Source organism: Calypte anna, chromosome 1 (genome assembly GCF_003957555.1).
Source record: "Calypte anna isolate BGI_N300 chromosome 1, bCalAnn1_v1.p, whole genome shotgun sequence".
NCBI classification, from domain to species: Eukaryota; Metazoa; Chordata; class Aves; order Apodiformes; family Trochilidae; genus Calypte; species Calypte anna.
The window spans coordinates 38,738,059-38,882,237 of record NC_044244.1 but is presented as its reverse complement, the minus strand read 5'-3'; the positions used below and the strand labels follow the sequence as shown (position 1 = coordinate 38,882,237).

Genomic DNA, 144,179 nt, shown 5'->3' with positions numbered 1-144,179 from the left:
AACATTTCCCTTTGCATCCAGTGATACACATGTCTTGCATGCAAAATTTTACATAACTTGTAATACTTTATGCCACTGCAAAAGTAGTTTGTGTAGCATGTGTGCTCATCTGCTAGTTAAGACTATACCCTTGACACATCAGCTCTCTAAGGGATCAGTCCCTCAGTTTTTTTACACTGGGGTGTTTAATCCCAGCTGATCAGTCCTCATCTACATTACAGGTTTCTGAAGTTTGACAGCATATGCATGCTAAGGCAAAAAAACCCCAGTAACTACAGTATTCAAAATCTGGAGCCGAAGCAAGATTTGCAAAACAGATCAACACTCAGAAGCTCAGTGCTTTTAAAGATTTTATGTGTGTGAGAGAGCTGGGTAATTCTGCAAAGCAGGCCTTGGCTGAGAAAGATGATCGCCTTCAAAAAATGTGACCCTAAAGGGCTTGGCAATATCTATTCCACTTAAAGCATAGAGCTCCAAATTCTTGAGTTGTCTGTTCTTGTGTTGGGAAACAGCCCCTCCTACCCAAGGGAGTGTGGCCTGACAAAAAGAGCATTGAGATAATAAAAATAAAGTACATTCCATATTCCAAAAAAGGGCAGATAGAAATATTTCTAGCATAAATTGATGCCGTGTTTTGGTTTTTAGGGTGTTTTTTTGGGTTTGGCTTTTTGGTGGTTTTTTTTTCCGGGAAGAAATTATGCTGTGGAGGGGTGCTAGACATTTACCTTGTTTGTGTTGCTTTTTCTCATCTGTTTTAGACCAAAGAACAAAGTTCACAAGTAGTATGACATATACATATATATATATATATATGGAATGTAGGGTTATTATAATCCCTTCAGATTGAACCTGTAATTTACTATTAGAATATAATGAAATAATGTTTGCCCTGTGGTACCCTTACTGTAATACATGAAGCAAAGTCATTCTTCCTGTCAGATCAATACCATGAGCATTCCCACACAAAGGATACCTTGTGAATGAATGGAGGTAGAACATTGTGGTAGTTTATTAAAAATGCTCTTACTTTTACAGTGAACAGCATTAACTTCTCTTTCTGTAGGCTTTCAATATTAAACTATTGTTATCTGGATATCTGATATGGAGTCTAGATAAGTGAGAGCAACTATGTACAGAAAACTTACTAGCATGCATGGACCTGATATCCATATGCAGCAATTTCAGATATATATAAACAAAGAGTTTGGCCCAAAGCCCATTTTGATATTCCTAAAGCACAACTTTGAATTGTCTTGCATATCTCTGTGGTTTTTATATGTGTTAAATTAAAGAAATTAAAATATGACACAACATAGATGGAGGAGTATGAAATCAATCCACAAAAACCAGAATGGGTAGTTAAACTAAAATAGTCAGGCCTCAGACAGAAGGCAACAGTGTTGCCATTATGTCACTCAAAAAATAAGCAAAGGAAGGATGAATAAACTGTCTGAAACCTAAAGCTTTAGAAGAGGATATGTTCACATTAATGCAGAATGATTTTTGAGAGTGCAGTTTTTTGAGAGTGCTGAAGTATGATCTCTGATGATCTCTGATCATCCCTGTAGTTCCCAGTTTCGCTAATGCCTTTTAAAATGGTCTTAGTGCAGTATAAAAAAATATTAATTTAAAAGGTAGGTAGAAGAAGTCAGCAGTTAAAATCATCCAGAATACTGTCTACAGCAAGAGCATATCATTGTTTTAGTTTCCCAAGTAAAGGAAATACCTTAGTAGATTCATCTTTGGAATAAATAAGGGCATTAATGTCTGCAAGTCTAAAGATAAAACAATCAAAAAGATTGTGTAGAGCATGGGCATATTACTGTGCTAGCATTTCCCAGTGAATAAATAAAATAATTCTTGGAATAAGTCAGGGTGGAACTCCATGTCTTTCATCTGGAAATCAGTATGAGACAGTATGTGAATTCTTTTTTTTTTCTCCTGATTCAGTTGTTTCTAGAATGGTCTGCTGTGATCTCAGAGAAAGCAACTTAAATTTATTCTATGTTGTCATCTATGAGTGAACAGCCTAAAAATGAAAATACTTATTTAAATGTGAGATTAATTTACAGTGTTTTGATAATGACCATCTCTGTCAGGGAAATGAGGCATATCAAATGCATGCTCCCTCCCCCCTCTCCCATCCTGACACCTACAGTACACTGTAACAAACTGTAAGCTCACAATGTTGTGGAACAACCTAGGTGATTTACTGCAGCCTGAAGCAGGCGTGGGAAATGCCTCCCACTTCACAGGCATGCTGCAAACTGCCTCAGTGCAGAACAATTGATGTAATTGTATTGCTTGGCTCTTCAATTCAGCATTTGGAGACTTCCTAATGATCCATTCCAAAGGTTTTGGCCAGGCAACCCTTTTGTACAAGTAGGTATAAAGCCCTGTGCTGCTGCCCATTTTGTGGTATTACTGATGGCATTTTTGTTACGCTTGTTTTGACTTTATTTCTGATATTAAGAGGGAGAAGCCTTTTACCTCAGTCATAAAGTTACTTATGGGAATATTAGAGTGTATCTGAACACAAGAAAGCATCTTAACAGAATGAATAATCAGAAAGACTCGTCTCCCTAGTCACACATGTGAGTCTCATGCTAATTGTGCAAATCTCTTAACACTTACCCATACGTTGCTAAAGCTCTAATCTATAATTCATGACAGCAACCTGATTTACAGCAAAGACCAGAAATTAGGAGGATGGATCCTACTTTCATTGAAGGCAACAGCAAAACTTGAACCAACTTCACTGTAGATGGACAACATGCTATTCCCCAAGATCCATCAGTATTTTCAGTATAAACCTTTTTTTAATATCTTCTTTCCCAACATCATGTGATTCAAGGAGTGAACTGTAGCAGTGGTTACACTGGGGTAATGTAATAGTTAAATACATTTTGTTAAGGTCCTACAGTATTCACAGATGTATACTGCACTACCATTCCAAAAATTAAACTTTGGGCTGACTAATTAAGGATGCATAGGTTATGTTTGGAGTGGAAGAAGATATAATCAAGAGGAAGATCCTTTATATCTTTTGTGATCTGATTGAAGTTGCATAGGATTTCTGTGCTTCTGTCCATGCTGCTGTGTTGAAAGTATGAAATTGAGCTGTAAAATTATTCTGGGGAGTTGCAGCAATTATATTGTCCCCTTTTTTCCTTAAAAAATTACAAACAGACCAAGGGAAACACTGTGTATATTACTATGAAGGTATAAACATATTCTTAGAAAAATATTAGCAATTGTAACTGGGAAAAGCATTTTCTGGAAATAAATACACTAAGCTTAAAATTGCCCAATTGTCCTGGTCAAACTATGACACCAATTTAATTTTTCTTTAAAATACTGAAACTGAAACAGCAAAAGCTGTAGGCATTGCATTAAGTGCAAAACAAAATTAAGTCCTAAGCAGACTTCTACTAAAACACATTCGAACTATTGAAGGTTTAAATTTTGATGACCTGATCAGAATTGTTAGCATTAATCCCTTCCAGCCACAAGTTTAATTTTTTTAATTAATGGAAAGTTATGGATTTTAAGTCCGTTTCACCTGGTAAACATCTGGTTTTTTCCCTCTAGATACATGTTTTTATGTCTAGAACCATGTGCTACTTGATCTGACTGATCTTCCCTGACCCTGCCTACTCCAGAATGCCTGCACATCCTAAATCCTATAGCAAAAGCCTTCTGTGGCACTCGTCCTGCACACTGTGCACCCAGAGGCTACTATAGCCTGGAGTCAATGTCAGTGAACAGGCTTGGAGAATGGAAGCATCATTATTCTCATTTTAGATCTTAGGATCAGTTATGTCAGTTTTCAAGGATCATGCACTCTATCTGAAACAAGGCTGGCATCTGAATTAACATCTCAAGGCCCATTCAGCTGCCTTCAACCAAGAAATGGTAGTATTGTGGTAGCTATGAAGCCAGGAAGACTTTACATACCAAAAAGCTTGTGGCTTTGTTTTTTTCCCATGACCTGTTTGCTATATTAATCCAAATCAATCTTGCCTTGCCTTGCCTCTAACAAACCTCATAATTCTCCAGAAATTACAGTTTTCAAGCCTCTGTGCTTCAGCATTTCCAGTATGAAGTGCTTCTCAGAAAGCAGCAATCAATGCTGGTCTAATGACTCTGTGCTCTGTTTCAGCCTTGGAGATCACTGCACTAGGGAGCTGGCTGTAGCAAACCCTGTATTATTTTCATATAGCTCTGGGTCTGAAATCTGTGCTGCTTTTGTGTTTAAAAAAGGCAACAGCCTGTTAGAAATAGAAAGGCACTGGCCGAGAATTCCAGAGCAGCAGATCCAAAAGGCAGGCTTTTGGAGTTCGGTCTAAGTTTACAGATATTTAAGCTCACCTTTTACATTAGCATCCTTCTTCAAGTGATGCGGGGGTTTTTTGCTTCATCTATGGCCTTCTTAGCTTACTGAGGATTTAATGGCATTCAAAGCATTCTGATTAATACCTTTTTACATTATATCTAATCTCTGCTGTTGATGATTTCCCCATCTAATAAGTAATTTATTTAAAGAACCTTTGGATTGAAAAGGCCGTTTAATCTGGATTCAAAGTTAAATTGATTGAAACACCTAATCAAGTCTTATTCTTGCAAAAGGGCAAATGGGGTCACTGAAAAAAGCTGCTGTTTCCAAAAATGCTGTGAAACTCTTATTTCCCCTCTCCTGAGCTTTATGTCAGGTGTGATGTATGTGTGGAAGCATCATGTAAGTTACACTCCTCTGACCGGGTGTTCTTAGCATCCACTGTGGGCACACAATTCTATCTTAACACCACTCATGAAAGCCTCAATGGATGTGTTGCATCTTTAATGCTTTAATATTTCCAGAGTTTAACAGGATGAGATGAGCGTTTTAGAGAAGCAATATGCTTTTAAAACCCATGTGACCATTTAAGATCTTGAACTTTAGCAGGAAAAGATTTGACAAAAAAACCAAAACACTGTTGTTTTTCACATTGAAATAGGTTCATAAAACTTGATTCTGTGCACTTCAATGCACAATTTAAACTTCTTTTAATCAATAAAACAGATCTGCTGCATTTCATGAAATCTAAAAGCCAAAGGAAGATAGTGTCTTTCCTATTCTTATAATTGCCTTTCTACATGCTTTAGTCATGAAGAGGCAAATTATGAGGCAAATATCAATGAGTTCTAAAGAAATGCTTGCTTTTGTTTAACTGTTTGATTTCATGATAGTGGAATGAATTGAACTTATTTTTGGGATGCACTTGTGCTTTATGACAGAAGACTAAGGACAGAAAAGTTTGGCCTCTAGGTGTTGAATGGCTTATGTCTTGAGGTCATCAAGGGTCCTCTTTGAATATTTTTTGAGGTAGAGAAGGTCTTCTGTCACCTCAGAAGACAACTCTTTTTGTCTTGACCCCTTCTGCTGGCTGTACAGGTAGCCCAAAAAGTAAGTCCCCCTTGGTACCTAACATAGGCAGCTGCAACAGGTGGGTTAACTCCAGCCCAAATAACCTGTAGGCTGCTATTAGCCCAGATCTCCCAAATGTCCAAGAGAGTTGAGGATATATATGTCCTATCTTAAAGAACAAGGCATAACGGCAGATTTTTTACTTGATCACTGGGAATTCCTTACAGATATGGTACTTTCTTGGGCATTTTTTGCATCTGTCACCACATATAAATCAGTTGTTTTAAAGTGATTCCATGCGTGGCTAACTTCAATTTTATAACTCCTACTGTACACGTACATGGTAGTTTGGTCCAGAAGGGACTTTCCCCTTCCTGTTCAAATTCAGCAGCTTTTTACAATAATTATCCCTTACCTTTTGCTACTAAGTAGTAGAACTGCAAACATCTCTTTTTGTGCTCTCTTTTAAGCTATTCTGAGTGCTAGTTGCTTCTGAATTGTTTAGGAACGTGGGAGAATGTTTATGAAATGGTTGTATATCATACATGCTTTTATGCAATCTTGAGACAAATCTTCCCAATTTGCCTTAACACTCTGTCATTAAAGGCCAGATGTTGAAAAGATTTCAGAAACGTATCTGCCATGCTAAGAATCTGAGACCTTGCACACAATTAATTTTATGCATGTGAGTAGTTTGCAAAAAGACTCTTGGCAGCTGCTTGTAGAACCAGTGCTCTGGACTGGATTCTTTCTGCTTTAGGGAGATTGATCTGGGAGTTAAATAAAGTACCACATTAGGAGTTTGCTCAGTCTAGGCTTCCAGCACAGTCAGTTGATGATTTGAATGCTCATAAGAAGGTGCCCCTTTTTATTCATTGCCTACATACACAGCTTCAGAAAAGCAGATATCTGGATACCTAAATTTAGATGGGATAAATTAGATACCTGAATTTAACTGACAGTGTGGAGATGAAAATGATGCATTGATAATGAATGGTTAAGCAGTGCAAGCACAGGATGAAATCTAGGGTCAGACTTAATCACTAATGGCTCTACCTAACAAACAGCAGGAGAAAAGAGATAGTACCACATTTCCCCTGTGTTACTTTGGTCTTGTTCATCTCTTTCTTTCTGCACAGGGAGTGAGGCTGCTTCTATTGGCCTTTGATGGAAGTGGACCAAGGGATCTTGGGCTCATTCAGTCACAGGCCTATCTAAAGTCAAATAACAAAATGCAGATACTCAAGAAAGGAGCCATCCACTTTCCCATTTTAACTCCCATGCAAAAATAAATTATTTAATTGAATCAATTCCCTAAAGGCATACATTATTTTGTTTCCCCAATGGAAGGGATTTTTCTAAATTTTAGTGAGTTGGATCTTCCTCACCTGTAGCTATTTTGGGGGCCATAGGAAGGCTGGAGGTGTCAATACCTTCAGATACCTCTCTTCCCTGAGTAAAAACACAAGAATAGTGATTTTTCAAAGAGAAATGTAATAGAGAGACTTTTTTGTAGCCAAGCAGGCCTTTTAATCTGGACACACTCTTTCCCAAAGTGTAATTTAGCTCAATGTGTGTATGTAATTCATTAGCATACAACCATCTTTTAGACTGTTATTCACTGTAGGTTTGCTTTTAGGGCATGAAATTTGATGGCTGAAGCCTGCCTGACCTTACTTCAGACAATACAGTCCCTGATTTTTTTCAGTTGTTAATTCCCAGCTCATATTCAAAATTGTGCGCTCTTCATTTTAATAGTTGGATAATTTTACTCCCAGTCACTTTTTTATAATGGTATTTTAAGTGAAGAAGTTTGAAGAAAGATGGCTTTTTTTCCTGGCGTGGTCTGCATTTTCTGCCTCCGTCAAGTGCTTTTCTAAAGCTGTTTTTCCCAGACTGTGTGTTTTGCATGGGTGGGACAGTGGGTTATTGTTAGCCTGTTAGACACAACTCGGTTTGAATACCCTTCAGTAGTTTGTGAGGCAAGTCAGCTCTATTTGCATTTGTTCCAGTCACAAAGGTTTATAGGTCAGCAAAGGCTGGCTGGAAAAATTCAACATGCCAATGCTCTATTCTTCTATGGTTGTCAGGAATTCAAACGTGCTGGTTTTTATATTTCTTCTTGGTCATGAATATATGATAGCACAGTCTGAAATCGCTTTGTTTCTTTGGAGCTTGGTACCAGCTGGGACTAAGATGGAGGACGTGACTTGATGCCAGCTTCCCCCCCCTCATCTTTTGCCCATAATAATCAGCAGCAAATCAAATGTCGGTACATCTGGAGGCAGTGAGAGGGCAGTGCTCACCAGTGCACTGTATTGCTGCTATTTTTTTCTCTTTGATGAAAAAGAGTCCAGCTGAATAAAAGATGACATTTGTCCTTTCATAGAAAACATTGCATCAGCTTAATTTCCCTTCTGGTTTGGGTTTGGCTTTTCTTTTTTCCCTGTTTCTGTTTAGTTATCTTTTGGGTTACATCCTGAAATGTTTCTTCCTTAGCTAGATACAAAGACCATGTGGAGATCTTCATTTGTGCATGGACTGATAAGAATAGGCATCTTTTAGAATTTGAGGTTTCAGAAGCCATTCATATAGCTTTAATGGTCACATATAAATATGTCTAATCAAAACTATCTTGGGATATTTCCAACAACCTGGTCTTTTGATTACTTGCAAGTGAAGCTTGAAATATATTTTTAAAATGTCTTCCCCAAAGAAAACATTTCCTTAGCTTTGTTTTTCATCTTACAGTTTTAGAAGAGGTTTGGCCTTTTGCGGTTCTTAAAATGAAATATAGATTTATCCACTGTAATTTGATTCCTTCCAAACTGCATTTTGAATTTTAAATAGTGTGTCTGAATACATTGTGAAGGATACTCTTGCAGGTTTGTTAGGACCTGACATCTCATTTCTAGTTTACTGTAGCCCTATTACTCTGAAACAAGGAAGTCCTTCTTGATTTTGATTTATTTAAAACTCAGTTATAAAAATGGTTTGTCTTTATAGTTGTATCTTGAGTTCTGAGATTATTCTCATAGAAGTGATAAAATAGGCCAGATCATCTTTTGATAAGCTCATTGAAATGCAAACTGTGACCTTTCTTGGTGTGTTTTAAAGAGTCTTTCTGCAAAATATGGACTGTTTGGAGTAAAAGGCAACACAAGCAAGGAAGGTTGCATCTGTAAACTAAAGAGGCAGCAGCGAAACCTCACATTGGTGCCTCCATTTGAAGCAGACAGGGAGACCCCTTTCCTCTTGAATGCACGATTCGCTGCCAAGTTGGCACCATCTTTCATGTTTATAGATTTAAATTCAGCACATGGCTTTAACTCTTCAGCTGCTCTAGCTGCAAACAATTACCCCAAAACAAATGCTTAGGTATAATCAGTTCATTGTCTTACCCATGCCAAGTTGTGTCTGACCCCTTAGAAATACAGTTGAGAGCGTTATTTTAAAATGCCATATTGGCTAAGACACATGCAAATAGCAAAAGCATGTTTTAAGTGGAAATGTTTACAAATATTAAAGCTTACTGTGAAAAAGCATCTCATAAAAAAAAGTTTTTTAAAAAAATCATGTAATGTATTAATGGAAAAATACAGTGTTTAACAGATGAATCATTGAAAAAGATTCCGCAGATAGAATAATACTAATTAGCACCACAAAAATGTTCATTATGAACCTCCTTTCTTAGGCTACACAACTACAAATATGTTCCAAATAGCATTAAATTGTCAGGAGCTGGAAACTCATCTGGGAAGAACATTTCATAATGTGTTTTTTATTTTTAACTTTTAGAAAAAAATCGGTTCTGTCACAAGATTGCTTTAGTGAATAAAAATTACAGTCAGTTTTGACCATTTTCATAGGCAAAATATTTTACCACACATAAAAATGAATTTATAAAACGTAACCATGATTGGTTTATTAAGAATGTTTTTAGCAATTAGATACATATTGCTTTGTGGCTTTCATATTTAGTAAAGGAGCAGTAATAAACTAGCTGCAAATACAGTTATGCTCTGAAATCAAATTTGAACCTTTACTTCAAAATGGACAAATAAACATTTAGTACAGTGATGTGGGTGACTACCATCCATGCAGTGAAAGCATAGGCTAAATCTCATCAACTTTGGTTACTGCTGAAGTTTGGATATGGACAAAGGAACAAGTAAATTCAATTGTAAAGTTTTGTCTGCAGCCCTTTATCCTGATCAAACTTTTTTCAAAACTTGCTTGTATGCTGCATACTTTCAAGCCTCACAGTTATGACTCTATTGGATACATAGATAGGATGTTTGTCAGTAGCTGCATTAAAGCATATTGCAATATTAACCAATTCTTTTTGTTTGTTACTACGCTTACTATTTTTTCCCAACAATTTGCAAGGCATAAAGCACTTGGCATGTGACAGAACAGTTCTTTCATTCACTAATTCTTTCATTTAACTTTTACTTCAGGATGCATGCAAGTAGTGACATATCTCTAAAGCATTCAGTGTAATCAAAAGGTAATCTGATAAGTCATAAAGTGTGCCTGCACAGTCATATATCCTTTCTGTGGTTTTAAATATTTTCATAATCATGCATGCAGTTGTACGTATGGGAAGCTCCTTGCAGCTAGCTCTGAAAACAGACAGAGATAAAAATAACATCTAGACTACATTATAAACATGTAAATATATTCTAATGTAGATTTTAAAAAAATCCTTGTATTTTGCTCTCACATTTTTATTTTGAATCCTGTTAAGTGTATATACTTGCAGAGTAGTTTAATTTTTTGCAGTTATTTTATTCTTAAAACTTAGCAGTTCTTTCACAATGCATCAGATTTACCAAATTTCTTAACATTATTTTTTTATTTCACATGTGTGTGCATACACACATACGTGCACTTTTGTTGTTTCTGGAATTTAAGGAGGAGAGAAGCAGACGGAATAGTTTTACATTCTGTAGTGGTTCACTCACTTTAGATCAGAGATTTATTTTTATAAAAATACACAATGCTTTCTGACCTAGTGTGGAAGATACCTTATTTCTACAAACATTCCTATAGCAGAGGCAGCTGTTACTTTAGTTCATGCTTTTGTTGTGGTGAGTTCCATTAGCTCCTAAACCCCTTGGACTGGTCGCTAAGTGAAAGCAAAAGTTGCAAGCACAGTTTGAATGCCTTTGGGCATCTTGGACTGCAGTGGATTCTTAGAGGAGTGCAGCCTTAAGCAGCAGAGGGTATTTTTTGTTTGTTTTTATGGAACTGGTTGTGAACAGGGGAGAGAACAGACAGAAATAGCTTATTTACATTTTTGTGCCACAGAAAAGGAGCAAGAGGACTACTAGTATTGCAGTAATTTTAGATAAGACAAATACTTTTATTAGGTGTGTGCAGTGCGAGCAGGACATTTTCAGAGTTCCATAGTTAAGGTTGTTGTCAGCTTTCAGTTTTCCAGAGAGAAAATTAACTCCAGAGAAAAAAAAAATCTTTGTAAATCAACCTTTGAGAGTTGCTTTATTTTTTGGTGGGAAAAAAAAAAAAAAGAAATGGGATTTTCTTATGTGGTTCACTTAGGGTTTTGGGGTATTTTTGGCATTGATTTTATCTTTGAGAATCTCTCACCTGTGACTTTTTTTTTTTTCTCCTGTTAGCTCTGCAGTGGGATAGATGGCTGACTCCAGAGATATGCACACCCTCGCTTTGAAGAGGTAGGAAGCTTTTGATATCTTACCATTCGAACAAATGGCTGTTTTCCTCATTGTGTCATTATGCAATTTATAGACATAAAGAGAAGCCAGTGAACGTGACAAGTATTTACATGCCCTGATACTGCCAACAGCCTACTGAGCTTCATTTTCTCCAGGCATGTTACCCTTGTCTCAGGAGAGGCCCTCATCCCCACCACAGCTTGTCCTTCTTCCTCAGCTGTGTAGGCAACCCCTCCGCAGCCTCCCTATGGAGCTGTGACAGCCTGGCATTGTCTACATCTCTGGATATTATGGTTGCAATTTGCTCACAGGGATGCTGGCTTATCCTGAGATCTCATTTTTTACTCTCTTGACTTTGTGTTTTCTCCCCAACTCAAGCCCTGGTCATGACCAGGATACAAGATTCTGCAAAACTGCTCATTTCTAAAATTTTTCTATGATGGATAGTAGAGGAGTCAATGACAGATTTTAGCTGACAGCTCTTAGACAGAAGAATCCTCAGAGGCTCTTGTCTTCTCCATTCACCTCTTGCTATGACTAAGGCACAGTGGGGAACTTAAAGGACAAATTCCATTCACAAACAGAACTTGGATCCCTGCAAAGGAGACATATTCTCCTCTTGTCACATCTTAGAAAGATCATTAAAAACTCTTGCTCGGATTAACTTTAGTGAACCCTCTTAGATCTGCTTTGGGCCACAGTGAAAATAATCCTATTCGCTCATACTGAGTAAATGGCGTTGAATAAGCAAGGAATATGCCTGAAGTTAATGATGATTCTAGTTTAATGGTGACCACTTTTCATTAGGAACAGTTATGGTTATGCTTTCTGTGCATGTATGCCTAAGCACAACAAAGTACTGTACAGCTAATCAGAGTTTTACTCATTTTACCCACATGCTAGTATTTAATCTCAGCATTTTTTCATTGATCTACTAATACAGAAAATAGTTCTGAGCTCTTGCTCTCATTGGATTCAAGTACTCAAGAAAGTGATATTGAGTTTAGTTTTCTGCAATTCAAGTTTTTAAGAACTAAATTATGTTAAAAATTTACTTATTTTTTGAAGCAATCTCAATTCTTAGCAATGTAAGACCTAAACTTTTGTATAATATTTCATAGCATTGTACTGTTTGGTGCATCTCTGTGTGGCCCGCTTGCATAATGAAATGCAGATCTCTACACAACTCAACACTACTTTAAATATATTTAATTATATTAAAGCCTTAATCATGGCACAGCTTGATCATCCTTCTTTCTGCTACACACAATAGAATATTAAGGACATTTAGACACAAGTAACTAAATCCAAGTGTTTTTTGAGGACTTGTTGTGGAGAACAGTCTGCTTTTGACTGCCTATGTGAGACTTGAAACTTGTTTGTCCATTTTGATGAAGTTCAGACCTGAAGTGTGTAGAATAACACTTAACTCAAAAAAAGTACATCTTGAATGACTTAGCCATGACAGAGGTAATGGAAGGAAGCACAAGTGCCCTGAACCTGTCCCATATAAGAAATTCCTCCCTTGCTAATATAATTGCTGGGCAGTATTTCACAGCAAATTTCACAGCAAATTTCCTCCTGTAATAAGGAAATGTGTTGCATACCTAACAACAAGGAAAAAATTAGCTTCTGCTGGTGGTCTCAGGTGAGGCCAATCAATCAGCTAATAAGGGGGCAGCACCCAGCACTGCCCAGAGGGATATAAAGGGCTGTGAGGAGTGACAGTGACTTGGAGTGTGGCAAACGGGAGCAGGCAAACAGGAATGAGGCAGTTGGCAGGAGGGGCACAGCCACAGCCACCTCCCAGTTCTCTTGAAGGAGCAATGGTCTCCAAAAAAGCAAAACCCGGTGCTGTTAAGATGCAGGGTGTGTCCACACAGACAGAACCCCTGAAGAGGGACACCAAGAGGGACGTAGCTGTTCAGGCCTCTGGCTGTGTAGAGTGTCTGAGCCTCGTGTTAGCACCAGAGGACGGTGTGAGTGGGGTCTGTGAGCGATGTGAGCTGGTGAATGACTTGCTATGCCTGGTGGCAGAGCTCAAGGAGGAGGTAGAGAGACTAAGAAGTATTAGGGACAGTGAAAGGGAAATTGACTGGTGGAGTCACACCCTTTCTAACCCAAAAGAAGTCCACAAGGAGACGGTGAAGCCCTGCCCCTCCTGCCATCAGGCAGTTGGAGCAAACCAGGTGGATGGGAGGGAATGGAAACAGGTCCCTCATCGGAAAGGCAAAAGAATCCCCTCCCAACCCCCCACCATCTCCCCAGGTGCCCTTAGAGAACAGATATGGACTCAGAGAATCAGGCAGAGGACAGACAAGAGGAAGATCTGTCTGGAAGGTCTCCCCGTCTACTAGATGGGTTACAACTACAGCTACAAAGAAAAAAAAAGAAGGGTAGTTGTAGTTGGTGACTCCCTTCTGAGGGGAACTGAGAGCCCTGTATGTCGACTCGACCCATCCCACAGGGAGGTCTGCTGAATCAGGGATATTAGTAGGAGACTCCCCCAGCTAATTCGTCCCTCTGATTATTATCCACTGTTGGTAGCCCAGGCTGGCAGCGATGACATTAATGGAAGAAGTACTAAGACAATTAAAAAGGACTTCAAGGCACCGAGTTGTTTAGTTGATGGGTCAGGAGCACAGATGGTGTTCGCCTCAATTCCTGCAGCAGCAGAGATGAATGAGGAGAGCAGTAGCAAAACCTATCATATCAATAGGTGGCTAAGGGACTGGTGCCACCGGAGGAACTTTGGGTTTTTTGAGCATGGGCCAAATTTTATCAAACCTAGTCTCTTCAAACCAGATGGGCTTCATCTATCTAGCAAGGGCAAAAGGACTCTAGCCTATAAGTTGGTGGGGCTGATAAGGAGGGCTTTAAACTAGGTTTGAAGGGGGATGGGGTCAAAACCAGCCTCTCCAGAAAGGAGCCCAAGGATGGACAGCCCAAGTTAAGAGCCAAATCAGCAGCCCAGCTGAAGTGCATGTACACCAATGCATGTAGCATGGGCAACAAACAGGAGGGGCTGGAAGCCATCATGCAGCAGGAAAGCTATGATGTAGTTGCTATCATGGAAATGGGATGGGATCAGGGAAACTACAGGCCCATCAGCCTGACCTCAGTGCCTGGCAGGGTTATGGAACAGATCATCCTGGGGGGCAATCACACAGCACCTGCAGGATGGGCAAGGGATCAGACCCAGCCAGCACGGGTTTAGGAAGGGCAGGTCCTGTCTGACCAACCTGATCTCATTTTATGATCAGGGGACCCGCCTGCTGGATGAGGGGAAGGCTGTGGATGTGGTCTATCTGGACTTCAGCAAGGCCTTTGACACCATCTCCCACAGCATTCTCCTGAAAAAACCTGTCAGCCCACAGCTTGGACAGGAGCACCCTGTGCTGGGTTAGGAACTGGCTGGAGGGCCGGGCCCAGAGAGTGGTACTGAACGGGGCTGCATCCAGTTGGTGGGCGGTCACTAGTGGTGTCCCCCAGGGATCAGTGTTGGGCCCAGTTCTGTTCAGTATCTTTATAGGTGATTTAGAGGAGGGGATTGAGTCCATCATCAGCAAATTTGCAGATGACACCAAGTTTGATGGAATGTCAATCAGCTGGAAGGCAGGAGGGCTCTGCAGAGGGACCTGGACAGGTTGGAGAGTTGGGCTGATTCCAACGGGATGAGGTTCAACAAGGCCAAGTGCTGGGTCCTGCACTTTGGCCACAACAACCCCATGCAGCGCTACAGGCTGGGGACAGAGTGGTTGGAGAGCAGCCAGGCAGAAAGGGACCTGGGAGTCTGGATTGACAGGAAGCTGAACATGAGCCAGCAGTGTGCCCAGGTGGCCAAGAAGGCCAATGGCATCCTGGCCTGGACCAAGAACAGCGTGGCCAGCAGGTCCAAGGAAGTGATTCTTCCTCTGTACTTAGCACTGGTGAGGCCACACCTCAAGTACTGTGTCCAGTTCTGGGCCCCTCAGTTCAGGAAGGAGATTGAGGTCCTGGAGCGGGTCCAAAGGAGGGCAACTAGGCTGGTGAAGGGACTCCAGCACAGATCCTATGAGAAGAGGCTGAGAGAGCTGGGGCTGTTCAGCCTGGAGAAGAGGAGGCTCAGGGGAGACCTCATCACTCTCTACAAGTACCTGAAAGGAGGGTGTAGCCAGGTGGGGGTTGGTCTCTTTTCCCAGGCAACTCTCAGCAAGACAAGAGGGCACGGTCTTAAGTTGTGCCAGGGGAGGTTTACGTTGGATATTAGAAATAATTACTTTACTGAGAGGGTGATCAAGCATTGGAATGGGCTGCCCAGGGAAGTAGTGGATTCTCCATCCCTGGAGATATTTAAAAAGAGACTGGATGTGGCACTCAGTGCCATGGGCTGGTAACCACAGTGGTAGTGGAGCAAGGGTTGGACTTGATGATCTCTGAGGTCCCTTCCAACCCAGCTGATTCTATGATTCTATGATATAATGCATACTGATTGTGAAAATAGTCCTTCTGTCCCAGTGCATTGTTTTATGACAATCAGATCTGGTAGCCACTGGGGTGTGAATGGGACAGCAGCCCAGGGGCTTGGTCAATGGTAAGGCCTGGAGGAGAACCCAGGGTAAAAAACTGGTGAGGCAAGGGAGGAAATCAGTAGCTTTCCTTGTATCAAGGTTTCTATGAGCCTGATTCCTCCTTGTCCTTCCCATTGTCATCACATTCATAACAGATTCAATAATTTAACTTGTGAGAAGGTGCAGATGCAGACTGAGTAAATAAAACTGTGGTGCTGAGCTAGACTGAAAAGCCAGTGAGGGCATTGCCAACCATAGAAATTTAATTTCTTTTTTCTTACAAAAAGAGGAATTTGCACTTGTTGCTTTTAGCAGACTTGTATTTGCCAGACATGAAACTGAGGTAGGTATTGTATATAGTACCTCTGGGATTTTGTTTGACATAAGCAAAGGATTTTCACTTTAGAGAGAATGTTGGCCTGGAATGTGGCCAATTCTGACCACTTTGTGTAAATGTTGGGTGTCTGTGAAAGGGAAGATGCAATGCTTGGTTGGGACTCCTTCTGGCATGCCTCAGAAGGAGTGCTTTTCTTCCCTTGGGAGGGTTAGAGTGCTGTTGCTGGAGGGAAAGCTCTAGCTATCCACTTCTTAAATTTGGAGAAGCTATTAAAAGAATAATTGCCATTAAAGATTAACACTGCATTTTAATTACTTTAATTATGGAGGGGGTCTAATTCTGTAGCCATTTTTTTTCTTTCTGTGTATGCATGCATTGCTAGAAAATTCTAAATTGCACAAGAGATATAGGTGAACTAAACAGTTTACTCTCAAAGACATTTTATAATGCTTGAGCTATAAAGCTGTACTTATAAACAAAGAAAAAAATGAAGAGAAGACACTCCAGTCCCGAATGTAGTTATTTATTTTCTGCTGAATGTGACTTTTATCTATAAATGATACAAGCTTCAAGATATATTTATTTGTTATATGCATGCCATGGATTTATTTTGTACTATCCTGTCTAGCTATATGGTGTCTAGTAATGCCAACTGGATTATGTGCTTTTCACACATCTTTATTGCTAATCCAGCTCTTTCCTGATTTTCATTAACATGCAAAATTCCTGTTACTTCAGAAAGGCACATATCAAACAGAAAAATCAGTATCTACTAAAACCACATTTTATTATTTTATTACCTAACTAAAGAAAGTATTTAAGTAAAAAAGGTACTTAAATAATGAGTTATAGTAGTCACAGTATTTAGTCTCAGATCATTGGCACAATTTGAGGGTCTGATTATTTGACAGAATCAAAACAGGGAGCTTTATTCCTCAAGTGGCCCTCACTTGAGTGCAAATTACAACTTTAAGGCTATAAAAGTCTAGAGATAACAGACTTTGGAAAACTGTAGCATTCCATTGTGTAAGAAACATTCAAAATATTTTTAGGGAGTTTAACACTTACTGGCACTTTGATTTTTGCACAGCAAAGCTTATGTTAAATAAAGTAACTGGTTTTAAAATGCAGTGACTAAAGTACTGCCCAGTAAAAAAAACCAAACAAATGCCCTAACGGATTCTTAGAATAGGTTTCTTCCTGCATATTAGGTAGATGTGATTTTATGTTAGTTTGTATCAGCATTTCTGTCAGCATTGCATGCCTTGTATAAGAATACTCATACCCATAAATCAGGTTATGCCACAAAATGTCTTGCAGTTAAATATTCTGTGTTTTTAAGTATCTGAAAGATGACTTCACCATTTTAACTCCCACTGATAGTCAGTGGGGTCCAGTTACCTGGTGGCCCTCAGTTACACACCTGACATTGTTCTGTTTAATGTGCATTCCTGGTGTTAGCAGGGGAAAACTGTGGTTCTGTTTCTGCAATGAAGTTCCTTGCCTGCCTCTAGTGCACAGCATTTTAATCTGCTGCAGTTCCTGATTGCAGGAAAATGCTGTATAATTGTACAGCATCAGCTGATGATAGATGCTATCGCACTTCACTCTAGCATGTCAGATGTCCAAACATTTGTCTGAGTAATATCAAAGATTCTACTGTTATTGTGGTTTATTCATTTCTTGAAAGGATTTTAAAAGAGAAAAATGAATTCACTTACTAACTGCTAACACATTCTCTAAGCACCTTTAAGTAGCTGCTGGCTACTGTCTTTGCATATAACAACATAATGGAGTCCAGGCAAAATCACCAATCACTTTATTGGAAATGTTTGTGCTGTAAATCTTTAAGGATTTATAAAGATAATCCTTATAGAAGTGGGCTGGACTCTGTTGACGCTAAGGCCTTTGCAGCCTTCTAAAAGCAGAAGTGGCTCCAGGATGTCATTTTATAGAAAATGCAAACAATAGAACAACCTTTGGCACTTCAAAACTGGTAAACCAACCCCCTGAATGAAAAGCTATAAGTATAACAGTATGCTTATAGTCTTCTGATGAACTTTGACTAATTTCTGCCTTTTAACTGGGAGAATTTAGGGCCATCCCAGGAGGGACTCTTCTGCTGTAAATGTATGGAAGTATTCACTGTAGGTAAGCTGTAACCTAAAGACATAACACATGTTAAGTAATGGGTGACAGTATTTGAACAGAAAGACCAGAATATAAATTTATTTTAGTTCCATAGTTTTGCATGCATCAGAGAGCAAAGAGAGTGAGTCTCAATTGACCAGAAAGTGATAGGAGGAGAAAGCTTAGTTAGCAGCCAGGTGGTCTAGGCAAAAAGCCCCTGCATATTGCAGAGGGCTTGGACTAGATGATCTTCAAAGGTCTCTTCCTTCCCCAAACCATTCTATGATTCTAAAAGTAAACCTTTCCAGAGCAGATATAACATTATTATGCAGGTAAGGCATTCTAAACTGTGAGTCTAGTTCCTCTGGTTTTAGATACTCTCATGCAAGGTCTCCTGAGCTGTAATGGTCCTGGGGCGATGGGGAAAGCTGGTGATACAGGATAGGTCTTCTACATAGCATATTTATAGCAGAAGACAGAGGTGTTTGCAGGTTCACCATAATAACTTCCTTGTGGGAAGTAAAGTTACTTACTTATGTTTGATAGCATAATACATTTTTTCAGAGATGTTCTGTAACTTGGAAAATAACTGTGGTATCTTTCAAAAGCAATTTTTGTCCCTTTTTAAAAGGTTATATTTAGCTCTTAAAGATAAGGTAATAGTCTGATAGATGAGGGAAAATACTGTACTATGTTCTCCTTTCTAAATAATAGATGAACATTTATAGATCTACAGCCCCTCTCATTAGCTAAATAATAAATAAGGAGTTGCATGAGTTTTCCTTCAAGTGAAACATTCTTGGTGGCTCCTGTTAATCCCAAGCAAACTCAATTGTGTGGATGGCTGCAAATCTCCTCACTGATATCACTTGACCTCACACAATCAGTGTAAAAGAGTGCTATTTGCTCAACTGTGCTAAGTGTACCATATTTCATGGTGTCATGATTAGTTTTGACTTAAGTTTTACAAAGAGAATATTCCATTTTTGGAGGGAGTATTTTCTGATAAGCTGCATGGTTTTTAACTCTGCTTTCCCTTATCCTCCACTTTTATTTGTATTTGCCAATATTTGGCTAACCTAAGGTTGAAGAGACAACCTATGATACTGAATCATAACATACAAGAATTAAAGGGAGCCCTGAAGTCAGTGATACTACTTTATTTTCCTATTGTGTTCCTGAACTACTGATCTTCTTTTAATGACAGCATTTTTATTTTTTAACCTCTTAGTCTTTCCTCCCCATTTTGCTTATGAAAAATGATTGAAGTCATATGATCACACAGCCCTCACACAGCTCTTTGTCACATCCCTAATTCAGTCTTTTAATCCTTTATCAGGTGTTGTCCCTGATACTAACTAATGTGAATGGTATTTACTAATGTGCGTGGAAAATGCAAACCAGCTCCAGTAAGACATACAAATAAATACAATAAATTGAATCTATGTATAAACATAAACCTGACAGGACTGGTATCTCTCCATTAGAGCAAAGGCATTTGTACCCCTCTGCCTGAATATGTGTGTTGGCACTAAATATATTCCAAGAAAACAAGAGGAAAGGTGACTAGTTACCTGTGAAGTTGTGTATTGCTCAGCAAGTATGCAGGTAGGTAACCCTGGGTGACCCTGTGGTTTTGATCACACAGACATAATTACTGATATGGGCAAGTTTTTGAGTCTGCTCTCCTCCCATGCATTTATGCATTTAAGTCTCTGACCTAGGACATAGAAGTCTTCTACCTCCTCATCAGCTCCTACAGAAAGGTGGTAAAGCCACAGCACTTTATGATTGTGCCCAACTTTGAAAATGAATGGGTTACTTCCTTTGACGTGATGTACAAGGGTAATCCAGTTTTTCCTTCCTCTTTTCACTTCTGCCCTGTACTCCCCGGAGACAGGGTTCTTCTCCCATGTACTCTGTTACTGCCTGGGACCAAGCATGAATTGCAACACATCACCAAAATCTCTTTGCCAGGCTTTTGTTTACAAATAGTGACAATGTGAAAATATTTAATCCAACATTTATGTATGCAGCCATTTTTGTCATTAAACAAGTTCCCTTTCTTTTGCACAAAGTCTGTTTAAGTGTACAAATAGTCATCACACAGCTTGAATCTAAGTATTAGGCAGAGATGACTTAGAAACAGGTATGGGCCTGCATTCCAGAACCACTTGCTCTGCTTTTTCTCTCTAAATGAGTAAACTGAATGACATCTTGAGCCCAGATACTGCCTTTCTCCAGCAAGGTAACCAAACATCAAATCTGCCTTTGCAGCGGTGTTTGCATCCAACCTTGTCCATGCATAGTCCATGTCCTAGGCTGACGAGAAACAATCTTATTCTGATTGAGTTTCAGATGTTTGCACCAGCAAAGCAAAGGGATCTCCTGTGAATTCTGGAAAGAGAAGAGTGGGGAGGCTGTAGTTTGTTTCATACAGGTTCTGTTTTGTCATTTTAGTTAGCAGCCTTTTTCTTTTGAAGCTGAACAAGTGTTTCATTGTGTGAAATCCTGAGTCCTTTTAAGTCCTAAGGAGTAAGGCCACTGCCTGGAGAGGAGAATCCGACCTGTAGTCCTGTGGCAGTTAAATACTGACATCCCTTTGCTTTGTACTTGGTTCACAGCCTTCAGTGTTCTTCTGAGCCTCAGCAGATAAATGGTCTGCTCAGTGTCCTCTGAGTTTAGCTACATCTGGCTGAGGGTTTGGGCTGTTTTGGCAGGAGGCCTTCTCATGGAGAGCTCAGTGCCAGCACCTCTCTCTCCTCTCTGCTGGGAAGCCTGAGCTTTCACACCCCCACTCCCTGGCGCTGGAGCAGCGTGGTGGAGGGAAAAGAGTGATTTCTTGAGTTCTGCTTAAGCCATTTAGCTCTCTTCAGGTGAAAGAAAACATCTTAAACAGCATCCATACACCATGCAGTAGCTCGTACTGGTGAGAAAGAATCCCAGTGAGACTTATGGTAGAAGGGGAAGCTATATGAAACTCCTATGTGACTCGTACACTCACCAGCTACATGAGTCTTTTTCATCCATTTTACTGGAGGAGGGTGCTGGGAGGGAAAATGGAAAATGTTTTAGAGTAGGTTTTTTTGGGTTTTAAAATTTCTTTATGCCTGCTTTTTTCACCATCTATAACTTTCCACCTTTTTGTAATAAAGAGTACATGATGAGCAGATCAGATGAAAAAGTTATTACACCCTGTTGTAATGTTGAAAATATGCTTATTCAGCTAAACATGTTTTTGAAATACTGGCAAAAAAAGCAGCCTGCTAAGTTCAGGCTGGAAGCAGTTTACATGGTTTCTAAGACAGTTTCCTCTACTGTTCAATATATCAAGAACTCATAGTGCTGCCACAACTGGTATTTTTCTGCCTCTAAAATATATCTCTAGAACAAAGGCTATTGTTTCAAAGTAGTACACACTTGCCCCCCATCTGCACGTGTAAAACGTAACTGAGGAATATCTGAATAGTCTTTTGTAAATAAACCTCACCTGTGGGGATTTTTTTCAGTCTTAAGGTTTTCTATTTAAAAAAAGCTGAACACAATATGGTGAGGATGAGAATAAAAATTATAAGCACCACGATGTTTTTTTTTATTTTATTTAGTTATTTTCTGCCGTTATCAAAGTGAGAAAACAAAATTTTAGACAGTTTTATCTTTTAAACATTTTTATTGCAGAAAAGGTATTTTGATATTTTACATTTAAAAATAGTCATGCACTAAATCAGTCAGATTTGGGGATGGGGTGGAGAGATCTGCAAGTAACCTTTAATATATATTTTCTAAAGAGAAAATGTTTGATTTAGTCAACAAGGTACTGAAGTTGGAGGGTTTTATTTCATACTGAGTTGTAGCTGCCCCTGAACTGCAGAGGAATGCCCTTAAAATGTTATTTCTTAGACTAAAAATTGAGATTTTGTATTGCAAATATGTAAGATAGCTTTTAAAATTTATTTTATAAAATGTGCCATTGCCCTTTGAGAATCAAAGTCCTTATCTCTGCTTAGCACTCACAAAGTTGAGCCCAAAGTTAGAGTCCTTCTACATCACTGCAATAGAAATATTCAGTAATTCTGATAAGTTCAAACTTCCCAGCATACACCCATTTCCTTTAAATGACAAGGGAAATCACTTCTTAGAGTTTTTTAATGAGGACTGGTGGTGTATCTTAAGTGAACAGGAAGTACTGGATATAAAATCTTCAAATCTTCAACTTACTTTTTAAAATAATTGTCCCGGTCTTTCCCAAATAATGGCAATTTTCTGTTCATTATCTGCTAATTGTATTTACATACAGATACAGGCAAAATGTCTGTGGTTGAGAATTTTCTACAGGAGAATTTTCTACAAAGCAGTTAAATTCCAGATGAGTTTTGTCCTGTTTTAAGATCCCTTCCACTCTGAGATTTGAATCCCAGTTTAGCATCTTCCCACAGAAACAACACACCATTTCGTAGGTTCTGCCCATTGTATGAATAATACATGAATATATGAAAGCTGTGCAGCTTTCTGCCATGAAGTACAAGCTGAACACAGATCAGTCTGTCTATTATTTTTGCTCAGCAAAGAAAAAAATCCCTTATATTCTCTATCTCTTGATAGTATAAAATTGGAAGGTGAGTAAGACATTTTTGGGTTATGCTGTGCTGTTGTTGGTATGTTCCTTCAGACTGCACTGTGAATGATCCATAATTCTCACTAATCTTCATTCAATGAGTTTTAATCATAGAGAATTCTAAGTAGGTTTAGGTAGAATGGTAGTTTTTGGATTAAAGATAATACATCTTAAAAAAAGCAAGGCGGAAATATAAAAGCAAATCTAGAAAAGCCAATAAGTCATGAATCATTCAATAAAATAAGATCTAATGGTGGAAGTGTATTATGGTAGAGTTAAAGTAATCTTTGATGTAATTTTTTTTTCATCACCTGTTAGGGTTTGTATATAAATTCAATAAGTTACAGTTCTTGCAAACAGATTTTGATTTGCTAGATATGTATATGTGCATGTGAGAGCTTTAGTCACAAGTATATTTAGATTGAGAGCAGACCAATACAGGTTTATTTTACAACACACACAATACTAGGAATCCCATACAGGCTCATGCATGAATTTCTGACAGATATATCTGTGTATGAAAACAAGCAGGCAAAATGTGCTTGGCCACTTTTTCAAATGTCAGAATGAAATTAAAAATGCAATGGAATTAAAAAAGATTTCACAACTTCATCCCATTTTTCACTATTTACTTTGTTTTAAAATAATTAAAAAATTAATCTCTCTTGAATAAAAAAATAATATGTGGAAGGCATATTTTAGTGTCAGGATGCATAGTTATATGGAAGGAACCAATGACATGTGACAAAAGGCATGAACATTGCTTGTCAGGCAATCCTATGTTAAAAGTAAATTCATAAACAAAAAGCCGTGTTTCAATACCAATAAACTTTGTGAGAAAAAGAAACAAAAGCTAGGAAATAAGTTAACACTTAACTAGATGAGTTTAAATATCAGGACTGTTGCGGGTTTTTTCCACTTCTTCCACTTATTTTCTACTAGAGTATCAGCCTTACTTCCCAGGAATGTATGTCTTGTTCCAGAATAAGTGAATGCTGCTCTTAGATGGTTTAGATAAGAATAATATGACTTTTATTCAGAATATAAACCACAGCTGAATGGTTGGGAACCATATTAAGAAGGAAGCTCCAGTACTTCCTTATCTCCTACACACTTATTTTCTCACTTGCATTTTCACCTTTAAAAATTAATAGTGGACATTGTAATTATAGCAACTTTAACTCTTAGTTTTCCTGCTTTTTCTACATTAGATCACTTATCAGATTACTTTTTCTCTAATCTGAGGTTGCAGGGATATGAGTTGTACCTTTTCTGAAGGAACAGATTTTTTTAAATTGAAATTTTTATCAGAAGTAACCTAACATTCTGTAAGAATATGAGAGTTGTTTTCACATTCAGGTTGGTTGGGTTTTTTTTCTTTGGCAGTGTTCACAGACTAGAGAACAATTTGGGTAGATCTGGGACATTTCTTCCATGTAGATCAACTGTTCTGATCTATGACTGCCAGGATTCCAGAATGCAGTTTTAGAATAGTTTTTTGTGAGGACATTCTTGAGAAGTTAGCATACGAGTCCTGAGATGAGTCAAGAATTTTTAAAATATTTTGTAGGGAAGAACTTCAATTTTCCTGTCTTCTGATTGCGAGTGCCTTCAAAATCAGGCCTTTAAAATTCTCTTGGGACTATTTGAACTGTTACTTTCCTGGAATCATTCTTTCAGCCTTGGCTAAGCTTGCCCTCAGCAAAGTTGGTTTCAGACTATAGAACTGTGCTAAGAACCTCTCATCCCAAATAATTATCACTATTCTGTTGAGAAGATGCTGGTCCTTGTATTGGAAACCTCATTATCAGCATTTTGCCTATTATCATAACAGTCTGTGAGCAATTTGTGTCTAGCATATCTTTTGGCAACTGTTTGCAGCTTCACTAAAACATACTGTGCCTCCTGTTGGAAACTGTCATCTGACTGTACTTTAGTTTAAGATCTTCACTGTTTGCATCATTCTGCTAGGATGTAGAAGCTTACTCTTCTAAAGACCAAATCTGCCTTTTGATGCTGAAGGTTTCCTTTGCTATGAATAAGGAATTTATGGTAAGATCTCTTTGCAGTCGGCTCTTACAAAATCAGTCACCTTGAAAAACAATTTTCTTGTCAATTACCCTCACATTTAACTTCACAACTCACGTTTCCTGTGATTTTTGGATTTAGCCCACTTAAAGCTTTGCTTCCATAGCTAGGTTAAAACAGTACTGCAATTAAAAAGTGTCTCAAAGATGCCTGTGAAAGTTAACGTTGGCATTCATGTTAATACAGGTTTCTTCAAGTAATGATTTTCAGCTCTAGGCACTCTTTGATACAAAATATTCAAGAAACAAGGATGGAAATTCAGAAGATGCAGAACAAATGGAACAAAGCTCTACTAGAATAACAGTCATCCAAAATAACAAGAAACTGATATCTAGAGACTTTCCAGTAAGACTGCTATCTATGGCTTTCCCCCCGTTGCCCTGAACAAATATCCTCCCACATCTTGTAGTGTAAAACAAATGTGCATTTTCTGCAGACTTTCAGCCTTTCGTCTGGGAGAAATTACCAGGGAAGTTGATGATGCTTTGGCCTTGCAGTATTTTTTGATGGGTCACTTAGCAGTGTGAGCACTTGCCCTCTGTTCAAAATACCTGAGTCAGTCCCCATGGACCATTGAGGAGTTATCAGGTATAGCAGCCATGAATCATAACCTGTGTGTAATGCATTCCCCTCAAAAACAAAAAAGAGAAGGCTCAACAACCCCTTACACTTCCCTGTAAGGTAGTACTGGTATTGCCAACTCCACAGTTCAAAACTTAGGAGTCAGACATCCTCCAAATCTTACTATTTGCTTAAAACAAAGATATTAAAGAGAGACATTTTTTCTGAAAACTGATTTTATTTTCTATTGTGTTCAAACACTGTAATGGTAAGAACACAAGTTATTAAAGTGGGATAATGGGAAACATTACATAACCCCCTAGAGCATGACAGTACTTGCTTTAAAACTTTTCCTTTTAAACGAGATGTGTGTTTTTAGCAGAAATACATTAGGTCAAGTATTTTACTTTTGTTTTTTAACACACAAATTAGTCTGTTGGTTTTGCTTTCTCATGTTCTCATTTGGTTGTGAACTATGGCAAGTGTTAGCCATTGCCAGTGAAATCTAGGGGAAAGGTGCTTTCAACATTCAGTGCCAATATATGCTGTACATTATAAAGCTGAGTAACTTGAAAAGCCAGGTTCTCCATCTCTCAGTTTGGGCACCCAGGATGGAGGGGTTACTTGTGCCAAATGTGGGTAGTATCTCTCCTTTAGCTCATGGGATTTTCATGATGAAAGGTTAAGTGGATTTCTAGGAAGCATTCAAGGGCCACAATGGTAAGAAATGTCACAGGAAAATCTTTTAATTCAGGCTCCAGTGGGTAGTTTGAGAAACACCCAGTAAATAAGAAATGGGACTGCACATTGTTCAGTGAGGAGAATACAAAACTGAATGGCTGCTAATATTGGCATTGTTTTGTTCAATCCATTTAATAAAGCTGAGAGCCAGCAGAAAAGATGGAATGCAGGCCTGTGAGTGAGAATTGTATCACACATGGGCTATATACAAGAAGAGTTACTGCACAGTAGATTTTATTGCTGTGGGGTTTTTTTGGTTTTCGTTTTTTTTCTGTTTGATTCTGCACCCTTTAATCCTGGTTGAACAAGATTAACCCTTGTTTTAATACAGCATTAACACATGTATGCATGTGTATGTGTGTGTGAGTTCACATGCTTGTGTGTGTAATTTTTTGTAAGTTGGGGGGATGTAAAAGCAAACTGCATAAACAGAGGTTTTATCTTGTAGCAGCCTACTAACATCCAAAAGAGTCACCAGAAGGAGTAGAATAGTCTGAGCCCTGCTACTTGAGACAACAGGTGGAAATAAGAATATAATTCTCTATTTAAAGTACCTCCATAGATAAATAATCTAGAGGTCTTGGTGATTCCTTCTTTCCTCTTTACAATGCCCTGTCTATTCAGCACCGCCTCTTTTCCACCTGCTTCCATTTCCTTCCCCAGACAAGAAGTTCAGTTTCTTTTTGCAAATAGTTTTGACTTCCCTGCTTAGACTAAGAGTCTGCTCCCACCCCCTGCACCCAGCCTGCCTCCCTTGCTCTGTCAGGCTCTGTTGATTTACTGATATCCCTCTCCCTTATTTTCCTTCTGTTCTGGTTTGATATCATTATTTCTTCCATACTGAAATCAGACAACTTGCACTAGGCTGTCTGGATGCAAGCAAGAGCAATATTAAGAGCCAAAGATGCTTGTTTTGGGGCACCCGGATCAGTGCTTCTCGTTGAACCTCAATGAGCCCCAACCAGGCTGAATTCCATAGTTCTGGTGTAGTTGGGTGGGTTTATGTACCATCTTGTCAACCCAGAGAGCTGTGAGGGGAGGCAGCATGTTTAGTGCAAGTGGGATCTTTGGGAATTTTCCATACTAAACTCCAGCAAGCCACTGGTAATGTGGTCTTGAGTTTTCAAATATTTACAGCCTGCCTGGAATGAACCAGCAAAATCCACTTCCTTCACAGGATATCTTCCTTTCTTCCTTCCTTATCTCTGTTCCAAATGTGGAGATGCAGGAGCTTCTTAAATAAAAGGTTTATGTAATTTAGCAGCAATTGATGCTTCGATAGGCTCATTCTTGGAAAGGTCTAACCCATTTGTTATCCCTGAGGCACACACTGGGTGAGGGATATTTTCAGCCAAACAGTGTAAGATTGGTGAAGTTTTTAATCAACTGAAAATGCAGTCTTATAATAGGAGTCATCTGGCAAGCATAACAGTTGGCAGTTGTGCTAGCCACACCTATAATATTTTTGGAACATTTAATAATAAAGTGAAGATTTTTGTGTATTTTTTTTCCACTAGAATTTAGTAAGCTACAACTGTGCAGATTCCTCATACTCCTTAGAGATTCAAATAGATCACCTGAAGCAAGTATGTCAGGTTTGGAATCACAAGCCAGTTATCATCAGTTTTACAATACTAGGAAGCCTGTACATTGGACATGTATGTAAAAAATGAGAAAAAAAATATACTAAAATTGTTACTGACTTTTCCAGTTTTAACACCTGCAATATACCTTTAATTTTAAAAATATATTTTCACGTTTTCTAGAATTTATTCTAGAAATTTATTCTAGAATTTATTCTAGAAATGGGAAATTAAAGTCTTACTGATGTGTTGCATCCATGCATGTCTGACTGCTTGGTTAGTATTAACTCTGACAATGTCATGCTACTTTAAACAGGAGAAAAGCAATAAATATTCAAGAACACTGATGATAAAGAACATTTTGATATATGCAACTTTCATTCATTTTAACAAAACATTTGGTATTTTTTCTTGTGACTACACTTAGCAATCTCCATAAGAAAGACCACCAAGCATTTTTAAATATTTTAAACCAAGTATTTATTAACATTTTTATAGCTAAAAGTATTCTATAGACTCTAGAAGAAAACGCATACTTAAATAGTTTAGGCCTGCCTCTGTAAGCCTTTATGGGCTAGGATTTGCTAAGTATGCTTTCTGTTTGTTTTTTTTTACCTTGAGATGCCAACTCTAATGCAAAACAATTGGGTATAACAAGTTGCTCTTCATATTGCATAGCAGAATATTCTTTATTCTGATCTGTGAAGTGATTAAAATGTTCTTGATGGCTGTAGTTATAGAATGATTTTGATAAACTGCCCGGTGTGGCTCAGGTATTACAAAGATAAACTGATTACACTCAGTAAAAACTTTTATAGAATGTTGGTAGTGGGAAGGAAGAAAGAAGAATTTGCCATGCCTGATGAAACCACTCATGTTTCACCTCTCTCTCTCATCTCTGTCATTGGAGCAGTATCAGGGAGGAGAGACTTCAAGGAGAGGGCCTACCTTAGTCATTCTCCTGATCCCAGTGTAAATCACCCCAGCCAATTTCCAACCTTTATATGTTCCTTTTACACAGTGAGTGTAAATAGAGTGAACGTCGCCATCAAACTCTGTTGTGATTTTACAAATATATAATTAAACTATTTTTAATACCTGTGACAGTGTTTCCTTAAGCAACCCTAGGTCCTCCTCTCCCTCCCCAACAAGCAGTTACCAAATACTTTAGAAGAAACTGAGGGACTCTGTGAGACATAATTTTTCTAATATATAGATTGGGGAAATTTCTGTCTAATACCAAGCATCTAGTGGATGGTATTAGGATCCTAAAACCCTGTAGATGTATTTGCAGTCTCTCCTTTCTTTCCTAGCTCAGAACATTAATTACTATGCTGAATAATGCCAATGGCATTAAAGATCCTCAGGGTAAACTTGGTACCAGGTTGTTAATTGACCATATACTAAGGAGATACAGCTTAACTTGCTGAATTCATACCTGGATAAAATCATATTGTTGGAACAGGTAATATCCAGAATTCATAATCTAAAAAAAAAAAAAAAAAAAAAAAAAAGAGGCTTTTAATAAGTCAAATGAATCCTTGGCTTAACAAAAAAGATAGTTTTAGTTTAGTGCATGGTCCATCTATTTTGCACATCCTCCAAATAACAACATGTAAAATAACCAAATAGTTATTCTTTTCATCTGTAACTAAACAGTTATAAAGGAAAGCCTGGAATTACTGCCCTTAAAACTAGGGTAGGATCGCAAAAAACAAACAAACAACCAAACCAAAACAAAAAAACAAACAAACAAAAAAAACCCAGCCCAAAAAAACCCTCAAAAGGGTTAAACCCGCGAGCTTTGGGATGGGCAGGAAGAGGGCTAAGGCCAGCAACAGCATCTCGAGAGAAGTTTTTTATTTCCATGATGCCGGCAGGCTGCTGAATCACCCCGGTCACGTGAGGCCGGGCCGGGCGGGACCGCAGCCTTTTGGGGCGGTGGGGAGGTTGGGGACCACCGCGGCCCGGCCACCCCTCGCTTCCCCACCGCCCCAAAACGCTGCGGGCCCGTCACCCCCAGCCCCTTTGCGGCCACCCCCAGCCTCCCCGCCCGCTGCTCAGGGCCCTGATGGAGCAGATGATGGAAGTGAAGGACCCAAGCAGGAGAGGCACAAGCTGCCTTGAGCTCAGGGCTGATAACCTACATTCTCTTCCTCTCTCCCGGGGAGCTGGTTGCTGTAGGTGGGTTTTCACAGCTTGAATTTACACAGAGTAAAGCTTTGAGAGTATTTCAGTAACTAAAGAGTAGTCAGATATACAGCCTTTCTCTTTGCGACAACCTCCCCTCACAATCCGGCATCTGTTACACTTAGATATAAGTACTTGGGAGAAACAGAATAATCCGAAGTTTAAGCTCCCTGATAAATTACTGTTAAATATTTTGATTACTGTACACAGCATATTTATTACTTATCTTCATTTATGTTCGAGGAGCTGAGGTTCTGTGTGCAAGTTAATCACAGCATTTCAATGTGAAATATTTTCATAATTTGGAGCACTCAGATGAGTTTAAATTACACATTTTACTGGATTTTAATTGCAATATTTCTTTATATAAATAACTTCGTAAATATTCTTCTAACTTCGCTGCAGGAAAATACATTAATTTACAATCAGACTAAAATTTATAAGCCTTTTTTTTTTTTTTTCCAAATGAAAAGCTAATGATGACTGGATTGCTGCAAATTCTCTTCATTAGTTTGTGGCTATTCAGAGCCTTGCAAAAGAACTCACGTGGTTGCCTAACTACACAAAAATAGCAGAATTAATATTCACTCCGAGTTCCCAGGCACCAGCCGGGGGGAGGCATCCTGCGAGCCCCAGGAGGACCCCGAAGCGTGTGGGAAAGAAGGAGTTAAAGCGGGCAGCCCTTCTGGAGAGTCCGCTTGCTGTCCAAGCGTAGGCCTTTCCTCTTTCGCCTTTTTTCTTCTTAATTAATCATACGCTGCTTCACAATTTAAATATGGAAATGGCGAGCCATTCGCAATTATTAATGAGCCTCCAGGCTGTCCTGTGGCGTTTCAAGACAAGCTGTGTCAGCCCGCGGAAAGCAGCATGGCATCTCCTTTCTGATGTGTGTGAAATTTATGTGCACAAAGGCTCCTCCTTATCTATGCGCAAGCTAAATAAATAAATAAAGGCTTTTGTTTGCCAGGCTACTTGCACATGACGGGTTTGACTAAACCACTGCACGCTATTTGTACTTTACAGTGCCTAGAGAGGAAAGCAGGGGGAGGCAGTGGAGGAAAGGCGGGGGGGGGTTGTTCAGTGGCGAGGGGAGACATCCCCGAGCCTGCGCTACCTGCTCTGTGCCGGCGCTCCCCGGCCGCTGCCTCCCGCCGCACCGGGCTGCTGATGGGCCGGGGTGGTGTGGAAGGAGAAAGGTGACGAGAAGGAGAAGGTGTCTGGGGGAGGGCGTCCCTTGTAAAGCCAAAAAAAAAAACAACCCAAAAACCAAAAAAACCACAGAACCCAAACCCAAAAAACCCAACCGAGCAACAGAAAAAAAAACCAACCCCAACCCTAAAAATGCCCCCCTCGTGCCCACCATACGAGATACAAATAACAGCTCGGAACAATAAACTGTGCCCTCGTCTGACACCCGCCCTGCGACAGGCGGCTGGGCACGCTGCCAGCGCCTTCACCCGATAAGACGGGGCGGGAGGCGGCGGGCGGTGCGGACAACATGGCCGATGTTTAGTCTCCGCGCCCCGGCCCGTGGCGGGACGGACCAGAGCGGAACAGCTCAGCTTGGCTCTCTTCGCCTCTTCTCCACAGCACCGGCACCCTGCCGGAGAGGATGGCTTGAAGGATTCAAGCGGCAGCATCCCTCTCCCTTTATTTATTTATTTTTTAAACCCTTACGTTATTTTTTTAAAATTTTTTTCTTTTTTCCTCCTCCTTCCCTTTTTCAGCCGGTCCGTCAGCTATCCATTCGGTGCACAGTACGAAAACCAGTAGCGGGCAACTAGTTTAACTAGTCTGGGGTTCGGTGTTGTTTTGTTTTGTTTTGTTTTGTTTTGTTAAAAGCCTATATAAACGAGGAGCAGTCCAAGGTGGGAGGAGGAAGCGAGGAGCGGAAGGGACAGGGAATGGGAATGAATGGTGAGGGATAACAAAGAGTCAGGTGCAGTGCTGTGCGTGCGTCCTCACGGATGCTTATAGATGGATATTTTTTAAAAAAAAACAAAACCCACTCCTGTTGCGATTCAATGAGAAAATGGAAAAGCTGTTGGAGCAAAAGGCAGGTTCCTAACGGCAGCTGCAGGCTTTGAAAGAAGCGTATGCATTGTGTCAGAAAGAGCCCGTCCCTGTAGTGATGGAGAAGAACGTACCATCCAGTTCTGCGGGACAGCAATACCTAAAGATACGTCAGATTTCCCGCTCCAAAATAGTCTGCTGCTTCCCTGGGTGAAGGTAAAATCCCTCTAACGCGTTTTTGCAAGTTTGCCATGTTAGATAAGAGGGTGACTTTGATGTCTTGATGTAGTTGCAAAGTGAAACAAACCGGGGAAACGACAGGGATTTCAGCTACAGCGAGGAGGTGGAGGGGGGGCGGGGGAGAGAGAGAGAGAAAAAAAAAAAGATCAGAATATGATAAACACCACTGAAAAATGGCAGGAGAATAATGTTTTCTTTTGAATATATGGCCTGCTGCCAGGTTGGCGCTGGTTTTTAGGTTAGCAGAGGTTGGAGGAAGGGCCAGACTGAGGCGTGGCTAGCTGCTGTCAAGGAAAAAAAAAAAAAAAAAAAAAAGGCTGCAAAATGCTGTTCTCAGCTTTTTTTTCCTCTCCTTCCCTCTACCCCCCACCCCCTCTCTGCCCTGCCCCGAAAAAAAGGCAGTGCTTTCTTTTAAGGTTATTAAAAATGATGCAGAATTTTAACCATCTGCTGTACTGGGTACTCCTCGCTGGTGCTGCAAAGCTGTGTTTTTGTAAAGGGAAGAAACTGCAAAGCTTTCCAAATAGAAAGCTACAGTTTAAGCATTTAAGTATTTCAGGAAATAGTGTCTTTAAAGAAATATTCTCTTTAATTGCAAATTGAGATTAGTTATTAAGAGAACTGAACTGTTTTTAGCCTGTTGTGATTTTTTTTTCTAGAAGAGACACAGGTGTCCTACTACAGCACAGCATAACACTGCTTATGCTGTGTTGAGTGAGCAATATAGTACTGGAGAAATGGACAGTGATAGAAGCTGGTCCGTTTTATAACCTTGTGATTTAATGTTTTTTTAAGGCTTGCTGTAGAAGTGAGAGAGAAGTATCCAAATGCAGCAAAGTACTTTCTAGTGCTTGACCAGCTGCACGGTGTTATGTATGGGAGTGGAATTATTTAATGAGTAGCACAGAGGCTGACAAGGGAAGCATGTCGCTGAAACACCCTCCTGAACTATAGTGATATGAACAATGCACAAAGGAAGAATATTTCTAAATTATGATAAATGAGAAAAATGAAGGGGTGAAGCGGTGAAGCTTAAGGAAGAGAATAGCAAGAATCTTTCATGTTGTATTCCTACTTCTCAAAAATTAGATTAACTGTTTAAGTGCCATGAGTAGCAAATAAAATATTTCAGATACTCATAAATTAGAGTATTATTTGTCTGGAGAAGGAGTTCAGAAAATTGGAGGTTATTGCCTCATAATTCATCTACATATTTAAGATCAATTAGCAGGTTACTGGAAATGGAGATTGTAATGAAGTATTTGAAGCATGCAGTTCCTTTGAAAATGCAGTTCGGGTTTTCTCTTTTAACATCCATTAATACTAGATGGTTACCTTAAGTCACTGGTTATTATTTGTAACTGGGAGGGCTTTATTTTCTTTAAATGAAACATGTACAATCTACAGATGAGTGTTGAAAAAGGCATTTATTTTCTGAAGCCAATGCAGAGGCCCAGTGAAACCTTTTTATTCCATTTTAGTGGAAAAAAAAAAAAAAGAAAAGGCTATAATTATAGATGTATTGTAGACTAGGTAAATTTTTTTTGGTTTTAAAGTTGGAGGTTGGGGGCTGTATTTTGTCACCTGTTGCCTGCCATAGAAAGAAAAGGGGGGGGGGGGGGGGAAATATGTACTGATTGTGCAAGGTTTTGCATGGAACTTTCTGTTTGTCATTTCATTACCTTTCCATGGGGAAAATAGCTTCTTTTTTTCCTTTGCTTTTAGCTGCCACATAAAATTGTACAGTATGTTGGCTTCGTGTAGTGCCAGAGAAGCACAATGAAGTGTTTAGTCACAGTTTGGATGTGTTATTTGTAGAAAACAGTGCAGGAACTGTGGAGTAGATTTTCAAGGGAATATTCCTTTTAATCCAGGGCTGCCTAAATCCCAAACTGGTATCCAGGCAATACTGAGACACTAAATTCTCTGTTCAGTTTTAGTTAGGCTGTTATCTGCTGAACACTGTTGTTTTATTTGTTTTCTCGGAAGATCTTCAGTATGGTGAGGGATTTAGTTGTTGTGGTTTGTTGTTTGTTTTGTTTTTTCTTTCCTTTTCTGTTAACCCTTGGATTTCTGTTCTCTCTCCTTGCAGAGCACCTTCATAAATACAAATTCAAACAGTCTGGAGTAAGCGTGCTTTTCTGACATGGAATATGTGGATGGGAGGGTTTTGCCAGGGATATTGTTATAGACCAGTAAAATACGAATGTGCTGACATTTTTGCCCTACTAATTATTTGGATTTAAGTCAGTGTTGGGTATCAGAGTACTCCAGCAGGTTGAAAGGTACACTTAACACCTAATACTCTGCAGTTTAGAGAAAAAAAGATTATCTGCATGAATAAACCTGTCTATAAATACTAGAGTATTTATATCGTCCAGCAAGATAATTGTACTTGCAAGATAATTTTACTATATGTCCAAAATGCAGCCTGTGTACTTTACCTAACCATGCTATATGCAGACTTTGAGATTCCAAAATTGTATATTGGAAACCTATTAGGATGTAAGACTGCATGAAACTGAATACCCCTACGAAGAGTGAATGTGTATCATTTGTTTATAGGAGCATTTTTATGTGGGTTTGGAATCATACATTAATAAACATGTGGTAGGTGCTGGGATTACAGAATTATTTTGGATTTGGCATTATTTTATATGCTACCTGTAATGTATGTTGTAATCTCCTAAAGCACATCTCAATATAACCTTAATGGTTTTATTTTAATATTAGTTTGCTCCTTCAGTAAACATAATGGCATAAGGCTGTGGATTCAGGTTACATACTTAGTTCTTAATTTAAAGGAGCAAGCAGTTTAATATTAATTTAATGGTTCTAATGGTAGCTTAACAATATTTTTAGTTTATGCAGTTGCTTGCAAAAAAATTGAGCTTAAGTTGCTGAACCCCAAATACTGTATTTTTGCTTTGCTGTTGAGTGCTGGATCTGGTTATTTGAAAATAAGTGGGTGGGCTTGGAGACAGTGGAAAACAGCTGTTTTTATTACTTTGTATTTGTATTCAGTATTTTCTGGTTAAATTGATTATGAAATGTATTATAATTACAGTGTAATTTAAATAATTAATTAAAACCAGCAGATGATGCTATATGAAAAACAGTTTATAGACACAGTTTCCATATAGTTCTATGTACTGCTGAATTCTTGATAAGAAAAATTATATGAAACATAAGAAGGATATGTTGTGCAGTATAACTACTAACCGTGCTAAAGAGACTTTAATTCAGATAATCAGATAGTCTGGTTATGACTGGAAGTTTTACTCAAATACTATTTTATATATATTTTTTTAAGTCAAAATTAAACAGCCTTGCCTGAGATTCAAATTCATTGAGCCCCATGGACTGAAGAGACAACGTCTCTGGAATGTCTTTCTAAGCTTGCCTTGCTGTCGATGTAGGACACTTTTTAATGGTATTTCCTGTGATTTGAATAGAGAGCCAATCAGGCCTACCAAATTTGTTTGAAATGAAACAAAATAGAAACATGTATGTGCGTAAATATATGTATTTGTTTCTAGTCTGCCTAATTAAATCAGCGGTGTAGTATCTGGTGTCCATTACATTTTTTTTTTTTTTTTCCAGGGCCTGGCTTAGAAAGTATTTCATGGTCAGTGGAAAAAAATGAGGAAGAGGAGGGTGTGGCTGCAGCTTAGAGGATCTGGCCATGCAAACGGGCACTCGCTCGTGGAGATGCGGTCCTTCGTCGGCAAGACTTCTTTTAGGTAAAAAAATAATTATTTTTTCATCAGAAATCAAGTGAGCTTGTAATCCGATTGTTTCTTATGCATATTTCTGAAAGATGGACAGTTGTCCTCAGAAGTTCGGTGGCTTTATTTGCATCTTGTTTTGCCATAGATTTCTCAGCCCTTTCACTAGTCATGACAAAAAAAAATACAGAAAGTAGTTCCAGCTTTATAGATGAATAAGGAAAGTGGTTTAATGCTTTGTTTACTGTAAACATTCAACGAGGGACAGATTCTGTAGATGCTACAACGTATCTATACACACTTCTTGATGTTTATTTCCATGCAGTATGCTGCAGCATAAGCCCCTGAACTGGCACATATAGTGTATAGTTCTTTATATTATGAGAGCAATTACAGGATCAAAAACAGTTGTAAAGAGGCTTTGAGAATGTTTTCAGGTAGCAGTTCTTGTGGGCTGAGATTTTGACAGTATTTCCAGTAAAAATACATAGTTATAGACTTGTGACAGTCAATGCTTGTTATGATGGCTATTTGTTAATAATTCTTATTTACTATCTTAATTCTGTATAATTGATGTTAAAGCTGTTGGGTTTTCCTCTGCTGCACATGTTGCTGCATTTTGCAAATGTTTCTGTATTTTGAAAATGTGTGACTTTTATCAAGCTGAAGAAACTTCCTCCGTACTATAACCACTCACAGGTGTGGTTACAGAATCTGTTTGCTCATCTCCTGTCATATATTTGAGTTCATCATCTCCTAATTATGTTTTCCTTTGAAGAGCAGCAGTGTGTGGGTTGTGGTAAGGTATTATCACGGTTTGGGTGAGTTGTTAGCCACAAGACTGAAGGCTAAGTGTAGAAAACCACACTAAGAGTGGCAGTGTCCCAGCATCTGACACACATCTTGGAATCTCTTCTAATTATAAAATGGTTTTTGCAGATAATGATGTGTGGATGGGGAAAAAGATAATAAAATAAACAAGGAAATGCATTTGTATGGTAAGGCAGTATTGTATAATTTAGGTTCTTGCTAATTATTTGCAGGAGGGGAGCAGCAGGAGGTGGCAAAGTAAACATACGTGTTTTTAAGTATTTTTGTGAAGTTTGAGCGTGAATTGATAACGTTGTGTCAGGTACAGTAGCTAGCTGGGACAGTGAATGATATCTCTTAAATTGGGGTGATCTTGTCTGCTTTTTTTGCCATTACTTTGGCCACAGAAAACATTTAAAAGTAGAAATCGCTTCATTGGATCAAATCCACAGTCTAATTAATGCTAAATCTACCCTGCGATTTCTTACAAAGGTTTGATTGGTAAGAGAGCAGAGTGTGAAGAGAACCAACATTTGATCCTTTTGGAATATCTGTCCTTGTGAGAAAGTGGGACAGCTAGACCTCTCGGCCAATGTCTTTATCGTGGCTTTGTGCAAAGGTCTTTGTGGTCTTTCCAGCAAACAATCCCATACACCATATTTTTGTAGGCTACGAATAGAACCATATTCTTTCAGGATCCCACTGATGTCCCTTAACAATGGACTGTGGCACTGATTTCCACATGCTCAGCTTGCACTTTGGAAAATAATGTACTCCCATAGTTTGAATTTACATCTTATTTAACTGAATAATCTCCTATTCGATACTGGAAGTAGGAAAGATAATCCATAATTCCTGACTTCCAAAGCATGTGTCTCTGACATGTTCCCTGTTGCTCATGTGCACTAACATAAATAATCATTTGGTCTTCATACATGGCAGGCTTTTTATAAGTCAAATAATTTTGGTCCCCTGCCCTTGCACTCCTGTTAATTCTGTAGTGTTAATGAGGCAAGGTAAAAAGAACTGTAGATTATTTTCTCTATAAAGATATTGCCCTGGCAGGGATATATTAGAGGGATAATGTTTTCAATACAGTATTCTGTGGGGTTTTTGCATGCATTGTAAAATTTGGCTTATTTGACATTGCAGCTACATGAAAGCTTTCATCAGCATTTTATGATGGCACCTAGGTCTTTTGCCTTTGCTGAGAATGTTGCAATATTATTTCCTTAGCAATTATTAAAAAAAACATTTATCATGTTTCACATTCCCTCAACTTTGTTCAGCCCTTCAGTTACCCTCACTTGTCAGATTTGCTGCTTTGTTTTACAGCTGATCTTTCCACACAGCTAACTAAAGTTAAAAGCTGATACCAGCATGGTCTCTGAATGCAACAACTATTAATCTTTTTCTTCTTAAAATGCCTTTTTATTATTATGTTTTACTTTTGGCTGCTTAGCTCATTTGTAATGTTGATTCCAGCTTTCAGTAATGGTTCCTCTGTTTTATTTATGGCCTTTATGATACACATTATCAAAGCCCATTTGAAAGGTCAAATAAATAATTATTTCTGCAGATGCACTCCAAGTTAAAAAAAGACATTTTTTCATTACGTTACCAATGTTATTTTTCTCTTCTTTATGTAATCTCTACTTAGGCGTTGAAGTTATAATCTTCTAAAGTAGCCTTACAGTCAGTTTACTAAATGCTGGAATTCATTGGCATGTAACCTGGATCATCATTTGTGGCTATTTTTAAGGAATGATACCTATTCATTTCTGATAAAAGAGTGCATATTTTTTTTGTAGGAAACCCTGCCTCCAACCTTGAGCTGTGTATATATCTGTTCCTCAGAATGACTTGCTTTTTAATTTACCTCTTTTTTTTTTTTTTTTTTTTTTTTTTTTTTTTTTTTTTTTTTTTTTTGGCACTTTCTGTTTTGGGATCTTCGGGATCTGCTATTGTTTCATCCTTTACTTTGACAAGCATTGATTAATGGGATTTGTTCACTTGAATATCCCAGATTTTTCTACCTGTAGTAAACCTGAGAGCTTCTTTTTAAGCTAAAAGGTGCCTTTGGGTCTGTCTGGATTTATGGGCCTCAGGAGATAAAGAGGAATATAAAGTAGCATTAGTACAGTTCCACCCCACAAAAAATGGACCATGCATGAATTCTGTGTCATGTTTCTTCTGTTTTTCTCTTAAAGAGAAGGGACATCTTCTTCTGTAACTTTCTAGAGTGGAGTTTTTACTTCTCATCTGGAAGGTAGAGTGGCTGTTGACTGGTGTGAAAGTGAAAGAGAACTGGAAAATTAAAGACTCAGGACGTATAATCTTGAGTTTCCATGGAAAGAAGTAGCGGATATACAGTTTAGGGGGTTTTGTGTTTCTTTTTTATACCCCAGACCAGGAACCCAGCTAACAAGAAATGTTAGTATGGTCATACAGGATGAGAAAGGATGAGTTTACTCTCTTGCATGAATAAATACCTCAAGGTCATTATCAGCTATTATCTTTTCTGCAGTGTTTTTCCTCCGCTGTATTCACTCCCTTTGTTTCCCATACTATTTCAGACTTGCCAGACAACTGTTGTACACTCTTCCTCCTTCTAATGTATGACAATAAATTGTCCTTACATTTTTGGTTCAGTCCTTATGCTCCTAATCTCAATTTTAGGTATTGCTTTCTAAGTATATTTTTTGTTTTAGTTGTTTGAGATCAGTGCTTTTGTTTCTTAGAAAAGTACCCCTTTGCCTTAACCTGTTATGAAGCTTTTTTCAGTAGTCTGCCTTTGTCCACCTGCTTCTGTGTCTGGGGATTTTATTACCCTTTTTCTAATATGCTTTGCCTGCCTAACCTTTCACGCATAAAAGCAGAGTGTTCCCACTGAAGTCAATGGAAATATTTGATGTACATATTATGTGGCAATATGGTACTGTATTTCAAAGTAACTTGTTTTGAATACCTGTGGCAGATTTTTGTTTTTCTGTAGGTTCTTGTTTTGCTCTGGACACAGCCTTTTCTAAACTTGTTGTCTGTCAAGGCTTTCTGACTCCACTGTTCTCTCTCTGACTCCTGGTATATAGTAAAAAGCCCAATATTTTTATACTGGATCCCAAACGGCAGTCACCGGGAAGCATATTATTAGATTCAGTTGTTCCAGGCACAGAAGTGGAGGAATAAGAAAATCTAGAAGAATACCAATCTTTCATCCACGTGCAGTGGAAATACCACCCATCATGGTGCAAACACATGGTTTGGAAGTTTCTTTTTGCTTGGCCATGTTGGAATCTGTTCTGAGCCATCTGAGCTAAACCCTATGCTCCTCAGTGGGATGTGAATGCTGAGAAGTTTCTCCTTTTGGTTTTCCTGATGACACTAAGTTTCCCTCTCTTCCTAGTGGGGTGATGAAACACCCTGACCATAGAAGCAGGCAACCACAGTGGTTGATGAAGAGAGAAGTGATCTTTTTCACAAACAGACAGAACATAATAAGGCAATCGTAATGTTATTTTTATTGGATTCTTGATTTAATTTTATCTGTTCAGATCTTTTAAAGTTACTTGAAATGCATGTGTTCCTAAAGAAGCCTGCAAACAGGGAAAGTAGCTTCTTAGGTGTCTTGAAGAGTAGTGCAAAGAATCTTCCTTCCTTGTCCTGCCTTATGCTTAAGGATTCAGGGCTAGCAGAAAAGATGGGAAAGAGCAGAGTGTACCAGTGTGCACGCAGGCTGGAGGTAATGAGACCCCAGCTTGTCACGCCTGATGCGTTAATTAACCTGCTGGAGACTAGATTGCTGCATGTATTACTGTGGATTCAAAAATAGCTGTTTGGCACAAAACAGCTGAGAAGTGAAGGGCAACCTTTTCCCCATCCCTTTATATAATCCATGCAGTGAATTCTTGTAGTGTGCTTCTCTAGGACCTTGTATTTTGGAACCCTGTACTTCCTGTTCTCCTTTCAAAGTCAGCTGGCATGGTGGGTGATCTAGTGCTGATTTTGACTGCGTTTAGCTCCTCTGGGATTATTCTGTGGTGCTGAGCTCTCTGCTCCAAAGTCTTTGATGAGCTTAGACTCCCTGCCTGACCTTATTCCTATTGTTTTCTTTTGAAACCTCTTGCAAAGTTCAGCTTTGTGAGAAGTGCTTCTGCCTCAGAATAGAGAGGGGAAAATATTTTAGTATAGGCCACTCCCTTACGCATGCTCTTCTTCTCCCATCCTGGCCAAGTACCCGATGGAAACATCTGCATCCCAGTGAGTGATGTCACCGCAGATGAGGAAACCAAAGCAAAAGTTGGGATCATCAAGCAGGCCAGCAGATTAGAGGTGAGAATGGAAAGGAGGCAATCCAATGTGCTGTCTTAATTGGTCATGTTGCCTCTCATGTGTCACCAATGCAGAATTAATTCAGCCATTTCATTAATATTTCGTATTAACAATGATGCTCTAAGGTATTATTAAAAATGTTGATAATGTACAGCTGAACAGCCAAAAGAAGTGCTTATTTAGACTGATTAAGCCAAGCTATCAGCATACGATTTCTCATAGGCAGCATATTTCCTCTTTATTTTCTTCGGCTTCTTTTTTGCAAGTGAACCATCCTAGAGTTAGCAAATGTCTACACTATTCATGTACTACAGGATATTTTAAGATTCACATTTATAATAGCTACAAAAGCTTACATTTCCTAATAACCACTTCAAGACAACACACTTCAATAAGTCAACTCCGAACTTGAAAAGGAGATTTAAAAGAAAAAAAATGTATTGAGGTAATATTTTTCACTTAAAATATTTTTATAACTTTAAAATAACTTCAAAACAGCTGGCTAGGTATGCAGAAATGAACCTGGTTTGGGAAGGAAGACCATGTGAAGTTCATAACTACTGTTGCTCTGGAATTAATGTGCCATTGAGCCTTGGCAGTGTTAAGGTGTCTCTATTTTGAAGGGGGGCTGAGGGGGAAGTCAAATGATTTAGTGACTGAAGAGAGTTGCCACTTGCATGAGCTCCATCCCTAGGGATATGACCTTTTTAATCCTCTTTAGTTAATGTATTGGTGATCTTTACTTAGGCAGAGTAAACAGTGCTGTTCTGAACAAAGGGGAGGTCATGCTTCCTGCATTACACTCTGACCCCGGGGTCGCGGCCTTTGTTCCCTTCTCAATGGGAATTGCTCTCAGAGGGCCACCACAAAATGGAGAACTAATTTAGGCACGTGCTGGCAGAGAATGGCAGAGTATCAGGTTTGCCTCACCCAAACCTCCGAGCGTGCAGCAGTCACAGCGAGAGTCAAAGTCAGACTCTTTCAAAGACATTATTATTAGCTCTTTACTTACCAGTGGCTGTGGCACTTAATCCCTAGTTGAACTAAATATATTGCTTGGGCCTTCCCCCGCCATACTGCCAGTAATTCGGTTTCTCTGTTTTCTGTCTTTTAAACCTTTTTTTTCTTTCCCACTCCTGGATTCTTCAAATGAAGACACATCAGACTAGTGAAAATTAGATAATTTTTTTCTTGAAAGAAAGAAACTGCATGGCAATTGCAGCATTAAACTTGGGCCTCTGAGATCTCAAAATCAGCATTGTTTCTTATCCTGTAAGGAAACGTGATGCTGTGTCCCAGCAGATTGTATTCATCACTTTTTTCATAACATTTTCTTTGTGTTGCAGCAAGTAAATACACACGCATGCATGCATGCAGGGCCCTGTGAAGCCAAGTCTTGTAAGTGTGGGGTAAGGTCAAAGTAAACAAGAATTTCCTCAGATTTATCCCTAATTCGATGCAAAAATGCTGATTTTTTTTTTTTCTTTTTCTTCCAAAAGTAACTGGTGGCAAAATGTAATGCATCTCATTTTTATTTTGTGTGACTAGGTAACATCTATAAACATAACAGCTGAGATACATTAATTTGGGAGACTTGTGTATAGCAAACCACCACCTTTTACTGAAAGTTTATTATTTTTCATCTATATGCTGCTCTTTGGTCTTTTTTTTTTTTTTTTGCTCTTTGCAGCTAATCTGTGAAGTACAATGGTAGGCCATAAAATAAATGTAATATGTAAACATATCTTCAGTCAAAATAATGCTTTTCCACATTTCTTCCTTCCATCAAAACAAGAAAACAAAACCCCTTGATTGCAGATGACAGCCAACTTGTAAAACAGCAGAGTTAAAACTGAGCACCAGGGATGTGTGTGTACTGGGGGGCACTTATGTTGCCCTCACAAAAATAAGTAATACTGTAAGCTTTGAGGCTTCTGTGGCTGTCAACATGAATAGGATCAAGGCAAAAAATGCATTATCATGGTTAACTTTAACTCTCAGACTTGAGTATTTCTGAGCTTACTAATTTTGTGGTTTACTATGTTGTGTTTTTTTTCATGTTTTACACTACTGTTAATCCCTGGAAGGCTCCACTGTGCCAGCATAATGGAGTTCAGGGTGGCTACATCTGGTGCTACTGTTGGTTTAGGGTACAATCCTGCAAATGCTAGCTGCTGGGCTGCTTGCAGTGGCAAACTCTTGATGGTTTTTAGACCATTTAAAGTAGTTTAAGTAGTAACCTATCCAATAGGTACTTTTCCATCCATGTCTTCTCTATTATTGTGGGCACCTCTCATGTTCAGTCCACCTCTTTGGAGCTGGAGGCTTAACCATGCTTGATGTGGCTCGGTCCTGCCTGGGGCTGGCAGCAGTGTGAGGACAGGAGATCCCCAGCTCCTCCAGCTTTCCCACAGCACCTTTCTTCTGAGGCCATCCCAAGCCATGGTACAGGGCTGGACAGAGAGGACTGGCAGTACTGCTGCATTTGCTGCACAGATTTTCTTCTCTCTGGAGAAGACAGTATTCTTATTTAGTAAACTGTTACAGATTTCCAGGTTTGTTTGTTCCCCTCCCCACCCTGTCCTTCAGATTATGTGCTGTGATAGGTATTTGCCCCGTACAGAATATTGTAACTCCCTTTTGTGTAAGAGAGTAGAATTTTTTCTGGTTTTCTCGTTTGTCATTTTGTTTCTTTTCCAGTCCAGTCGGTTCAAGTAAAATGTTGTTTCCCTTAATTGCTTTGATTTGATGCTATTTAAGCAAACACTTCTAATAATTTACGCTTAGATTTTAAAAGTGCATTTTGTAATACAGCAAAATAAGCAATTTAAACAAAAGTAATGGCTAAGCAACTTAAACATCATGCCCTTTTAATGAAAAGTTGCGGTCAATGCTGAGTCAAATGTGAGCAGCAAAGTTAGCATGTCAGCAGCAAGTGACACTGACTACAGCAATACTGAAACCAACTCTTCTGGGTCCTTTATTCATTACTTGAAATTCCCTGAGTTTACTAGCTTTTGAATTTAATGGAAGCCAGAGGGAAAATGTGTATTTACTATACCTGTTATCCAATAAAAACAGTAGTATTGGGTTAGCGTATGTATATTCCTCACTTGTGTTAAACAGTTGTAATTAATACATTGCTAATGAAAATACAGGGTTCATCCCTTTTCAGCATGTGTTCTTCAGTACTAGTCTTTCTTTTCTGTTATCTGCAGGATTTTAAAGACTAAAGAGAGCATCAGGGCAATGTCTGTTGCATTTTTTTGTTTGTTTTGATTTGGTTTCTTTTTTTTTTTTCCTTAAAGTATTGGTACAGTTGTGCTTTGTTTGGAGGTAATGAACTGTAGGAGAATTTTAAAATGTGGACAGCTGCTTAGAGAAGAAAAAAAAAAAAACAACCCCACAACAACAACAACAAAAAACCCTACTCAGCCAATATTAAAATTTTAAAATATTTATGTTTCTTCACAAAGACATTGGAACCTTACGATAACTGCAGTAAGTTCCTGATTGTAAAGAAAACTAATTTTTTCTTGGAGGGTAGTAAAAATTTTCAACATGCAATATAATAATATAATAAATATAATATAATAATTTTGTTTGTTTGTTTTACTGTTTTAAAAAAGGGTGTTATCCCTGGCAAAGTTTGGATTAATAGAATGGGCAGAGAACAGTCATTTACTGGCAGCATTTTCTCCAGCAACTATATTTGGTATAGCTTAACAGTGATCAATAATTTACTCATTTCCTAGACAGAGGTCTTACTAACAGAATTATTATATCCCATATTATTTTTCTAAATTTGCTTTATCAAAACTGTTTCCAAAAGTGACCCTTGCAGTGAAAATTAAGAATAATTCATATTTAACACTGTCCTCCATTAGGCAACTGTTGTACACATGTCTATTCTACTTCTGATTTTGAACCATCTCTATTATGCTGATAACTTCCTTGATCCTTTTGACAATGATTTGCAATATATGAGTGTATCTAAGGGGAGAAAAAAACCCCTAATTTAGAGCATGAGTTTGGTCAAACTTCAGGTGGGCTATAGAAGTTACTGAATCTATTTTTTACTTTTGGAACATAAACATTTTTCTAAACCCTGAACTGCCAGATATATACTTAGGCCCAGTGTAACTCAGCAAAATTCATTTGAAGAAATGTTTGCTTGCCTGGTTTGTCTTCTGGTAAAATCTCTTCTTCTGCTTATTTCTGTTGAATACTTGAATAAAAAGAAATGCATGAAAGTTTCAAAATGCCGTGTGATAGCTGTGTATCATACATCGGTATGTGTGTGGTTTTGAAATTAGTATTAGGGTAAACAGAAAAATGCAAGGCAGACTTCAGCTGCACCTGTAAAAATAAAAATGCTGTCTGTGAAACTGCATTGCTGTATTTTTCTGCTGTACGAGACCATCCTTGTTTTTTCCACTGGCATTACCCACTTTGGAAAGAAAAATGTATGACAACCTCAAAATGGCGTTCTCTAATAGGAAGTAATGTAATATTTCCAGCACAAAATGGCCTTTTAAAAATAGATTTCCAGTAACATTCTTAGCCTGATTAAGGTTGTGGCCTTTAGCTGGACAGTAAAAGCTGAACAATAATACAGTAAATCTGATATTCCTTTGAAAATTTTCTTCTGTATTTATGGGATATTCATGTGTTATATATGAGTGTGTGTAAAGCACAATATTAACACAAAATTGTGTTTTATGAGTCCCCACAATGAATCTTAAGTATTTATTTTCCTTTCCCCTCTGCACTGAAGAATCGAAACCACTGCCAGATGAGTACTGAAACAACATTGTGGTGTCCAGTGCTTAATGAGACAAAATCCCTGATTGTAATGTCAGTCCTGCCACAGGTCTTACATTCAGGTAGTCACAGAGTCCGTGTTCTCTGAATGCTGAGGTGAGGCGGTATGGTAATATTGAAGGGAGAAAATTACTGCGGCTGTAGTGCTGTTGCGATCAGCTTCTTTTGTATAGTTCTTCTGATACATTTTAGATACAGCAACATTTTTGAATACTATGTTTATTTGTATAGCTAGAAAAAGAATTAGTCCTCAAGCATGTCTTCTATGAGCTTCCTGTAACAAAGTAACCCGTTATTAGTAATCTTTAGGCTGCATTATTAAAACGCTGTCATTTCTCTTGAGCTGTATTATGTAAACTGAATATTAATTTACAGTCTTGTTCTGATAGTATTTATACTTGCCGGGCTCTTGTAACATGAGACCATAAAATGCTTACATACACATATATACTTCATCTATAGGTTTACCATAATGCACACATGAATGTGTGTGGGCATGTACGTGCAGAAGAGATGAAGTACATGATTTTTTTAACATATTTGTTGGGGGAAGGGGGAATTGTTTAGTTTTTTTAAAAAATAAGTGATGGAAGTAATAGGGGCTTGAGATCACAACTTTAATTTTGGTATTTGGCTTCAAGCATTTTTGAAAAGCAGATGTATTTCTAATCGAGACAGCGAGAGTTGTCTCTATTTCAAACCAAGTCTCATTGCCCTGTTGCCAAAAGGCAAACTTTTGCCTTTTTTTTTTCTTTTCTTTTTTTCCCTGCACAATTTTCCTACTAATTTACTTTTGTTTCAGTAAAAAAGACTGTGCAGTTTTCTTGAAATTTTGGGGTGACCAAGAAAAATCTAATTGTGTTCTATTTCTGTTGATAACATTTTCATTTAAGAGTTGACCTTTTCACATTTCAGTGCTTTTATCATCCATCTAAAATCTCCAGTAAAACATATTTATGCCCTAGGAAAAAATGGTTAAATTTGTAATTTTGTAAATTTCCACAGATTAGTCACTGATATCCCCTGGGAATTTTCAGTGTTCTGAAAAGGAACTCTTCAGCTTAAAAACATAGTTCACTGAGTAAGTCTGGAAGCAGCTTCCAGCTTCCAGCTTCCAGTCTGGAAGCAGCTTTTTACCATTCCCCCCCTTTTTTTTTTTCCCCTTTTCATTGATGCCAGTGTTACTGTTCATAATGTACTTTATTAGCATAGATTGCATAGAAAAAGCTCCATTGAATGTTTTCCTTTTAAGAGTGTTTGTATTGGTTTTATCAGGTTGCAATAAACCTAAATAACCTTTATTAAATTATGGCGTATATTTAATCTGATTAGATTCTGATTCGTCTTTTTGAAAGCAAAATGAGAAATGATAACAAAAAAAAAAGGAGATATTTTTGCAATAAACTAACGGTTTCCTGGCAACATTGAAATTACCCTCCCTTTTTAGAAAACATTTTACATGCCATGTAGTGTAAGAGTAACATAATATAAAGCTCCCTTCTTGCTATATGAACAGAAATGGTTCCTATCAGAGCATGATGCTGGGTTGAGGCCTTGGTGGTGCATCTGCTTTGGAGTGCCAGCACCGTCACTCCAGCACCGCAGCTGCTGATGGTGGAGTCATTCTGAACTTCTGCTGATGCCCACTGCCTAATGCTGAGCCTTGTTCCCAGGCTGGTTTGGGGAGTGGGGCACTTGTCCATTCAGATTTGCTAAGATCCTTTCTGTGGTTTTTGTCATCTTTGTCAAATGTGAAATGTGGGCATACATACACATCATGGAAATGTATCTCTTTGTGGGAATACATCTTTCTTTACAAAGGAAGTACAGAATCACATGTGGCTGATGTATTTACTAGAACTGAAAAGTAGAATAACTTATATAAGTTATTCTTATATATGTTATCTTATAATGGTTAAAGCTGAATGTGTAAATTTAGGCATCCCTTCAAAATGTATGAAATTTAATAATGCATATCTGACAACTTTAGCAAGTACAACATGACAGGCCAGGAAAAAAACCCAAATGGCTCTCAGGAAGACACTTAATGGAAGCAAATTCTAAGAAGTACTGAAGTGAAGATTGTGTTCTTTTTCCATAACTATAATTCATATCTGCAACTGATAAAAAGAATGCAGAAAACTTTAGTATCTGTCCAGATAAATACATTAGTACTTTCAATAGGATTACTACTCTCTTAACATTATATAAAACACTAATGTGTCATTAGAATTCAGGTTAGGGTTTTTTTTTTTTAAGAGGGATTTAAATTTAGTAGTGCCAGTATACAACATTAGAGTTTGAGATTTCTGTGATATTCTAGATAGCTAAGATAGATGGATGAATCTAAAATGTACCTTATTATCATGTGTTTCAGTTTTAATGGGCTAAAGGAAAAGATAAATTTATTTGAACCTTTAAACTGGCTACATAAAATAGATACCATACTAATACTCAGCTTGTAAACAGATTGTGCCCCTATGAATTCCGTACCTATAGTCATTTTGGATTAAGTATCTTTCTGCATACTAAATAATTGCAACTGTGCTATGAATATGTTACTATATCGGACATCCCTTTTTATTTTCTTAAAAATTAGCACATTTTTCATCTTTGATAACATTTCACTACCAAAAAAAAACCCACCAAAAAACCCAAACCAAAACCCAAACAAAACAACTCGACAATAATAACAACAACAAAAAAATCAAACAAACAAAAGAACCCCACAAACAAACAAACCACACTGAGGAATTTACTTTTTATGTCATTTTTGTTCCCATTACGAATCACTTTGTTCAGTATTGTGGCACTCTATTGTAATAAAAAATAAAAAAAAAAAAAAAAAGAGAAAAAGAAAAAAAAAAAGATGCTTTTAATATCACAGAACCTGGTCACGGGACAATTAGTGACTAGTTTAAAACCCTTCAAGTAACTTACAGTATAAAGTTATTTTAATCCCCTTTAGACCTAAGAAATTTCATGTTCTCATTACAGATTTCATCATGTACATATTCTTACTTTTTTCATCTTATTGTTCTCTAAAAATTTTAAGTGTGTTATTTGCCTTTCTTTTCCTCCTTTATTTATTTTAATTTTTTTTTTTTTTTTTTTTTTTTTTTTAGATTATGTCACTTTTCTTCCCTGCGGTAGCTATTTCTGCAGGGCATCCAACTGTAAGCAGAGGCGTTCATTTAAATAAACGGAGGGATGCGTTTTGAAGTCCGGTAGCTTGTTTTGTAACAGTGTGCTCCTAGTGATACCGAGAGAAAAGTATTGCCAGGACAAGAATCTTTTACACCATTCACTGCTGAAGCTACAGAGGTGCCGGCTGGTGAAAGGAAAATAAAATAAAAAAAAATCTCTTAGTATTTCCAGCCTGTGAAGTGCATGTGCAGCGCAGACCGTCCCCGGCTGAGAGCCGCCCCCCTCTCTCCGGGCAGAGGTGGGAACCTGCAGCCCGGCTCCGGGCTCCGGGCAGCAGCCGTGACCCCCGCGGGCCGCCCCGCCGGCTGGAGGCTGCTGCAGCCGGGGGAGGGGAAGGTGTTGGCTCCACCGAGGCCCCGCCGGGCTGCCGCTCACCTGCAGCCGGTAGGAGCGGGGCCGGAGCCGGGGCCACAGGCGGCACCTGTGCCGGGAAGGGGGAGCGGCGTGGCGGGGCTGGCAGGAAAGAAGGAGTCAGAGGAATCCCGAGTGTGGAGTAGTATTGTCTGCTCTCAGCGTGAGGAATAAATTACAGTCTGTCAGAGCAGGAATTAACAGTGCCAGGGGAAACTGGCTGTACTGTAAAGCTCAGTTACGTTTTCAGTAAAAATCAAATTGGGCTATTTTACAGCTGAGGAGCTTGCTTCGTATCTGGCCACAAAACCAGACACTACTACGCCATTGTTTAGTTTCCAGCTTGCAACTCCTTCGCAAATATGTATTTGCACTCAAAGTAGCCTCCAGGAACTTTGTAGTGTATTTATGAGAAAGAAGTAGAAGCCAGGGAATAAAATCTTTTGTTGGGCTTTGGTTCACTGATGCTGATGTACATTTTCATCAGTAATCAGGTAACATTAACACCATCAGTTTCAAGCTTACAGCTCAGTACAGTAAAAAAAAAAAAAAAAGGGAAAAAAGAAAAAGAAAAAAAAGAAAAAAAAAGTTGCAGGATAAACAAAATTGTGTTGGTAATATCCTTTAAAAAACTGCTAATTCAATGCACTGGTTTTCTTAAAAAAAAACATAAAAATAAAAAACAAACCACCTGTCCTACTGCCAGAGTTTCATTTGTGTTGATACCAGTTTCATCCCAAGTTTGCTATAAAACATTACTGATAAATACAGTGTAATGAAGGAAGTGTTTTTGCAAAATGCTTCGTTCTGTTTTAAAGTGAGGAATGTGGAAACAGATCCTTGTTGAGCTTGCCTTTACCATTCAGAATCACTTCAAAATCATCTTTATCTGGTATTTAAATGTTATTCCTCATAATTTAATACACCAATGATCCATTGGAATTAAAGCTGGTTATTCAACAGCAGAATAGAAATAACCTGTACAGTGTATAATTACTGTCCTTTCTATGAAGCATACACTAGCTATAATCCCACAGAGCACCTTAGGTCCCTTTAGGGAACTGTGGACCAGACTGCTTTGCTTTGATTTTTTTTTAAATTATTTTTTTTGATCCCTGGAGAGTGTCCTTAGAAAGAAAAGCTCTCCAAATGTTAAGCTATTCTTGGGGATGTCTTTTTTTTTATATTGCAGGCATTCTGAAATTATTTTAATGATACAATTAAAAAAAAAATCCAGAAATGTGAATTTACACCTAGCTTAATCCTAAAAAAGAGATATGTTGGTTTGGATTTTTTTATTTTTTAATCACGTACCTGGTAATTTTTAATTAAAAGTCTTTGGAGGTTGTTAGCTCAGAAAACACCCCACACTGAAAATGAGCTATATTACTTAGGAAAAAAAAATCATGAACCTGTTTAGAGCTGCCTTGATGTGTGCATTGCATAAAAATGAGATGAAAGAGCAAGAGATACCACTCTTGAGTTAAAATATAAGCAAATAAATTCGTGTATAGCAGGCGTATCTATAATGAGTTTTGAATAGACAGAACTTGTGATAAGGGGAAGGAGCGAGTTTATAAAATCATTTAATAGTATAAACTGTGTTGTGAAAATATTGCTTATTACTATTTCTGTAATTTGAATTTACTCAGGCATATTGAATCTTAAAACAATCCATCCACTTCCCTTTATAGAATTCAATTTCTATTAAGTGAAACTTAGAAACTGGACGTCACTGAATTGTTTTCCATTTTCCCACATCCTTATTTTTTAGTATTGCAGTAACCAAAACTTAGAGGACTTTCAGTCTTGTTTTACGACTGTGGTGACAGATATAATGCATTTATGTATCTCCTTGAAAAATTTATAACTTTCAGTGAATGAATCTGAATCAGAACTGTGTAAAGACGATGTACTTTTAACCCTCCAAATGCACCAGAATTATCCCAGTTGTGAGAAAGGCAAAAGCAGAGATGAAACTCAGCTTTTTTTCACATTTATAAAGAAAGGGAGAAAGAGAGGGATAGGTGTCAAGAGTAAAGAATAAGGTGATCTGTACTTGTATAAAGAAAGTTCAAAAATAAATCAGGTAAAAATAGTGGCTGAGAAAAAGGAGAAAAAGAATTTGGAAAATATATTAAATTCAAGTAAAAGTCTATCAGCTAAGCTATTCATATATTTGAGTCTGATTCTTCCCTAAAAAGCAGGTCTGTCTTTCATAGTACATTGTCTTTAAAGTTGTTGAATGCACTATTGCATATAATCTCTTTTTTCTTTTTTTCTGTGTATGGTTAACATTCTTATCTGTGCATGTTCTGTTAAAATGGATACTATCACAAATGTCAGGCCATTATTTTTAAACAAAAATGATAAGATTTTAGCTGGACATTATGGCTGTCTGCTTCTAAGTCTGTTATACCGAAATATGGCTTGCTTTTACTTTTTAACCACCCAGAATTTATGCTTACACATCCTCTGCATCCACAGTCTGAAATAGATACCAATAGATACCAAAGTTATTAGAAGAGGTCAGAATCACTAGGTGTCATTTTACTGAAATAAAATTCTGTGGGAAAGTTACTGTTTAAATATCTTGTCAGCTATGTCCTGATAATCCCTAGCATGCTTTTACTATAATTCCCAAAAAATAAATATTAAAAATATTTTGTGGTTTCACACTATTAGGAAAAAACCCCAAAAAACAAAACAAAAACAAACCCCCCCAAACCAGTGGTAAGAGTAAACCATAGAACATATATTTGGCTTAAAAAAAGAAATGTTTATTCTCCTCAGAATGCCAGTGGTTGAGCATTTTCATGAGATTTGAAACTGAGTAAAAATATGTAACAGGGATTCCTTAAATATGCCACTGCAGTAGTCGTTCAAGATGTGGCACAGCCAGCCAGTTCTGAGAAACCCCCATGTGCCACCCTATACTTTCTCGACTTGTCTGATATCATGCATTTTAATAGAGTGATCAAAATCAGGCCTGAAAACAAGATGGGTTTTCATATGCTTGGTGATGTATAGGTGAAAAGTATGTTCCACCAAACACAGTGTATGCTGTTCTTAATAGAGCTTACTTCTGCCAGTCTTACCAGTTAGGCAGAGCACATAACAGCTCTTGGAATGTGTGTATTACAAACTATAATATATTGTAAATAGTATTAAGTCTTTGTCACTGTAATTACCACAGCTAATCATTTAAATACTGCATTTTTAAAAATTATGTGAGTTTGTGTAAGAAGACAATGCATCTTGGAAGAGATCTATGACTCGAAAGACCTCTGCCCCATTTTCCAGGATAATGCATTTTAAGCAGAAGCCTGGAGAGCAGCTTCTTTGGGTGGGATCTGAGAGTTACATGAGATAGAAACTCCCATCTATCAGTTTTCTTTTGCCATAGCATTTTTCCTATTACCTCCTGACCAGTATTTAAAGGAATAAAGTATCAATTAATATATTTTCCCCTGAAGAATATTTTTTAGTCTTAGAAATACATATGTTGACTTTTCCAAGTAGTTGAAACTGCCTAGCTGTTTAAGAACTAAATCAGGAAACCAATGATAGCATAAGCAAAGTAAATACTAAATGAGAGGGACAACTATGACTTTCCTAAGTAAACATGTGATCCCTTTTTTCTTATGGAAACATATTTTCCACAAAGAAGACTCCTTAAGGTTGAAACCTGTGCAGTCTCCTTTTTTTCTTTCCTTTTTTTCCACCCCTCATGTAGGGCAAATCAAATGCTTGACAATGTTTTTTGTTAGGAAAGCCCATGAAAAAAAAAATTTGAATATACCAATAACAGAAAAAGTATATATATTTTTATTGAAACAAGGGGATTTCATTGGTTGAGTGAAATGGCGAGATGTGACGCAAAAGGACACTTGGACGGGTAGAAATGCTGATGTATGCCAAAGCAGGCGTACCAAGAAATGCTGTTGCTATGAGAGAAACAGAGGGAGAGAGAGGGAGAGAGATCGTGAGAGAGCAAGTTCTGGAGGCCTTATTTTTTCCTTTTTGGCTTATAGCACAGACTGCAACATCTCCATTTCCTAGCAGGGAGGGTCTAGAAGCTTTCGGTGGGTATTTTCATTAAACTGGCATTTAAAGGAGGGGAGGAAGGAGAGAGAGATGCAGGTCACCTTAGAGTACAAAAGCAATTGGAAAGTAGGAGGCTGTATATACTGAGCCAATGATCTGTGCTATGATAGATACACAAATTAGTACGACAGATGAAGCAGCTTAGCTCATTATCCACCTGATGGTATTAAGACTTACAATTCAAAATTACAAAATTAAAATGCACACACACAGACACAGACAGACATACATTTATAATGACCCCACCTTTTCAGCTTGTGAATTATCCAGCTGGGATACCGACGTCTCTTGTGTAACATTCTTAAAGAGCTGCAATAAATTCACCTTGTGAGTCCATTAGCCTGAAAAGGGGGAAAATAATTTGCAGGATTTTTTTTTTTTTTTATGTGTGTGTGTCTTTGCTTCGGCAAGGGGGAAAAAAGTTTGTGCTATGAACTTAGCCTAGCAGCTTCTGGAACGTGAGCCAAAAGGGGCAGGAAGTTGTTTTACAATAGCGTTACAGTGATCTGCCACAAATGGAAAAAGCCAAATGTTGGACTACGCAAAGTAAAAAAAACATCCTTCTCTCCCTAATTTCCCCCCTTTTGCCCCTTAAGAGAGAAAAAGAGAAAGGAACATTGAGCTGGAAGTTCTTTTTCTTTTTTAATTACTTCTCATAAGTAATGGAAAGATTATCTTCCTTGCATATTCCATGGCAAGCACGAGGGAAAGAAGTATCAAAGGGACGTTTAAAAAAATGCACTTGGTAACTAGCAACGGGACTTTTGGCACAATTCCTTGAGTTTGCTTGAGGTTATGGAGGGGGGATGGGAAGAAGAAAAGCAAGTCGACGCAGTACGTTTTCTTTAAAAAAGGGGAGGGAGAATGGAGAAAAAAAGTATATAAAAAAAAACTTTTTTTTTTTTTTTAAAGGAAATGTGTGTTGGTCCTCTGAAGCTCAATCCTCAGGCATTTGTGGCCCGTCTTTGCAGTCCGGTATGTTTTTTTGTGAGTGTGTGTAAGCGCTCTCAATCAAACAGCAATCATGGCAGCTGTTTTTCTTCCAGCACAGCAGTTGAGCTGTCTCGCCCAAATGCTTATCAGCTTTTGACTCGGTGCCAAGATAGTTATAAGGGCCAAGCAGCCTGAGCTTGGCTGTGCAGCTGGTTTATAAGTGAGGGCATGAGAAAAGAAAATCACTAAGTTTTTTTGTCACATACAGTATTTGTTTTTTCAGATGTCCGTTTTCAGCTCTGTGGGTTTGTGTTTTTTATTTTCATGCATGCTGCAGTTTTTTAGCCCTCGCGGACTGCTTTGCTACAGAGAGACATCTGTGTAAATGTAAAGAGGAGCTCTCTTCCCTCGGTTTTAATCCCGGAAGATATTTCTGTAGGACCTTCCTCCTCGTCCTCTTCCCCCTCCCCGCTCCTCCTTTCCCAATTAAAAGCTTCATTAGTCTCTCTGCACTGTCAATCCTACTGCCATAGCGCGGGTGCATTCACATTCCAGCGCAGCGCCTTTCCTCCCAGTTGCTGTTTTCCTCCCGAAGTCCCCTCCCGGCAAGGCCGTGCCCATCCCGCCCCCGGGGAGCTGGGCCGGAGGGGCGGCCGGGCGCTGGGCTCGGTGCGGGCTGCCTGCGGGCTGCCCGCCTCTCGCTCTGCTCTGCGTATGATGAAAACGAGCCTGCTCACGCAGGGCCGTGCCTCTCTTTCATCATCAGCTCTAGCACTCTGCGTTTCGCTAGCTCACGTCCTCCTCCTCCTCCTCTTCCTTGGCCAGATTGCTCCAGTCGCTCACAAGGGGGAGGCTGGACTCTGGAAAAAAAAATAAAAAAAAAATGTTGCTGCTGCTCGCATTCCTGCTGCAAGGGCCTCCCCTTCAGACGGCCTTTGCCAGAGCAGAACTTTTAAAAATGCTGCAAATAGGATCTTCTTTTTCCTCTGCTTTATTAAACCCTCCTCTTCCACCGTTTAAGAACGGGGCTTATTTTCCGTCTCTCCTGCGCTGTGCTCGGCTGTACTGTATATCGCAATGTCGAGGTTAAAGCTCCAAGTATTTTCCCCTCCGCTGATCCTTTTCTCTCTCCCTCCCTCCCTCCCTCTCTCCTCTCTCTCTTTCTCTCTCTCTCTCCCTCTCCCTCTTCTCTCTCTCTGCTCTCTCCTCTCTCTCTCTCTCTCTCTTTCCTCCGTTAAAGAAATTGATTTCTTTGACTGAGCGATGAATCGGCCTTTGCTAGTTTGTATGCTGTGAGAATGAAGGCTTTTATTTGTGATTTTTTTCCCCCTGAGTATCAGTGCACAGTGCTGCTTATGGAATGAGCTTCTCGCTCTTGCTGGGTTTCTCTTTCTCCTCAACAGAGATATATTTTTAATGGCTTTGGGTATCTGCGCCATGTGAAATAGGGCGGATGATATCCCTCCAACCCCCCTGTAATTTGACCATGGCTGAAATGGAAATATTGGAGGGGGGGATGGACAGGGGGCTGGGTGTGGGGTAGGGGGTGCACGGGCTGTTTCGTCCTTGCAAACCTCTCCCCCCGCTTTCTCTGCTGAGAAGGGAAAAGGGGATGTGCAGTAAAATGCCGTCTCTGGGACAGGTGCCAGCTCCTAGACAAAAGAAGTAAAATAGGCGGTAAAGAAGAGGGGGGGGTTGTGTGTGTGTGGAATTAATAGCCAAGAAAAATAGGAATCGAAAATCTCTGAGAGGCAGTACTGGTGAAACTGATGGTGTCTAACTGGCCTTTTTGCCGAATATTTTCTTAGCAATGGAAAAGAGAAAGTTGCGGCATACTTTTATTCTCCTCTTCTTTGCAGACGTTTGAAAACGTGAGGGGAGGGTGGAGGGTGCGTTTTTTGTGGTTTTTTTTTTCCTTTTTTTTTTTTTCTTCCTTTTCCCTCCTTTCTACTGAATTATTCATAGTGTCAGTGGTGAAGCCAGGACTATTAGCATGCATCAGACATGCTGTTTGTCTGTTTGCTAACATTCTTCATTCAAGACTTGTTAACTACCAGACAAGCTTAACACGCTTCTCTCTTTTTTTTTTTTTTTTTTTTTTTTTCCTCCCTCCTTCTTTCCCCTCCCCTCCTCTCTCTCTCCCTCCGTCTCTCTCTTCCCTCCCTCCCTCCCCTCGCTTCTCCTTTCCCTCCCTTTCATGCCACCCCTCGCAGCCGCCCATTGTTGCTGCCGGGCGCTGGCAGCCGGGGGCAGTTGTGGCCGGGGAGCGGGCGGAGGAGCAGCCGGCGCCGGTTGCTAGGTAAGGATCCGCCTTCCCCTCCTCTCCCAGGCCTGCATGCACTTGCAAGGGCAAGAAATGCCACAGAGCTCGCTCACTGCCTTCTGCCTGCTTTTCCAGGAGACTGCAGAGCTGCAAGGTGAACACCACCAGCCACCACATCGGCGGCTCCCCGAGGCTGGCTTCCCACCCTGCGGCAGGGTAAGCTGCTTCCCCACCGCTTCCCCCTTGCCGGGCACCAGCATTTGGTGTTGCTGTACCACTGCCATGGCGTGAGCGCCCAGTAAATACCAAGTAAGAGAATTAAGTTTCAGCAACTGCGTGGGTATTGGCAAATTGGCTCGCATCTGCCCATTAATTTATTATTATCCAGTAGTACGTTACCAGCCTCGACGAGGTTTAGGCTCATTCAGGGTGATCGCTTGTTGGCAATTAGGGATGCGATATACTAATATTTGCTATTGTTGCGATTTTTTAGGTTCTCTTCTCCCTCTCTATCGAGTGTGCCCCTCCCTTCGCTACTCTGTTTAAAACCAGCAAGCTTCATTTTCTTAGCAGACAAAGGTCGATCACAGCTTTTATTTCTGAATGCAAATATTCTAGGACTTGTGCCAGTCTTGCCTTCATTGATTATAATATAGCTTCTTTCTTGAATGGCATTCCCCCCACCTCCTTTTTTTTTTTTTTTTTTTTTTTTTAAATAGAATCTCAGGAAAAGAAATAAAGTTGGGCGGTGGAAGTTTTTATATTTAATATTTCAGTATGTTTGAAACATTAAGAAATATCCATGTGCAGAGCAGTTCTAACGCAGCTGCTAACAAGTACATAGGGTTTTATGCCATTTGTTTGTGCATGCTGGAGGGGATGTGTTTGTGTTTCTCAACTAATATTTTTTAAGGTAACTATGTGATGATCCTCAGTAATTCTATCTCATTACAGTTAGGTTTCCTGATTGTCTTAGCCATGTGAATCTGGGGAGAATTATTTTCAGGGTTCCTATTTAAATTTTATAGTACATGGAATGGTTCAGAATTAGTGTGTAATTGCTGCTCCTACAATATATTTTTAATTTACTATTTTTGAGGACCTATAAAGGTCCCTTAGTACCATAAGTGTATTTTATTTATCTTTTACGTGCACGCACGGGCACATGTTCATGCACACTCCTGCTCTCTTTCATTTTTCGTGTGTTAATGGAGGAATTTATTTTAAGTATCATACTTAAATATTAGTGTAATACCATTTACAGATCAAAGTAGCATGTGGATATAGATGTACTGAGGCACAATTTGGCAGAAGGTTATACACTTAAGATTTATTACTACAATGAAATTGCCAGACCTATTAGAATACTTACTTTGTGTTCTTTATACAGACAAGTGCACGTGCAAATTAAAGTATCTGGAAATAAATGCATTTTAAGGACACTTAAAAAAACCCAGTCCTTTCATACATAATTGTAAAACAAAGTGCTTCACTCTGCACTGGAAAAAAAAAAGAGATGCTTATGTGTAAAATATTTTAATATTTTCCCCTTAATTACATTAATATCCAGGAATTAAGGTAACCAATACAAATAAGTTTGGGTCTGTTTGTTGTATTTTTCTCCACAATATATGGAAAAATAGTTTTAAATTCAGGCCACTGACAGCATTTTATCAAAACTGTCTCCGTATTGGCATTGCATTTGGACTGTTTTATGGCAACATAAACTTGAAAACAACTCATAACTTTAAGTAGTAAAGCAGTATTTATTGGCCGATCAAGCTCAAAATAAGTACAGAATGTTTTTGTGAACCGTGTAGATTAAGAAAGGAATTTAGGAACCTATGGCTTGGTGATAGCTAAAATTAATTTCTTGAAAGTACTTTTTAGAGGCCTATCGTGGCTGCACAGTACAATGCAAATAAAATATTACTTAGGAGTTTTAACTTGTAGTAGTTTTTGTAAAATCACAAACTACTAAACACTCCTCACTGAGAAATTTCAGAATACTCAGTGATATTGCCCCTAGTGATGCTGTTTATCTAAAGAAGATTTCTTTTTCTTAGGTTGTAATACTTGTTGGGATGGTTTTGTTGCTGAGGACTAGCACTTGAAGTAATATAAAATTGCTTCTGCACTATTAGTTCATTATTTTGTGGTGGCTTGCTTGAAATGATCGCTGTGAAGGCAAAAGAAGCAGAATTACCTTATTACTGGTTTATTTCACAGTGAGGATTTTGTATAAGCATGCTGAAAATGAACATAGCAGTGCATAAAGATCACGTGTATGGTAACTGAAGAAGGATTAAAATCTATTCATTAAATTTTTTAATTCTAGATTGCAAATTTAAAATTATTTTTAGTCTGTAACTTGAAATGTAACTGCTGATAGAAATAATTCAGCCCCTCAGATGAATACCTTCAGGAATTATGTTCATGAGCTAGAGCATTTACATTTCGAAAGTGTTTTGTGTTGGACTGCCAAGATTTTAATGCAAAATGTTTGGTGCATGGAATGGAAAATTAAAAGCATAGACAATGCTTAATTAAAAGGATTTTTTTTATAGCTGATTAAGATGGATTTTTGCATATTGGCAGATAATGATTGAATGAAACATGTAGAAAACAATGTTAGACGTACTGGTTTTGCTCCAAACTCCGTCTTTCTCCCCCACCCCCATCCTCCAAATGGATTTTTATCCTCCAAAAGGATATTTAAGGTGTTGCTGATAAGCGAACAGCCTATTCTTAAACTCCCACCTCTATTGACTAAAAATATGGCTTTTACTGAGTGGTTCTAATGCAGAGAAAAAGCAGGGAACATGAGGGAAAGGTACATACACATATGTTCTAGGCCTGTGAGTAATTCAGAGTGCTCAACAGAGAGCACTGTTACGTGTGCAAGGCAGAGAGCAGCTTGCAGGGAAAGGGGACCGTAGTGCCCAGCATTTTACACAGATAGGTGGGAGATTATGCAGTGGATACTTTCGCTGATAATAAATGGGATGTGCTGCATCCTTATTCAGGGTAAACTTTTGAAATTAATTGGAATTTTGTCTGAATGAATACTGCCAGATTTGGATCAGGTTAAAGGAGATTTTATTGTCGGCAAAGAGAGGGAAAAGGGAGGAGGTGGAGGGAAGAAAGAGAAAGCGAATGGAGCAGGAGTTACGACTTTTGAATGTGAGTGCAGTCCAGAATTCTCATCTTCATTGAACATAGAAGATAACGTAAGATTGTAAGGCTGGATTATATTTTGTGTGGTACAGCACTGTCTTCTCCTAGTATGTGCCAAGTATTCATAAACATTTTGTAGTAGCTAAGAAGAAATAAAGGGAGGACTGGAAGGAATGCCTTTCTTCATCCTGATTTCTTTTGGGGAAAAAAAAAAAAAGGGTTGGGGAGCAGGGATGTAATTCATATCCACTCCTTGTTTCAGCAGTTTCCTTGCAGGCAGAATGGTTTCACTGTCAGCAGCCTTGGTCCATGTGCCACACACTCCTGCAGCACGAAAAACCTCGGCGGGGCCTTCTGCCTCGTACGGCAGCGTTCCAAGTCTCCTGTGCACGTGGGTGCTCAGGGCATGGGCAGGCCTGCTATCGTGACACCTTCCCTCAAGAAAATGGAAATATGCTCTAATTAGGCATTTTTCCTACTAACTGCATCAGTTGCTCTCAGCTTGAAACAGGTGCAGGTAATCAGCCCTCCTTTCTCCTCCCCCCACAATGGTGGTGACTGTGGAGCTCATATAAATAGCAGCAATACTGCTGAACAGTTTTAATTTTTAGTTATGGTGCTGTACTAGTCTGAGAAGAAGGAAAAAAACAAATTTAGATATGACTGCATGTCTTTGTTTCTCAAATAAGACACACTGTAGGACATGGTTCTTCATCATATGTGTTCATATAACATGTTGAGTGCTTGTACAATGCATCTGTTTGTGGCAAATATAGGTATTAGTTTATTCATTATGCATGCAGCCAGCTGGAATTATGATTGCAGTCAGGAGACAAAAAGTTGAGATCCCTCTAGCCAGCACAATAGACATTCATAAGTAGAGTGATCCTCGTAGATATAAAATGGCCGGGTTTTCAAGTTTTCAAGTGCACAGGTACTCTTGTAAAAAGTCCTGAATTTATGCTACTGTAAACTGTACTGGCTGTGCAACTAAGTACTTGTTTAGGCATTTGCATCCATGCCTGATCTCCAGTAAGATGAATTCTGTTGAGTTTGAGCTTTGGAGTAGTCAATGCCCTCTACCCAGATATTCACTAATGTGATATGTATACGTATCTGTGCAATCACTAGTAAATCTGGTCTGTAAGTTCTCAGTAGCAAGCAAACCAATTTGTGATTTTCCTATGAATGGTGCAGAAATTTTTCCAAAAGTATTCCTGCACTCATGTAGGGTATCTTAAATCTCCTAGTGACCCCAGTACTAGTAGGATTTCATTGAAGTTTGCTTATGATCTTCAAAATAGGACATAATTTGGTTTAAGATGCCTTGATTTGCAGGTGGATATGCAAGAATAAAATGCTCTTCACAGCCTGCCTTTTAAAAATATATACAAATATAGGAGTTTATAATTTTGAACGGCCCTTTGCAAAAACACTCTTTTTTTCACCAATTATTCAGTAGTTGTACTGTCTTCCCTCTTGCGTGCATTTGGAATTTGCTATGCAGTACCTCAGGAAACAAAGGATCTGATCTAAAGGCCTCTGAAGGCAACGGGGGTTTTTCCATCAACTTCAAATGAGATTTGGATTAAGCCCATATACATAATAGTTTGAAATAATGATCTGGCTGCTATAGTGGTTTTCAGGGTCTTGCACAAAACTTTTCAAAACTCTCATAAAAATTGTCCAGACATGATACGCCAAAATACATGTCTGAGCATCAATGATGTTTTGTTTAAAAAAAAAAGGGGGGGGAGGGGAGGAATGAGAGAGGCATGGGGGATTACAAAGGGCTTCATTTCACTGATGCTCCAAGTGAGAGTTTTATGAATAAAGAGAATGAATGTTAGTTCCATATTTACTATGTAGTTGAGGCAGTACCTTATGCATTCTTTATTTAAATTAGGCCAGTCTTTTTGGAAGTAATCTATAGATTGGAAATGGCAATGTACTACTTATTTAAATTTTACATGTGTAGGTTTAAATTAACCTTAACTGTTCTATGGTGTTATCTGCCAAGAAAAACATTTAGCTCCTGTCCAGTCTCTTTGGAGTTTCAAAGTGATTTGCTCTTTTCAAACTTTTAAATTGCAAATAGGAAAGTAAACTGCTTTGGACTGAAGATTTAGCAAAGGGGAAGGGCAAGCAGTGAAGGAAGACTGAATTTATTATTTTAATAACCAATATACCTTTATTAAATATTAATAGAGTAATAATTTTCTATAGCCTTTGATTTCTTGTGTTTGAATTGCTGACTGATATTTTGCAACACTGTATAAATCTGTGGTACACTTAAAGTGTTGCCCATGTATTCAGATACCTGCATACAGATATGTTTACTGTGGCATTCATTCAGAAATTCTTTTGTCACTGTAAGGAGACATTTCCAGAAGAAGGAGGTATCTTCAATTTTAATAATAAAAGACTTCAAGTGCTTTTAGAACTACAAACACAAATATTTTTAGCATGCCAAATAACAAAAAAAATAGCATTATTTGGAACTGGTCTTGTTTTCTTTATTTTTCTCTATTTTATTTTTTCTTGTTTTAGGTAATTTCAGAAATAGAAAAGTACATGGGAAACAGTTGATCTTAGGATCTAGAAAACAAGGCGCAGCACCATTAAGTCTATTTTAATGCTGGGGGGGCAGGCGATGACACTGAGTTGCTTAGAGAAATATGTGATCATGGTTTTGTGTTTTACAGCCATGGTAGGCCAAGATACTTCATTCTGAAATTAATTCATCAGAGAGGTTTGTTGGTTTGGGGTTTCTGTAAAGAGAATACACTTAATACTGATCTACCAACACAAGTTATATTATTCTTTCTGATATATTGCACAGGAACTGGTCTTACAGAATCACAGTAGGATAGGTGATAGAAACAGCTTTTGTTCTGGTCTAAAGATAAAGCTGTAGAAAAATTCATTTACATTTTCATCTGCAAAATGTAATAACCATAAAGAAGTTAAAATTTCTACAGTGTTTTAGATGGACAGTTTCTTGTTTCAGTTCAGAAAGTACTGAGTTGGTGAACAAAAATCTTTGAACTTTTAAATGCACTGGCAACCTTTTCAGAATGAGTCTTGCTTTTTATTAGAATTCATTTCATTTCTGGTTAGGAAAGCTATTTGATTGTATCCAAGAGATTTTGATCACTGTATTTGTTTTTCTACCCATACTCAAAAAGCTCTTGTATATTTATTTCTACATTTGTATATACAGTATTTCCAAAAGATTATACTCTTACATTATTTTTTTTTAATTCTATATTTTTATATATTTATTTTTCTCTCTGGATGCAGTTTCTTTTTTTCCTTTTTTTTCTTTTTATTTTCTTTTTCTCTCTCTTTTTTTTTTTTTTTTTTAAACAAAATGAGAGTTCTCATTATATTTATGTTACCTTTGGCAGATAGGATGAATTCTCTTATTTGTCTATAGGAACCAGCACAGTATATGCAGTCCTGAGTGAGTGGAAAGTCTCCCACAGACAGCAGTGAGTTTTGGATTATACTCTAAAATCAAAGTAACACTAATTTGAAAACCCGATGCAGGAAGCCTGAACTTGAATGACTCTTAAAGTGCATTTAAAGAACACCACATTCTGCCTGACCTTTGTGGGCTCACACAGTTAGCGTTTTTACGTTCTTACTTTGTCTGATTTAAACTAAGGAGTATCATAGTCTTGCTTTCTTGTTTTAAGGGACACAGCATTGGTATTCTTCCTAATCCAGCATGTATTCATTAATTCTATGCGAAGGAATTGATTATATTATCCAAAATGGACAGAAACTCTGTTGGAGGACCAAGGGCATACAAATTTAAATTTTGCTACAGGGGCTCATCATGTTGGGTTGGGGTTTTTTTGGGTTTTTTGGTGGTTTTTTTTGTTTGGTTTTTTTTTGTTTGTTTGTTTTGTTTGTTTTTAATGCAGTGTGAAATATAGGGAGGTGTTTGTTGCATTGCTATTATGTGAATAGACAATTTACACCTTTAAACCTAATTTTATTAGTACCCCTTTTAATAGTTTTCCAACCCAGTCTGTTACGAAGATAGTAAGTTACCATTTTTTTTAATGGAAGGTTATACATTTCTCATTCTATAATTATTATAGAAGGAGGAATTAACATGATCACATGGAAATTTTGTTTCTTAAATGGAGATTTACATTGATGGATTGAAGGTTTAAGGTGCAGATTTACATTTAAATTACATATTACATGACATTTACATTTTAAATTATACTAAAACAAGTATTTCTATTGTCTCCTTGGTGCCTTCTGAATGTCTCTATAAAATTATTTCATTTAAAGTATAACCTACTCTACAATATATGTTTCATGTATGACACGAAACATGACTATTTTTTGCATGAATGCATTCTCCTACTTAGGGTAAATAAAAATTAAGTTGAGCCTGTGATATTCGCATGCTACTTTGTTGTAGCATTGGTACTTTATTTAGAGTGGAAATTACTTTCTTCTCTATAAGACAAAGTGCTCTCAGGGAATAGTGTTTAACAGGATAAAAATGGTATCCATCCGTGCTTGTATTTTTTGCCTCAGAATGCTTCCAGGAGTCAAAACCTGCCCTGCTGCTTAAGGCAGGTGGGTGAGAAATAGAACTTGGCTGCAGATAGAGCCAGCTGGGGGCAAGGTGGGCTAGAGGGCTGGAGTTTCTAGAAAAAGAGTGTAGTGCCTGTTGTAAAGAGTGAGCCAGTGTGGAAATCAGGAGTGAAAACCAAATAGTTGTAACTTCATGAAGCTAATTCCGTGCTTATGGAAGGTACTGTATGCACATATATGTACTTACTAGTGAGTATTTCTTCAGCCTGTGACACCGCAGTCCAGATTTTGCAATCGGTTTTAACAAGTAGAAGGAACTTAAAGTATGAACATAATTCTCTTCCCAAAATAGATTACTTTACACTGTCTGTTGGATATGGCTGTTTTGATCCCATATAAGGTTCTGGGTTAGACACAGAAGCACTAAAATTCCATTATTGTAAAAATAATTGCTGCAAGGCTTTCAACTTTTGGTGCCTGCTGTGCAGAATATGTGAAAGAGTACACATTTGCCTGCTCTGGGTTGAACTTCACCTGGAAGAGGGGGGTGACTGAGCCAGTAGCAATCCCTGAGTTTTCTAACTATTCTTGTCATCCTGTGTGTTCTTCCTGACATACAGTCTAGCTTAAAGTACAGATGAATTGCAGCTTTAGCAGGAAGAGATAACAAGCTTTTCAATCTATGAAAAACCAAGCCTGTGCCTTTTGTGTGTATTAGGTCTGAAGTTACAAATAGTGGAAGAACAAATAGAAGCCTCTTACCATTCAATTAATATAAAGAATCAAACTGAAAAGTTACTTTGCCAGTATTCTTGTCACTTTGCTATAGCTCTGTGTAAGCATTTCTTAAAAATGCTCATAATAAAAAGTTTTTCCCAGTGACCAATGGCTTTATTTCACATTGCTGTCTGGTGGGTGTTACTCCTAATGATAATTTAAAAAAGTAAAGCCATTCTTTGTAGAATTTCACCCCTTCGCAAATGACCGGTTCAAGGCCTGCATGGTGTTTAAGCCCCATTGAAGCCACTTCAGATGGCACACAGCTTTTTAATGTCATTTATGTAGCTGTAGAAGCTGCTGGGAGAAATACTGTGTGCAGAGAACAATTATTGAGCCATTGAAATCAATGGTCTTAACTCTGCTGTGCCAAGAGTTTGTCTAGTTACTTTTCTGTCCTTTGATATAGTATCCTTATAAATTATGTATCTTAGTCATGAAGTTGTCCAGAAATTAGACCTTGATGAAGCATTCACATGTGGAAGTCATAGTGCCCTCACCTGGAAAAATGATTAAGAAGTTGGGAGATTCTTTTATGCTCAGCTTTGGGTGTAACAGTAAGAGCCTCTTCAAGGTTTCCTCTTCCTTCTCTGCCTCAGCACCTCCCCTTGTAAGTTGAAGAGAATGCTGACGTTGTCCATGACATTCCTTCTATGAGAAGCAGTTGTGTGAATAAAGCATGTCCAACATACACGTGGAGAACATGGAGCTGTGAAGGGAGAAGTTGTGAACAGTTTTGAAAAGCAGTGCCTGCAGAATTTGAGGAGTTAAATACTGCTTTGCACAAAGCAGCATCTCATAGCCTGTGTTGCAGCTTCTACTCTGATGCTTGACTTCTTTTGAAGGGAAATTTTCACTCGTAGCTTTAGCAGTCAACCCTGTCCCCAGATTTTCATAGTACTCTCTGCCAAAGTGGAAGGTTCTGTGTTTCTTTTCTTACTTGCCATGAGGTTTCTTTCATCACCACCATCTTTAAAATAGTTACTCATAAGAAGTAGGACAGTTTGGCCAAGACACAGCATGTGTATGTCTATTCTCCAAATCAAAGTCCAAGTTTGATCAGAACAGTTTAATAGAAAGATGCTATGAAACTGCCTGGTTTGTTGCCTTTCCAGTTTAGGGCCCTGCTCTATAAGTAATTAAAATCCAGTATGTTGATAGCATCTCAAGATTGGATGGGGAGGTTAATTAGATCATTGCCTAAAAAACAAAACAACAAACTAATACCAAACCAAACAACTAAAAGTTCAAAAACTTTACAGGTACTAACCAATGACCATGGAAGCTAAAACTAAAAAAATAAAATCTTCTATGTGCTTCTTGCAGAAGAGAAAACTGGGAGGGAACTTTTCAAAAAAAAGATATTAGCATATTTTAAGTATTTTTTGCTGGCTTTTTTTTTTTTCACTAATAATTCCATTCTTTTTATCCTAATGCTTACTTGAATGTGGTTGAGTTCAGATTTTATTTCCTCTAACAGTAACCTGTCCTCTGTTTGTACCAAGAGTTTAGTTTCCAGAAGACAGGCAAGTGTGCACGGTTCATGCAGCATTGGCATTGTGTAGCAGATTACAGTCAGCTCAAGTAAGCAGCCTTTCTCAGTCACCCTGACTACAATTTTCATTCTCATCAAGGGCACAGCTACACTGGAGAGTGCCCCAGACACACACGTGATGCACAGAGTTGGGAAGCAGAGGAGGATTTGGCTGAGTGCAGAGAGCCACGCTGGTTCCACCATGTGGACAGCTTCAGGCCAGCTAAAGCTGTACTGCCTTTTTTATTGCAGAAGGACTACTCTGTTTTAAAGAATTCTGTAAAACCCAAGGTTTACACACACACACACACACACACACACACACACACTCTCTTCTATTAAGTGTGCCTGTGACAAGCAAATCCTGCAGTTGCTAAGGCTTTGCACTCACTGGTAGGCCAGTGAGATTCATAAACAGGATTACCATCACATTGCCCAGACTGTGCTGCTTCCATGTCTTCTCACCCTCCTACTACCACTTCCTCTCTCCTCTCCTCTGCAGCTCGTAAGGACTTGTGAAAATGCAATACTCTGAACCAAAAGTTAAAATACAGAAGGCCTACAGATAAAATGTTCAGAAATGCTCCCTACTAACCCTTTAAAACAATTTGAGACCTCTATAACCTGATGACTAATGATGCTGAAAATCTCTGATGAGTGCTGCTGGGCCCCAAGAAACTTCTTGTGCTTACACTTAGGTGTCTGCAGCCGGCTCATGAGTGCTTCTGCTAACTCCTCTTCTTAAATTCTCATTACCTGTAGTGTGAGAACACCTCTAGTCCAAGCTGTATGTAGGCATCTTGAGCCCCAGGTACTGTAAGCTAGCCAGGGTATGCAGTTTCCCTCTTCAGTTTACAGTGTCATATGCGGTCAAATGGAAGAAATTAGTGTGTTAAACTGAGGAGAAAAAGCAAAGGGATAAACGCTCTATGCTGAACTATAAAGTTGGTCAGGGTTTGTAACTATCTAAATGGAATAAGTGCTCCAGGTATTCATACGGTGGGCACAAAATTTCAAAACTCTCATGTTTGACTTTTGGGTTTTCACCACTTTTTCTTTCCTTACGCTTTAGGTTAATTTAGTTTTTCCAAAGTTATAGTAGGCAAGGCTATGGTTGCAGGAATTGTTTTGGTTAGTGCATCTCCTGTGTAGTCAGTACCTACTTTTGGCTGATGTTGAGATCAGAGAAAAAAACAAAATGAGAAGTACCCCTTTCCATCAGCTCAGTAAATGCTGTGCTCAAAATGATGAGCAAGTTCCAGCAAACTGAAGCAAAGACCTGGGAGCATATTGTGTCACAGATGAACTGACATGTTTTGAATGTACTTTTTGAGAAACAGAGCTGCTGATTGCTCCAGGAGTTCATTGTCAGAGATAATGAGATCTACACGTACTTTAGGAATCTTGGTTAGGAAGAAATTCAGTAGTAAAGCAACGTTTCAAACTGTAGTCGCAGTATGTCCTTTAGTTCTTTCTAAATCCATCTCTTTTCAAGGGTGAAAACTTTGCTGTTGGTATTTTATTGAAACATAGTATTTGAGAAGTTACTCAGTGTTAGGAGGGCTTTTGTTCTGTTTTTTTAAGAATCCTTTCCAGTAACTCCCTTTTAGTTTTACCTTGCAATCAGTTAAATGTTCCTCTTCAGCATGGAATATACACATTGCAGACTGTGTTTAACTGGAAGCCAATTTTTATGTATTGTATGAATAAATTTAATATTATTGTTTATTCTTACTGTGCATGCACTACTGCAAATAATGTGGAGATTTGCACATCTGTAGGATTTTTTAAAGAAAGTAACACTATGATGCATTTAATCTCCCCCTAAAATTATCTGGGCCCTTAAAAGCAGTAATGACATAAAAAATATTTTTTTTGAGGAACAGAGACAGAGGGGAAAAATAGCTGGTTAAAACATGTCTTTCTGGTGATTTAAGAGTTCATCTTTTGTTTTGTCTAGCAATCAAGATGCATTTTTTTCATTTTAGTAAATAAGCCTTAAGATTCATTTTAGTAAATAAGCCTTGTTTTACATACTTCACACAGTTTCACTTTTCCCCACTATTTTAATTTTTCATTTGTATGTCTTATACGTATGTCATATTTTAAATTTTGATGTCGAAGTCAATTGCTTTTGTAAATTATTCTTTGAAAGGAAAAAAATGTGCAGATATTTACAGGAAAAGACTCAAATCCACGACTGCTTGTGGTGAAAAAAAAAAAGCACGGTTGCTTCTGTATTTGCAGCCTCAGATCCTGAGTAGCTGTCTCTGTAGTAGCATCGCTACAATGCAAACATTGCCAGCACTGTACTTTTTAGCAGGCTTCAGTTGTGTTGAGAGAGGCTGCTATAGATAACTGTGATTGATTGTATTGTAACTAGTTATTTTTTGGAGTTAATACAGAAGTTGGTGTGCTTTGGGTTTCTTCTTCCATCTTAAATAGCATGCAATGCTCTAACATTTAGTGTACCTTTATTTAATTTGTCTCATCTGTGACAGTCTCCTCTAAAGTGCTCAAGCTTTAGATTACAATGTAGTTTTCAGAAAGACACTGCAGTAAAAGTAGTTGTTCTACTAGTTCATCCTATGATTAATAGCAAGACTTGCTTAGAAGTTAGTCTTTGATTTCCTCTGTTTAATTGTAGCCCTAAGTGAAATGGGTTTTTGATTTATAGAAAATGCAAAATTGGGTACAGAAAGTCTTAAATTACAGTAACAGTAAAAAATTTCCCACAATAATCATCCCATATTGTTTTAATTCAAAAGAGCTAAGGCTTGATTTGTGTGGGAAAGAACCCATCACAGCCAAGTTCCACATTTGAAACTGGGGAGAGGGGAGGATCAATTACCCTCTTTTGAGGATATAAAAATATGCTTGAACTTCACTATGTAATACTTTTATTATATATTCCCTCTCTGGAAGGGTGCATGTTAATTAATTAATTTAGAATAGCTATTTTCTTACACTGATCCCATGTAAAAGAAATTAGAAAAACTAAAAGAACATATGCAAATAAAGCAGAAGCTTTAGGAAAAGTGATGACTTTTAATCATGATTAAAAAAAAACCCTCTATTTTTTTGATAGAAGTTGTATAATACAGAATGCTTCAGTACACTGTCAAAGTTTTACCAACCATAATTATTAGCTTCAGTAACAGTAGTTTAATTCCTAAACTATTTTTTGGAAGTCCTGCATGGCTGATCTCGCTTTTGCTTTGCATGTTTACATTGACTTTTTCTCTCATTAGACTTCAACTGCTGTGTATGTTTACAGCATTGATTCTACATGTTGAAAATTCTCGATAGTTAAAATGTGTTCTGTTTCACTGAAGCTTTTCTGGGGGAAGCGGCTTTGCTTTAATGGTGTGAGACAAAATTCTCCTCTGTTTGTGGGGTAGTTGCTGAAAAATGCTATTCTGATCCATTGAGGCTTACATATGTGTTCCTGAGAATGATTTTTGGCTTTTCCTATTTGTTTTTCTGTGTACCAAAATACAGTTTAAAAAAATGTTGAAAATAATAATAATAATAATACAGTTATCCCCTTGTCCAACTTGCTGATTTTTAAAATGCTGCTTCACGGTCTCTCCTTGCATGCAGTTTTTACTTGGAACATGCTGAATTTACAGTTCAAATATGAAATGCTGCTTCTATTCCATTTGACTTGGCATGACCAAAATTTAAAATCTGAACATTAAGTGTAGTGTTGATTAATTTATATGTATTTTCAAATTATACTGCAATAGTTGGATAATTTATTGTAGTAGCATTTTAAAGACAGGTAAGCTCTGCTTTTGTGCTACAGCCTGACAATTTAATAAAGATACAAATTCAGAAACAAATCAGCACTGTCTTTTATATAGTGCCTCTAAATCCATGGTAATTGGTACCAGACCTTGGTAAAAGGGAAGGATTGCCATTCCATGCTACCAATACCAGTGGGTGTTGCTGCACAGCTGCATCATATAAGAAGAGAAGATGCAAGAAAAATTACAGGATCCCTTCATGCATTTTTCTTTAATGTACCTTTTCCAGATTCGAGGTTGATGGAAAATTCCCTTGAATTCAGTGTGTTGGACTGCCATAAATAGTGCCATATGTTCTGCACACTTTAACTCTTACCTTGTGAAAAACTGGACAATATTTAGGTCAGCTTTCTTGGTAGTTTTGAAACATTTAAAAAAACACCTAAAAGCTCATATTTAATGAAATCACAACAGGAAGGATAGAATAAAAGTTCTGCTAGTGCATTTTGACTGTGCTGATGTAAACTGGATGACTTAAGATTCCCTAAAAAAGGCTGTTTTGGGTAAGTTTGTCATGTCAGAATGTAGCTTGCAGCAGTGCAGGTTCCCTTCCTGCTCTCTCCATGTTTCAAGGATTCATGCTCAGCTAGAGCATATATGAGCTATAGACTGAGGCTGTAGGCTCTGGCAGCACAGATGGAGTATTCTGTCATTAGGACTGTTTGTTGCCTGTTGGAACACACAGCATATTTCTACCGTGGCATCAACAGTTTCTAAGAACTGAGGTCAAAATAAACAGGTTGCAGTTGGATATGGGAACAGTCTGCGAAACAACTTAAAATTCCATGCTTAAGCATAAGCATATTTCTAGATACGTGGATAAAAAGGTGTTTTTATAGTAAGAGCTCATCCTAATTTATACCAGCAGTTACAGATTAGCATAGATTTGCTAGGGATACAGTTAGTAAGTTTGCTATGTTTATTGGCATATATATGCAAAATTGACCTTATTTTAAATATATAAGCAAATTTAAGCACAGTGATCTCGCACAATTTTTTCTCCTTGGATTTTTAGTATTTTAGCAAAGTGAAAGCAGTGTCATTGTGAACATTTAAAAAAAAATACAGATTTTAATGAGTCTTTAGTCTTCTCTGCAAGCGTGGATGTCGCTAATTGCACTGGTACACGTAGTCCCTTTGAAGTCAATAGGACTCTTTATAGGAGTAAAGCTTGAGCGCTGACAGACAAGCTCTGGCAAACCTTGAAGTGGTTTAAGTTGCTACTGCCCCCAACTCCCTGCTCCACCCTTTTACTGGGGATTAGTGCTTCCTCAGCAGAATTTGCAGAAGAGAACGTGTGCCCACACCTTAGCTGCTTCATTGCAAAACCCACAGGTTCAGATCAAACCCTTCGAAATGCATCACTTTCTGCTAAGCTGCTGGAGCATGCCTTAGGTCTCTGTTTGCTGATTCAGCATGGAGAGCTGTAATCTCCAGCAGCTAAGTGGAGCAGACTGCTGGGAAAGGAGACTTCAGTGTGTGACAGCAAGATTCACCAGAGCTCAAATGTCAGTGCTTCCTCCATCCTGGGTAAGTATTTACAGGATAAGCCCCATATATAGACTCTAATTCCAGGTGAACTCCTGGCCCCAGGGAGATGAGCAAAGTTTTAGCCAGGGATATCAGTGAAACTGAGGTGTAATTTGGAGTGTTTAAAAAGTCAGCTAATTTTTGCATAACAGAACAAATACTTGTGATGATTTTTGCTTGAATAGAGGTCTAAATAGATTTGCTTCCTAACAGCATCAGCAACAGTCACTTCGAAAGGTTTACTCATTATTTACCTAGTCACAGTTCATTTATAGCTAATGTAACTATCTCATGTTGTTGAACTGCAAACACGTAACTGCATAGCAAGCTGCTGGAAGTTACAAGATGTTCTCTTGGGGTTTTTTTGGTGAGAGGGTAAAATGTAACTCCAGTTTCAGTGATTGAAATTTTAAAAAGGTTATGTTTTCTTTTGCAGAAATGAAACATTATTGAGCTGGGTGGCATGCGTAATAGTAAATAGCTAATACGCATATGTGTAGTGGCAGTAGTGAAAAGATGTGTCAAGAGATTAAGAAAATTTATAAGGCTAATATAGAAACGTGTTTAATGCTTTAAAAGAAAGAGTAGAAAAAAAAATAGCAGCCTACTCAGGTTCCTCATTGCTACTAGTTTACTGCCATTTCCATTCTTACTTCCTAGGTCACGAAGAGTTCAGTGGTCCCTCTTACAACCAGAGTAAAAATATTATTGTCCTTTCTTACCTTCTGTATGTTCCTTCCACCATAGTGAAAGGAAGTTTGTTGTCCACGAAAACTTCTTTTTATGGGCTGATCTTTTTGTATGCACCAGGTTTTCTTTGTTCTTTTTGCTCTTCTCCATGTACCATTGCACACAGTGTCTGTGTAATGACAGGTTTTTTTACATCCTTTACAGTAACAATAGCAGGTCTTGGACATCCTTCATCCTATTTTTTTTTCTTCTGAGGTAGTTTTCTATGAATGTGAGAGGTAGATACCCTGGCAAGCTTAGACCTGTGTTTTTATAATTTTTTTTTCTCTAACTGAGCCTTGAGGGACTTTTTTACCACAGTTTGCAACCCCTTAATAGCATATGGAGCTCTGTAGTATCATGGTGCCAGAATTAAGAACCTGATTTATCCACGTGATCTTATTTTAGGGAAAATTATATACATTAGCAAAATGAAGTTAGGGCACAGCTGGACAAGAAAAAGAAATTAAGCAAAACCACTTCAGGAATGAAGGAAAATTAGTTGCTTTAGGGAGGTGGTCTTCTAATAGAAGTATAGCAGGTTTGTGCTGTGTTTTAAAAGTGCTTTGGGGTGGCCTGTTACAACTGTATATTTCTTACTACTCCTAATAAGGATTTTTTTCAGTGAATCCACTTTACACCACTTTTAGAATTGAATAATGAAATCTGTGTACCAAAAATGTACCCAGAACCTCATATGAGAGCCAAATGAGGATTTTCCAATGTCAGATGCTCGAAGTTCTCGGTAGATCAACACTGTTGCTGCCCAGTTCCTTCATGCATTATCATATTTATGTTGTATGCACTGTTTTACAGTAGTATTAAATAAAACAGGTACATGCGTGGAGATCTATTTCATGGGTCTTGCTGTGCATGTGCTTTGATTTTCTGCTATATGAGGAAGCTGCCTGCCTGCACAGGACTGTTCTTGATCTCAGCAGTGTGCTTTGGGAGCTGAAAATATAGAACATACAAAGGAAAAAAATAATGGAAATACATTTGCACTAGCAGTTTTAACAGCTGATTTGACGCCCATGAGAAAGGATATGACAAGCTCGTGAGATTGTATTTTTTAAAAAAGATAAGTGAAAAACATCCTGAACTACCTTGGATTTTGTTAACGAGGAAAAATTTTTACAGATATTTCTCTCCTTTTCTATTTTGCATGTTGATACTGTAGGAGGGTTATACATTAGATAGGAACCATTACAGCGCAGAATCACTGTATGATTTTCAAAGTATTTGCAAAAATACTTTGGGATACAAGTGTCTGAAGGAATAATTGGCTCGTTGAGCTAAAAAAACACTGGTGTCAGATAAGACACTCTTTTAGGTTCTGAAGGGTATCTAAGGAGTGAATGGAGTTGTGAGAGTAGCTCCAGAAAACATGCCAGTTAGGCAGTAGTGATCCTAAATACAGAATGATTGGGTTGGAAGGGACCTCAGGAGGTCCAATCTGCTGCTCAAATCAGAGTGAACTGTGAGATGAGACTGGGTTGCTCAGGGTTTCATCCAGTTGGGTCATGAAACCACCCAAGCATGGAGACTGCACCACCTTTCTTACTACAGAAACTTTTTTTCCTATTTCCATCCTGAGCCTCTCATACTTTATCTTGTATCTGTTGTCTGTTGTTATACCACCAAACCCAGCTGAAACAACCTGCCTCTGACTTCTCAATAACCCCTCCTCAGGTATTGAAAGGCTACGACCAAAGCCTTCTCTTCTTCAGGCTAAGCAAGCTCTGTTCCCTTAGACTCCTCTCACAGGGCTAATGCTCCAGCCCTGACTCTCTTGGGGATGGATCCTCCTCCTTAGTCTGTCTACTTTGCAGTGCCCCTCAGCAAGATGATGAGTGACACAGGAGGTCTGTCTGTCACATGCAGGTCCATGTGGTGGCTGCAGCCAGGACAGGCTTGGTGGCTGCACATGAACCCTACTGCTCTCTCCAAGCTGATCTAAGGTACATGAGTATTTTTGTTGACCATCAGACAGGAGACCTACCAGGAGCTGATGCTGTTGGCTGGCTTGGCCTTGACCTTCACAGCAGTTTTCTGGGTTAATAGTGTGGTGTTACTAATTTCAGGTATTAATTTAGAAAAATATTAGCCTGGATTTGAAAATCATGTCACAGTTTAAATGCTCTACGGTGCTAAAACACTGTAGAGTTTCTTTTACTCTGCTGAGTGGTTTTGAGCTGCTGAGATACCCATTTTAAGCATTAAACACGAAGGTTAGAGACATACTTAGGCTTAGATTGTTAAGTGTCTTGTAATTGCATAACTACAGGAGCCAAGGCTTTAAGAACAATACTGAATATCATGAAATTTGTGATTTGATTTTAAAATTAAGCAACATTGATAAGATCAAGAGTCTGTTGCTTTTGTAAAGCAAATGTTCATATAAGAAGGGTTTTTTCAAATAGTGAACCATGTCTGTAAAGTTCTAAAATGATAGCTGCTATTATGTGCTCATCTGCTTGGCACAGTAATTAAAGTTTACATTAAGGCTCTAAGGCATGCATTTAAAAGTATGGATTGAAATTAATCACCCTGCCACTACATAAATTACTTGCTGAATATAACAGTATATATGTTTCTATAGAAAACTGTACCTTTGTACATTCTGCGTGAATACAGTTAGAGTTAATATTTCCTATATTTTGTTACATGTAATTTAAAAAGATAAAATATATTTCATTTTATTAACTATATACAGGGTCTTATTTACATATTTCACCTATCCAGGAAAATAAATCTTGCATCATAATGACCAGTAAATATTAAACTGCTGAGGTACCCAAATACTGCTCAAGGAGTCTTTGAGCTGTCCACAAGCCATCCCTGGGAGCAGGGCAACAGGAATTCCTGTCTCTGTAAGATTTGATTCATCCTAGAGGACTGTTTCCACATACACCCTGCCGTTGTGGGTGAGTCTCTCACTGCACACCAGGCTTGGCCCTTCTCATGCAAACTGAGGAAGGGATTTTTATGAAAAGATGAGGTCTGGGAAGGAGGCCCTTTTCTATTTAAAAAAGCCAATATTTTTTCAGCCATTAATTTGTTTTATCTTAGATTTAAGCTTGCAATGTCGATTGCATTTCTGGCTTTCTGAATGTTGCACAGTGTCCTTAGGAAAGCTCCGGTGTGAATTTTACAGACTGTAGAGTCCCCAAGTGAGGTACTGCTGCTGTCTCTAACATGGCTACTCTTTGTATGAGCAACCCTTTGTAGTAAATAAATTTGAGAAATCATTAATGTTACTCCTGTACTGGACAATTCGTCAGATTTGCTCTGTTATTTTACAGACTACGTGACTTGTAAGTCAAAAAGCAGGTGTTTGTCCTTTTCACGTTGCTGAAATGCATGCGGCACGTAGTTCAAAACAATACTGCTGTCCTGCTTTACAATGCAGATAACTTCTTTTCTGTTACAGTTTGTCTCACTGTCTAGAGAGCAGTTGGAAATACATGTACACACTGCTCGATCTGTTGCTTTTTTCCTTGTGATACCGTGCAGTCTCACAACAAAGAGTGTCCTTCTGTGCAGCACAAGCACAAAGCTAATGGACTAGGACAGAGATGTATCGAGCAGCGTGTTGATAAAAAAGAACAAGATTGTTGTATTGAGGATTTTTTGATGCTCTTGTGAAGCTAAAATGCATGCACTAAAAATGTCTTGTTCTTCCCTACCTACTTCCTGATATAGGACCCGGTTTTAAAAAATGGATGTTTCTCTGAAACTTTGATTTTTAGACTTGCACTTTCTGTACAGACTCTTTGTAGGTGTGAGTTCTAAATGCAGTTTTCAGGAATTCTTTCTTTTACAGCCAGTATTGATGATCCTGTCTGAGAGTTACAAAAGCAGAAAAAAGAAAACCCTTACAGACATTTGCTACTTCGGTTGATAGATATTTACACATTTCTGCATGGTGAAAGATCTTCTCTTTTCTTAATTTATTTTTTCAGTGTATCAGCCTGGATGTAATCTCCCTGTAAGGAGTGTGAAATTTACAGAAGAAGAATTACAGCTTAACACTGAAAAAGCTCTTCCTCATCTGAACCACAGGCTGAGTGTTGCCAAATAGAAGTTTTCTATCACATTTTCTGCAAGAGTCCGAGAAGATTCTTCTGAAACTTGGGGTAAGATTTAAAAAAAGAACAACATGTTTTTAAAGTAGTAGCTGGTATGAATTCTAGATGAAGATACTCTTTGTGCACTGATCTCTGTGCTGAAATGTCTCTAGGAGCAATAGCATGTAAGAAAATTTCAATGCAATACTTGTTTGAATGATGAAAATAGAAACAATAAGCCAAATTTTACTACCAAGTTAAATTTTGTCTCTATATATGAAGAAATAGTTTACTGTTAAAAAACGAAAGAATGTATTATGTATTCTTTTGATAGTATCTGTCAAAGCACAGAAATGTTTAACTATGAAAAATAAGTTCTTTTTAAAAACATGGAAGGTATGAATCTCTGAGTAGTACAATATATTTTGGCTTGCTTAGCTTTGTAGAAATAGCTGAAATATTTGTATTTTGTATAGTTATTGTTACCTTGGTTTTAGTTGTTTTGTTTTTAGTACTGGTATCCATTACCATACATTTGGTGAATTCTTCCAGCATATTTCCTTATTGCTATATCTATTTAGTTCAGATAGTTGGTGTGTGATCAGCATACCCACTCTGCAACTGTAGTCATAGTATTTCATATGCATAGCATTTTCCAAGGAATATCAGTACTTTCTCATATACGTGCATCCTTTTCCTGCTTTTGTTTTCTGATCATATATATAAAATTATTGCCGAAGACCTTTTTCTAAGTGTGTATTGGGTACAGTTCTTAATATTAACAGGTGTTTACATTCATGGCAATATAAAATGCTTCTTCTGACTTATAATGGAATGCTCTCTTAATAGCCTGAGGAATTTGGCCAGGGCATACAAACGATTTATTTTTTATTTGTTTGTAGTCAGGCAAGTTTGTAATTAAGACAGTAATGGGCATAAGCATTCTTGCAGCCTTTGCAGTTCATCTTTCTTGTTAACATCAAAGAGAATATTTGTGGTTGAAGACATAGCAGTCAGTAATAAGTGTGGGAGAATCAATAGCAAGCAGGTTTTTTCATTATTTTTTTTAAATCAGGTTATCCCCTATCCTCCTATGGCCTGTGTATCTCCAATAAATGGAAAACATGCAATCTTTTTTTTCTTCTTTTTTTGGTTATCATTACAAATGCTGTAGAAAAAAACGATACATACACAGTGGTACCAAATTCTGTGCACAGCTCAGACCACCAGAGATATTAATGAAAATATGCAAAGACTTGTATAACCTTTACCTCAGTGTCTTATTTCTAGAAATGGCTAGTGTAATTTGTCTTTTGCTGAAGAATCCATTCCACTGATCTGTAGCCTGCATACTCCAACTATTAATTAAATGAAGAACATGATAAAGCTAAACAGGAATCTTGATATAGGATGATAGTACTTTGATTTGCATAGGAAGTACATACCTGGGTGAATATATGTCTTCATGCATACATCTATATAAGTATATGAAGTGGTTTGGATTTACTGTGTCTGAGAACAAAGCCTTATATTTGACAGATCTGTAAGTCAAAGCATTGTGCATCTTTTGTGTCATTTCTGAGACAGTTGAGATCAGCTGAAAAGTCCTGGAGGATCTCCAGTGTGTGAGAGTTGCCAGCAACATGGTTTCTTCAAGGACCCTTTGAGTCTGTGGTATAATTCCTTTCACAGTCTGGTTCACAATAGGGTGTATTTGTTGGTTATTTGTCTCTGCAGCTACTAGGGACATCTGTTTGAGACTCTGCATATCTACTGGAAAGGTACTAGGGGGCTGTGAGCTTCAAGCCCTTAACACAGTTACATAGAGTAATGACTTCCATTGATTCAGTGTTTTCAATTTGCTGATTTTTGTCTTGATTTGTCTTTTAATAATGTGCCAGTGGTGTAAAAAGACTGAGATTTGGGTGTCCATATATTTTACACTGAATTTAAAACACCAATAGCTCACCATAACAGTCTTCTTAAAAAACATGGAGAGAGAGGAAGAATCAAGTCTGGTTAAGAGGTGGTTCTTATTAAGAAAATAGTTATTATTTTTATTATTATTGCTATTTCTGATGTGCATAGTACATCAGAAGCATAGTAATCCATTCATTGCTTTCGGATTAGACATCAGAATAAATTGCAAGATCAGAGATTAAATTAAAATCTTCAAAAACTTGATTGTCATGTATTTTTAAGGAAGTATTCTATTCCAGTAACTCTAATGTATGAAGTCTTGTTAAGGGTAACCCTGAAGGCTGACATTTATTTCTTGAGGAAGAAACCCAGCTGACAGTACAGTCAGATGATGCCCAATTATGTTATCACAAATAGTTAATTAAAATAAATTAATAGTCAGGACATCTTCAGTGGGTACAGCAAATGCTAGCTTCTCTTTTTATTGCTAAATTGTTTCACAATTTTCTCGGGAATAGTTTATTTTGGAAAAACTAAGCTTTGGGTCTTAGACTAACTAACAGTCAGTACTCTTACTGTTTTCTCATTCTGTTGGTTCTTACTCATGTATTCATATGAGTATTTTTTGGAACACACCTTAAAAGCCTTTTAATGCCCAATAAAGCTTCCTTCAAGTTGCTTGCTCTGGTACTCTCAGAGGGAGCAGAAACTGTTCTCCCATGCTTCCAGTGTCCTGGATATGTGCAGATGACTCTGTCAGCTGATGCTGCTTTGCCCAGATATAAATAGAAAGAGAAAGTAAATCTGGCCCTGCCTTACCTGTTGCAAAATAAGAAATGAGGCTTTTTGAAAACAGGTGCAAAGAGAGATTCAAATTAAGTTTTCTTTTTTTATAATTTCTTGGTTTCTGGCCCAGGGAATGTGGTGTTTTCAAATTCTCAAACCAGCAGGGGGGAAAGGCTGACCCAGTGCTTGTTACATTTCTTGAAAGTTAATTTACATGTGTTCAGGTGAAGAAAAAGGATTGGTTGTGTGAGGTTTTGGTTTGTTTGTCAGTTTTCTGTGTAATTCCACATGAATTTGAATAATTTCGACTTCTGCTTACACCCACCTGTGAAAAGCAGATTCTCTTGTACACAGGAGATCTTAGCTTGGCTGGTGAGAAGTGAATACAGAAAAGGGGCAGTGCAGTCACTCCAATGTTAAATTGCCCATGCAAGCCTTTCAAGGCTGAATTGCTTTCCAGATCGCAGGAAATGACATAATACTTTTTTTTTTCTTTTCTTTTTTCTTTTTTGTTTTTCTTTTTCTTTTTTTTAAGTCCAGAGAAGGAATGTGCTGGAATAGAAATACTGTATGTAACATAAAGATTAAGACAAGAAGCTGGTATCCTCATATTTAAATTGTTTGTTGAATCAGGTCCTTAGAATATTGTCAAACTTAAAATACTTAGGATGAACTTTCAGTCCAAAGCATGTTATACAGATTTACTGTATAGGGCAATTTCAGTCAAAACAGTTCACTTTTTTCTGAGAAGAGGGCAGTCTTACCTATGTTGTGTTCTTTGAGGACTTCATGCTTTAACTGCAGCTTTTTTCTGTTCAGACCTCTAAATATAAATCTTTGTTCATACACTAAGTTGTCTCCAGCTGAAAGGGGGTTGTGAGATGATTACATGTTCCTTGTCATTTGAACCTTTTTCTGATAGGTTCTAAAAAATATCTACAGGCTTAAATAAATATGGCAGGGGTCTTCAGTATGTAGCTCTTTTTCTCTGCACATAATTCCTGTGCAAGAGGTCTTGTTAGAAAAAGTGGCTTGGCTCTAGCTAACTTTGAAAAAATAAATTTTATTTTGAAGACTTATGGAACAAAAGGAACTTGTAAGGAGTAATGTAAGAAGGTAATTAAATTCCCTGGGTAACCAGGAGAAAGATAGAAAGGCAGTAATGTTACTTTAGAGTATTTTGGGTAAGTCATGATCTTTCTGTTATTTTCATGTAAGTAATATTCTTTATTTTCTATAAATATTATATTTTTACAAATTACAAAACAGGTGACTAAGTATTGTCGTAGTCAATATTACTTGCAGACTTCCAATAACTGCTTATATCAGTTATTAATGAAACTGAATTTTTAAACAATGATTTGCATAAATGAATTCTCATCATTGTAAGCTTCGTACCCACCTAAAGCAAAATCCAAGACAGATCGACATCAAATGTGTTGATAGTTCCTACCTTAAAAGCACTAGGAGCATAATTTCTCTGCAGGTGGTGAAATGAGATGGATGATTTTTCCCACCTAGTTTAAAAACATAGTTCATCCTGTTCTAGATGGAAAGGTGGTTTGTCTAAGTGTCTACATCCTCTTGGTCACCTCTAATGAGTGCCTGCTCCTGGGCAGCCAGTGTCTAGCATGTTGAAGGCATAGGAACTGACCTGCACAGCCACATTGCCTGGGACTGGAACCAGTGGCTGTTCAATTGACTGGGAGATGGTCTGCTGCTTTTAACAGAATTCAGGACACCTCTCTCACATGCATAAATGTTTTCTGTGTTCTGGCTTTGTAAAATGTATCAGGAATTACTCTCTCTAGTAAAAAGAAGTTTCTTCATTTCACTGTCAGAAATAAGAACGGCCTAGTTACTAAAAACTATTAAGTATATATATCAAAATTAAACTTTATCAATGAGGTTTTACTACAAATGCTGACATTGAAGGAAATAAAGCCATCGTACACATACATTATTAAGAGCTGAATTTTGAAGGGTCTTGGTATTGAAGGTTTGTATGTTTATTAACACTAGCAGCCTAATCACTAGATTTCAGAAGAGCATTAGCAACATGTGGTTATTCCTGACAGATGCCACACTGCAGATCACATTACTTGAGTGATTGCTAACGATGTTTTGCACCAATGCAATTTGGTGACAAAGCATCCCTAACCAACTAATGGAAGCTGAGCTGTATGAATCATATTCATTCTTGTGTTTGGGAACTTAAAGTTTTTTCATCATGGACATCTATGTTATTTATAACTTAGTCACACTGATATTTCAGCTTATTCCAATTGTAGCAGGTCTTGAAGTAGCATGATGATAGATCAACACCTGTTAAAATTATTTTTATATTGCCTCTGATAAAAATGCTGATTAAAAACTGGAATTCAGTTGTCTCTTTCTTTAGGAAGTATCATTGTAGCAGAATGTGTAGAGGAATGGCCTGAGCATGCCTACACAGCCCCATGTTTGAGGCATTCAGGTGCTAATTAGGAGATTAGGAGATGGGAGGCAGTGAGCTTGTGTTGAGCCCACCTGTGTTAAGCCTCCAGCCCTGCCCAATTAGGGTTTGCCTCAGCTGTGCATGAGCAGGATTGGGGGGGCAATAAAAGGGGAGCTTCTAAACACACACTCAGCTCACTCTTGAGCAGCCAAAGGAGGAGGTTGGCTGAGTCTGGAGCAGAAGCACTGAATGAGGCTATCCAAGTCTAAAGGCAGCACGATCGGAGCACTGACTGTGCACCTTGGTGAGAAAACCTCTTTGACTTCGAAGCACCGTACCCCAAGAAAGGTTCACCCGCTTATCATAATTTATTAAGACCATTGTTTCTCCCTTTCATGCATATGTGTTTGTGTGTTTCTTTCTTTCTAGAGAGTGCTAAAAATCAGGGTAGAAAGGGAATGTGAAAAAGGTGCCAGTGTTGTCATTTGAAATGTTAGTATGGTATTGCTGTTCATCAGTGACAGATGAATCTGTTAATAAGATGCCATCTTTTTATTGTGTCAGACATTATGTTACTCAGTCTATGGGCTTCTGTGTGGTTTTGATGTTTTCAGGGAAATGGATTTGCACCTCAAAGAATCAGTAAATTTATCTTAAAGGCACTCGCCATCTTCTGTCCTAAGAAGTGGCCAAAATTTTAAATACAGTCATTCTGGATAAGCTCTCTGGTGAGGAATTCCTCTGTTAAGTAATTGACAAACTATGGGATGTGCTGTCTCAACTCAAAGTGATTTCTGCTCTGCATCGGTGTACTTGAGACATGGGATTGCATTAGTGCTAAACTGGTATCGGGATATCCAGTTGAAGGGACTGTGCAACGTTCAGGAACAGTTTCACCCCTCATCCAGTGATTCTTAGGCCACTCAACAGTTTCTCCATCCGTGCCCCAGTGGTTGATAGGCACAGTCAGTGATGTGGCTGCGTGGTATGGCAGATTTTGTTTTCCGTGAACAAGTAACCATGGTGAAACCAGATCCCAACTTTGGTAATACTGCCAAAGAGCACAGATCAGGTGAACTATTTTATTGTTGAATTTCACTGCTTCCCAGAGATCTAACATAGTGCTCTCAGATAGTCCCTTAGCACTCTGAGCTAAGAGGTTGGAATGTGACTACAGCATCCCGACAGCCTGTAATGAAGCTATGGAGGTGTTTGATCAGGAGCCTTATCTTCTTTTTCATTTAATAGTCGGTGCCTGGCACTGACACTTGCTTCAGAAGGTATGACCCATAAAAACTGCTGTCTTTAATTTTTCCTTTACAGTGGACCTTGAATGAAAAAGAATCTCCCTCTTCAGGTGGCCTGAGAGGAGAAACATTTTGGGCATGATTTTAAGAAACCAGGTCTAGATGGTGGGTAAAATCCCACCAGTTTTGAGGTCATCATCTCTCTTGTCTCTTTTTTTTTTTAAGAATTTAGACAGTTCTAGCCTGCTTGCCTATCAGGAGAGTGTATCAATTCTTGAGATTGCATAGGAGAAGTCAGTGGGTATTGAAGCCCTTTTATAAGTGTATCTGATATTCTTTGATTAAAGATAAGCATGTGATAGCCAGGATATGATTTTTATATTTGATTGGGTTTTTTAAAAAAAATTATTCTTTTTTCATAGGAGAGAACTGTTTCTGCTGTATGAAAACTCCAGAGATCAAGCTGTAGTAGAAAAAATAAATTTAAGGCCATGTTATTTCTGATGTAAATGTGAAACTGCTATGGTCATGGGTGCACAGACTGCTCTAAATTCCTAGGTTCATGCAGTGCTACTGCTCTGACTACAACTACTGATTATAGGATAATAGTATAAAGAAAGTGCAGTGTGTCCTTTTCCCATTTTTAGATTTGGTTTAGCAGTTAGACATGAAATTAATGCCACTTGACCACTCAGCTCTCTGTGGAAGAGCTCCACAAATCACAAGTTAGTGCAGGACTACTAAGCTGGTTGACATAATCAGAAGGTAGATCTGTAAAACTGGTTTGTACAACCCATGGTTAAGCAATTATCTGGCCTCTCTGTTCTTTTTTTAAAAAATTTAAGTTCTTTTGAGTATTAATAGATAATGAAACTGTGCATCCACAAAATTCAAGATATAGTAAACTGGCCACAATAAACAATTATTTAAAAAAAAAAAAAAGCATGAGAGAATAATTTTAGGCATATATTAGATTTAAATTAACAGCTGTGCGAAATATTATTCTCAGACTGTGGAGTAAGGCACTAGAACTGACACAAGTTGCTCTCTGAGTATTCCCTGGATTAGAAGGTCTTGCTGTTTGGATTCTGTCATGAAATGGTTGGCATCCCAACAATCATGACAAGTGTATGTGTTGGCAAGGAATTAAAAATGGTGGTGCCTCTGAAGATTTGCAGGAGGTCACTGCCTGGGCATGGCAGACACTTGTAGCTGTTGCTAATGCCGTTCTGTTGTCTGTGTTGCAGCCATTTGCTAAAACAAAGCAAGGTTGGTCACATGTTCCACCTGCTAATAAGAGCTGCTATGTTTGGTTTTCTTTGAGCATTTTTTGACACTGGAGTTTTCATGTCACCACTTGTTGTTGTTCTGATAATAAATTAAATCTGCCCAGAAGATTTAGATTTTAAGCTTTAAGATTTTGCTGCATTTAAACTGCAGTAAAGGTGGCTTGGAAAAGTATGACTCTTGTAAAATCTTTACCCGCAAGAGGAAATATCTGATTTTTCATTTGTCTTTGATCCACTCTCATCAACACAATTTTACTTACTCAAACACTTGAGCCTGCAGTTCATTATAGTGCAAGACCAGAACCCTTCTATTACCTTATTTTTTTTTACACAATTACAATGAGTCTTAAAATCACATTTGCCAAAAGAAAGGCTTCCAGCAACCCCAAATCTTAACCCTTACAATTTGCTGTCACTTTGGTGTCCCTAGAGGGACACCAGAAGATTCAATTCCAGTGCCTTTGTTCTTCTGACAGACCAGTTGAATGTGAGGCATTGTTTGGTGGTGTGGCTTGACAATATTTCTCTGTGGCCAAGTCAAATTGAGCATATGGTCACCTCAAAAATATTTCAATTCTCACATCTTTTTTTGCAGTATTTTTACTTTTATATTTATTTAGGCAATGCTTTTACTTCTTTGGAGGGTAGCAAAGCACTCGGCCTAAGGATGTTGTGTCTGTTTTACTGTGGCAGTGGTGGGCTGGTGGTGGTGTGTGAGGCATTTTGAAGTTCTAGCTGACATGTGAATGTTATGGCCACCTCCACCTACAGATCAAGGGTGCATGGTCAGAGAGCAGTTGATACCTTGCCTGATGCAAATGCACCCCTGGTAGTGATTCAGTAGAGCTTCTGAACCTGCAAAGCTGCACAGCCCAGCAGAAGGAACTGAAGGGGATCTCTGTTCTTATGAATTTTACCATCCTTCCAGAGCAGAGCCTTGGACTATTTTTCAGAGCTTATGTATTTGATTAAAACATAATTTGCCTTCAGCTTATGAAGCTGAGAAGCTCTTAGAGGCATGAATTAATGGGGAGGCAGGTTGTGTCTGCTACAGAGTTGAGGAGCTGTGCTGCAGAAGAAAAATACCATTCTGCTAGGTGATTTGTTAGGTTCAAGCAATGCTTCCAGAAATTTCCATGCAAGAACATTTATCTGCAATTAGGACTGACTGACACAATCACCTCTTAGGAAACTCTCGGTTAGAGAATGTCGTAGTTTTCTTAAACATGGTCATTAGAAGTCTAGGAAAAGAAATTTAATACTTAGGTAGGAGGGAGGTGTGGGTGAATACTTCAGAAGACTTGGAGATGTCTGCCAAGCTTGTAGAACAACCTCCTCTCTCTGTGACTGTGGCAACCCAAGTGGAAGTTGGAAAGAGGAGAATGATTTGCCAGTTTGAAAAACTGGGTGCTTTATTCTCTTTGTACCTGACTGAAATATCCATGTATTAATATATGCATTAAAGGTCTCCAAATACCCATATTAAAGTTGGCTGTAAAAATACGAAGTCCTCATTTTATTTGCCTAGCATACTGTGCATGGAAACATGATTAGCATCAGGCAGTGAAAAAAATCTGATTAACAGCACCTAGAAATCGGCAAATTAATCCCCTGCAAAGAACCAGACCACTAGGAATGCAAAACTTCCAGGCCAAGGAAATTTCATGTGTAAGTGGAAAAAATGAGTCTGTCTGTGAATCTGACAAAGGGAATAAAAATGATAAAATGAAAGTACAGCTTTTTTACATTTTCACAGGACAAAATGAAAAAGTGAAATAAAATTGCCAGAAATTATTACCCTAGAGCAGCTAAGGAAAATATTTGAGGAAAAAGAATACACAAGGTAGAGGGATATTTTTTTCTAAATCTAATAGGCAAGAAGCAGAGGATAGATGGTTGCATCGTGTTGCTGAGAATTCTGGCATGCACATGTACTTTTGAGACATAAAAGATCTCCTAATTAGAGACAGGATCATTTATGGGACATGTGATTCCAGTTTATGGGAGGAATTGCTGAGAAAAAGACATCTAACCCTAAAGGAATGAATCAAAGAACGAGAGCAGCTGAACTGTCCAGGCAAAGAAGCAAAATGATGGCTGCTCTTGCAGTGCACAGGCTATGCTTAAAATGAATGCAGAGAAGAGGGCAGAGCTGGGCTCATGAAGGATGCTGCCATGGTAGTGTATACCCATCTGAACGCATGCTGGGCAGGCTGTGGAAATAATTTTTACTGAGGTCTCAGTGCTGCATGCAGCCTTTTTTTTTTGAAAAGGCAGCTGTGGTTAGAGTTGTAGAGAAATTTCCAAGGTACAAAAGGAAATATACAGCGAGGCTTAAGCAAATTTGACATCTTGTGGCACATGTCCACTGCAGAAAGATGTCACCACATATATTTTCAGTGACCAGTCACAACAACTTGGCTTGTGCTACACTCATGGATCAGCAGCTCCCCAGCTGGAGGTGGGGATGTGGAGCCAGCCCACAGCTCTGGTGTGGAGAGAGACAGGGAGGCACTGCTGAGGAGCAGAGGGCAGGACAAGTGGGACCACATTGAGGGGAGGCAGCCATCTGGGAGCAGTGGTGAAATGAAGGCTTTGAGCAATGCATAAAATCAAAGTAACGTGAGGGGCTGGTAGGAAAAGAGTCACAAGAGTAGAACTCAGTAGTGAGCAGCAGGACCATGCTGTGTGCGTCTGGCAGGCGCCTGGTGGGCTCTCCCATCCTCAGCCAGAGACAGAGGAGGCAGAAGGAAACCAACAGGCAGCATGATGGGCTTCATCGAGGTGAAAGCAAGTTCTGTTTCAGCAGAACAGGAAACAAGAGGCCGTTCTGGAGTTCAACATGTGTGAAGGAATATGAAATCAAGCTGGTCCAGGTGGGCTGGTGGTGAAGGCCAGCCTTTAGCTGTCTTTGGGTTAGCAACCTCTAGTTAGTCAGGAAATGTTTGCATGAAAAGCACAACTGCAGCTGTTAAGAGGAGAGTTGTGGTGACCTGTCTGCTGTTCAGACAGAGGAGAAATAAGAAGATAATGTTTGAAAGAGGCACCAGGAAGTTAATCGATCCGAGCCTGACCTGAATGTTACCCCCTTTTTTTCTGTGTTTCTGTACACCATTCTCTGAAGAAAAGCCAATTATATTTTAGAAGAATAGGGGCCTCTCATGTTGTTATTCATCATGTGGTACATGAAACACAAACAATAACTCTGAAATTGTGAGTTAACCTTGTCCTTTCATCACATATGATCATCTCGTCAGTAGACTGGTGACTGCTCAAATCTGCCTGCAAATGGTTGGGCCCCAGACAACTAAACTTTTATACATCAGTACAAAAGCAGCAAAGAAGATGAGAAGGAAAACCGATTGTCCCCGGGGACACAGCATAGTGGTTTGAGTAGTTCTGCTTAGAAAGTCACTTGTGGCTTTTATAATGAGGAACTTAAGGTTTGAATTTTCAGACTTATTAGCTGTACATTTGTTTGTTTTTTATTAACTTAATATACTATGTGCCACATTTTCTTTGGGGTATTGAGTCAATTTCTTTTTCATAAAACTTTGAAGAGATTTAGGTCTCGAATTTCCTGAGTTATTTTATTTTATTCCTGTATATTTTAGATACAGCAGTTAATGTTCTCTATCCTGTTTCCTTTCTGAGAATATGTGCTTCTGGCGAATGTAGAAGGGTAATATAGTTTTTGGTTTTTGTCTTTCTTGAAAACAGTGAGAACTGATCAGACACGATCAGACACAGTTAAACAACTTCAGTCTACAAAAGTCTCACTGGAAGTTTCTAATCCCCTAGCTCTCTGCTCCTATAGAAAAGAAAAGCTTGTTTTAAAAACTTCAATAAGGATATGACTATTAATTTACTATAATATACTTCACCTAGCTGCTAAAAATCTTGGCTGTTAACAGTAATTAAATATAATTTCATCAATAAAGGTGGTGTAAAAAAAAAAATAACACCTGACTTGCATTAGAAGCTATCCTTAAGAAACTCTGATTCCTTGAGTTAACAATTTACATATAACTTTGCTTTTTTATTTTTGGTAGTGCTTTGAAGGGTTCTTAAACACAGGAATATGTAGAAAGAATAAATAAACCATAGCAGAACAAATACGCAGTTCTGAAGTGTTCTGCTAGGTTTCATTATATATCTGCAGTACATATGGTTTATTCAAAAAGAAAATTGGGCATAAAACCGAAAACTTAATAGAAAAATATTTTACCATCTTAAAGATCTGACCAAATAATAAAGATATTTCCAAGAAAAAACAAATGAACAAACCACCAGCTACGTGCCAGATACATTTTCATTGAATGGAATGGAAGGACTCACAGTAATTTCCGTTAAAGCTATTGAGTTAAGTCTTTTTATTTTCTCCTGTTATTTTCACATATTTAAAGTCTGAGCTATGTCATGTCCTTAATAATATGCAACGTTTATACAGGTTTTACGATTTCTCCAAGTGAAGTTTTCTGGAAAAGTTACGCCTAGACAGAAGGATGTTAACTTAGTGAGCAGTTTTGTTATAATGTGGAATACCACATTCTGTTCTGTATCCTTGGAGCTAAACTGGATATTTGCAGATTTGGTGTTATTTTGTAGATTAAGAGAAAAGCTGTAAACTGAAAGATTACTGTAAAACCTGTTTCAGTGAAATACTTAAAATTATGAAATAATCTAATTCTTAAATAGCTTTGTTACTGCCATTGTTAAATATTACTGCAAGTATTTATTGCAAGGGCCTGAGTTACTACTACAAGAAAAATATAACAGCTTAAAGAGGAATTCCAGAGGAATAATCATATAATTTCTCTGGGTATTCAAGAGATGTGATAATTGTGAAGCAGAGAATGCTATTGGTAATATTTCCACTGAGAAATGCAGTAAAAATGTATTTAGCTGTTTCCCTAAACAAAGTTTAAGTCCAGATCTTGAGGAGGTCTGTGGTGAGGCTCTGAACTAACCTTAACACTGATGTGTTTTCTCCACATATAGGCACTTTCTACTTTGAGGTTATTAAAGACACTGAAACCATGAAAATGCATTAATATTTTGGGCATTTAATGCAATATTCAAAGAATATAATCGTGAGATACAAAACAAAGATAGTTTTGATCATGAAAAATTAGTCCCTTGTGAATTTATTATTCCTATTCTGCTTAACTTTTTTTAATTGTGTTTTATTTTGAGAATCCCAATGTGAAAAAAAAAAAATTATAATCTGTGTTTCACATTTTTGGCCCTCATGCAGTTTTGATTCATAAGTTGAAATCCTGTTTCCATGGAAATCATTTGACTTCTTGATCAGCTCTGAATTTCCTCCAGAAATCAAGGCAACTGGGGGACATCATCTAGGCTGATTCTGCCCATAATGTTGACCATAGTATTTTCCCAGATGAATGGGAGAACTATTCTGATAATGATTCAAGTAAAGATTCCCAAATTACAGAATGGTAGAAGTTGGAAGGGACCTCTGGAGATCATCTAGCCCAGGCCCTTTGCTAAAACACAGGATCATGTCCAGGCAGGTGTTAAATATCTCCAGACAAGACTCCACAGCCTCTCTGGTCAGCCTGCTTCAGTGCTCTGTCACCCTCTAAGTAAAATAGTTTTTCTTTATGTTTAGTTGGAACTTACTGTGTTCCATTTTCATGCCAGTTGCCCTTGTCCTGTCATTGGGCACCACTGAGAATAGACTGGCCCATCCTCCTGACATCTGCCCTGTATATATGTATAAGCATGAATAAGATCCCCTCTCAAGTCTTCTCCAGGTAAAACAGACCTAGGTTTCATCCTTTATTCACCAGAGATGCTCCAGTCCCCTAATCATCTTTGTAGCCATTAGCTACAAATGTAAATGTGTCAAAAGCTCTTGTATCAAGAGAAACACAAATTAACAACAGCAAAGAAAAAATTGTATGACACATATATAAATATATATATGCTTGACACCCTGGCAACATACACATGCTGGAAAAAATACTCAGGGACACCTGCAGTTGTCACCATTACCTTTTAAGTTTCTACAATCAACCCTCTTGTTTCTAGTGAGGTTGAGCTGCAGCTGTGAAGCCTTAATTCACAGCCTGTTTCCCTTCCAGTTACCACTAGGGTGGGTATTTGACAGACATGTTTGAGTTGGAAGTGTCTGAGTGCTATCCACATCAATGCCTGCTGGACATAAAGCTCCCTAGTTAGCTTCAGACATAGTGAGCAACTTGTGATCAAGATTGGTCAAAGATAATAGCAGAGGGTTGTGTTTTTTCCCAGATTTCTAGAAGAGAAAAAGCAATTCAGCAGCTCAAAGATTTGTAGAGGACAGGACAGTATCTGCAGTGTCTCCTGTTGGCCAGTGTTAAAAGCTCATAAGTGCTTAATACGTGACTGACAAGTTCTCAGGAGGATACCAGGATAATAACAGAACATTGATCTCTTGGTGTCTGTCCTTTGATCAGCTTGGGCAAATAGAGCTACTCTGTTCATATGCTTGAACCTGACCGTATTCTCAGTAATTTTGGCCAAAATTGGAAGTTCAGTATGTGGGCAGTTATTGTCCAGTTGTCAGCATCAAGTGACTTCTTGCACGGCAGCTGTCAACAACTTTCTCAGCAGGAGTCAGCATATCTGCCCCTATTCTGTACTGGCATCACTAGTGATGGGTGTAGTTTATTCTCTGATGACTTTCAGAACAGCTGATATAAACACTTTCTTTTTTAGAAGGTAAAAGAAAATATTTTTAAAATATCTGTACTTCATATATAGCTTGGGAAGAGGGGTTAAAGCTAAGCTTAGTTTAATTAGAATACTGAGAGGGGAAACTCAAAATGTTGGTTCTGTTGTTTCCATAGCTCTAATTCATAACTCAAAGAAAGGGATGTGGTACCGTGGGGTGAAGAATATGATTGTTTGCTGCTTTGAAAGTGTTTGTTTGTCAGGCATTCGGGTGGGAGGGTGGCAGTGAAAACAGACCCTTCCCCACACTGGAAATGCCAGGTGCTGTACTTCAGCAATATCCAGACTCTGAGTGTATTTCTGGCTTTCCTAATCTTTGATCCTGCCACTGAATCCGCGGGGGTGCAAAAATCCACCCACGCAGATCTGATTTCAAAATTCTGGCCTTAATTATTTATGGTTTGGTTTGGACAAATTACTGTTCTCTGTGCAACAAGCCTAGTATCACCAGGAATACAAAGCTATCTAAAACATATATATATACACATTATATATGTGTGCACACATTATTTTAGGATGTTGCCTTCACTAATGCATTTCAAGGCTTAATCAAAATTCTTCGACTCAGTCTTACCCTATGCTGCTTTCCACCTGAAAATCCTCCTGGCCACTTCCCTCAATCTGTAGCTCTTTTCAGAGAAAAAAAAAAAAGTCATAATGTTTATAATTAGACAGCAGTTCTAGAATTAAAAGAAGAACATCTAGCTTTATGCACCTTGCATCAAGATCCTAGTGTTAAACAGCAAATGGACTGTACTAGTTTTTTCTGCAAAAAACAGACCCCCCTTTTTTAATGTCTCAGGGCTCTTCTAATTAATGCTGGTATATTTGCCATCATAATGCTCACAAATATGTTACCAGCTTGGGAACGTTGCTTTAATTTGGATTCTTGTCTTCATTTTTGTATTTATTGGACCTGGGTCTAAGAAATGTACTCTCTTCAAATGTTCATAGGAAGGTTATGGGAAGCTAGGCAGTTTCAGTTATCCCATGTTCTCAGTTGGAAGTAAACTGAAAATTAGCAGAAGCCTTTAAGAAATTCCTGTTCCTGCTTCGAACTGAGTAACTTTGAGTTTTATTTGAAGTTAGAAATCTGTACCCTGGTTTTCCATTAGGTGCTCTTCGGGTGCTCTAAAACACACTCCTAATTCTCAACCAGTGTGTCAAGTTTTAGATTGGCAGCCAAGCCTAAAAACAGCTGAATGTGCTTTTCTCTTCATAAGCTTTCTAACAGTTGTCCTCCTAAGGAGTCGGGTAGAGGACTTCTCTGTGAGACCTCCTATGTTCATCTCTGATCAGGGAACCTGACCTTGTGCCTAAAGCAGAGAGCTTGGGCTGGGATGGTGAGGGCTCTGTTCTCAGCTGTGCCACAGCCTTCCTGCGTGGCCTCTGTGGGTCACTTATCTGTACTTCCTTTCACCATCACATAATACACCTCTACCTTGTGAAAGGTCTTTTTGTTAACTTTTGTTGAGCATGCAGGTGTTTCAGGTGGAAGACAACAGAAATATGAAATACCATTCCTAAATGTTCTTTGCTTTCAGCAATGCATTGAGAACTCATGTGCAAGAAGGCTGCTTGCATTCTGGCTGGTGAGACAGTAGCACTGGTTTTGATTTTTGTCCGGTTAGTGTATGCTTCAAGATCTGAGATTTCAGTACAGTGTGTCATGGATGTGAATTGCAGTCCAGGTCTTAATGTCCAAAACAGTTCCTAGAATCACAGGAAACTTTTTTTTTTTTGCACATGTCATTGTTTAGGAAAACTAAATGGCACTAAAAGTATTCTAGAATGGAAAAAACTTTCTAGGAAAAACCATCTTTATATAAGCGACCTATCTGGAAGTTATAGCTTATGAAGTACTGTATATTTGCCTCATAGGCAAAAGGTATACTTGCCTTTCAATAAATAGTATTTATGATTAAAAAAAAAAAAAAAGGCATTAGCATTTTGCCACTCTATTAAATAATGCAAAAGCCTTTTTCTAGTTTGGTACAATTAGTCTGTATTTCCAAGCCTGTGTTTAGGGTTGTGTTTAGCACATCTTTAAAAAAAATAATTTCCAGGCTTTGGGAAGTTCCAGAGCTTTGGTACTCTGTTGCAGCCTGCTTTGGAGCAGTTTTCTAAGCCTGAAATAATTTGAAGGGGTTCTCAGCCTTCTCCCAGTGGAATATTATAGTAAGCTATAACAGAGGGTCTGTTTAAGGCCCTTAATGGTGAGAAGGCAGTTATACAATGGGGAAGAATTTTGCCCTTAATATATGTGTACAGTGTATTTTTCCCTGCAGATTTTATCATGGATTGTATGGATATTACAAAACTTTTTTTTTTTTTTAAAGATTGTGAGACAAGGTTTAAAACTTTGTAGTAATTCTGGAAATGTCAGTGTTTCAAAGCATTCAGCTCTGCACGGGAGATCCACCTATAAGGAGCCAAAATCAGGTTGGGATTCAGAAGTAAAAACTTGTCGCCATCTAGCATTTGACTTACTTGAATTTTTAATGAAAATGCTATAAATATACACGTCATTAATATGAAATTATGTCTTATATATTTAATAATCTCCCACAGTAAAAATTGTCTGAACATACTTCTATATAGTAAACATGGGGAATGTTACACAAACAAAAAACATGTTTCCACTTTCAAGCTACAAGTGGATTGTGGCTTTTAAAATCTTTAGATTTTCTCTGTAATTTCATCTTCCATTATCTTATGTTGATGATGTCTTTCAAATTTTGTTGGCTTCCAGCTAGAAAACTAATGATAACACTGAATTGCCCTCTTTTAAAAGAGCAAAAAGCAGGGTACACAACTGTAATAATAGTGTAATGGCTCCAAATCTGTGCATGTGTGGTTAGTATTATTTACCTAAATGCTTGTTTGTTGGCATACATATTTTGCAGCACCAGTCTGGCATCGTTAGACATCCACCCCTAAGCATTTTAAAGATTTTTCCACACAGCCATAAAATTGCACCTTCCTCATCGAATAGAAAATCAAGCACACCTGTAATAACAAAGCAGTGGAATAGTATGCATCTCTTCCTGGACGTCTGACTGCATTGCAGTAGAACTGATGGTGGTTTGCCTTCACAGACTCAGTGAAATTAAAGGTTGCATCCTTATGTTATGTCTTCCTGTTTAAAATGAATAGCTTGGAAATGTTTATCTCAACTAGAAGAGAGAGAACGTGGTCTATGTTTGTGGTCTCCAATTCCCATTTTGAGAAAAAGTGCAGCAAAACAACTGCATATCTTTTCTTGTCCTTCTTTTGCTATTAAACATTTACATCTTTGATTTCAGTTCCTTGCCAGGTTTCTCCCTCCATACAGCTGGATTTCTGCTTGAAGCTTGCAGTGGTACGGTCTAGATAAATATATTGGGTTACTTTGTTTTCTGCAGAAAAGAGTGAAAGAAATAAGTCCAGTGCAGAAGTACTGAGAATTCATGTACAGCATCATACTGTGTACGCTTTCTTTGTGTTCTGCCAATATGTGTTTCAGTTGAAAATGTCTTGAAGCTGCTTGGGACTCTTTCTGTAGAGAGAGGACCAAAGTACACGGTATATTGGCTTCTGTTTTGCTGGTTTTGGACAGTCAGGGCTGCTTTCCATTTCCTACACTGTTCCAATATAACTAAATCACATATACTCTGTAATAGAGGCTTCTGAGACCTGGGGCTTCTGTAAAATGTAAAAGAGCAAAGTAATATTTATGCAGTATAATATTTTGATTTGCTAATGAGCTGTGAGGTAGGTGTTATCATGAACTACTGTGCTGCAAGAAGGGTTCCTAAAACATGCATCAGCTTACTCCATCTACAAATAGTTGCAGATAGCACAGTGTTTAGTTTCTAATTAGACTTGTGTTGTGCTCATTCTCATGAGTAGTGTAAGTGACTGACATTCTGTATTTTAGTGGCAAGTACCAGAGCAGCTGACTTTGACTCTGTGATGAAGCCCTGTACAGCTGCTGAGAAAAGCAAGTTGTTAGAGGAACTGATTTGCAAGATTAAGGCACACTGATTGGTATGGCCTTGTTGTGAAGGGGAAGGAGAATATAAAGCACGCAGCCTTGAATTAGATTAATGATATTCTAGTCCTAAAAGGATTGGGAATGAAATGTTTAATTGAAAAAATAAAGAAATAAAATCCTATGCATTGTAGTTCATAAATTATTTGTTTACTTTGGATAGCCTTTTGCACTGTTTCTTAGGAGAGGATGAACATTATTCTTCTTCCATGCCTCAGTCCCCTGTATTTAAAATACAGACTCAGTTCTAAGTCCTGTCTTCTGGACATGTGAATAATAAGCATAACCTTCAAGGCAGAATCTTTTGAACTATTCCTTGAGGAAACCTGCCAGAGTAGCATGGGCATTTTACATGGCTAAAACTATTTCTGAACAATATTAGGGTTTTTTTGTGGCCATCTCAAGTCAGTATTTTAGTAGTTCAGTTCCACTGTGGAAATAACAATAGCAATACAGGCCTAATGTAGACAGTCTCATTGAACTAGATGGGTTTATTGTGAGGTGCATCTAATTTAAACTCTCCAGTCAGGCTTGAATCCCTTCCACCAAATTCTAAATGTTAAGTTCTGATTTTCAAACCATCATCATAATGGCATTCAGCACTAATAAAGACTGTGCTCTTGGATGTTATTCATGTAGTATTTGAGTTTGTTACAGCCTCTAGAGCCTTATTTCAACAATAGAAAGTACCTTGTGAAGCAGAGCAGCACTGTTACTCTCTTTTATGGACTAGAGAGAGATGACTACAGTTAGATCCTTTGTATGTGTTGTGTTACAGGCAAGGGGCTGGCTAAGGAGTGGCATTTTCTCAGGATGATCAAGCTGTGGCCTGCTGCAAATCCCATCTGCCCTCTCCACATGCAATTTTAGAGGTCCTTCCTGGAACAAGCTCCTCAGGTGATTTATCTGCGTGAGGTTGCCAGTACGAGATCACTGGAAAGGCAGATGGGACACATGATGGCAGACTTGGACCAGTTGCATTTGGCAGAGAACTGACCTATGGAGTAAGATAGTCATTTTATGGGTCAGAAAAAAGGATGAGCAAAGAACTGGGAAGTCTGCCATATGAGGAAAGGCTGAGAGAACTGGGTTTGTTCAGCCTGGAGAAAAGAAGGGTTTAGGTACACCTTATTGCCATGTTCCAGTACTGAAAGGCCAGCTACCAGGAAGATGAAGACTTTACACAAGGAAACGATGAGGGGTAATGGGTGTAAGTTATTCCTGGAGAGATCCCAATTGGACACCAGAAGAAAATTTTGGACTATGACAGCAGTCAGACATGGGAATTATCTCCCCAGGGAAGTGGTGGATTCCCCAACACTGGACACTTTTAAGATTCAGTGTGACAAGGTGCTTGGCCATCTCATTTTCTGTCTAGAAAGGTGATGATCCAGATGATCCTTGAGATCTCTTCCAAGCTGGAATTCCATTATTGTATTATTTTTTTATTTAAATGATATGTTTTTTGGATTTTGTCATCCACTCTAGTACAAATTCAAGTGGTACCATGCAGTTGTCAGAATTCTTAGGTGTACTAGAGACTGCAAAGATCTCTAGGATTTGCACAAGTCATGGAAGAAATAAAGATATTTGCTTTTTTATGTGTGCTTCAACCTGCCAGTGATACTTTTTGCAAGTGGTGTAATGGTCTGATTTTGCTATGTCAGTTGATGTTCATGGTGAATAAAGTTAGACTTGAAAGCCTTAACAGTATCCCAGGTAATGAAACTTAATCACAAAGTAAGATTGATAAAAATTTGTCATCTGAGAAAAGATGGTATGGGGTGATCCAGATCTCCCATATACTTCTCTTCTGATCCCATTTCATTTTTGTCTTTCAAAAAATACAAAAAGAAGGCTCCGGGCCTTCATTATGGCATAACCACTCACTTGACACAACTATAGTCAATATGTATTTAGCTGTATGTAATTGCAGACTGCTCACACTTCATTATATCGAGTGAAAATCTTCTACTGCTTTTTTATTTTGAACGTGAAACTTGTGTTGAACTTTACTAGCAGTGGAATCAAGCTTGTTACAGATCCATATTGTAGATTAGGTCATTTGCTTGTATTTCACTTACGGTGTTTTTTCCAGTTTCTCTTCAACCGCTGTTGTGTTACAGTAGTGCAGCTGGCTTGAGGCATTGAAAGGGCTGAGACATTAAAAATAGAATTTTGGGGTCCTTTTTAATAGTCAGACAAATTTTTATATCCCAAGTGCAGTATTTTATGCTACAATACGTAAAGGTTATCACTTGCTGCATTTTAAAATAACACAAAAGCCATTTCAGCTTACCTCGAAGCCAGTGGCAAAATTTCACTTGCTTTCAATGGGACTTTTTATAAGAACCATGGTGCAGTTTCTGTCAGAGTAGAAGAAAACTGTGAGGCCATAGTACCCTCCAAATGGAAAATGTGTATGTTCCCTTTTGGGCTTAGTATAACTAATTCTTCAGAGAATAAGCAAGTGACTAGTCACAGAAAACTGCAGTAACAAGGACTGCTGAAATAGCCCTCCTCCACACAGTTGAAGGGATGGCCCATAAAACAAGAATTTGCTGTCTGTAGAAAACTTTTGCGTAGGACAGTTCAGTCAGAACTTACCACTAAAGCATTTCCCCTGCTTACTCAGCAAAACACTGAAGGAAAAGGGGAGCAACTGTTCATGAACATTAGGAAGAAGCAATCATAACGTGTCTATTCTAGTTACTACCGTGTCTTAAAATAGAAGGACAATTAAACTTAAGTTTTACAGAGTTACATGCTCCCTATCACTTTGGTGCCATATCATTTGCTTGTTTCAGAGAGAAACTGCTCTGGTTTTGGAGGAAGAGTCATTTAAACCTGCTACTCAGGCACTTACACAGCATCCAGGAGAAGTGAAGTGTGTGACCACATTCCTACATGCTAGTCTTTTGTTTGACTTTGTATTAGAGCACAGGGAAAGAGGGACCACCTTCTTTTCCTGGGTGTTTCCTTCTATTTGGAAGATGAAATGTCAGCTATTCTTTGAATATGTAGTAATCACCAAAAAACCCCTCTAAATATTTGCATTAATGAACTAAAGTATCCTGGATAAGTCTTGTGCAAAGCAAAGATTGAAATGTATGAACATCAAGGAAGACACTTCTCTATTTAGAAGTGAGTTTCCTCTTGGGCTTCCCTGCCACAAGACCACAGAAATTTGGCTGCCCCAGAGTCTGTTTGTGTCCCTGACTGCTCACAACATCTGAACTTCCAGGTACAAGGAAATCCAACAGTGAACCTTCAGCATGGCTGTGGCTTCTGCAAAGGGAAGAGTATGTAAATAAATGTACCTTCTAGATACCCATATCAGCAGCATGGCAGAAAAAAAAGAAATCTCTCTTGTTCTTTCCACATGAGATCATCCTTAAAACTCTCCAGAACCATAAGGCTTCTCTGCATCTGTGAAGAGACCAAGGGCCTTGTCAGGCATTCTTGCACTTCTCAGCTTATTCTGTTGAACCTTGATAGAGATAAGACTAATTATTAGATCCTCAGCTTTAGACTTCCTGCAGTTACTCAGTGAACAGTTTTCTTTAGCTGTCCTTTTCCACTCTATTCTTGCAGTTTACTTTAGTGAGATTAAATATTTGCTGCTAATGGCAGAATTTAGCTACCATGAAAGGACAAAGTTTGAACTCCATGGGATGTTGCTGATGTATAAATTATTTGTACTCCAAACAATGGCCACTCCATCACTTTGCCTTAAGATGGGAAAATAATTAGTGATTTTGATTTTTCAGCTTCAGGAATCTTCAAAGGGACACAAAATCTTCAGAAATTTCTGTCAGGGAAGATTTCATCTTCTGAAACCACTTTGCCCCAGGTTTTAAAAATTTCAGGCTTCCATCAATATTCATGAGACTATCAAGCTCCATGAAATCTAAAGAGAGAATACCTTAATGGAAAGTACTCTACATGCACAGTTGATGCATTTTAAAACCCATTCGAAACATATGTTTAGATTCTGATGTTACCAGAAAGCCAGAACTTAACAAACAGAAGCATTTGAAACTGGGAAGCAGTCTTCTGCCACTGAAACTGGATTTGAATGAGACCTGAATGCAGGTGTGTGACCTATGACCATGAAACACATCAGTCTGCCATGTGCTGTAATCAGTATCTAATGATAAGGGCAGGTAGAGACCTAAAGAAGCAGAGGGTAGTATAGACTTGGACTTGTGCTTGTTATGGGCCCATGCCAGTATCTTGTTGGTACAACTGCTTATTTTTGATGATCACTAAATTTCATCCAGTTCTTTTTTGAAGGTAAAAGAAACTAAGTACTGTACACAACTATTAATTGTAATTTAGGTTATATATTTTTAAATATGCAGCCACTTGTAGTGGATAGGAGAACAGGGAGCATCAAAACCCAGGTCATGCAAATTATTGTTTTAAAATAAAAATGTGAAACCTTAAAGTAAAACAGAATCTCAGCAGTAGCATCTGATGTTGGCACAAGTTTAGAAGGGTTATGAAATACATGTGATGACTGGAATAGCCAGATGACCTCCAGTGAGAGAGGGTTTTAGTCCTTTACCAGGTAGCTCTGCTGAGTACTCTGTACCACAGGCTTGTAGAATTTGGAAGAAGCAGTGAGAAGGAGAATGGGTTTTATCTGATGTATTAGGAGTCCATATACAAGTTGCTTCAACCTGGAAGGGGTTCACTGCCTAGGGTCCAAGGATGTTAGAGGAGTAGACAGGTTTTTGGATTAGTTTTTTGGAAGATGAGGGTAATTAAGGATACTGAAGAACTGAAGTATGCTTTGGACATTTTGTAACATTTTTATTCTCATCTAGATACATGTTGAGAATGCAGAATTTGTGTGTGTGATTTCATCTTTACATTAATGTTATCTAGCTGACTCACAGAAGCAGAGCAAACATTTTATTACTGAACTGGAGAAAGAAGGACTGATGTTTATTCTGATAAATTTAAAGATGTTTCACAGTTTTTTACACATGCAGTGACCAAATTCTCTGCTTCTATGAACTGGCACACCATCACTGACTGTACTCAATGCAAGCTTATGCCAGTTTATGTGGCGGATAACTTGGCCTCAGTGTAGCCCAAATGGTTTATTGATCATTCTCCCAATTCCTGAGTAGCTGATATCAGGAAAGTTTTCATTAAGTTTTGATTATAGTTCTGCTGTACTTTGTATACTCCACAATGTGAGTAGCATTGAGGTGTCTGTATACCATAGTGGAGACACTGTACTCCAACTAATATGCTTTTCTGGTTCAAATGAAGAAGGGAAGAAGAGCAGGGATTGGCAAAGAAGCCACTAACTCCAGCAAAGCATTGAGCACTGCCAGTAGTCATGAGTACAGCTCAGGTTAAAAAGTTCAAAACCACTTTATAAAGAAACAATGCAAATATTTTCCATCTTGATCTACAAAATGACATCGTTTGTTTACTGTTTCTTGTTTATCTGCTCTGCATGATATGTCACACTTATCAGTGAAACAGACTGTAGGGGCTAACAGTACTTAAATGTTTATTTAATAATGGTTTGGCTTTTGCTGTGCCTATTCTGCTTTTTCTAACTAAATATGTACTCAGATAGCTTCTTCTTTTCATTACAGCATATCTGTCTCAGAATGCTCCTAAAAGATGAAGTAGTAGTCTGGCAAAGTGAACTCAACACACACGAAGAGATGACATTAGAGACTAATCTGCCTCCTGTTCAGGTATTTGTGCTTTTGTGATGATACCTGTAATCAGTGAGTGATGTGGGGTACTCTGCACTTGAAGGAAAATGTTCTTGTTAACGCTCACAAAGTGGTGATAGGAGGACATAAAACAACTGGAAAAGTCACAAGAAGAATTAAAGCTGTTTAGTGAAAATGCCACCATGCAATTTCAAGAAGAAGCTCGAGTTGCAAAGGTACTGTGTCAGAGTTGCAGCTCAGTGTTCAACATGTGTTGATGCTTCTGCGTGTTCCATCACATCTGTTAGCTAAGTAAATTTTTACCATCTATTACTACTCAGAGCATTGATGGCCACCTGAGGAATGGTGGAGAATGCTGATTTTTTTCTGACATGCACTGAAGCAAAGTGAACAGGTCTCTACTTATGGGCTAAGTCACTATAAAGTTCCCACTGACCTCAGGAATTAGATCCTGTGAACAGTGTAAAGCCTGTATTAGGCTGACAGTGAGGGTGAAATTCATTTTGGTTCCCAGAGGTGACAGAAGGTTGTGTGTGCCTCTTGCCAGGCCTCAAAGATTTTAGTGATATTTAAATAGTGTGTATGTCCCATTCAAAGAAAGTAAGGCATGTGAAGTTCTTCACAGTGCAGAAATGAGACTTTCTAGTCTAGGAAAGGCAATCTAGAAAAAGTATATGAATTCCTAGATTATAGGATATATAGATTATAGATTTTTGTTTTACAGCTACATACAGGGGTAAGTAGTACAGGTCTGTTTATGTTACTTATCTCTGAAGCAAAGAGATCAATTGTGTGGTTACTTTTCAAAGCTCCTTGTGATCAGGTGATGACAGACGTGCTATCAATGTGCAAACTGATAACTAAATAGCAACTAGTAATTACATACATTTTTGCATTAGGATAGTGTACAGATATTGACTGTACACAGCTAGGTGCCTTTGTAGCTGATTAATTCAGTGAAGCAAATGTTAACAGGCGCAAAGGTAAGAGTTGTGTTTGTAGAATGCATTAATACAAAGTGCATTCAGAAAAAACATTTTACATGTATGGTCATTGTGGTCTTATTACAATCATTAAAATGTTATATGTAATAATGCAGACTATTTTTCATAGTTAAGTAGCTTAAAGAAAAATACAAAAGCAGAGGTACATCCTGAGGGTATATATTTAACGGTTATATCACTAATAGGTGAAAAATCAGTCTTGTTAAATGTTATACCATATGTGGCTGTCTGAAAAGCAAATATGAGTAAACAGCAAAGTCACTCTGAGTAATATTTAAATTCCTGAACTACACACTGTATCAGCTTCCAGATATTTATTCAAGTTTGTATTTTATTATATGTGCATTCCGGTGGTTTTGGCAGTGCGTTCGGAGACAGTATTGATGTACTCTTTCAGATTTTGCTACCAGACTACTTCTTTGACTTCATGCAGTTTGCCTCATCTGAATGAGCCTCAACTGACTCTCCTGCAAAACTGATATTAAATCCCAGAGCATCAGATTTTGCTACACTTAATACAGATGTAACAGGTGGGACCAGTGACTGATGATGTAGCATTATTAGTAGTTTTCATTTCAGTGTTTGGTCTTCACTGGTTGTTTGTTTGTAACATTTGTCCTTCAGCGCAAGTCATGGATAGCAGTAGCATCAGAAAATATAACATCAGTGGTGAAAACTCTTGGGTTTCTTCCAAGGGTTCTTGAACCTTGCGTCAGATCATTGGCCTTCAGAAACATCCTCAGTTTCTCTTTGGAGCTACAATTTCCTCTGTAAGGAAACTAAAAGAATGAAAACTGCTGTCAGAAGCTCCTAATGCAGGTTTAGGGAAGGTTTCTTTTCAACTTTGAAGAGTGATACTGTTTTTCTATAAGAAGATTAATTCTATCGAAATAATTTTAACTTTTAAGCCTTTTGAAACATAAGTATACTCAAGATTATGAAGTGCTTAACTACTCAGTTATGCAGTTCCTTCAGAAGAGTTAACACTGTTAAGACAGGAGAAATGAACCTTATACAGTTTTTATTGACAATGGATAGGAAGAATAGTGCCTCAGAACATTCTATTACCTGAAATTAAGCACTAATTCTGTACCCAGAGGTGATGGTCAAATTGAACATCCAGTATTTTAGGTATTAATTACTGACCTTGCTTAATATTCTAAGAACTCATAGTAATGGCAAAAAAAGGCTTAACTTTGAGATTCAAGTTGAGATCATTCAAGTATTCCTAATTCCCTCAAAATAAGAAAAATCCACAAGTCATATTTTTCTCTTAGAAATTTCAAACTACCTATGATTTGAATAACTATGATTAACAAGTTACTTTAGAAAGGAAGATTTTTTTTTTTTCCTTCTTCAGGGAGAAAATTGTACTTAGTACTCATTGCGAACCTTTCATGTTTCTAACACTATTCCAACACATTATTTCCTAAATAAATTACAATTATAATATAATAAAACTACTTACAAGTGTTGCTGGGCTTGCGAGGTGCAGATTTTAGTTTATTTTGTTTTTCATAGAATAAGTACTTCTATTTCACAATTTTTCTGTAATTTAGAGACCTGAAAAACCTGAAATCAGTATATTATCAGTATATTATTGCAGTCAGTATTTCCAGAAGATGATGGCATTTTAAAAGAAACATTTCCTATTTGGAAAACTTTGCAAAACTCTCTAATACCTAGTCTTTCTCATTCCAAAGCACTGTCTTGAATGTTGGAAGAATTAATATCAAAATACTAATGGAGAATGTGATACAGGATTATTCCAGTTAATTGTGTCAACCACTACTTTTCATTCCTGTTTGCTGCATCTTGTAACCAAGGCAATGGTTTCAGTAAGTGCAGTAGTATCAGGTTTTGAACATTGAATCTATGTTGAGTGCTGACAGTGATGTCTGGGTGCTGTTAAGTTGGTGGTGATATTTGGATGCCTTTGTTTTGAAGTGGAGCTTTGCACCTATTATACAGCCCAGGCATGAGCAGTTCTTACTTCAAAATGAAGACTAGGCAGCAGTGGTTACCTGAATGTCCTCTGTAAAATCTGAATGCACTGAAGATACTGTGGAGGAAGAAAATTTAAAAATTAAGACATGATGATGACTTAATTCACAGCCTTAATGTTGGAAGTTCCTGAATTTGTGATCTAAAATTTTGGTTTCCTTGATAATGTTCAAAAACATGAGCTGGTTTTCTTTTTTTTTTTTTCATTTCTGGAGGCAGGATGCTCTTTGGACCTAAGTAGCATATACTGAACAGTAATGTGAAGAAGGAAGAGGGTTTCAGATATGAATTGAGCCTGTGTTATAATGACTCATAACTGACAAAAAAACACCCAAGAAGAGACATGAGACAGGATGAGATGAAATGAGACCAGCGATGAAAGAAGGGGCAGATTTATGAGTTATCAGCCTACAGATGGGATGTGAATATATGTATGTGTGGAAAATGAGATCATCACAAAGAAGTATGCTAGAGTAAAAGGAGGGGGTTCACAGGACAGATCCCAGTAGCCTTTTGCAGATAGGGGGATTGAATAAAGCCACAGGATAATTGGTACTAAAAATTATATAAAGATGAGTTAGACTCCAAACCTCAGAGAGTGCTTGAAATTTGTCTCACTACATTTCAAAAATAAATTAGTTAGGGTGACCTGGAGCCTCCAACAGTGCATAGAGAACATGCACCTTGGTGATAATCCTACCTAGCTAAAAATCACAAAAACATGTTTTCAACTTTGGTAGTGCAAGGCAGTTTTCAGCATTTTAAAGAAACTGCTTAGAATAAAGACAGGAGGCAAAATTCTCACCTTCAGTCTAAACAATGCAGTAGTTAACATTAAACTAAAAAACATTAAAATTTGCCTTTCATTCCTGAAACTGAAAGCATTTTTCCAAGTAACCGCATCTTTTGTGCTACACTGCAGCCAAAGCATTTTTTATGGATTATAAGTGATGGAACTGATTGCCAAGTCTCTCTGAATGAAATTTCAGTTGGCACAATTATAATCCATTTTGAGATCCAGCATCTTAAAATTTTCACCTGAAAGATGAAAATATGCACTTGGCTGGTCACAAAGCATTAAATGGCACATAAAAATCTGTGAAATTTCTGTGTTACTTTAGTCATGTCCCCTGTCCACTTTCTAATTTTGTTCTTGTGTGCTGTAAAGGGTCCTTAGGAGGATCTGTCCAGAGAATTACACATAAGTCTGTTATTTATCTGAATCTGCAGAATCAGGTGGCATTGTAATGAGAAAAACTTTTCTGGTGGAATGTCTTCTTCCGATTCTGATAGGAACAAGTAGGAATTGGGAAGTGGCAAAAGAGCATTTATCATAGAATCATAGAATGGTTAGGGTTGGAAGGGACCTTAAAGATCATCAGGATCACAGTTCAATCATTTTTGCAGTTTTTAGCAAGGAATGCTGGGGGACATCTGTGTTGCTGATCATATAGAATTAAAAGCCATTAAACTTCATAACTGATGGGTAGAACTTGAGGCAATCAGTGAAGCAGTTTTGCTTTTGTTGAATATAATTCACTTTTTGTTTAAAAATTATTTTTTTAATAAAAAGGTGAACTATATTTAAAAATCATGAAACCTCTATTATTCTAAAACTGGATCTAAAGCTATTCAGTTTTGGGTGAACTGGAAAAAAAATCATACTTTTTTTCCTTAAAACAAGAAAAATTAAAACATGCTGAAACTTTTTTTGCTCAATTTGAGCCAGTAATCTGCAACAGGATTTGGTTAAGCCTCAGAGTGTAATGTTTTAAATTTTGTGTAGCTACTGCTGATCATTCACACAACAGCAGTGTGCAAGGAGTCGAAGTTTCCTTTAGGAAGGGCTGGATCATCTGAGCATGAGAATGAGCCCAGGAGGCTGTGGACTCATCCAGCCTCTCGGACTGTCACCTGTCCTCGGCACTGGCCAAAACTGAATGCCTAAGGAAGTGTGCAAGAACAAGGAAATTGTGTATCATATTTCAGCTAAGTAATCTCTTGGTGTTCAGCCATTCCAGAGATGCACACAGCCAGGCATAGTTTATTTCTATTTAGTAACTGCAGTGGATTTCTACTCTGTGATTTTTCTCTGAGCCTTGCAAACTCCAAGCATCCATGTTGCTCTGTAGCAGGGAGTCCCACAGCTTAACACGTGTTATGAAGAACCACTTTTTGTTTGTTTTGAAACTACCTCCTGATAGCTGGAGATGGAAGGATGCTTTATGGAATCTGACAGCAAAGCTGGTAAAGGATTATAGAGATTATATTTTTGAAATGTGATTCATTTTTAGAATTTAGATCAGTGTGGTAGATAGAACACAGTTAAGTAATCCAGGACAGGGCAGCTTTGTAAATGAAATAACTTAGCAACCATATCAATTATAAGCACGGGCAAATTTGGTGACAGCAGAAAAACTCATAATAGGTTCCAGTTAAAGGAAGCATTTAAGCATACGTTTAACTCCCTTGCATGTTCAGACATGGTATATCTACAAGTATATGCTAGGGTACTTTACTGAGTGTATTAGTCTTGAGGTACCTCCCTGTTTCTAAAATTTACTACCACTAGAACACACACACACACACACACACACATATATATATTTTAATATTTGCTTGATAAATACCATATGCTTTTGACTTCTGCATCATTTAATAAGTTTTGAATATCCTTCATTTTGTGTAGACCAGTGATCTTAATTGAGATGTTATCGAGGTGAACGTGTTCAGTGATTTTCATATTTGCAGTGATAAGAGAGAGGAATGGTAGAGAAGTGGGAAGATGAGACAAAAGGTGTCTGAGGAACCCACAGCTTATGGCATAAAAAGAGTGACCAGATTTATCTGTCCTTCCAAGCAGGCATAGTGCAGAGCTGGGAATGAGCAAGTGGCAGCTGCCTGAGATGCTCTTTGTCCTCAGACATGGTCGTCCCTCTAGAGCATCTCCTGTTAAATAAAAGAAGAGCTCCTTGCTGTGTTTGTAAGACACATTAAGAGCTTCAAATGAAAAACAATGTAAAGAGCAAAGTATAAAAATTTATATCTACTCACCAACTTTTGAAGACTACTCCTGCAAAACCAAACAAGCAGCTGAACAAACACACAAAATCATGATACTGAGAGACTGATATTAACTTAATCATCATAAAATCTTGCTGCCTGGGGTAAGATTTTCCTTACTTGATTTCATTTTGAGAAGTTTTCTTAATGCAAATAGACTTAAGTTTTTTAGTCCACTGAAACTGAGATGTCTTATTTGTTAAATCTTTTTGGAAATATATTCTAGTAAATGTATTGTATGACGTTACATAACATTACACAGCAATGTAGTCTTAAATGAGTCTCCAGGTTAAAATTCACAGAAGCTGTGTACAATACAATATTTGGTCACATATATCCTAAACTACTTTTATTCAAAGATACTGCTTGGGGGAAAAGATACCATTTTGGGTCTTTTTCTTTTCCTCTGACATACTGGGGCACTGGAAGATTAGGACCAGAATGTCAAAGATTGTCAAGCCCTATTTAGGCACTGGAACAAAAGGCTGGACTTTCAAAAATACTCAGCTCTATGGACCCCAAGGATTTCCAAATATCTGATCATAAGAATTGAGGCAGGAACTAATTATTGCTGAGGTTGTCTGAAAATCCAACATCAGTGTGAACTTTAATCACTGGAAAATAGAGAATCTGTTTTGAAAATCTGTCCTGACTTTCTTCTTCAGTCAAGACTATATAGTAGATAAAGAGGACACCTTTCATTTGCAGGCATGCTTTAATGCTCCCTCTCAAAATGTGATGTATGTCACACTCTTTCACAGAATCATTGAGATCAGAAGTACAAGATTCATAAAACTTCATATGGTTTGTACGGTATCCTCCTTCTCTATAAATAAATAATGTGACCTTTGTACTCTGGAAGCCTAGTAAAGACCCTGGCAGGACATCACACAACCTCTTAATATAACTTCCCAGCTATCTGTGGAACTCTGCCTCCGTGTCACTGAGAAACAGAGTTGGAGGTGACAGTTCAGATTTTGCATCCTCTTTCCGGAGGCCATTTCAGTCATGCAGCCAATTATGTATCTTACTGTGCATTTATAGCTTAAGGAGTCATTTGCAGTTGAAAATAGTCCTGGGCACAGCGAAGATGGACATAGAGTGCAGGCAAAGGTACAGCGCTGCTACTTCTTTAAGGTACTGAAATTAAATGTATGTTTACTAGGTTTCTGTTTAAGTGAAAATTATAGAAGTAATAGGTGTGATTTTGTACAGTTCAGTAAAGTTGCAGTTTAGAATGTTAAAATATTTTATGTGAACTCTCCAATACAATCCTAAGTAGGTATTATATGCAAATTGCATTTTAAAACAAAATACAAATTTTTCTTCCCTGATTAATGCCAGTTACTTCATTTCGATTATTGAAATTTATTTTTTTTTCTTATCTTCCTCTGCATAGATAAATAAACAGACAACTTTATTGAATTTAAGCTCATTACCTTCAGTAATTAAACCTCTGGATGTTTAGATCCTTCTAGGTCTTTAAAAAGATTGGGATTCTGTCCAGCATTATGGACTTGCCCTCTGAGCTACCCGAGTTCATTCCAGTGTCCTCCTTGGGCCGCTCAGCCCAGGTTGTGAGCTGCAGATCTCCCTGCAGTGAGGTTTTTAAGCAGAGTGCTGATGATCTGCAGCCTTTGAGAGTAACAGGGGCAAGGCAGATAGGTTTTTTTTGGCTCCTACCCACAGACCAGCATGGAGGCTACCACAGGTAGCTTTTCTTGGTGATGAAGGTGGAAACTGGATTTGGGCAAAGGTTAAATTCCTTGCAAGGACGTTTGGTTTTCTCTTAACTAGGCTTCAGTAAAGTTTTTGGTGACTGATCAGCGTAGTCTTCTTCTGAGATCTGGAGAACCACCCATATGCAGAATTCTAGTCATATGCTCAACCTTCTCAGGTCATTCCCAAATTGTGTTACTGGTCAGACATACAAAGTGCTTTGAATCTGTCATATGCATTCTACTTTTTCAGGGCAGGAGTACAGTTTAGAAGTAGACATGAGAGTATAAGTTCGTGCTACTCCAGTGGCACTTGCTGCTGAAATGTCAGAATTTATGTGGTAAAGCAACCACTTAATTGAGTGTAGGAATCTGGAAAATGCAACAGTATTTCAGCCAAAAGAGCGTATTTACCATTAGTTAGTAAAAATCAAAGATGATGAACTTCTTGTAAACTGAATTCACATGGATTTTAGACAAGATTTGTGGGTTTTAAGGTTATATCTACATCAATGGTACATGTTACTTCGTACATCATTTAGTTTACATATCTCATCTACATCCTTGGAGCTAGACACAGGCTTATTAGTGTCTAGTAAGTGTCTGCTTTGAGGATATTTTTATGAACAATTAGACAAAATTGGTATTAAAGACTTCCTCTTAAACTTTGTGGTTCTTCCATTGTTTTGCTCTTGAATAAGTGTAAAACTGCTACTGAAAACTTAGATGCCATTGAAAGGGATACTCAGATATGTTTTATCAGTCCTTTGGTTTTCTTGCTTCCTTGTGATTACACAAACACTGTATTTTTGACAGTAAGGCAGAATTCTAAGGGCAAGTCTCTGAACCAGGACGTGGAATTAGTTCAGACACTGGGCTTCAGGCACATTGACTACTCGTTTCTCCTCCTTCCCTGCTGCTGAAGCTAGAAGTATTTCTGCAGTACTTTGGAGTCCCAGAGCTTGTGGCCTCAGTTATTTGGGTATAGTCTGTGAGAATTAATAGTGTCAGTGGAATTCAGAGTTGATAAATGCTACTATTATTTTACAATTATGTGTTAAATGTTATCTGTATTACCCTCTCAGGACAACACACTGCACTTCCAGGGGAAAAACACATAACATGACATGAAGAAAATGAGAACATATTTAAATAGAATGTCTCCAGGACAGTCTAGGGAGAGATTAAACTGGAATTTAGCTGAAGTCTTTTGTAGGTACAAGCACTAGTGTAGAATTAAGAAAACAGTAGAGCTAAAGTGGTACACATAGCTTGCCATTTTTTCCCCAGCTGATAAAATTTAGTATATCATTTTTAATACAATGGTGTTTGAACATTGTGCCCTGTTTTAGTTTTCTTTTGGTTTCTTCGAGAAAATAACTCCAAGGCTTCTTTTCATTTCATGCTGTTGTTGGACGAGGTTTCTTTCAGCAACATCTAGCTGGTTGACTTATGATAGGAAAAAGTGCTATGAAATACAGTGCATAAATAAACAAAACCAGAAAGGCTTTGTATGTGTTTGTTCCCCACTAACTTCTTTCTGTGGTGATAATCTCAGTGATTATTTATAACTGTAAGAAAACAGTGTCTATCTGCACAAACACCAAAGAGACACACCTGATTAAGTTGGGCAAATAAAAAAAGGGAACCACATAAACTATTTTTCATTCCTCTTTTTAATTCTTCCTTGAAGTCCATTGGGCACTGTTATATTTTGCTGATAGTGCACAGACAAAAGAGCAGACTGTCACCAAAGAAAATGTGTTAATTCATATTTCAGAGGATAAAAACATAGAATGTATTATATTATGGGTATGTATGTATGCATTCAGAAATGTACATTCATTGTAATGGATAGTGATACAGTGATACAGTAAAACTCTAGAGAGAGTAAAGCAGGAAGAAATCCCGTGTGGCACTGCAATACATAGATTGTGGTTAGTTAGAGAAAACCTGTTTAATCTGTGAAATCAGCACTTGCTGTTTGTAGACATACAAAATATGATGTAAGTGCTGGCACTGCCTTTTCTCAGGAGTGCAAAAAGTTGGATTTAATGTGCTGTAGGACACATATGGGGTGTGAAGGAGATAACCAGAACATGACTGGCTTTGAAAGTTTGGAGCAAAAGCACTGAATGTTATGTGCAAAGGATCAGGCTCATATTGGATTGTCAGTACTGGCAGCATAAAACTTTAATTTCCATAAAGAAGCAGAGCAGTTTGAAGTGACAAGCTTTCAGTTTGACACTGAAAGCTGAGTGTTGGTTTTCTTTTTAATTTATTATTTATAATTTAGAAAGTTCTTGTTATTTCTTTTGTTTTACATTATATTTTAAAATATTATCTACTAATTGAAATAACGGAGTAATGCTTGAAGTGCAGGTCTACACATAAAATAACATATCCATTGTAGAAAAAAATCTGTGAAGAAAAGAAAGTAAATTCTACTTTGGTCTGTTCAATTTGTAATTATATGTGTCAGAAAACAGTATTCCTGAAAGACGAATTTCTACTGATGCTTATAAAAATAATTTTAATACATAATTTTAATATTTTTTTAATTTTAAAAATGAGTCTTTACTTTGCAGTGCTTTGAGGAATAACAAGTGTTAGACCTCTTCAGTAACTGCAGCAGCACATGTTAAATGAAAACCGTATCATGAATTTTACCTCAGAACTCAGTCTCCTGGTTTAGTCCCTTTGACTTTAAGAACACAGTCAGATTAACTGTATAATGCATTTTAAGCTGCATCAGAACACACCTTTTTTCTGGTGTTTTGTCGAGTAATTCCAGCAGCTGCTATTAGGAGTATTTTATTCATACTACTTTATGTCTTTAGAAATGCAGGAACATGAGAGAAGTTGTATTTTGTTGCTGTAGAGTTATTTAAACCTTTTTCTTCAAGATAGCAAGCCCCATCAAAACTTCTTTTCAAGGATCCGTACCTTAGGGAAAGTGAAAGAATATGTGAATAATACAGCAACTGCTGCTGCTGATGTGTTAAAAAGCTGCACTTCCTTACCAAAATGGCAGGCACATTACTTGGACTTAGTAAGCTGTAAAGTTTTAAAAGCAGTAAAACAAAAAATCAGATGCCATCATGGGTGTGCTTTCCTTCTTAATTAAAAGATATTTTGTGGATGACATTTACAGGCTTTTTACAGAGCTGTTGGTTCTGATGCTGCTTGTGTCAGCAGCAGATTTTTGCACCACGCTCACACGGAAGTGAGAAAACGCATAACTTTCTGAAGAGGTACAGAGTCAGAGTTCAGCTACTGAAACTGAGTATAACTTGATCTGTACAGAAGATTATTAGAATTTTTCACTCTAGATTTTAGCACCTGATATGCCATAAAGCAGGGTTTGTAGATTTTGTTGTTTTTCCAAAGGAGTTTACAGACCTGACGATGACTGAAATGACCATGACTGCAAAGTGTTCTATTTAACAAAAGTGGTCCTAGTTTTTTGTATTCTCCCTTTTGGTACTGGGATGCTTGGAGTAATTACGAACGTAGCAAACATTATTATCTTCATGATTGGATTTTGCAGCTCAGTGGCATAATGTTAAATGCACTGAACAGTTCTGGTATCACCCTTGAACAGTCCCAAGGGTGAAATTGGAATTGTTCCTAGACAAAGCAGATAGTGTAAAAGGTAGATGACTTTTTTCAACCACTTAATTTCTCAAATTCAATGCAACAGAATTTCTTTGCTTCACATACTTTTTCTGGATCTTTTGTCAACTGAGAGAACAGTTGATGATAAAAACCAGAAAGTGTAAGTTACATAATTGTTGCAGAGATTTCTAGAATACTGTGTGCTTTCTACACAGTCTGATGTTGCTGTAGAGTGGTGGAGATTCATTATTGCATTATGAACTCATATGGACTCTTACCTGCTATTGATAAAAATCGTGATCACATTATTCATGTATAAAAGCAAGGCCATGGAGATTAATTAGATTGACATTTTGGGTTCTGCTTTGCATGCTCACTGGATGCAGCTACAAAAAGCTGAAGCTTTTTGGTTTTATTGAAGTATTCCAGTCAGTATGAAAGTGCATGAGCCATGTTGTTCATAAATACATAAATACAAATGTGGCATTCTTCCATTAGGGAAAGGTTTTGAAATGGTCACAGTGAAAATCTGAGACTCAGATATAGAAAAAATTCCTGTTTTTTTAAGCAATGGTCATATTTTGAACAGCAGACCACTGAAAACAGACAAAAAAAAACCCCAAAAAACCCAAAAAAAACAGACTTGCTCTTGGACATCATAAGTGCCATGGGTAAGAAGCTTATTTTAAAATTTTCTTCACTTAGATCCATCTTGTATGGAGTCATTTGGTACTGAGGAGCTGGGATGTTGTTTTTGACAATGGGATTTTCAGATATGTCAGTACTGAAGCTTGACAGTGCTTGTGTTCCTTGAGATGTAGAGAATAAAAGTAATTCCGAACAATTTTTTTTCTTTATTTCAGATTCACTGATAACGTGCAAACCAGAGTCTGCTTACTGTTGTCTGTTCTGGATACGATGTCAAAGCAACCAAAGGAGACTTAGAAGTGGTGTGACTCAATAGAAAAGCATTTTGGTAAGTCACCTAACATACATTAGGAAGATGAGAAAGTTATCTTTTGCTTTAACAATTCTTTTTTCTGCTCCATAGTAGTTTAATTAAAAAACATTGCAAAAAACCATTGTGAAAAACATCTAAAAAAAACCCCAAAACAAAAAAGCTCAACATTTCAAAACATTGCTATAAACACAGCAGGCTCTTCACATTTTGGAAAGTGTATTTTTTCAGAAGGCTAACGAATCAAAACCAGTACCTACTTGCAAGGCATGCTTAGTAAGAACACCCTGCTGGCCACTAAACTGATGGAAAACCTCACAGTACCTCAGCCTCAGTCCTTCACTTTTGGTCCAGTGTAACCCAGTGCTCTTCCTATCTGTTCAGCTTCCACATTTTTTAGAGGCTTTTAATCACCTTCTTGAATTCTTAAAAGCTTGAGTCTTAATGTGTTAATTATATATATATGGCTTTAATACTGTTCTGAAACTCTCACTCTAGCATGCACAGTTCTCTTACTCCTCAAGGACTGTTTAGTTGTGCTAATGTAGCTGAAAATATTGCTTGACTTTATAAACGCCTACTAATGTGTTTAAACAGGATTGAGAGGTCACAGTTTCTCTTCACACCAGCAGCAATCAGTCCTGATCTGTATATTTACATACTTACTTTTGTGTATATTACAGAATATCTATGCATGTGATTAAAAGGAAAAGCTGTGTAGCTCCTTTGTGTCACTAGAAAGTAGGATATAGGTATGTCAGGGCATGTATGAACACATAGGTATCACCTAAAAATAAATTGTGTGTACATCTACAAGACAGTTTCTGAAGAGAAAGTAATTTTATACTGTAATGGGCTCCTGTTAAATTTTAATTATGTCACAAGTTTGAGAATCCTAACTGAAATAAAATATAGTTTCTTACTGTAATGCCAGTGTGTGAGACACAGCATGTCCTATCTGAAGCAAAGTAACTCCAAGAATAATTTGAACAAATTCTTGCTTGTTCTTCAGCTCAGTAGAACCCTGTATCTACCTCCTTTTCCCCAGCTTTTTTCCCCAAAATTTTCTTATAATCTTCTCCTTCAAGAACTTCTGTGCTTTCTTGGTGTTCTTTATCCCAGTTAGGCCAAAGTAATGAGTAGAAGCTATAGACTTCCTCTTAATTATTTCGCTGACATCTCTGTAAGTAAGGAACTGATTATGTCTAGTGTCATACCACTGTTAAGGCATGGAGTGCCTTCCTTCACTTTCCAGCCTCCTTGGTGTTGTTCAAGTCACACTGTTCCCTAACCAATTCTATTTGACATTGCATGTTCTCTGGGCTGCACATGCTGTCCCTGCATGTAGATGCTTTATCTGTTTAATTAGAGCCAGGGAAGAAATCTTGTGCCCCTCAAGGTTCTAAAAGTTGGCTCTAAAGTTGGAGAAAAGTACCTGACATCTACCATAATCTGGGATATGGCAAGAGAAGCTGAAGCTAGCTATAGGGAGGGATTGCTGAAAACTTGGTGTATTTCTTACAGTGGGAAAAAGACATCCAAATGCATTTCCCTTCTGCAAATGCAGAGCCTAGGACAGAATTGGAAACAGCTGTAGCCCCTGACTTAGTGAGATACAGTACAGCTATTTCTGTTTCTCTAGGGATGCTATCCTAGCAAAACAGATTGAGAAACACCTGATCTAAGGTATTACTATTTCAGTTATGATGTTCCTTTGACACCTGCACATGAGCATTTACAGTACCAGTGCCTCAAGAAAGGTCAGAGTTGGTTAAATAAATAACACTGGAATTTTGTAAATGGGCGATTAAGTTTTGAGAGAAGCCTCTTTCCCTGTACCTGCTGACTTTTATCCTTCTTTGCATTACTTCACAGCTAAGACTCTGGAGTGAATTTCATTTGTCAGTTACAGAGTGTGGCTTTTTTGTGATAACATACATGACCTCCTCAAGCAGGGACAGAGCAGGCTGTAGGCTGGTAAGATTAGGTACTTCATTTCCCTAAAATGGAACTGCATTGATTGAGGGTTTCTTCACAGCTTGTCACTTCACTCACTCATGTCCTTTCCTGCACCATTCCTTTGCTGTTTTCCTCTGGTTCCTGGAACAAAAGTCTGTGGTCTCAGCACAGTACGTGCCTTCTGCAGTAGCTGATTTCTGTCTCTTTTCCAAGGTTTGATGTAGGTCCCATGATGTAATTCAACACAGACAGGAGAGTGGTAAACCTAACCTCTGGCCCTGTAAATGCCAATCAACAAGTGGTAATGTCCCTTTATGTTGCAGTTTATCAGAAGGGATTCCAGGAGAGAAAAAGTTAAAAAAAGAATTCCTGTGAAATTCAGAATTACATTCATTTTTTAAAAAAACATGAGTTAATGTTTACTGTGAAGTTCTTTTTTGTCTGCACGCTGAACAAGGAAGGAAACAAAACATTTGAGTTCTCCCTGTAAGGCAGCTACTTTCTCTGTGCCTGTTTCTTTCCTCTGTTTAATTCCCAATACCCTAGAGACACAGTTTCCTCCCTTAGCAAGGACTGTGACCTTAAAAATAGCTGGTTCCAAAATAAGCACAGAAAAAAAAAACACTCCAATTGTTTCAGATACATGGTACGTAACCAAAACTGCATCCATGCTAAAGCAGAAGTACATAATCTTTTGGAGTTGCAGCTGAGACTTTTGTTTCTTTGACAGCATTCATTATTTTGTGTTCAGACTGCATGCTTGCCTCTCTCTCTCCAAAGACATTTGTTTAAACTTAGGATGCTGTTTGTAAGTAATTTATAACTACTTTTACCACCCTAGCAAAATTTTAGGGAGGAATACCTTCACTTTGGACAAGATCCAGGCAGGACACTAGACACCTGAGGAAGTGGTGATCCCAGGCTGGTTTTGTGATGTTCTCCTTTTTGGGCTGGTAGACATCACGGCTGGAAGAGATGGTGATTTATCAAACAGAAAGGTTGTTCTGTCACTTTTTCTTACAGTTTTAAGTCTTCATTCTAATTTAACTACCTGAGGGAGGAGGCAGCCCAGCCTGGACCTCCCCTCTGCATGGAGGCTGTGGTATAACCCCTTCTGTAGACTATCACTGCCACCACTCAGCTGAGGCAGAGTTGACAGTTTATACAAATGCTTTTTCCAGGAAAAGAAATAAGCATCAAAGAGATTTAGTGGGGGTTGGAACCAAGGCCCCACCTATTGTGTTAATGGAAGGCTTGTGTCCCTATGTTAAAGCTGTTCTTATGTTTCACTGAGGAACCCTTGGTCATATTTAACCAGTAAGGACAGAAGGACAGGAGAAAGAACATTCAAGTCTTCAAATTAAATCTCTGACAAACAAGTATTGCGAAGGAATATTTTTAGAGTCTGACCAAAGCCCTTGCATGGAAAAGTTAGTAACATCTCACAAGTAACTCTCACTAGGCAGAATTATCTTTTGACTGCTTAGGAAGGTGTAAAACTGGTACAGGTTCAAGACTAGCAGTCTGTTGGGTCTTCAAACACATTTCAAATCCTTCTCCCACAGACAGACACCAAGCAGCACCCACACAGGGTCACAAAGTGCAAGTATTCCTCTTGCTTTTTAGGGGCTGAGTTCATGTGGCAGGCGGAAATTTTCTACCTCTTCTCACATGAGTATGACACCTGTATCTGTGTGGTGTTGCAGATATTTAGGCACTCAATTATCTTTCTCTGAATATATTCTAAAATATTCATTTGTTTGGAAAACTGTATGTTACAGTGTTTTAAAGTCTCAGAATAGGACTATGAAACTTGATTAACTGCTTGGTCTTTAGGTGTAAGGTGAAGAGTAAAGCCAGAAAATGAGCAGGGGGAAATAGCAGAACATTTTGCATACTTCGCCATCTAAGATATTGTAGCGTTTGGGAAGATTTTTTAAACCATCGTGTTAGACTAATCCACAGGGAACTCATTTTGAAATTAAATATACCAAAGCATTTATGATTTACAAAGAGGGAAAAAATAAAAGCCTTAAAAAAAATCTTGTGTTTGATCTATTTGTTGCTATGAAAATATTGACAGAAGGCAAAAGAATGGCCTTCATTTAGCTTATTATTGTTGGCTTGCTTTAATGCTTTCTTATTACAGGCAAACTCCCATTAAGATGTGAGATTAACTCTTTCACAGTTGCAAAGGAATAAAAGATGGAAACTTTGAAATATAAAACTCCTGTGAAGAGAAATTCTAAACTAGGTAATCTGTACGTGATTCCTACTCAGTAATATGTGATGTTGGAGAGGGAAACTTTTGAAAGTAAAAAATATATGAAGAATAGTTTGTGCAGAATTTATGTGTCAATATATCTTCAGAAAGGAGCCTCACGTGTATAATCAGAAAAGTGGTGTTAATTACACAGTTCCAAATTTTTTTCAAAAAATAAGTACTTTGGGGTACAGGGAGGAGAGCTTAAAAATCAATCTTACAAACCCTGAGCGTGCATGAGTAAAATAAGGATTTGCCTTTGCTGAAGTGTTAACTACAGATACAACTCAAGTGTAGCTTCTTTCACCCACAAAACGCTCTGGTCTTGTAGGGTGGTGCTTTTCACTGGAGTCAGCTGGTCCTTAGGGAACCTATTCTGAAGAACGAGTGCTACTGATGTTGAAACTGGTAATGCACAAATGGTGAGTCTGCAATCTTGAGTTACCACAGTGCATCAGATGCCAATCCAGGCATGCTATGCAGATAATCAAAGTGTACTGCTAGCCCAAGTGCTGCTTTTTGGCATAGTCACTGTCACACAAGTGAGAACTAGGTTGAGGCCCATGCCAGAACTTCATCTTTACAGGAGGTACCCAAATGAGGTCTGGGTCAAGGTGCTTCCTGGATGTGGCAGTAGAAAGGATTAGCCTCTAAGGAAGATAAACCAGTGTTTTGCAAAGGCCATGCTGCAGTGGCTATGCTGCTAATGCTACCTGTGCTCGTTTGTTTGAAGCCTGCTTAGGTAGCTGTAAACTCATTAAAGTTGGCAGGAGAATCATTACTTGACTCTGGATTAGTAATATGCTGCCTAATGTTGCAGAGGAGGCAAACCTCAAGTTGAAGCTGTCGTCGCTTTGCAGAGAGACAGATGTTACTGGTACCAGTCCAGAGTTCCTAAATGAAATTGCTAATTCAAACTATTTCTTCTATTAAATTCCCATTCAATTAGCATTAATAATGAAACGAATTGTATTGTTATTACTGCAGTACCTGGGGAAACCTTTTGGTCAGAATGTCATATGAACAGGAATGTCTGTTGGGATATTTAATTTCATCTCCCTTGACAATGTGTGATTGTTCTCTTTTTTACATTTTCTGTTAACTATTAGTGGTCTGAATAACTTTGTGGAATAGCTAGAAGTCATTTCAGGCAAGAATTAAGCACACAGAAGTCTCTACCTGAAGAACACCAACATGCAAGGAGAATATAAGATTTAGCAATTCACTCCAGTGAACCAAGATGTTCACATTTTCCTTCCTTGAATTCCCCACCAGGCCTACACATTTCCATGTCTTTGTAATTAAGAGTAAACCTTACAATTGCTACTTACCCTGCAAGGGCCTGATCCTACAAAGACATACCTCATTTGGGCCATCTTTGTAGTCTTGTTTGAAGACTGTGTGCTCAGATGTATAGGATCTACTCTCCCCTGGCACTTCACGAGCCTTTCATCACTACCTCACATCAGATTTTAACTGATGCCTCAGTCTCAGTAGATACAGAGCTCTTAGCATTTAAGACCATAGACTCTTGCACTGTGCATTGTGTTATGCTTATTTTATTGGAGTCCAATTAAGAGGCACAGGTTTTGATCGGTTTACCATGGGGACACAGAAGGAAGCTTTGGGTACAGGAGGTATTGGTAATAAAGCTTATAATAAGCAGCAAGCTTGTGTTTGGAGTTGTGGACCAGGAATACCACTTCCATGCAAAATTCATGCAGTGTGCAGGGTTCTCCTTTTTTTTTTTTCCCTCAGCTTCTTTTCGTGTCATATTATTTTGTGTCTTTGGAGTTGTGGGGTGGATTTCTTTGTCTCAGAAGTCTACTGTACTTAAAATATAGGGGGACATGGTTTTATTAAAACAATTACTTTAGTTGTCACGGCAACTGGTCTTACATAAATGATGAAGAGTAGAGGAATGTATATAAAGAGATACATTAGGTCGTAATGGTAAGTCTAGTTCTTTTTAAACTAACAAGAAAGCACTCCGGGGTTTGATGTTGCTCTAGTTCATTTTATTGCAGATGATTTTTACAACTTTAGTATTATCCAGGTTCACAGTCAAAAACCACAGCACTTATGTGCTCACAGCTGTATCAGTTTGAGTCTCTCTCATCTGTATAACTATTAAGCTCCTCCATTAGGAAACAGATTTGCCAAAATCAGATGCAGAACTATATAATAAAAAGCCAGATGTGATACTTCGTGATTCCCCACAAAATATTTTTCTGCCTTTCTTTTCCATAACTTCATTCAGATAGGCAGAACCTAAAGCATTAGGAAAAATGCTGCAGTTCCCCTGAGGTGCTCTGGTTAACTATTTAATATAAGCGGATAATTTTCTTCCAGCTTTGCTATGTTAAGGGGTAATTGAAGACATGGGGGCACAGGGGATATTATTCTAGGATCAGCATGTATAACTTACAACATTTACAAACAGTTAAGAAATAGTTTACCAAAGAAGTGGAACCCCACAGACCAAAACTGTGCTGATGAAATTTAAGATTTTTTCTATTTTTCTAGTAATCTAACAGTAGAATCAAAATTAAACAATACTTATATTGCTTTACAGCTCAAAAAGTTTACAGCACTTGAGAAAAAATGTGTCAAAGAAACATTACATCATTAACATGCTGAGTCTTTTATCCCAACTACCTGATTTTCAGTATGATTTCTAAACCTTTCCTCCAGTTTTTGCTAGTTATTTTTTAACCTTTAGTCTCATCTGTCAGTAATCAATGAGATTACTTTTCCTTTTCTGTTTCACCTGTCTTTTCTCTTCTTATAGTCCTTTACTCTTCTTTTGTTTCCTACATGCCTAAATTAATTTTCGCTTTTCTCTTTACAACTGTATGCACTGCATGTAGATTCTCCAGTTTTCAGTGCTTATAAGAAAAGCCCAGTCAAAATACAAAATATTGCAAATTCTCTAGAGCATACAATTACTCCTAGCATACAACAGAACAAAGCTGATATGTAATGTGCCTGTAGACCACTGATGCCCCTGCAAATGGTATTTTTCCACACTGGTTTCCCTCTCTTGTTTACAAGCTGCTCTTTATTGTGGCCATAAGACTGGGACTGCTCACAGTATTCTGCATCAGCTAGCTAATAGGTGCCAAACAGTACAGAGATCCTCACTGTTGTGAACTAATATAATACCCCTCATGGAGGTGACCCCAAAATGCTCAGTGTTTCATCATGCTTGAATAGTAGAGAAAATAACTGAAAAGTACTATTTGAAGAAAAACATTACTTCAAGACCTTAAAGCCATGCTATTAATTTGTCTTGTTAATTTTGGTTCTCCAAATTTAAGGCATAGAACCAACTTCTCTTTCATTCCCTCCTGACTGTTGAAAGTTAAGACTTGGTAGCTTTGGTGATTCTAGAAAAGGGGCTGTGATGCAGCCTGTGGGGATGGCACTGCATAACTTCTAGAAATCATCATGAGTAGATGCAACAACAGCAGTGGGCAGGGGCTCTGCAGTCCACCCATGGATACCTCACTTAAGGCAAGTTAAAAGTTTAATGAAACTGTGCCTCAAACATACCACCCTAATGTTTTTTATTTAAATTAAAGTTGAACAGGAGGGTGTATAGAATTCTGCTTTTTCAAAAGTCAGCAGGTGAAACTCAGTGTATTCTTCCCAGGAGCTCATGCAAACATTTTTTTTCCTAGTCTTTGTCTCTCTGTGTTTAAATTTGCAGCTGTTGGATTCTGCTTTGAGTTTCAAGTTCAAAGGCACCCAGACATTCTTTGTGAAATATCACAGAAACCACTGAGCTTCACCTGGCTTTGCGAGGAAATCTTGTCAAACCACGAGCTTCCCACACTTCCAGTGTGAAACCTTGTGTTAACTTAGGGCTTTCTTCCAGCTCAGACTGTAGATAGCTTAACTCTGAAGGACTACAACCCTTAGGGAACTTCTTCATGGGAGCTTTAGACTGTTTTCAAGTAACAAAATTCAGAATTCTTTCCACAATTTCAGGGTTTTGTAACAAAAGCAAAGGACAACTGTAGTCAGCATTGGTTTTAAATCAGTGGTTTTAGAGATGGATCCTGACCTTTGAACATAGTGTCTGTGTAGTCAGCTTGCCAGACATCTGGATTTTGGCAGGTTTGTTCAAGTTTTGAAAGAGCTGTCCCACCTGTTGTCAGCAGCAGTGCAGCAGATTGCTAACCCCACTGCAAAGATACGGGACACTGCAGAATATGTCTTGGAGAAATAATATCTCCCATAAAACACAGAGGACTATAAGAGACAGCCTCTGTCTGAGCACTGGAAGAGGTCATGTAGCAGCTGGATTACCCAGGCACATCTATCTCAGTAGCACAGTCTGGAGTGGGACCTGCATCGTGTCTTAACAGCATCAGATGTGTCCCGGGCTGCCTTGGCTCTGCCAAGGCTACAGCCTGTGGTTATAATTCTCCTCCTGTCCTTTTACATATATTAGAGGTCTAGGTGGCCCAGACTAGTAACCTCTCACTTTCTCTGTCTGTTGCTTTGAGGGAATGGTCAGTGTGTAGCTTGGAAATTTCTCACATGTAGAAGCTTAGAGAAATACAGTGTTATGGCAAAGACAGTATCACAGTGATGTAACTTATAGCCTAAAGTCTTCCTTTTTCTATGAACATTTTACTCTGCTCTCTGGGTGCTCAGTGTAGTTTTCATTCATCATAGTCAGGCATATCATCCTTCTTCTATTTACCACCAAAAGATAAGGTTTCAAAACAAGCTTCTCCAGGCTGTTTTTCCAGGTAGCTGGTTCATTTTGCCACATGCACTCCAGGAAGGGTTACCTAACTTTGGTTTTTGAAAACCAGCCTTTTCTTTCCATTCAGTTGCCTGTTGCATGACCTGGTTCATGGAATTTCAAGTAGCAGCATCACACTGGAGTGCAAGTTTTCCTAAGAAAGGAGAAGTGGGAACAGAGATGCATTGCTTTAGCCTAATCTCTAATATCATGGTATTTATGTAATGCCTGTATTTTCACCATGGCTATATAACTATTCCATACCTTTTTTAATGGTTTTAGCTCTTTATTACAAGTCAGAATCAGAGATCCATTACAATTAATAATAATTATTTTTCCTTATATAGTTCCAAGGATGTTTTTTTCATCTGTATCCCCCTCTTCAAGTATAACATTAGCCCAGCCTTTTTGTGCCATTAAAGAAATGCAAGCAAAGTGCCCTCAGTCATTTTTTATTTATAGGACAGTAACAAAAATATAGGGAAGTTGTCTTAGAAATTGTATGTTTGGTTTTTGGTTTTGGTTTTGTTTGCTTTTTCTCCTCGGGGAACAATGTAAAAATGTCTGAATCTTTAAACGTGAAATTTGGCAGGTACCTAAATCTTTAATGAGTAGGATGTGTTTTTTCTAAAGATTTACATATTTGTTTCTTAGGATACATCAGTTGCTAATACTTCTAGGAGCAGTCTGGTGGGCACACAATTAAAAATAAAAAAGGAATGTGCTTATTAATTCGAGGCTTGTCCTTAGCTTAATTCACATTAAATAGTTAAATTTGGATGACAAGTTATCTGCAAAGATGAAGTTAGGCTCCCTTCCTAAGACTGTTGGTTTGCTGATTTTGTTGCAAGTGCTTTAAAAGCTGTGCTGAAGACTCTAAAGTTCCTGAAGCTGTAATAGAAAACATTAGTGTCTGGACTTTCAAGGGGAGAACGTGGTTAAGATTATAGCAATTGATTTGCTGTCAATGGGTGGTCGTGAGTCCATATGGCACACAGTAGAGAGGGGCACAGAAGAGCCTTTGCTCAGATAGGTGACGAGCTGCACTTGCCAAAGTGAAAGTATCAGAAAAGGGCCCTCTAAGGCTATATTTTGCCTGCTCGGGGGTAGAATATCGTCAGGTTGCTTCTCAGTGTGGCTTTGTTTTAACTTTGCTACAAAACATGATAAAAAATTAGCTTAAAAGCTCGGCCGTCACAATACTCCATGCTCCTTTTGGCTCCTCGGGTCGCTTCTTTTCATCCGGTGCATTTTCATTGTTCTGTGAGGCTTTTGATGAGACAGTTACAAAATGTCTGCCTCACTCTGACCGCCATTTTGTAGCCTGATTGTTGGATAATGAACACTGTGAGAAATACAAAATAAACAGCGTGGCATGGAGGAGATTTCAAAAGGAGTATAAAATCTGCATGTTTTATTTAGGCGCTTAATTGTTGCCGACTGGCTGCATTTAAACAAGTGACTTCACAGTGTCTGGAAGAAAACCAGCTCCCGAATTTGAGGAGCTGACCTTGGGTAGATGCCATCAACTGTTCTTTTCTATTGGCACGATCGTGTTGCTGGCAGGGTCTCCCTGTAGCTTTATTTGCTCTCTCAGCTCTGATTCAGAACCTGCTTGCACTATACTGGGCCACCAAATGACACCATTTATCCCAAATATTATTTGCAGTCCCTTTGATACCCAAGATTTCATCTGGAATATATAGGATATTTAAAAATAAAAACCTTCAAAACAGCTTATGATTAAGCTGTTCCCATAGAGCAGCACATAGTGTTGTTCAGAAAAAAAAAGAGGGGGAGGCTACAAGTTTGCTGAAAGCAAGCTAAAAATGCACCACAGGAGTTGAAAGGACACTATGGAGTTGTTACAATGGTCCTATGGATACAGTACTCACTGTGTAAAGAGTGAAGTTAGTGGCATTTACTTCTTTTCTTTATGAAAAACTCTAGTTTGTGTGTATAACGAGGGCAAGGGGGGATGGGGAAGGATGCTTTACATTCACAGTAGGGTGCAGCTTCAAAGCTGTTTAAAATTCTGCCATATCTTCATGATAATAGTTAATCCTAGTATCAGAACAGTACTTCCATTTTTAAAATGCAATCAATCAATCATTTTAATACATTGCGCCCTTCCTTAGTGCCAAACACCTAGAAAACAGTGTATATGGGAGTAAAAATAAAGCATCTGAAAATCCTGTAGAGGTTCATTCTGCCTTTCTTTATACATGCCCAGCAAAATCTCAAAACTGCAAGAAAAACCTGGAACTGTATAACAGGGAGTAAGTCCTCAAAAGAAGACCCATTGCCAGGTAGGGTTTGCTGTTATGGACTGAGTGAAGAGGGACAGTGAAATTGCCATGCCTGACTGATGTTCTCTAGAAATACAGCGTGTACTATTTTGTTCTTGGGTTTTACTGGGGTTTGGTTTTGGTGTTTGAGGCAGGAGGTGCATACAGATTCTTGACTTTCTTTTAAAAGGATTGCACTGAAAATTGCTTCTTTCTGTTTTCTTCTCAGGACAGCTTCCTCAGTTGCCATGCTCTTTCAGAAAGCTGCTCATGTAGATAGATGTAAGAGAGGTTGCAGGTAATTCAAGTTCATTTCCTGTCTCTGCTGCAGTGATTCACACAAAAGCACTGAAGGGTCTTGTACATGTGTTCTTCACTTGCAAAATAAGAATGAATGCTTGATTATAAATTACTTTGAAGCTCCTTCGATGTGCTGCAAATATATACCCATCAGTGTTGTTAGTGATAACAATGCAAACTGCATGGCTCAGGCATGTTAACAGTGTTACAAACTGGGCCAATTTTTAACACAACTTGAACTTCAAAGTATCAGCACTGTATTCCAGCAGAAAACCGACTGCAGTGAGAGCAGGCTTCTATAATTATATTACTTATATCTTCACTTCCATCTGTATTTTCTACTAAGTGAGCTTTCTCTTGGGTTACTCATTTTGTGAAACTGGCCTTCACCCATTGTAATGATCAAAGGCTTTGGTTTTTTTGAAAGGTTCAGCAAGAAACAGCCATGTTTGCAGTTGCCAAACTGCTAGAACCATTGCATTGGGCCAGAAATTCTCCGAATCATCTCGTATTATGAATTAATTTCAAACATTTTTGGCCTAACAATAAATAAAAGTAGAAGTTTTTAAATAATTTTTTTTGTTTTAGTTGAACAGTAGCCTTCACAAATAGGTATTTGTGTAACAAAAAATAACTCAATGCAAAGCAAGTTTTGTTGAAGTTCAATACAAATAATCTGGACTCAGATCATAGGTTACAGACACAAGACATCTGGATTTTAAGTCAGTTCTCTGAAAATGTAACTAGGAGTTAATAAGGTTTGCTTTCCTCTTAGAGAAAAACATTTTTTACTCAGTGTTTTAAATCTAGGTTCCTTGGGGGATTAATCAGTGTTTTTCCATTAATTCAAAATACCACTTTGGAACTACAAGGCGACTTATGACAGTACTTCCTAGTGTTATGCATTCATAACTGTAATAGTATATTTTGTGATTTTTAAGTATAAATACATCCTTCCCAGGGAAAGCTGCCACGGCAAGCAGAATACAAACATTCATGGCAAGACTTCTTTAACATGTTTACTGCTTTGATAAGCTGTGTCTTAAGCAATATCTCAAAGGATTTTTTTTTTCAAAGTAGCAAAAATGAGGGCTTATATGTAATTGTGTTTGTCTGATCCTCTAGATCCCTTCCCATTACACATTTCATTTTAACAGGCAGCACGTTCCTCTTCTTCCTTGAGATGCGTCTGTGTTGCTGACATCTGGAAAGCAGCCATACGGGGTTCCACACATAGTTTTTGGAAACACCATTTGCTGGTGGAACGATCCAGAGCAGACACCTCTTTTGGCAGAACTCTATTGCCATCTATTTTTAGTTGAACTCTTGCACATCAGATTAATGTGTGTGAGCCACAAGAATGTGGCTTTTAGACAGATGCTCCAAGAAGAAAGGGAGGCTTCTGCATGTGGTAGATGAAGTGCTTGGGGGTGAGTTGTCTGCACGTACCTTCTGTGACCTGCCTCAGTTCCATTAGTTTAATGTCACAAACTGTATTCAGAGTTGACAAAGAAACTGAAAGGATTGTGAGACTTCCACTATCCCTTTGGTTATCCTCACAGCACATGGGAACATATAATGAACTTTGGAGGACAATGCTGGCCAGAATACTTCAATTTTAGTATAGCAGACATGATGTACTCCCCCAGCAGAGCACACATATGAACAATGCATTCTGCAAGTGAATAGATTAATAATTCTCTTTTGGGATTTCTCAGCTGAGGTCTGCAGCTTTCCAAGGATTTTAAGAAAGACTGTTCAGTGTTGCTCTGACCAAAGGCTGTGAAAGGACTAGAGTTTCCCTAAACACAGTGGAGAGGATGAAAAACTGTAGATTCTGTGCAGAATTTTGCATTCTCCTTTCCTGTACAAAACTGCCTTTATCAGAGGTTTGTTGAAGCAGTTTGTTTTAAGTGAAGTTGGTACCCATCCTTTTGGAACTTGCTGCACATTTATATGGAAGATAACTTTATATGGTTATAGTTCATTATACTTAAATACCTAAGGCATAAATTAAAGACTTGGTAGAGTATGTTGTTACTGTATGTTCTGAAATTCATCTTATAGTCCCATGAGTTGCTTCTTTGAATGGCAGAGGACTCACTATCAAGCATTTGATTATTTTCTGAGCCTTTTCTGAAAAGAAGATGATATATATAGGAAGTGTATATTTGAGTGCATGGCACTCAAAAACTTAAGTTGCATTTGAGTATGTGACGTGTTCATGCAAACTGTATCATATATTTACCACACAGTTGGTTTAAGCTCCAAAAAACATGAAGAACCCCCATGAAAAATCTTTTTTTTTTTTTTTTTTTTGTGAAGATGCTTGGGTGTATTTTGTAGTTGGTTTTTAGTTCTAAGTTAGAATTTTCACCTGAAAACAGATTGCAGGTTTTTGGAAGTAGTTTGTAAGCAATTAGATTGCCCAGTATTTGGGCACTTCAAAGGACTTTACAGATCAGCAGTGGCTAGAAGTGTAAGCTAGTACCAGCTGAATAGCCAGTTTTTGTTCCTTCCCATAGTTAATCTCAAAGGATCAGAAACACACAAAATAGTTGGATGGCTGCACTCAGAGAGTTGTGGTCAATGGTTCAGTGTCCAGGTCATGGCAAGTGGTGTTCCTCAGGAGTCAGTTTCGGGAACAGTGCTCTGTAACATCTTTGTTGGAGTCACGGACAACGGGATAGTGTGTATCCTCAGCAAGTTTTCTGGTGATACCAAGCTGTGTGATGTGGTTAGAGGGAAGGCAGGCCATCCCGAGGGACCTTGACAGGCTGGAGAGGTGGGACCATGCCAACCTCATGAAGTTAAACATGGCCAAGTGTAAGGTCCTGCACCTGGGTCAGTATAACCCCCTGCACAGCTACAGGCTTTGGGGAGGATGGATAGAGGGCAGCTCTAAGAAAAAGGACTTGGGGGTGGTAGTGTATTAGAAGCTCAACGTGAGCTTCTAGGTGTGATCAGAGCCCAGGAGACCAACCTCACCCCGGGCTGCATCATTCTGCCCCTTTACTTTGCTCTTGGGAGACTGCACCTGGAATACTGTGTACAGCTCTGGTGCCCCCAGCACAGGAAAGAGACAGACCTGTATTCTATGATTCTATGTTGGAGATGGTCCAGAAAGGGACAGAAAGATGATCAAAGGACTGGATTACCTCTGCTATGAAGACAGGCTGAGAGTTGGGGCTATTCAGCCTGGAGGAGAGAAGGCCCTGGGGAGAACTTATAGTGGCCTTCCAGTATGTGGAGGGAGCCTATAGGAAAGCTTTTGTTTTGGGGCTTTTCACCAGAGAGCATAGTGACAGGACAAGGGGTAATGGTTTTAAACTGAAAGAGAGTGGATTTACATTAGATATTAGGAAGAATTTCTTCACCATGAGGGTAGTAAGATATTGGAATAGGTTGCCAAGGGAGGATGTTGATGCCCCTCCTGGTAGGTGTTTGAGGCCATGTTGGATTGGACCTTGTGCACCCTGCTATAGTGGGAGGTGTCCCTGCCCATGGCAGGGGGTTGGATGATCTTGATGACCTTTAAGGTCCCTTCCAACCCAACCATTCTATGATTCTATGATTCTATGAAAACTGCCCAGTTGCACTGCAATGCCCAGGCTTCCAGAAGCAATAAGGCTTGCCAGCATTCATCATTATCTGTGTTAGGCTTCTTGTGGTGATGAATTTTTTTTTGTGTCTATTTTGTGTGATTATTCCTTCTTTGATATTTCTTTATCAGAGTCATCCATTTAAATTATTTCAGGGAGAAGACATGAAATAAATGCCACTTTTCAAAGTTCATTACCCTTGTTTCCCTTTTGATATTAAACACCTATTTTCATGTAGCAAGAAGCCTTTTTGCTTCTACTTTACCAGGTCCCACTTATGGTATTATGTATAGCTTGAAAAGATATGGTTAAGAACTAGTCTGGTATCTAGATATACTTATGAACCTTTTAAAATGGCATTGCCAGTCTTCTTATATATATTTATCATCTTTGGATAGTAGATTGTTCTGAGAGCACTTGTGTTATTAAAGAAGATATAAATTAATTATTTGTCTATTCTCATATGCCTTATAAAGCAAGCCTATGTTTTATGTTTCCATCTTACTTTAGATACCATGCAACACTTAGTGTATAATTTATCATGCAGTGTGGATAGTTGAATTCATGACAATCCTATTCATCCTTTCTGTTTCCATACTTGGTAGTGGGTTATGTTTACGTTAGAAAGATCATAGTTTTTCTTACATGAATTACCAAGTAGGTGAGCATTATAATTGTTATTCAGAGCTTAGATGATTCATTATTGATAGAAAATTATGTTCCTTTCTTAAATGAATGGGCTGTTTATTTGCACTTGCAGTATTACAGTTACTTTCCAATGGTTTCTTTTTTTAGCAGCTAAGGATCATTCTAGCAAAAAATACTGGTAATCCACCACCAAATTTTGCAGATTCCTGGTGTTCTACGTGCCCAACGTTTTGCATAAGGAATATGTGCTATCTTTGGAGGAGGCAGAGTAGTATGCTGCAGAAGACAAAAGACTGAAATGTCATTAAAGAATTCATCAAGTCTGAGAGACCTTTGTGCTGAATCTTTGCATTCACACATTCTCATTCACGTGAAAATTTTCTGAGCATTTTTATACTATTGTAATTAAATTATTGTTCATTCAAAATGTCTCCTACTGGCCAGGCTCAGTCTGTCCTCACTGAAATAAATCAGCCACACAGACAGCAGTGCACCTTCAGTATCCAGCTACTAGATTAGAGTGTGTTCTGGGACTATAGTACCCCAGTACATTGATGCTAATGTTCTTAGGAGAAAAATTACTGCATTGTAGCCTCGCTTTGTCCCAGTCTATCAACCACATTTTATATAAGTCTGTGTGCCTTTTGTTTGTTTGTGTTTGTAAAGGTGTTTTCTATACACTGTTGATGATTCAAGATACAGAAATTAGGAGACTTGTGTATTAACATTTCCACAGCACCATGAAAGATTGCAGAAAATGTGCACTTCCAACAACTATTATCCAAAAATGGTGCATGAGCGATGTATAGACAAGGAAATAACTAAACGTCAGTAGGGAAAGTTAAGCTTTTTGATTTCTTAGGTGTTGTGTGTTTAAATGTTTGACTTTGATGTTGTATAAGTTCTGGAAATTTTGCTTGGGTTTTGTTGTTTTTTTCCCCTCCTTGTTTGCTTATGCAGTATACAGGCTCTGATTTTCTGGCCACAATAGAGCAGACAGAATTACTTGATGTTGAGAACCTTGTTAATTTTATGGCCTATTTTCACATGGAGATCAGCTTTTATTTCCCCTCTCACTCTTTATTCTTGATTCAATTGTTTAGTAAGGTTTACTGAGCAAAAACACTGGATGTATTATGGGAAGAAATCTAATCAATGCAGCACCAAGGGACAGTCCTGCAGAGTCCTCCCTAGTGGCTGTGTGCCAGACTAGAGGTTACTACGAGGTTACTCTGTCTGACTTTAACCAAAATACCCATCCACTTCTGAAAAGGCTGCCGGCAGCCTTGTACATGTGTAACAGAAGCCCCATTAATATAAGCTGCCAGTATATATACACCTGTTATAGTAGCCCTCAGCATAGACCCTGTGTTTCCTATTTTAAACATTTTGCATGTCTGTCTACATTCCCTTCTGTCTGCAGTTGCTCTAGTGTGGTCCTGCAGAGCAACTCATATGCAGTACCTCCAGGGAATGTAGAAGGCTAAATAAAGTTGTGGCAGATGTCAGGAGACTTTGCCAAACACTATTTTTCAAGGTAGAGTGTTTGAAAGATTGGTTGACTAATCCAGACTTTGTGATACAGAAGTAACCTCATCAGTAGCCTCTTTAAGTGTGCATTTCTTTAATCCCTGCTCCCTTTTCAGGTACTGATGCAGAGGATTTTATTGACTTATGTGTAGGAAATCTTTATTTGACTAGCAAAACTCTGCTGCTCCCCTTCCTCCCAAACCCCAACCCATAGAGTTCAACTCCTCTTAAGAGTTCAATTATTTGAAAGATACAGAACTTCTTTGTGACTTTTAACTGTTTTGTCTGAGTTCTAGTAAATCATTTGACAGCAAAATGACTCTGACACAAACTCTTCTCCTTTTATGAAATACTTCTTCAGCGTGTTCCAGAAGATAGGTTTACCTCAAAAGTTATGTATCTCTTTTGTTAAAGGCAACAAAAGGCATCAGAAGCAGAATCAGATGCAAGTGCTGATTCAGCACAGGCACAGAGCCTTAGGTTACTCACTGAGCCATGTTCTTTCTGGCTACCTCGCTTGCATTCCCTGACCAATGCCTTGGGAATCATGTGTCAGTACTTCTTCTGGGCCCTTGTGATATTTTGCATAAAAGAGCAGTAAGTTTGCTTCACATAGCTCTCAAGAAAAGTTTGTTGTTCCCCCATACAGGCCCAAAGATGGTAGGGACTCCATCTTTGGAGTTGAACTCCATAAGGAGTTATGTGCCTCCTTTTACATGATGTATGGAACGAAATTTCTGTAAGCATGCACATCTGCTACTGCATTCACAGTTTCCTTAATTGTTTTCACAATGCCCAGTTGACAGAGTCAGCATGTTTGTTTTTTTTTCCCAAAGCTTTTTCCATGGAAATTTTCAGCAAGGTTTCTAACAAGTACTAGACATGTATGGTTACCTGTAGTCAGCAGTTCTACTGTGAAGTGTGCTGCAGCAAATCAGAGAGACACTGGAGGAAGTTGGTTGCTTTTTAACAGTACATCTCAGTGAACAAATGCTTTAATCTTCTTGGAACAGAAATGAGCGATTGATTCTTTTACATGAGCATTATTATTAGTTGGGTAAGTTTGGTGTGGTTTTTTACTGTTCTTTGTAGTAGTTAGTTGGAGCAAGACTTTTTCTGTGGGAAGACAACCAACGAGGAAGGGACTCTCTGAAAGTTTCATGGGATATCCTATGTTATAGAAACCCAGTTGCTATAAGCTGTGTTAGTATTGTGAGTATGTTTCTCAAAAGGCAACACTTCTCCAAAGAGAACCACTCAGAGCAAGTGCTTTTATTCTTCATAGGAGTTTGCTGCTCGTTTCAGATCTTACTTTTCCAAATAAGAAAAACAAGTATTTTCAATCCATGACATAGGTGGGTTACACATCAATCTTTGAATATCAGAGAGGAAAAGTGTTATAACTCCTTAAAAAAGACTAGTCAGCAGTCTGACCTATACCATGAGGAGAAGTTAAGAAAAGCCTGTATAAGTTGTGAAAATCAGCAAAAAATTAGCAAAATAGTCTATTTAAGGTTAAATGTAAATTACAGCTCCTTAACGTTTATCTGCATGGAGAAAATGATTCACGTAAAAGTTCTCAGAATATACTTGCATGCTATTGTTCAAGTGGTAAAAAAAAAAACCAGCAATGGGGTTCCAATCAGTTGTGTTGTTTCAGGGAGTTTTACTTCATTAGAAGGATAATTTCTCCTTTCCATAAAGTAAAAATCTTGCGTGGCTCTGCAGTGAAGTGTGACTTTTATTTTAGTGGGCATTATGTGTCAATTATACAACATTTGCCAGTTTGCATTGCACTACTGGCATCATGTGTACAAATTACATTGAAAAAAATCATGAGTTAAAACAGCCATACTATTGTTATGAAACCTGCCACGATAAAAGGGTGGCTCATCCCACTGCCCTTCAAAAATATATTCAGATCAAGGTAAAACAGGTACATTGATAACAACTGTCAGCCATTAATCACTGAAGTTATCTTTAGCGCCCTTTTTTGGTGCATGGGATTAGTGTGGAACCACGAGCTCTGTGATTTTAGCTAAAACTAGATACACACTTGCATAACCATCCTAGGGTGTAGATGTTAAGTAGAGAGGATAATTTTACTCTCTGTTCTAGGGATGCATTAGTTTCAGTTCTGTGGCTCTCAGCCTGTATCACTTTGCTGTCTCAAATACCGTAGTTAACACACTCCTGCTGTTTGCCTTCTCATTTTTGAATTTTACTCAAGATGTTAGAATACACAGTTCTTGCTAAAGAAGGGCATACTCACAGTTTTGGAATCAACACATATGATGTTCAGTAATGTCCAAATCCAGAATAATACATAAAGACATTTCTAATTTGAATTCTGTATTTAAGGAAGTCCTAGAAGCACAGGCATAGTACCTTTCAGAATGTTGTACACTCATATATTTTAACACAAATACATCTGGCAACTGCTGCTCTTTTATGATAAATCTAATATTGAAGGTTTTCTTATTAACACCCTAGAGAAGAAATTTAAGACCCAGTCATGAAAAGACTGACATAACTGAGTAAAGTTACTTCATGTCTAAACATCTGCAAGTTTGTAGCCTACTGTAATAGTGGAATAGTCTGAAAAATGTGTCTATAAAATCTCAATATGGCATTGTATCAACACACATTCTTTATCCAGCTTTAAGGCAGTCAAGTTTGAAGAGTTTCTTTATCTGTTGCATTTCTGTCCCATCTTGTGTCTGGACTTTTTTCTGCCCAGGGCTCCCTTGTCTGACTGAGGCTAAAGATTATTTTCATGTACATTTTTGTACAGTACCGATATTCTACTTAAAGAAAAAATATACACATGCATTTATCTTCTTTATTAATAAACTGAGTGACAGTTTAAAATAAATTCTTTCAGCTGTTCAGAATGGTACACAGATGTACTGGCACATTTCAGAGTATGTTAAATAGAAAGCAAAGTATTACATCACCAAAGGAGCAGAAAAGGAACTGTTTTCTGACCACAAAAGCAAAATAAAGCAGTGCTAAGATGGTGGCTAGGAGAAAAATAAGACAGATTATTCTAGTATTTGGATGAACTGTGGAAATATCAACAAAAGACATAAAAATCCTATTAAAGGAAACGTGGGGAAAATATATAAGCATACTGTGGAGTAAAAAAAAAATCCTAAAGCAGGTGGGTGAAAATAGACATAAAGCGAAGAAGGAGGAAAAAAACCCAAAAGCTATTAAAAGCTGTAATATTAACAAGAAAGAGAGGATTGGAATGAGTGAATAGGTATCAGTATGAGATCTGTCTGATAGCCAAGTATGGGAATACCAGTCTAAATTCTTCAGCTCTTCTTGTAGATGTGTGTGGAGCTCTGACACCTTCCTCTATTTCATTCCAAGGCCAGGTATCTCTCAGTGGGTAACCCAAACCTAATTTTTAGGGTTCTTCAGTCTTTACAGGACTTAGCTCTTAGACTTGGCAATGAAGAGAAGGTTCATGTGCATTTAGATTTAATTTAGATGCATGTATAGGTAATAGTTATTTCCAAGCTGCTGCTATGGAGAGAGCAAAAGAGAGAGGCTTTTGAGATTGGTTTAGGGATACCAAGAAGGGTACCTCTGTAAGCTCTGAGGCCTGTATGTGCTGACACTACATACGACTCCATCATCTTAATTTAGACAGTTAAAGTGAGCTGTTTCCTTTCTCTGTCTCTTTAACTTCCTGTTCTATAAATTAAGGCAATAATTTTTCTACTGTGAGGTTGTGAGGGTAGCATTCAACAGCAGTTGTGAAGCACTTGCATATTTTGGTGGTCACAGAGGAAGAAATGCCAAAATGGGAGGTGTCTGTTGTTGGAGGAGAACAACATTTCAAGGACATCTGATAAGCTGTTGCATATAAATACAGATTTTAAGTACATTGGGGAGAAAAGTAGCCTTTCTCAAGAAAAAAAAATATAAAAAAGCTGCAGAATTAGCTGAAGAAGAATAGAGGCAATACGTAGTGAATAGATTTGGCATACAGCCTGATGCAGAGGCAGAGAACAGTCACGGCATCACTTCTTTGGGATAACCCAGAGTAATTTATCTGAAGTGTTGTTTCTCATTCCCCATAAATCTGTCCCTATCTCAATACAAGAAAACAAAAATTGCAATTTCATTGTACTGTATATATTTTCATATGTAAGTAGTGGTTTCTGTACTTGAATGTGATTACAAAACATATGCAAAGGTATTACTGGCACAAATGCGTTATCAAAAAATTATAGCTGAATTCTACATTTTATGAATAATTTTTACCTGACACATCAGTGACCATACTTGGTTAATTAGTCTGAGAACATGTAATCTTTCTACTACCATCTGGTAATTTTAAAGGACTGAAAAGAAGGCTGATACTCAGGTGTAACGGCTGAAATTTTATCTAGTAGCTTCAAAATTGCTTGGCTTTGAAAGTAAAGGAGGTGCTTTCAAGATTTGTGCCAGCTGAACTGAGCAGTCTCAGAAATCTTAAGTCACAGTACTTCCCTGGGTAGAAAAGTCATCCCTCTACAAAGTGCCATTCATGTAGTACTTACCCTCAATTCAGTGTTTCAGAATGAGTTTGAAGGGGGGCACAGGCCTAACTATCGCACATTCCTCACCAGCAGAAAAGACTTTAAAGACATTGGAAGGTCTGCATTTAATGTCTGTATGTCTGTTTCACTTTTTTCCCTTCATAATGATAACATAATTTGCTTTTTTTTTTTTTTTTTTTTTTTTTTAAACAGAAGGAATGAACTTACTGGGGGGAACTGAGTTTGAAGGTGAAAGAAGTGAAGATGGTCATCTGTGCAGAGGAAATGACAAGGTATGCATAGCAATCACGCTGGAGATTCATTGCTTACTGGTGCTTAGGTCTTCATGGTAAATTACTCCTTGCAATAAAGTTTAAAAATAGTCCTCAGAAACCTTGAAAGATGTTTTGAAAAGAACTTTTATCTTCTGTTTGATTGCCAGAGTAAGCAAAGTAAGTGTTTATATCTCTATAAATATCTTCAAGATACACCTTTAAACTCATTACTGTGCTGAATTGTAGCTGCATTTCTACAGGTAATGGCAGTCACATTCATTAATTGCTTTTTTTGGCAGAGGCCAGTAAAAGCAACCCTTCTCTCAACACCAAACTGAAATCCCTTCAGACACTATCAGTGGTCATTCTTGAGACTTTAAAATAATCGCTTCATGGATTCCTCTAAATCACTTTACTCTCAGTGCAGAATTTTTGCCATTTTCTCTTTTCTTTGTCATTTGTAACCATTAGAAGGAGATATTTAATCATTAGAAGGAGACATGTTTTGCACTGCATTTAAAGAATATTTTCGTTTATATGTGTCATCATCTAGATCTGTAACTGGAGAAATGCAAAATCAGCACTAATAAAAACTCTTGTCTGTCAAATATTTTCAGTAATGTGAATGCAGAATATTTATGCAGTGACTCCTATGAGGCTGGCACAAGGATATATGCCACTTAAGTTCTGAGGTTAAATGTTACATCAGTGATGCATAAAAATTGTGTTGACCATCTGCCCAGCATTGAATTGAACCCATTAATGAATAAGCCTCAGTATCACTGTGAGATAGGGAGTTATGATCTCCATTTAACAAGTGATAAAGCTGGGCCCCAAAGGGCTCATGTAATTATTTCAAGCCTGTAATAGATCCAGCAGTGAAAGCAAGCTCACCTGACCTGCCATCCTTCCTACTTGGACATCCTTGCATTTGGTGTACTTTTCACTCTGTTCTGTTATGTGTGGAATATGTCCATCAGCAGCTATACATTCTTTATGCACAGTTTTAACAATCAAATTCTCTTGCAAAGTAACTTAAAACACGTGGGCAATGTGTACCGTGAATCATGCTTGTCCATACAGAACAACAGGAGACACAATACAAAATGGCCAGCAAAACCAGCACCAGATTGCCTTCATAAACTGAGGAAGTTAGCAAAAAATGACAAAAGGGAGGTCTGTTATTGTGACCTCTCATTGTATTTTTTTTTTTTGCATAACATTGAGAGAAATTCTACGCAGATTTTTCTGTACTACAGGGAGGAATGGCTGGCATAGGACAATTAATGCTTTTCCTTTTGTAATCTTGCTGAACGTCTCTTTGATTTCCTTTAGTAAATGCCAGGTCACATGTTGACTGATTATATTCTAAAACTGAAGTATAAATCATCTTCTTAAGTGACAGAAACTGTCATTTTTCCTTGCAAAATATTTTTCTAGCTATATCTTATGTAACTGTTAAAGTTGTTGACATTTTACTTGAAAGCCCTGTTCATTTGACACTCAATATTCAGTATAAAGCCATAGACTGGAATAGAAAACTCTTCTGCCTTTGCTTGTACATTTTCTTTACCATGAGTTGAAGAAAGGAGTATTATGCATTTCTGAGTCATGCTGTAGAAAGGTATTTTATTTTTAATATCATTAGAATTTTAAAAGAAGGAGAAGGATAGACCTTGGCATAGGTGAAACTAAGAGTTAATATGCTTCAGTTTTAGAAGGGGACTATTAAGTTTTGATGGGTTGCTATCCTTGATACATCAAATAAAATGTTGATGTGGTAATGTGGGAGTTGTGGATACTGAATTGAATGCTAGAGAAAGGCTGTTGACTTTTTAAGGAAAATGTATGTAAAAATACGTGTTCCTCAACCAAAGGTTTTCAAGTGGATGTATACGCAGGAAAAAATCAGAGGATGGAGTTCTTAGGTTTGTCTTGGGTGGTATGTACAAGAGTGCAGCCCTGTATATCTGTGTTTTGACACAGGTAAAGACTGAAACTACTTGCCAGAAAGTATGTTTTATTTTGTCTGATTCCTACCTAGCCTAAAGGTTATATTCCAGCATTAGTAATCTTTTCCTGTACTCTTACATGTCTGCTAAAAACTATTAATACAACTTCCTGGTGGGTTTTTAAATCAAACTTACTAAATGTAAAAATTTCTCAGAAAACGTGGCTGCAGAATGTCAATTGGTATGAAACTCTTGATGGCAAGGCCTTTGACTTGCAGCTTGTGCTGGGCCCAGCTGAGGGATGACAGACAGAGCTCTTGCGGGTATTGCAGGTCATCACCTGTGACAATATTGCCATAGTGAGCAGTGAATTAAAGTGTTTCAAAACTTTTCTGGAAAAATACATCCCAGAGAGAGGGCTTTTCTTCCAAGGGAATGCTAGAAGGTTGATCTGCAATGCCAGGAGCTTGGTCATGAGAGTGGGCCTATTAATCCTAACTTATCCAAGTTCAAATCTTTTAGCTAAATTTTAAGCAAGCTAGAGACCTTTATTATGGTAGATGCAAGGTGTTTTAAGACACCCTTAGAAGTCTGAAGATGTATTAAAATGCCTGTATTGACATAGCCTTAATCTCTCAAAACATCTAAATCATTTGTTTAAGTATCCTGTTGCTGTAAAAGAACATTGCTGAGTTTAGGAAGGGAAGTCAGATCTTGATCTAAATATATCTGCTCTATAATGAGATACTGTATAATAATAACCTGCACAATGAACATGTGAACTCAACACAGACATGTGTTAGGAGAGGCACTTGTCTAAGTTAAAGAGAGAAAAGTGCCTTCCTCATTCCCATGACTGGCCTGAAGACCAGGCTTTCCCCATGGTTTAGAGCAACCTACCCTGCCATCTTTTTCATCTCATGATTGCGTGTTTAGGATTTGCTGATTCACAGTTCCCTTCTTGTCAAAGCCAGAAGCAGGAGATGAGTCCCCAAGATTCCCTGTATCAGTCTACATACTTGCATGATCTCATCTCTGAAGATTCTCAGAGCTCGTTCATGGACACTACAAATTGGTTCTCCTCAGATCATAGAGATAGGAACACAGGTGTGGAAGGCAAGCACAAATGTGAATACATTAAGATGTCTAGCCTCAAAAGTTGAGGCTGGATATTTAAAAATTTTCAGCATGGGTCAGCTCATCATGTAATGTTTTCAGGAAGACCAACAGCAGGGATATTATAGCATCTAAAGAAGGAAGAAGAACTGAACTAACTGCTAAAAACCTGACCCAGGTTTTGTTCAAGATCACAAAGGAAATATGTAGTACAGTTGTAAAATTAATCCATCTGTCCCAAATTTATTGCCAAGGACCTTTCTTCTTCCCCTTGTATGCTCTTCTCTGTTCCAAAGACTTATTTTCCTGAGTTTTTGGAAGCCAATGCAGTTTTTCTGTGAACTAGTCTCATGAAATCCCTATTTCTCTTGTGGCAATAGAAGGGAACTCCCAAGACTACTCTCATTAAGTTCTGTAGTACACATAATACAGTACTGTGTCCTGAACCCTAACATCTCCAAAGGCTTACTGGATGCTCTCCTTTTAAGACCTCTCTTGGTACCAGTTATCTCAAAATTATAAACCACTAGCAGGTGTCATAAATCTGCAAGTGCAGGTCTCCCCAGTTGTTATAAATATCCCAAAAGATCAGCAAAGACAAGGAGGATGATAAAAGTTCATAGCCTGAGCAAAAGGAAGTCAGAGGGAACATTTCCTGGTGTTCTTTTTATGGGTTTTTTTAAAGCAAAAATATTTTTCATGACAGGCTTTTCTAATGATTGAATACACTGAGGTCTGTATTTGCAAGAAGGCCTAGAGGAACACACTTTTACTTTCTGCTGGAAGACTGCAGTCTTTAGCACTCTCATTATTAAGATCACTGGAGCCAGAGTTCCCTGGTGATGGTACTAAAATGAACTTTAACAAGTCCTGAAAAAATGCTTCTATAACCTGAATTATGGCCCCTGGTGCTAGATCTTTAATAGGAGAGTGAGCCTGTCGGTGTTAATTTTTTTACGCTCAACATTTCTCCTGATATTTTTTGCCACTTGTTAGCAATGTAAATTTTAATAAAACGTCAGTTTATCAAATGTCTTTTCCCAGCAATCTTTCTGTGTTTAAGTGGAAATTTTTATATTATTCACATATTTTTCCTCATTTTGAAGAAGATATATTTTTGAGGAACACTCTGGATTCTGAAACAAATCTAAAAATGGAAACTTCCTTCCCTCTCCAGTTATGACACAGCTCATCAGTCCCACCTGATGGGGAAGATGAGCCAGAAAGAAGCATGAATAGTCACCCAATGTTAATCTTTCATTTTCACTTTTTCTGTGAAGAGGCAAATGCTTTTTTTGTGTCAGTATGGTATTTTAAGTTCTGACCTCTGTCTTTCGAAGAACTTAGAATTGTTATTAATAGAATAGCCTGAAGAGGTTTAGAGATTAGCTCCTTGAGAGAACTGCAGATATCTGGAAAGGGCTGCCTTCATTTTTTTCTTGTTAGGAAATCCAACGGGAAGTGCATAGGAGCAGTTTACTGTTCATATGTGAAGAAAGATTGGGGGCAATGCTGAAAATAATAATGTTTTAATATTTCTCAGGATTTGTGTTCTTATAATGTAAATTACAGCAAAGTCCACAGGTGGTATCTTGTATGTGGCCTGTAGCCTTCTGACCTTCTTCTGAAAGGTGACCTTGTGGTTTTGTAGGTTACTTACTCCATCATTAAGTTGTTATTGAGCAGACCACTAATGCTTCTCCACAGCACTGTTGCTGTACCTTTATAGGGACTGCTAAATGATGTGGTGTGTACCACAGAGACCACTGTCCGGAGGAAAGTGCTGTCAAAGAGTGAGAGGGCGTTAACCACAAAATATTTACACATTTCAGTTTGCGCTGGAAAAAAACATAGGTGAAAACAGGATTTTCCTTTAGTGCTCTGTGTGTATTGTGGTTTTTCACTGGCTGCAGAAAAGGTTCTGTACAGTGTTGATTCTCCAAAGTAGATTGCAAACAATGATTAACCAGTTCCTTCCAGCTGCTCACTAATGAGCCAAAACCAAGCTGAACCAGTTACTCATATTGAATTATGCTTTTAAAAAAAATCGTGTACTTATGAGCATAAATGTTCCCATCTAAATTTTCCTAGAATAGTTCACTTGGGGCTGGATGTCTTTCTTCAAGCTTATTTCTAGTGGCAGAGGATATGAAAAAGTAAATGATAGTAGAATACGATTATAGTTCTTAATATAAAATTATTCCATTTTAAGTGAAATACTGATGCATGAGGGCAGGACCTCTGAACCACACACATTCACAAGCCTCTCCTACGCAGAAGTAAGTGTCTTGTATGCTGCTATTGAGACTTACTATCTTGTCTAAAGCTTCTTTAAGATTTGAGTGGAAGCACTGCTCTAGCAGTAGTGTCAAGGATTTTAGATTTATGGCATTAAGAGCTAATAGGAAGCACATTTGCTGTACATTCACATTCCTGAGCTGTTTTACTTGTGGCCCTTCAAGGCCACGTGAGGTCTAGGGTAGATGAGCTTTCAGATTTTAAAAAAACGCAAAGTTTTAATATGGGTAATTTGAGAAATTTACTGCCAGTATATATGTCCATCAGTAAGATGCTAATGAAACAAATTGAGGTCCAGCTGTGTAGGAAGCAGGTCTGTATAAAAGGATCTGGGAGTCCTGATGCACAAGCTGATCTAAGTCAGCCATGTGCCCTTCCAGCAAAGAGCCAACTGCATCCAGGGCTTCATTAGCAAAACTACAGCCAGCAGCTCTAGAGAAGTGTTTGTTCCTCGCTGCCTTATAGCACTTGTGGGACTGCATTTAGAGTACTTTGTCCAGTGGTGGGCACCCTAGTACAGGAAAGATAGTGCCCTCCTGGCAGGAGCCCAGTGGAGGCCATCAATCTAGTCAGGGCTGGAGCACATGGTAAGGAAAGAGAAGCTGGGAGAGCTCCAGACTTGAAACAGAAAGGCAAAGGAAAGACTTTATAGCTGTCTGCAACTACCTGATTGCAGAGTAAGGAGAAGATGGAGCCCAGCTTTCTTCAGAGGTGTACAGCAGTAGAACAAGAGGCAGCTGCCACAAGCTGGAACACAAGAAATTCCAGTCAAATAAAAGGCAAATTTTTTTACCACAGAATGGTCAAACACTATGACAGATGCTCCAAGGGGCTGTTGGTTCTCCTACCTTGGGGCTGTCAGAGATTCAATTGGATATATGCCTGAGCAGCCTGATCCAATTGGACCTACTTTGAGCAGGAGGATGGACTAGGTGCTTTCAGAGGTCCCTTCCAACCTGTATTATTCAATAGTTCATTGATTCTGTAATAACAAGGACTAAAACAATAATGATATTTCAGACTTCAACCAGAGGAAAATCAAAAGAGAACATCTTGTCCAAAATCAGAGTGAAATCACAGCTTCACTGAAGTCAGGTAACAAAATTCTCATTGACTTCATGAGGCTTTGAATTCTGTCAGCTTAAATGGAGATCATAGGAGGGTTTTTTTTAAAGTAACAGTTTTAATGTGGAGAGAACTTCTGAGGATAGTTTTCAGTTTTTCTGAGAGTATATTTCACATCCACCAGATTCCTTAGCATATATGGATAAAGTTATGCTAGCATTGGAAGTAAAACCCCAGCCCTTCAGCTTTGCACCAGTCTACCTGTGAGCACAAGTATTTAAAAGAGTTACTCAAAAAGGAGGGAAAACTGGAGGGAAAAAAGCTTTTTTTCCATGGCTCCCAAGTTACAGTGTTTCAAAGCTTTGGAAACTGTTGGCCAGCTCTGAAATTTAGCAAGGACATCTTATAAAGAAAGACTGTAAGAAGTCCAAACCTTATCATGTGAGGTTATTTTCACACTGAAAATGCTTGGTTTTTACAGCCATGATAGAACATACAAAATGCAGTATAAACATCTAGCACAGCATCAGGGCATGTGTTCCTTCACTGGAAAGGGAGGAGCCTCCTTAACAATGTTTTATGAACTGGCACTTGGCAGTAGAATGCATGTAGCCTTGTTAATGTTATGTTTATATAATCAAAGTTCAGGGTATGTTTCCTCCTCATACCTAACTGGCCTTTTCTACTTTACAATGTTGCATCTACTATTGTTTACAGTATTTTTAATCATGTGGATTTTGTGTAAATAATGATAAATTCACACTGGAGCCTATTTGGCCCATAAAAATTCCATGCGACTCTGAGGAAAAGTTATTGTTATTAAAGAACTATTTTGGAAACCAAAGTGCCTGTTTCAACACCCCAGCCTTGATCCTTTAATACAGTGAGTATTTTGGATGAGTGCAGTTACACGTGTAATGATGAATTTAGGATGGTCCAGGAATATTTACGAACAAAAATACATTTTGCCTGAATAATGGCTACAGAACAGTTTGGTAATTTTCTATCCTAACCTATATAATATACCCTTCCATAAAAATAGCCTGGATCTAAGGAATGTCTGTCACCATGGTGTTGCCAATTCCAGTGTTTGGCTTTTTTTAAATTTTATTTTATAGTAATATTAATATAGAATTTTTCTTCATACATTTTAGCCTGCAGAATTTATTTTCATTGCAGCATTTTCATAGTCATGAGGGCTTTTTACATAATTGTAGAGAATCTGACATAATATATTAGTCCAGTAGCTGGAGCATTAAAAATCAAGAAACATTAAGACTTACTATCTTGAGAGCTGGTAATACTACTTTTTATGTTTAGAAAGGTTTTTTGTGTAATGAACATTTATATGCTTGTATGTGAATCCATTACATGACATACACTGTGGTTAGCAACAGCTTTTGTGTATCATGGTTCAGGTTCCCATACACTCCTGACAGTATGTATATTCATGAGATTCATGACATTTTCCTGCATCTGCTCTTCTAACAGATTTCATTTCAAAGCAGCACTCATTGATGTACTACACTGACGCATATTACGTGTAATTGCTTTTCATCTGGATGTATGATTATTTTGTGACACCTAGTGGATAAATTGATATTAGTACTGATTTGAATTTCCTTAGTTGTTTTTTTTTTTTTTAGATTGTCTAGATAGACATTCTGGCCTAGAAACTCAATTCCCATTACAAACACATACTCTTTCTAGCGTGCTTACTTTCTTCCTCTCCTTTTTTATTCTCTTTAACTCTGCTTACAGAGTAACTTGCTCATAGCCAGGTGAACAAATACCCAACACCAGTCTTGAGATAGTTCCAGGAGCCCCAAAATAATACAAGGTAGTAAGTATTTGAAAATTTAATTATATTGTTTAGTCAGGATCCCTACGTATTCAGTATGTGATAATAAAAAATCAGCTTTTTCTACTGTATCAACTTTTCTGTGGTGTGTTTCAAATATGCAGTTCCCTTAGAGATTGAGCATAGAGTACATAAAGCTATAGATGGTTACAAGGAAGTATTTATACTTACTACCCTGTGAGGACTCTTAGAAAGACCTGCTTCTTTACTGTTCTTAGATAATTAAATCTGATAAATAATTAAAATATTATTCTATACACACAAGAACATTTTCAGAATATTTACATAAAGATACAGAGTCTAAAAATGC

General features: G+C 38.1%; 1 long non-coding RNA gene across 1 annotated transcript; it reads left to right on the top strand.

Annotated features, from left to right (window-relative positions):
• The first annotated feature begins 56,634 nt into the window (after positions 1 to 56,634).
• LOC115599622 lies at positions 56,635 to 135,584 on the top strand. Its single transcript, XR_003988545.1, has 7 exons — positions 56,635 to 56,742; positions 56,842 to 56,922; positions 76,791 to 76,964; positions 100,967 to 101,071; positions 113,324 to 113,436; positions 124,917 to 124,985; positions 135,516 to 135,584. It is a non-coding gene; the product is annotated as an uncharacterized LOC115599622 (long non-coding RNA).
• The last annotated feature ends 8,595 nt before the right edge of the window (positions 135,585 to 144,179 follow it).